Source organism: Tiliqua scincoides, chromosome 4, assembly GCF_035046505.1.
Source record: "Tiliqua scincoides isolate rTilSci1 chromosome 4, rTilSci1.hap2, whole genome shotgun sequence".
NCBI lineage: Eukaryota > Metazoa > Chordata > Lepidosauria > Squamata > Scincidae > Tiliqua > Tiliqua scincoides.
The window spans coordinates 99,675,994-99,820,172 of record NC_089824.1 but is presented as its reverse complement, the minus strand read 5'-3'; the positions used below and the strand labels follow the sequence as shown (position 1 = coordinate 99,820,172).

Here is a 144,179-nt window from a genome sequence, read left to right as displayed (position 1 = left end):
AGAGAGAGAAAGAGGTGTCTCAATTTGTTTTGGGTTTTGCCCTTGCTGCGGTTTTGATCCTGATTGCAGATGTGCTGTTTTTTAGGTTAAAACCCGACCTGTTGAAAGCCAACAAATGTTTCCCCATGACTTAAAATAACATGAGGGGAGGACTGCATCCTTATACAGTTGCCTGCATCATATGTGCATTTTGCTTGTATGAATTGTATATGCACTCAGCAAACAAACAAAAACAGAGAGAAAAACAGTTCAAATAGTACTGATGATTCTGCCTGCCATTCCACTTACTAAATACGTGCCCTGGAATGAGTATGAGATAGGAGAATGAAGCTGCTGTTTCTTCAGTCAATCTCAGTTTCCACATGCCTCTTGTAATTTTTAAAGAGACAGTATCTGTTTTTCACATTTAAGGTAGTTTTTACGATACACAATTCTCCCCTTATGCGCTGACCTTGGATTGTAACCTCCACATAAGATGCTGGCTTACTGATCAGTACTTACTGATTTTAAACCTAAGGGGTTTTTTGTTTTTTGTTTTGAAATATTGCAATTACTATTACTATTTTGTTTTATTAGTTATCCCTCCAAGATGGAGGAAAGAAATGCGAGATCATTTGGGGGAGGTGCAGTAGAGGAACCTGAGGCATTGGAGGAGCAATGTAAGCTATGGAAATGTAGACTTTTGGTTCCATAGTAGAATTTATTTGAATGCTAAAGGATGAATGCTTCTAGGCTGACGTTCTCACTTAATAGCTGCTTCTGCACTAAAAATAATGCTAAATAGACTGTGAACAAAATGACAGAGCATAATTTTTGTCTGGCTGTGACCTGGAATTAAATTCCAGCTGGAGCAATGGGGGGGGGGGGGCGGTTAGCTGTGCTATGAGAGCAATGTCTGCACGCTGCCTAGGAGGGGAAGAGTCTCTAAGTATGTATGACTCTCATACTTGATATATTTACAACTGGAGTCAGCGTCACTGCTGGATGTTTCAAAGACAGAGAGGACCATGTGCCTCCTGGCTTCCCAAGCATCCCACTCCCCCCAGCCCCCATGCACATAATGCTATATAATTTGGATGGTGTGAAGGATGACCATCAGGCTCAGTCTGAATGTCTTCCAGGATGAAAGGAGATCCTCTGTGAGCTCAGGTCTGACAGAAGTCATGTGGTCTCACGTAACTGTCTGGGGGAGAAAAAAGAAACCAAGACCGCACTAGGGTTACCACACCTAGGTCCCATCCTACAATAAAATGATCTGTTCTAATGAAGCAGTGGCCCGAGAGAACACAGTAAGCCCCTGACATCACTTCTGAAAATGGCATCTACCTCCGACTTTTATAGACCAGACAGACAGAGAGGAGATACTACTAAATATACTGTAATGATCTTAGGAAAACAGGTCCTTTTCCTTTACCCCTGTGTGACTGTTGCAGAGGATTTGGAGTATCAATTTTCTTCTCTTCAAGACAGCCTGTGAGATTTGAAGGAAGGCAGGCATGAAGCAGCTGCTCGTCAGAGCAGAAACCCTGACTGCTGCCTATGTAAGCCATTTCCTAAGGAAGCAACAGTGACCAGGTCATGCGGCAAGCAATGTGTTTTCTTCCAGGGTCATTCTTAAGAGCTAGCCTAAATATTACTCACCACAGGGATCAAAATCTCCATGGTGGCAATCCCACCCACCATATGGTTTCATGTAACTCACCCTGTGAATCAGGGCCATCAACTGCAACTTTACGCATCCCGGTATTGCAAATATCAGCGACGTGGACTGTGGGTGAGGAATCTCATGAGGTGATGGCCCCAACTCTCATGGTGAGTTGTAAAGTGTGTAAGGTTGCCAACCCTCCAGGATTGGCCTGGAGCCTCCCAGAATCAGCATCAATCTCCAGGTGACTCTTGAAGCAATCCTGGACAGTTTAACAGAAACTCCCTGGTTTAATAACATTATGTCATGTCGAAAAAGAGATATAGTTTCAGCCAAGTTGGCAATCCTACCTGTGCACCGACTAAATAAACCACAGAGCTTGGCTTTCCATATTCATTGAAACGGATTTTCAGGCTGGTAAGGAGAGAAATATGCCTAGCTTTTCCACACTCCCAGTTGTATACCATGATACTGAATTCAGAGTGTGGCTTGAGGCTGTCAGGATGAGTTATTAAAATCACTCCCTGTCATTCAAATTAAGTACACAGCACCTACGCCTGCAGTCTAAGATTTGACTATAGTTCAAATCCATGTGTGGATTCCAGCCACCTTTACCTCTCAATTCCTGATCATATGGGCTTATCTCATTCTCTCTGCCTATTTCTTTTCCCTCAGAGAAGACTGAGAGGGAAAAGAAACAGGGAGAGAGAATGAGATGAGCCCATATGATCAGGCTAAAAGAGGTTCAGAGTTAGGAGAGGAGGAGGAGGTCTCCCTCTGACCTTCTCCTCCTCTCCTAACTCTGAGCCTCTTTTAGCCTTCTTGGCTTGCGCTATCTCAGCTTCCCAGCTCTACATTTCCTAGGCATATGCTAGGTCTACCCCATTCCCTTCTATGTCCTTTTCTACCTCTGTTAGTGTTGCCCTGCTCCTCTGTGCCATTAATCAGTTCAGCTAATCACTGTCAGAAACATCTCAGCCACCAATTCTATTAATGTAGCAGTTCTCAAACTGTGGGTCTGGGACCCACCAGTGGATCATGACCCAGTTTTTGGTTGGCAGCAAAACTGACAGGGCAGATTAGGCTATGTGCATCAAGGGTTAAACAAGCTGCTGGGGGGGGGGGGGAGAGGAGAGCACTACTGCCCAATTCCCATTATAGCCACACCCCTTGGCATTAATAAATCAGGCAGCAACCTCTAGGGCCTCCTAGAAGTCTGGGAACGACTGCGTTAATGGATAATAGTGGTTTTGTAGTATTATTAACTGTGTTTTGCATAGCCAACATTCAGGCATATTCATGGATAAACCAGACTTGCTTGGAGGTCTGTCCTGTCTCCATAGGTTCCGTGCAAGGGTCTCATGACAGCAAGCCTTACATTTCTGCCGAAAATCAACATTGGTTCCTAAGTGCATCCTGACTACAGCAAAATATTTTGATTCCTCGATTGCAAAGAATTTAGATTCATGGTACTAATGAGAAACATTTTTGTAGCTTGGTGGAAGAGAAGTGGAAACATTTGTTTGATACAGACAATAGGATGAGTAAGTCTGTGTCTCCCGCCCCCCACAGACACCAGCATAACTATTACACAATGCCAGAATTTCCAAGACTTAATTGTTGGGGACAGGACCTTAAGTTACCATAAAATGATGAGCACAGCAGAATTCCTCAGCTGCAGAAAGTTTTACTCTGCCAAGCCCCAGTCCTTGGGGTGGATGAGTCAAGAGGTTTACATGGGAATGGATTCAGCATTCAGTGAAGGTTCCTGCTGGTAATGAAGGCCTGGAATTCATGGAGTCTGAGTCTTTATTTTTGATCATTCTGAAGGTGACCACTGTTCTCCAAGCACTTGCTGTTGCTTCTGTACCATATAACTGCCTAGAGATTGCCAAGAGCAGGCAGTGCTGTTCTGAACTTCTAGAAAACATACTGGGATCTGGGGAACTCATGTTCTGTTAAGCTTGGCTTGGATTCTGCAAAGTGGCAGTCAGAAACCTGGTGGTGTTGAAAGAAATATTCAATAGAGTTAAATAAAGCAGAGGAAGCCACAAAAGCAGAAATGATTTCTTCTTAAAGAAGTGTATTCCCTGTCACTTCTTTGGCTAGCTTTAACCTTCACTCTGCAGTCAATTTTTCTTCATAATTGGGGAAACTTTTCAATTTTAGACCAGTCACCACCACTGCTTAACACTAATGTTAAGAATGAGATATTGCATATAATCCTTCAGCCTCTACTTCTGGGCCAACAGAAATAATGTGGGTAATCCATGGTGGGGTCTCATCAAATTATTTTAAATGTGTCTTTAAAGCAAAGTCAGGTAAATTTTTACTTTGATAGCAGTTGTGGGGGAGATGGCAGGAGTGGTTGTAGATCATTTTCTTGTATCATTTTTGAAATGAAACCTCCTTCCCCCATAGTTGTGCAGCATCAACACACCCTTCCATCAGGGTGGGCAGCATCAGTGTGTGAGGAAAAGGGCCAGCACACTTTGTTGAGGTTAGGTTGCATTAGCATGAGGTGAGAGGGGGTGTCCCCCATTCTTTAGGCAGGCCAGTTTGAGCATGACATCATAATGGTCTCCTGGGCAGCTGGGCAGCATCCCCATAATGACATCATAATAGCCAACCCCTGCTTCAGGCTGGATAGCATCAGCATGAGGAGAGAGCCATCTTCAGCACTGTGTCACAATGTCTAGCCCCCTTCCTTCAGACTGGACAACATCAGCAGGAGGAGCATCAACCTCTGACCTGGTGAGAAGCTCTGCCCCTTGAACTTACTATCTTTTTCCAGGGTGGGGAGTATTTTCCTGGGTTAGCCTGCTGCTGTGGGAGACAGCACCCCCATCACACTTTGGAGGGTTGTCAGCATCCTCTTCTTGTTTGACTGTGGTGGTAGCAGCAGAGCTACCGGTGAGGAGCCCCACACCTTAAACTTACCATTCCCCCCCCCCCAGTGGGAATGGCTACCTTTCAGCACCTGATGGACTACTAGATCCTACAAATCACCAAAATTTTCCCACCACCTGAGATTATAGTGGAAGATCTTGGGAAAGGGTAACTTGAGTGGGTACCTCGATGCAATACATGTCTAATATAAGAAATGGAGAATAAAAACCAGGTTTATCATCATCCTTTGTAACGGGGGCATAATTTTGAAAATGATAAGTGCAGGGACACATGACTGCTGGGAAATTCACACTCTACATTATGGAGAGGGTGGTTATGGCTATTTAGAAGCACAGAGAACATACTTTGCCCATTTTGTTCTTTCTTATTATTCACATGTGCCTGGGGTGAGTCATCATATGGAAAAAAAGTTCCAGGAATGGCCATTATGAAAATTGTTCTTGATGGAGTGTGAGCTTTCTAATCGAACACTCCATTGCAAAAGAGAACTGTAGTCAGACCTCAGCCTTTGAGGTTGACTCAGGATGCCTTTGAGCTATAAAAACAGTGCTTTTTTTTGTAAATAAAAAGGTGCAGGAACTCACAACTTGTTAATCTTTTATTTATTTATTTATTTATTTATTTATTTATTTATTTATTTATAAACCATTTTTTATTGGAGAAATAAAATATTTTTATGTGCTTCCCCCTTAAAGATGAACTTACTTCTGAGTAGACATGCATAGGATTGGGCTGTCAATCTCCACATAATAATAATAAATAATAATAAACTTTATTTGTGTCCCGCCCTTCTCCCTAAAAAGGACCCATCCCCTTCCCCCTAGCTACTTTTTCTACATAAGGGGAAAAATACTGTACAGGTGCACTTGTAGCATGTAGTATGTAGTGTGGCACTACTTCGAGGAGAGGAAGCAGTGAATGGATTCCGGAAAATGGCTTACATGAGTTCCATGTAGTAAAATTACTCTCAGCAACTGTGGGAGTAAGAACAAAAAAGGAATTCTTACACGAGAGGGGTCCTTAGGTGCACATAGAAACAGCTACGTTTGCAAACAAGCGATTAAATATGGTTTAATTCAGGCATCAGAATAGTCTGTGTCTTTGGGAAGGCGCTTGGCATGCAATTGTATGTTCTCTGCTGCCCTGAGTAGCTGCTGTGCATTGCTGGAGGGGAGCTGCAAACGCTGGCTGGTAGAGGGCATGCTTGTGGGGGAAAGATGAGGAGGATCTCTGGCAAGGCTGGACAGCACATTGTACACACGTAGAATCCCTTTTCACCTGCCCTTAGCATGTGAAAACGGGTGCAGATATATATCTCTGCCAGGTTTAAGAGCCCAATCCTAGGTATGTCTACTCTGAAGTAAGTCTCATTCTAGTCAATGGAGCTTACTCCCAGGAAAGTGCCTAGGTTTGCAGCCTAAGAGCCCAATCCTATGCATGTCTACTCAGAAGTCCACTTTAGTGAATGGGGCTTACTGTGGATAGGATGGCAGCCTCAGGGCCCAATCCTGTGCCTCAGAAGTCAGTCCCACTAGAGGCAGTGGGGCTTCCTCCCAAGAAAGCGTGGAGAGGACTGCAGCCTCAGAGCCCCTCCTGTGCCTGTCTACTCAGAAGTCAGTCCCACTAGAGGCAGTGGGGCTTCCTCCCAGGAAAGTGTGGAGAGGACTGCAGCCATAGAGCCCTTCCTCTGCCTGTCTACTCAGGCTGCAAGGCTATGACACTTTCCTGGGAGTAAGCCGCATTGAACACAATGTAACTTACTTCTGAGTAGACATGCATAGGCTTGGGTTCTCAGGCTGCAAGGCTGTGCACCCTTTCCCAGGAGCAGGCCCCATTGAGCACAATGAGACATACTTCTGAGTAGACACGCCTAGGCTCGTGCTGCAGATTGGCATGGGGGCTGCACTAGCCAGCTTCCTTCCTCTCCTCCTCCGCCAAGCCAGTACCTGGGCGTTCCGTGGGTGCCACAGCCCATCTCCGTGGCTGGCTGGCTGGCTATCCGTCCGTCCTCCTCCTTGGCGTTGGCATGTGTGTCCTGCGCCCTCCACCGGCTTGGAAGCTGCGCTGGGAAGCAGAGCGTGGGGGGAGGAGAGGCGGACTGGGCTCAGGTGAGAGCTTGGGGATGGGGGCAGGAGGGGGTCGTTGTGCGGTCAGGCAGGGGCCAGGCGCCCACCCACCCAGCACCCCCCAGCACCCACCCAGCAAATGCCTCTATTTTGCTCCCCCCCTCCTGGAATGCCTCCAAAGGGGGGGGCCCTGCAAAAAGGTGCCGGAACTCCGTCCCCCCGCATTCCATTAGAAAAAAAGCCCTGTATAAAAATAATATTCAACTGCTCCAGTTGAGGTTACTGAGGCCTGAATCAGTTCGGTAGAGTGCACATGACCAGAGACACACTTGCTACCTTGCCTATCACAGAATCAAGCAAATTTCAGTGTGTCTTTTAAAAGAAATAAGTTTCTAGTCTTCATGACTTCCAGAGTATATCTTGAGAGGAAAAAAACAAACTTGCAGTCAGGTGATCTTTGCATAGCTCTCAAGAGAGCCATTTTCTGTAATTTTTATAGATTTTCCTGGGGATTCCTGGGTCATTACAGATGTTTATATTTTAATAATTTATATGTTTTTTTCTTACCCACCTTAAGTTCTTAAGATACAGTAAAACAAAACAAAAATGACTATTTATTCCATACACTAAATATACATATCATACATACATAAGCCGCCTTGAGTCCCTTCGGGGAGAAAGGCGGGGTAAAAATAAAGTATAATAATAATAATAATAATAATAATAATATCACACATGCACCACCACCACCATACTGCCAATGAACTCAAGGCAGGCTGCAACTGAAAATTTATTTATTTAATCATGGCAGTCAACATGCTGAATACAACACACGAAGAAAGAGGGTTGGGGAGATGTGGAAGCAAGCAAATTCAGGTATCAGTTCTTACATTATGTTATACAATTTTTCTAATGCTCAGAGGGAATGCCAACTGAGGATGACTGTTCTGAGAGGGGAAGGAGCCAAATGACAGTTGATGGACAGTTAAGCCTTGCTGCCTTCCTCTCAAATACAGACAGGTAAAAATAGCTGCTAATGAAGACAATTATGGGGGGGGGGGAGGAGTCAAACTACAACTGATTTTAGCCAAGTCAATGGAGTGGGCCTCACAGTGCCACTTCTTACTCAGATAGGTGAAATGGTCATAGCTTTTGAATGACTGAATAGGCTCCAGAGGCTTCTGAATGAACTTAGCTATCATAGAAATAAGGGTACAGTTCTCGCAACGGAGAGAAGAAAGCGGTGGGGATCTCTAAGGATCTGTATGGTGACCAGCAGCATCACTATGGGACTGCAAACTGCACTGGGTGACACAGTGGGGGTGGTGACACCAAAGGAGGGGAGCTGCAAATTTCCTGGCTAGGCCAACTAGAAGGCAAGATCTACTAGGCAGGTAGATCTGGGCTCCACATTGGGAAGGCCTGGTAGACCAGGACTCCAGATCTTCTGGCTGGCTCACACAGTTGAACTTCCTCTTTCCAACATGCTCACACAAAGTCTCTGCCAACCTTCCTTTTTTATGAGGGATTTGGGAATTGGGTTTCTGTGATTTCATGGTCCCTTTTCCTATTGGGCAATAGAAAGGCGCTATCAGGGCTTCCTAACATGAGAATGTTCCTAACATGAGAATGGCAGGGGAATCAAGAGGTCAAAAGGCCGCCGAACAACTGATAGCTGAGCTGAGATTTTAAATGAGGGATCCCCCAGTGGTTGGCCAGGGGCTAGGACCAGAAATTAGCATATGTCCCTCTGGATGGTTGCATGTATATTTATTTCTCTGACAAAATGTATTTCTTAGGGCTGCTGGGAGGATATCATGGAACTGGAATTGGAATTGGAACTTGTGACATCTTCAATTGTTGGCTAGGAGTTGTGTCTGATGGACAAGAACATTCTGAGGCAGTTGGCATGTCAGTTGGGGAAGTGGAGTCAGCTGGAACCAGGTAAGAGCAAAGCAGTCTCTAGAAACAGGGACTTTTCATTTATGTTGTGATTTACTGTTAAGAATGTGAGTGATTGTTATGTTAGTTAACGGAATTCTGAGAGGTTATTTCAAGTGACACTTTAGATTATTCAGGATGATGAAATTGTTAGAGCTGACTCAATTGACCAGTTCCACACAAAGCACAGTTGAGTTTGTGATGACATTAATACAACATGAAAACTGCAGCATTGTTACACAGCTTGTACTATAGAATGGGAAGCCAAAAACTAACAAGGAGGTTAATTAGATATAGGAAGAGAAGCAACCAACAAGTTCTCACCAACTAACAAGATAGGTTAACAGGCAACACATCATACTCTTTTAACTATATTATGGTGTATCTTTACTCACATGCTGTCACTTCTCCCACAGAAATCACAGCTGACTGCAATGAGCTTTCTTGAACCTCTTCAAACTCCAAGCTCTGGCAAATCTTTGTGAATGAATGGTCAAAAAAATGGCAAAGGAGTGAGTAATTGTGAGTAAATGCAGTGACTCACATTGGGGCAAGAAATTCAAACTCTACATGTGTACTGATGGTGTCCAAATTGGTGATGACTATGGAAGAAAAATAATTTCGGGTTATGGTCGATATCTCAATGACAATTTTGATCATGTATGAGGGATGCTGTGAAGAAGGCACATTCCATGTTAGGATTTATTAGGAAAAGAATTGAAAACAAAAACTGCCTGTATTGCAGTGTCCTTAAACAAATTATGGTGCAGCCATATTTGGAATAGTGAGTACTGTTCTGGTCACCACATCTCACAAAAGATAATTGGAGAAAATGCAGAAAAGGGCAAATAAAATAGTCAAGGGGTTGAAGCTCTCTGCCTCTGAGGAAACTGTTTAGGATTTCTTCATTTAGAAAAAAGAGAATCTGAATGTAGGGGGAATATGAGTGAGGTCTTTAAAATTGTGCTTACTTTCAAGGAAGAAGAGGGGACTCATCAAGGGACTACAGGATGACCCATGGAAGCAGTGCCTAGTGGTTAGCATGTTTACTCCCTTCCTGTTCCTTTCTTTCCCTTTTTGGACATGCAGCTGAATGAGGAAAAGCCTTTTTAGAACATATGTGCTGCCACCAGCATAGACTATCAGACCAGGTAGAGGAGTAGCTATCTGGCCAATACCTCTCCTCCTAGGAGAATACTGAACCTCAGAGGTTCTTATCACAATCATTCTCACAGCAGTGCCTGCAGAGCAAGGGTATGTGACAATCCACTGCACTTCCCATACCCAAGGATCAGGGAGACCAAAGATTAAAATGTAACCAGTTTTGTTAAATGTGAGCCAATTAGCAGGCACATCCCTACCCCTTACAGGAACTCTGACCCAAACAGAAGAGAAGGAGCTTATGGCACTTTCAAAACAAAGGGACAAAAAGCTGCAAAGCTCCCAGCGTCTGAATGCACACAAGCTGCTGGTGAGTTAAATTTGCTCAAAATATGAGGAAAGACAAAAAGGGACTGAAAAGAATTTGGGACCCCAGGGAAACACAGGGATTCATCACATGTTGTGGAGAAAGAGGCAAGAGTTTTCCTTCGTCTCGCATAATTCTGGGTAATACAATGAAGTTGATGGATATTGATTCAGAAGAGAGGAGTTAATTACACAACATATGTCCTTTTGGCACCAGCCAAAGACTTCATTATGCTCCCATTCTTATTGTTGGGAGAAATGTTTAATGTATCTTATTTTCTTATTTTTTTTTACTCTGTTGCCAACTATTGTCAACTGTTTTTAGTGTGTTGCCAACTAATGATTTGTACTGAAGGTCAGTATACAAGGCAATGAAAGAAACAGATAAAACAAAAGACAAGAAACAAAATTCACTTCTGGAATGTGCTGGTACAAAAAGTGATTATGGCATCCAGTATAATGACTTTTAAAGAGGAGGAGACAATTTCACAGAGAAGAGGCCTATCAATGGCTACTTAATCATGATTTCCAAGTGGAAGTTATCAGTTCAGAGGCCACATATTCAGTGGCCTTGCTGTTGCCTTGACACCTTGCTTCTGGGCTCCCCAGAAGCCTTTGACTGGTTACTGTGCAAAACAGAGTGCTAGACTCACTATGTTCTGATTATGCAGGGGTTTCCTGGTAGTATAATGGCCTTCTTGTGACATCACACTCTGACATCACAGTCCCTTGGCTCAACTGTCAGTTGGTCAGAACATTGCCCTTACCAGACTAGAAAAACCAGACCAGAAAGTCTTTCCTGGTTCACCTTATGTTCACATTTTTCATCTTTACTATTACAAAGAGATTGAGTTAGTGAGAGGAAGAAGAAGGAGGGTTGAAGAGAGTATCGGTGATCTTTTTGGTTCTTGTCACATATTGGTAATGATGTTGGTTCTAATGATCAGGAGAGAGCGTGCATTTTTGGCAGGTTTCTCATTCTTTTCCTCCTGTCTATACTGATTGAAAGATAACATACTGAAAGAATTAAGAAGGATTTCTTAATGGCTTCTACATTCTGAAACTTTCTAATACTTCAGGCAATTTTAGGAAGTTGTCTCTTGCCAGCCAGGGGAGAGAGTTATCTGAAAAGTACCTGAAAGGAAATTGAGGATTTTCCCCCCAGTAGTTTTCCATCAAAATTGGGGGGGGGGGGCGCGTCTTAAATTTGCAAGTACTACCAGTTCTGCTGCCATCTTCAGGAAGAGAGGCCCCAATAATAGGATGGTAGCTGCTGGGCCTGTCACTGCCAGGACCACAAGGAATAGTACACCCGCCACAAAGTCAAGAAGGTCAAAGCCTCACCAAGTCCTTTTCACACTGAAAGCATCTTCCTTTGCTGTAGTCTAGATTCTGGAAACTGAAGTCAAATTCTCTTCTTTCAAAGGGCATTTTGGGGCTGGAAAAGTAGTGGTGAATCAGGCTGTTTCCCTCAGCCCTGATTTATTCTGACTTTTTGGAGCACTTTTCTTTTGTCTTGCTTTCTAGCTCCATTATTTCTATGAACAGTATTTCCACTGAGGTACAGTGGGTACGAATAGCATGAAGTAGGTGAATGCAGAAAACCCCCCTAGCTGCAGTTGGCTAGGTGTTGGGGAGCATGTAGGGAATAATGTTTAAGAAGGTGGCAAAGTACTATTGAACATTAGGGAAGAATTTATATCCTTAGTGCATATTGAATTCAGGCTTGTTAAGAAATACATTTTGTGTTTCTCTTTTTAGGGGAATCATCATCCATTCGCTGTTGTCTTCAGTTAACACAGTACGCAAGAACAGCATGTGCGGAGGCAAAAAGACTCAAGGTACATGATAGAAGACTCCCTAAAAGAATAACTTGGCCCCTTGAGTGCATGCCTCAATCTCAAGTAACTCCAAGTAGACATATCCAGCTGTGTTGCTTTGTCCCCCCTCTGTCCTTTATAACCTAGCCAGAGATTTTTTTTTTAAACCAGAGCCAGAGAATAGGAGGCCATCCACAGACATAGCTACCTTCTGCAATCAAATATCTTTATTGTTGTTGCCTGAGTTTCACCTGTGTTCTGCCGTTTTGCATGTATGCTGGGCCATGTTTGGCCCTCTCATTCTCCATGTTGCCTGGACAGTGTATCACCCTCAGTCCTAAGCTATGCAGAAGCCTGCAGGAGGACCCTTCTCTGACAAAGATTCCTCATCTGATTCTGTCTCTGGATGTCAGTCCAAACTCTGGTTGGCCATCAAGCCCAGAGCAAGAGGAAGTTGCCAGTTCCATTGTTTAGATTCTCCCCATTGCTCCATTCCAGGGGGAAACCATCTTGAAACCTGTCAAAGGAAACCAGGAATTGACCTAGTTGTGTCAGGGAATAGCAGTTTTGAAATTAAGAGGAATAAAGCCCTTGTAGAACCAATACAAGATGAAAAAGTTCCAGAAGGTAGTCCAAAGAAGAGGATGTTTTACAAGTTGCTGGTTGAAACCATCAGTACAAGGAAATGCTGAAACGCTCTTTGGCTCTAGGGCCACTTTTAGAGGTGGGTTGGAGTCTCCCATCAGGGGGTGAAGGAAGAGAAGGAGAAATTGTTGGGAGAGAAGGAGAGGATGATGACTATAGATTGTATTTTATAATCCACAGCACCGCTCTATAGTAGAGACAACCCAGGCTCAGATTAAAGCCCAGAGAAGCCAAGTTTGAAGCTGTGGCTGTAGGAAAGGAGCATGCAGCTGACCTGCCCTGTACCATGATGTTCACCCTGGGACGGGTCTGAGTGCAGCCTCTCAGGGGCCCTTAGTCCCTAAGTGAATATCTTTTCACAGCAGTTAGGCATTGTCAAGGTGGAGGAAATGATGAACCAGCATAGGAATGCTTTGTTGTGCAGGCAAGGAAACAGAACAGTTCAAGCCATGGGAAGAGGAAGCTAATACCCTGTAAGAAAGGAAGGGATGTCTCATTGCCCTTTCCTCTACACAGACAATTGAACTACTAGCAGTAGTTGTAGTAGTAGTAGTAGTAGTAGTGAAAAGAGTTGGGAAATGTTGATTTTGAGAGGAGCAGGAGAGGAGCATTTAATTCCCCCTGCCCCATAACATTTAAGAATCTAACTTTGTTCCCTTTTCATCTGCACCAGGGAATCTTCAGCTCTGGAAGAAGCTTCATTGCTAATCTACCACTTTTTGGTGTTTGGAGTCCAAAGGTCTCAGCTGAAGCCTACCCACAGCGGGGTTTTGCGATCCCCTGCCCAATGCCAGATGCATAAGTGCCTCAAATGCTATCCCTCTTCAAACAGATGTCCTCTTTTTTCCTTCCATCCAGCTAGCAAAGTAGAGTCTTCTCTCAAATGGGAACAAAGCATGCACTCCTCTGACTGACTCTAAGGATGCCCCTTCCTATCCTCTCAAGACCTGAGGGTGACCTTAGCCAGGACTACTCTCATCAGCACTGCGACAAATACTCCTGCTGGCCAGGTGACATTGTGTGCCCCAGACAGAAGGAAATGTTGCTGGGCTGACTAAAGCAGGACCAGATGACAGAACACACTGACAAAGCAAGTACACTGAGGAAGTAAGTACACTGAGAAGAAGTTGTGACAAATGTACCTTCCATTTCTCGCAGGGATGGAGAAAGTGTCCCCAGGGAAGATTGCCCTTCAACTGCACATCATCAGCAGAATTAGCCACTTTGCTCCTCTGAGGTTCTCTATCTTGGCAGGTAAATTAAGGATGCAGGAACACCATCATGCCACATCTCTTGCCCTGTACTGTTCAATGGCAGTAAGCAATTTCCAGGTCCATGAAGAATAGCTTAAACAAAGAAAAAGAGCTGAAGATATTCAAAAAATTCCATCCTCACCTTCTAGTCTTCTGATCATGCCTGGGACTGTGGAAGGGGCTGGCCACCTTTAGACTTATCATCATTATCTGGATCCAAACCAGGGGACTGTATGCATGCCATCAAACCATTGAAGCCAATAGAAACTTTTCTTCCCCAGGACATGGAACATGCACAGGAAGGCCTTGACTGAAACTGCAACAGAAGTTAGGCTTAAAACATCCCTTGCCTTTTGCCGCAAGTTTTATCCTGGTAGTCCTCAGGTCATTTGGTATTTATAAGGAAGAAAGATACCAATATGTGAGGGCCAATAAAACTATCAAAGTCATGTCTAATTGGTTCCAGATACCATCATCCCTAGTCACTGCTTCCCAAAATCCCAACTGTGCTATAGAACAAGTATGGCCATTTCTGAGAAGAACTCACAGCCATAAGGCAAGTACAGAAGCCATTACCATTTGCTCTGGGAACCTCAGCACAACTCTGACCTATCAAACCCAGCCTCGTTCAGCCCTCTCCACTTGTCTGGTGACCCACCCTCCTAGCTCCTTTCTAAAATCAAATTTTAGAAAAGCACAAGTAACTCTTCTCTTCAGTTACCTTCTCTTCTCCCCAGATTACTTTAAATGTAAAGATATTGATGAACAAGAAGAAGGAGATGTGAGCCAGCATGTAGAACCTGACTGCCATACCTCAGATCTCCCAGCTGGAGTAATACAAAGACTTTAAGGCTGCAATCCTATCCACACTTATCTGGGGTAAGCCCCATTGACTATAATCAGATTTACTTCTGCACAGATATGCATCAGATTGGGCTCTAAGCCTGCCAATTTGCAAGTAAGCAATGAGGATTTTCTTAAATCAGGGAAGAATTGGGAGTTCTCACAGCCTGGGTGTGGCAAACTCAAGCATTGCTCTCCCTCTGCCCAAGAAGCCAACTTCTCTCCAAAAGTAAGAGAAAAAAAACCTAAAAAGTACATTGAATGAACTGGAGGAAAACTAAAAAAAATAGGGAAAAATTCAGAACGAGGTAGAAAAGGGGAAAAAGAATGCAGTGCCAGAAAAACACAGTGGCGGTTCTGGGGGGAGTCAGGGGAGCACTAGGCCTGTGGGGGCAGCACTATCACATCTTCCACTGTGCCCGCTGCACTGCTGCTACCCTTTTTGTCCACCCTACAGAGCCCTTCCAAGGGCCAGGGAGGCCCTGCACTGCATCCACTGGCACTCTGAAAGTCTTATGAGGTCTCCGGAAAACCGTTAAACAGTACTTCCAGTTTTAGGAAAACTGGAAGTACTGTTTAACGGTCCTGCAGAGGCCTCAGAAGGCTTTCAGAGGGCCTGTGAGTGTTGCAGGAGGCTATGTGATGAAGGTAAGTCTCCTCTCTGGCGGGGGGCAGCATTTTGTGGTCCTGTGCCCCCATGAGGCAGAGGGGCCCGGTCAGCAATTGGAAAAACATGCAGGGCTCTCGAAATAAAAGCAGAAGAAAGAAAGAAAGAAAGAGGCCATGTCAAAACTTTCAAGAGGGGAAGGAAGAAAAAATTAATTCAAATGAGGTAGAAGGTGGGAAATTCATGCAGAATGGAAGAAAAAAGGGAAAACAAAATAAAACAAAAGAGAGAGATAGGTGGTGGGAAATTGAGGCTGCAATCCTAACCAACTTTCCAGCACTGACTTAAGGGCAATGCAACTCCGAGGTAAGGAAAAAAACATTGCCTTACCTTAAGGAGGCCTCCGTGGCTGTCCCCCAATTGCAGAATGAAGCACATGCCCCAGTGGCACAGCTATGTCAGTGCTGTAAAGTTGGTTAGGATTATGCCCTGAGACTATGCAAAGAAAAGGAAGCCAAAGATAGAAGGTGGAAAGTAGGAATCTAAGGCCTTGATCATATGAAAAATGGAATAAAATACTACTCTTCTGTTTAACCCATTTCTGCCCAGCCCACAGGTTTATACATTTTATCGCTGTTGTGTATGTACAACGTTGGTTAGAACTGCTTCATATCTACTGAAAGGCACCCTGCTGACCTCTAGGGGAAAAAGGGGAGGAAAAACAAAGAACTAAGTGGTAAGGGGAAAAAAAGAGTAATATATAGATAAGATTGTGGGGGGAAAAGGGGGGGGGAATACACAAGAATGACCAAACAGAACTTTGAAATTTAAAAAAGAAATGAAGAGAGCTAAGTGTGTCCACACTGAGCCTGATAATGTAGGGCAGGGGTCTCCAAACGTTTCTGCATGAGGGTCACACTGTATATTTTACACATTTTCGCCACATTTTCATGGACCAAAAAAAAAAATCAGTTTTATAAATGAATGAATGAAATTTAAAAGAGGGAATATGTTTAACGTGGATCTTTTTTGGAATCAGCATAATAGAATTCAGAACAAAAGAGAAATGTGACAATTACAAAGAAAAATGCCATGCTTAAACTGAGAAATTATATACAATGAGTAAAAATGTCAAATGTTAGCAGATGCTCTGATGACAAAAACAAATTGCTGCAGGCTTGATAAAATCTTGTGGTGGGCCAGATTTGACCTTGGGCAGTAGTTTGGAGACCCCTACATTATAGGGCAAAAAAATAGCTCATTGATGGGAAAGAAAAAATGGAATAAGATACAGGTAAGTGGAGGTCAATTTTAACCTGGTAATTTAAGAATGAAAAGGAGGAATAAAAAGAGGTTAGTGTACCCAAGTGGGTCCTGATAATGTAGGAAAGAAAGGTCAGTGGGAATGGAATCAGACACAGGTAAGAAATGGCCAAAATGAGAACAGATAATGCAAGACAAAAGATAAGATACTGTGAATGCTCAAATAGAACCTCATAATGTGAAAAATGAAGGAAGGAATAAAAGAGACTATGGCCAAATTCAGTCTAATAACATAAGAGAGGAAAAAAAGAAATGAGAGAAACTCATGGGAAAGGAAAAAAGGAACACACAGGTGAGTAGTGGCCAAATTGAGCCAAAGAAAGAAAGAAAGAAAGAAAGAAAGAAAGAGGTAGGTGGAAAAATACTGAGCCACATGTGGGCTTCATAAGGTATCATAAGGCACAAATCCCTTGCGCCAGCCCAGGAGGGTTGCAAACGTGCCATAAAGCACATTTGCGCTTTCTCAAGAGTAGGCTGGGCCGGCGCAGGGATGCGTGCCAGCCTGTGAAGGCTGAATCCAGCCTCTCCACTGACTCGGGCAGGGAGGGTTGCATCAGCCGAGCTTGGCCAATGCAAGGGTCTGGGGAGGGCGGGGAGGAGGGATTCCAAAGTGGGGAGAGGGCGGGCAGAGGGCAGTCCAGGGGGCGGGTGGGCAGGGAACGGGAGACGGGGCTGGGACCCAGCTGTTATGCCAGATCCCAATCCCATTCCCTGAGCAGTGCAGAACGGATGCCAGCTGCTCTGCTCTCCTTGGACTTATGCCATTTCCTGAGGTGGTGCAAGTCTGAGGAGATCCATTGGGTTACCCGGGGGTAAGGTAATTGTGTTGCACAGAGTGTAAAAAAGCGGGCTTTATGTGGACTTCCTAAGCCCCATTAAGTAGGAAAGAAAAGGAGGAATAAGGGGGGGCTTGTGGGAAAGGGGAAAAAAAAGGAATAAGATACAGGTAAGTGGTGGCAAACAGAGCTTGAGAATGTAAGAAATAATATAAACGAGAACTAATTTTGTCAAATTGAAATGTACAACATGGGGGGGGGAGGAAACAGGAGGAGCTCAGAGCTGGAAAAGGAAAGAAACAAATGAGACCCAGAGAGGTGATAACCCAACTGAGCATAGATAAAATTGAGCTTGATAATGCAGGAAAAAAAATGGAGCAATATGGGAGAACTCAATATAAAGGAGTAAAACATGAGTAAAAAGTGGCCAAAATGAACCTCATAATATAAGTAAGCCTGTAACTGGAAAGCCTGATAATGTAGGTCAAATTGTGGCCAAATTGAGGTCGCAATCCTAAGTGCACCTTGGGCCGGCACAAGTCCCTTGCACCGGCCCGGGAGGATCGCAATCGTGCTGTAAAGCATATTTGCACCTCCTGTGGAGGAAGCCACACCAGCACACCAAGATGTGCCAGCCTGCAGAGGCGAAATCCAGCCTCCACAGTGATGGCAGCAGGTGAGTTTGTGCTGGCTAAGCTTGGGGAGGGCAGGGAGGGGACATCCGGCAGTGGGTGTGGGCAGGCCTGTGGGCAGGCAGCGAGTGGGAGGCGGGGCAGTTACGCTGGATCCTAGCCCCGTTCCCTGACAGTGTGGAGCAGACTGTTCTGTGCCACCTCTTTAGGTAGACCCATTGTAGACTCATTGAGGTCACTGCAACTCTCCTCGGGGTAAGGGGAATTTTTTCCTCTTGCCCTGTGCTGAGTATCAGCCAGCTCCAAACTTGCGCTGGATACAGCACAGGCCCCCCGGCCTGCCTGTTTCAGCACAAGTTAGGATTGCGCTTGCCTGTAAACAAAAAGGAATAAGGGAGAGCTCAATGGGGGGGGAGCTATAAGGCTTAAGTAAGTGGTGGGCCAATTGAGCCTGGTAATGTAAGAAGGAAAAAGACTCAAAGCGCAACCCTCTGATCAGGCATGACCAATGCTGGGTATCATACAAATGCCATAAAGCACTTTCCGACACCAAGAGAGTAAGCGGTGCCAGCAGGAAGGCCTGTGCTGTCCCATGGGCACCAAATCCTGCCTGATGGCTAGCGAGGCAAATTGTTGCACAAGGCAGTGGATGGGTGAGGGAAGGTGACCAAAGGATATTCCAGAGGCAGTTTTGTGGTGAAGGGAGGACAGGGAAAGGTGGCTCAAATTCAGGAGGGGGGCAGGGATGGTGAAACAGGCCTCAAACACTTCCTTACCCCCACAATCACAAACCAGAAGTGGGTTGTGATTGTTATTTTGAGTGTCAGTGTGCTTCAGGGGGCCCCGTGTAGGCTGGCATGGGCTTTCCGCACCCCTGGGAGGCTGCAGTAGGCTGTGGTAAGTTCAACCAAGCCCCTGCGCCCCTCCAAAGTGGCGGAATTCTGGAGATCACCTCCCCCCTTCCCCTGAACGGACTTACAGTGGGGCTCAAACTCCCTGCAAGTTTGGGAACTGCTACCTTAACCCAAGAAGATCTTCTCTAATCCAGCCATTTTCAACCACTGTGCTAATGCACACTGGTGTGCCATGAATGGGCCCCAGGTGTGCCATGGGAATTTGGGAGGGAATCATTTATCAATAGGACCATTGGGGGATGTGAGCCCCCCATTGACAGCACAGAGTGCCGTGTCAATTGTCAAAAAACCGATGGTGTGCCTTACCCATTTTAGTGGCTTACCAGTGTGTCGTGAGATGAAAACGGTCGAAAATCACTTCTCTAATCCAGGGGTGCCCAAACCCCGGCCCTGGGGCCACTTGTGGCCCTCAAGGCCTCTCAATGCGGCCCTCAGGGAGTCCCCAGACTCCAATGAGCCTCTGGCCCTCCGGAGATTTGTTGAAGCCCATACTGGCCCAATGCAGCAGCTCTCAGCTTGAGGGCGACTGTTTGACCTCTCGTGTGAGCTGTGGGATGAGGGCTCCCTCCACTGCTTGTTGTTTCACATCTGTGATGCAGTAGCGGCAGCAAAGGACAGGCCAGCCCTGTTTTGTGCAAGGCCTTTTATAGGCCTTGAGCTATTGCAAGACCTTCATTCATTCATACAAGTTCATCTTTAATATACGCATTTATGTAAACGTATGTAAATTTATTCAAATTTTAAATTTAAATTCTTTTTTCCCCCCAGCCCCTGACACAGTGTCTGAGAGACAATGTGGCCCTCCTGCCAAAAACTTTGGACACCCCCTGCTCTAATCCAACACTGGATACAGCATGGGCTGGGTGGCCCAGTGGCCCCACTGTGCCAGCATTGGATTGGATTGGGCTGTCAGCTAAGTAGTGACCAAGTTGAACCTGATAAAGTGGGGGCGGGGGGGTACGAAGAAGGAAGAAGGGAAAGCTCAGTAAGAGCAAAATCCTGCCCTTCAGTTGGGCCAGCGCAAGGGACCAGCCCAGGAGGGTCACAGATATGCCATAAGGCACATTTGCACCTCCTCAGGAGTCAGCTAGGCCTGCGGAGATTGGAAAAAGCCTCCATGCCCACAGAAGCATCGAGCCTTGCGTCGGCCTTGCTGGGCCAACACAAGACTCTGAGGTAGGCAGGAAGGGAGGCGGGGGAAGGGCAGGCAGTGGGCAGCCCTGGAGGCGGGCAGGTGGGGAACGGGAGACAGGGCTGGGATCCAACAGTTATGCCGGATCCCAACCCCCGTACCTGGGGAGATCGGAGTGGCTTGAAGCCGCTCTGCTCTCCTCAGACTTGTGCCACCTCAAGAGGTGACGCAAGTCCAAGGAGACCCATAGGGGCAAGGATGTCTTGCCCAGAAGTAAGGGGAAAAATTTCCACATGCCTCTGGCTGAGCCGCTTTTGGCCCCTATCTTGCGCTGGATACAGTGCAAGCCTCCTGGCTTGCGTGTTCCAGCGCAGGGTAGGATTGCGCCCTAAGAAAGAAAGAAAAAAGGAATTCATGGAAAGCTAAGTGGTGTCTGAATAGTACTTCTTAATATAAAAAAGAAATGAAAGAATAAAACAGAGATAAGTGTAGTGAAATTAAACCCAATCATGTAATAAAGGAGGAATAAAAGAAAGCTAAGTGTGGCCAAATTGAATTTGATAATGTAGGGGGGGAAAGTTGAACTAAGGGAGAGATTAGTGAGAAGGGAAAAAGGGAATAAGACACAGGTAAGTAGTGGCTACATAGGGCCTGATAACGTAAGAAGAAAGAGCAGTAATAAGGAAGTGTTAGGTGATGGCTAACTGAAGCCTCTTAATGTAAGAAAGAAAAGAAAGAAGAATAGAGAACTTGGTCTGGAGATCTTGAGCCTGATGATGTAGAGCAGGGGTGTTCAAAGTTTTTGGCAGGAGGACCACATCAGCTCTCTGACACTGTGTCGGGGGCCAGGGAAAAAAGAATTAATTTACATTTAAAATTTGAATAAATTTACATAAATGAATATATTAAAGATGAACTTATATGAATGAATGAATGAAGGTCTTGTGATAGCTCAAGGCTTATAAATTGCACAAAGCAAGTCTGGCCTTTTGTTTGCTGCTGTTACTGCATCACAGATTGAAACGGCAAGCAGTGGTGGGAGCCCTCATCCCACAGCTCACGCGAGAGGTCAAACAGTCGCCCTCATGGTGAGATCAGTTGCGTTGGGCCAGAGCGGGCTCCAACAAATCTCCAGAAGGTCAGAGGTTCATTGGAGACTGGGGACTCCCTGAGGGCTGCATTGAGGGGCCTCGAGGGCCGCAAGTGGCCCCAGGGCCGGGGTTTGGGCACCCCTGATGTAGAGAAAAAAGGGAGAGTAAGTGAGAGCTCAGTGGGAAAGAAAAAAAAAAAGCAATAAGAAACAGGCAAGTAGTGACCATGTGTTGCCTGATGAAGTAAGATAGAAAAGAAGGATTAAATAGAGCCCTTTTTGACAAATTTAGGTCGCAATCATAACCCACTTTCCAGCACCGACGTAAGAGCAATGCAACTCCTAGATAAAGGAACAGACATTCCCTTACTTTGAAGGGGCCTCCGTGAGTGCCACCCAACTGCAGGATGCAGCACATGATCCACTGGCACAGCTATGCCAGTGCTAGAAAATTGGTTAGGGTTTGGGCCGTGCAGCCCAGAGTTGCACCAGCCTGCAGAGGCTGGCAAAATCCTCTGTGCCAACGGAGAGAGAAAGTCTTGCGTCAGCCCAGCTGGGCTGATGCAAGGCTCTGGGGTGGGTGGGGAGGAGGCGGGAGGTAGGCGTTCCTGGGCAGGGGGGAGGGCGGACAGTGGGTGGCCCCATTTCCGGGGAGTTCGGAGTGGCTTGAAGCAGCTCTACTCACTTTGGAGTTATGCCACCTCAGGAGGTGGCGCAAGTCTGAGGAGACCCATTGGGGCAGGGTGCATTATCCAGGGGTAAGGGGAAGAGTTTCTGCTTGCCTCTGGCTGAGTCGATTCTGGCCCCTATCCTGCACTGGATTCAGTGCAAGTCTCTTGGCTTGCCTGTTCCAGCGCAGGATAGAATTGCACCCTTAGGGTGCCAATGTAAGTCCCTTGCACCAGCCCAGGAGTTTGCACCTCCTTAAGGCACGTTTGCACCTCCTTGAGAGGAAGCCAGGCCTGCACTCAGAGAAGTGCTGGCCTGTGGAGGCTGATGCAAGCTTTCATGCCTGCTTCCTCTCTTGGACTTGCCGGGTCGACAGAAGCAGAAATGGTAGATGGGGAGGAGGTGGGAGGGAGCCATTCCTGGGTGGGGGCGGGTGGTCGGGCTGGAGCGGGAGGCGGGGCTGGGATCAGGCAGTTATGCTGACTCACAACCCCCATTCCCAGGGAGGACGGAGCAGCTTCAAGCTGCTCTGCTCTCCTCAAACGTGCGCTACCTCCATAGGTAGCGCAAGTTCAAGGAGACCCATAGGGGCCAGCGGCCCTTTCCCAGGGGTAAGGGGAAAGGTTTTCCCTTGCCTCTAGCTAAACCACTTCTGGCCACTATCCTGTGCTGGATACAGCACAAGCCTCTTGGCTTGCCTGTTCCAGCATAGGATAGGATTCTGCCCTTAGTCTGATAATGTAAAAAAAGACGGAATAAAAGTGAGCGAAGTGTTGCCAAATTCAGCCTGATAATAGGGGACAAAAATAGACAGCATGAGGGAGAGTTCAGCATGAAAGAGGGGGGAAAAAACCTGAAAAAAGACAACAGGACAGTAGTAGCCAAATTGAGCATGATACTGTAAGACAGGAAAGAGGGATTCCCGTCTTTCCACCATGCTGGCTCAATTTAGCTCTCTTAGGTCTCTTTTCATTCCTTCTTAAACTATCGGGCTCCATTTGGCCACGGGAGGCTCTGTTTTAGAACCACATATGACCAAAACCAGGGTTAAGCGAGCTAAACTGAGCCTGATAGCTTGGGGGGGGGGGAGAAGCAGGGAGGAATATGGAAGAGCTCAATGAGAAGGAAAAAAATAAGATGCAGGTAAGTGATTGCAAACTGATCCTGATCAGAAAAAAGAAAGAATTTTAAAAAGAGCTAAAATGTGCCCAAACGGACAGCCCAATCCCATGCAGTACTGGCGCAGTCCTGGGGCCACCAGGCCCATACTGTATCCAGCGTTGCAATTGAGCAGGTGGGAGCTCTCCTTGACGTAAGGGAACATTTGTTCCCTTGCTCTCTGCAGCACCTTAGCCTGCTCAAGGGGGCTACTTTTATCTGTGCCAGCAATTTAGCTGACACAGAACCAAGCAGCCCCATGTAGGACCTTCAGACCTGGGGCAAGTGTAGGATGTGGTAGAGGCCACCTCATGGGCATGATCCATCCCTTGTTCAACCACCTCCCTGTCTCCAGACCGCCCTCCCACCAACCTCCTCCACCACTTGACCACCTGGTGCAAACATTACCTTGGCCGGTGGCTGTATGGTGGAATGCAGTGCAGCTTACTTGCTGGTTGCCGAAAATCACTTTTCGGCAACCAGTACCGGCATACTTTCATACCTAGTACCGGCACTGCGGCCACATTGCCAGCTCTCACAGCAGGTAGGGCTCTGAGCCTGATAATGTAGGGAATGGAGAGAGCCAAAAGAAAAGAAGGAATACTAAATAACTAATTGTGGCCATACAGACCCTGATAATGTAAAAAATAAATTAAGGAATATTAGAGAGCTTGGTGTGTCCAAGTCAAGCCTGATACTGTAGGGGGAAAAAGGAATTAGTCATCACGGTGGGAAAGAAGAAAAAGGAATAAGACACAGGTAAGTACTAGCCAACTCAGGGCACAATCCAGAAAGCACACAGAGCCGGCGTAAGTCCCTTGCGCAGGCCAGTGACTGTTGCAATAGTGCTGTAAAGCACTTTTGCGACCACTTGAGTGGAGGAAGGCTAGCATACAGACATGCACCAACCTCCAGGTGCCAGCCCAAGCCCTGTTGGGCCAGTGAAATGGTAAGCCTGTACCAGTTGTACCAGTTGAACTGGCTGTGGGAAGGGCAGGAGGGAGGCATTTTGGAGTGGTAGGAGGATGGGTGGTGGGTCTACCTGTGGGAAGGTGGTGGGTGAGGAGGGGGAAGGGCCAGGAACCAGCACTTGTGCCAGATCCTAACCCAGGTCCCAGGCAGCCGAGGACAGCTCCGGGCTGCTTGCATATGTGCCATTTCAAGAGGTGGCGCAGATCCAAGTAACCCCATTGGGGTTGCTGCAGCTTTACCCAGGGTAAGGAGAAGTGATTCCCCTTGCCCTGGGCTGAGCTGCTTTTGGCCCCAACCCTGCTTTGGATGCAGGGCAGGCTTGCTGGCCTGCCTGCTCCAGGGCAGGTTAGGATTGGGCTGTCAACCTGCTTATGTAAGAAAGAAAGGAAAGCATACAAGAGAAATAAGCGGTGGCCAAATTGAGCCTGAGAACATAAGAACATAAGAATATGAGAATAGCCCCGCTTGATCAGGCCATAGGCCCATCCAGTCCAGCTTCCTGTATCTCACAGTGGCCCACCAAATGTCTAGGGAGCACACAAGATAACAAGAGACCTACATCCTGGTGCCCTCCCTTGGATCTAGCATTCTGATGTAACCCGATTTAAAAAATGGGAGAATGGGGAAAAAATGGAATTACAGGTAAATAGTGACCAAATTGAGCCTGATAACGTAGGGAAGAGATGATGGAATAAGGGAATGCTCAGTAATAATGAAAAAGAAAAGAAATAAGACACAGGTAAGTGTTGTCCCAACTAACCCTGATAATGTCAGAAGGAATAAAAGAAAGCAAATTTATACAAATTCAGCCTGGTAATGGAAGAAAGAAAAGAAGGTATACAAGAGAGCTAAGAGATGACCAATTTGAACCAGGTAAGCCTTATAGAAAGAAGCTATAACAGAGTGCCTCAGTGGGAAAGGGGAAAAAAAAGGGAGAGCCACATGGTGGCCAAATAGAGTCTCATGATGTTAAAAGGGGAGAAGGAAAAAAGATAAATGTGGGGAAATGGAACCTCATAACAGGAAAAAAATGGAATGAGGGAGAGTTTTCTATAAAGGGAATAAGACTCAGGTAAGTGTTGGCCTAATTGAGCCTTATAAGGGAAGAAAGACAATATAATAATGGAATAAAAGAGAGTTATGTATGGCAGATTTGAATCTGATAATACAGGGGAAAAAAACATTTGAATAAGGAAAGCTCCCTGGATAGCAGAAAAGGGGAATGGAACACAGGTAAGTGGCCCAATAGAGCCAGATAATGAAAGAATTAACACAAGAGAAGGGAACTAACTGGTTGGAAAGAGAAAAAAAAAGAATTAAGGAGAGGTAATTAGTGACCAAATGGAGACTGATAATTAAAAAAAAAAAAAATAGGAGAAAGAAAAGAGAGCTCAGTGTTGCCAGTTTGATCCTGATAAATTAGGGATGAAAAGTAGTTAGACACAGGTAAGTAGTAACCAAATTAAGCGTGATATTGAAGGACAGAAAAGAATGAAGAAAATAGAGCCATGTGGCACCAGTTTGAGCCTGATACTGTAAGAATGAGGAAAATAATAAAAGAGAGCTATGTGAACTGCTTGGATCTGATAATGGGGGGAGGGGAAGAAGGGGAGAACTCTGTAGTACAGAAAAAAGGAATAAAACACAGGTATGTGGTGGCATATTGAGCCTGATATTGTAAGAAAGACATTGCTGTAAGAGGAGAGTTCAGTGTGGCCACATTGAACCATTTCTGCCCAACGTTGCATGTACATGACGGGCACCAAGTGTGTACACCTGTGGGGCTGGCAAAAATGGGTTAAGTTCACCAAAATGTGAAGGAGGAATAAAAGAGAATGATGGTGGTGAATTTAGGGAGGATGTTGGAAAGGAGGGTAGAAAGGGAACAAAAGATCCAAGTGGTAGAGAAGTGTGATCATGGACAAGAGAAGGAATAAGAGATGGTGGGAAATGGAAAGGAAGAAATAAAACTGAGGTAGGTGGTCCGAAACTGTGCACGGGAGGATAAGAGCAGAACCTGAAGGAAGGAAGGATGTTGGGGGAAAACTGCGATGGAAACAGTGGCATAGCTAGGTCATTTGACACCCGGAGCCTATAAATTTTTGACACCCCCATACCACAAAATTAATTATCATTAAATTAATAAAATCAATAAAAATATTAATATTTTTATACTACCCTTCCTCAAAGGAGCTCAGGGTGGTGTGAATGGTTCCTCCCCTTCTTTTGTCCTCACAAGAACCCTGTGGGTAGGTGAGGCTGAGAGGTAGTAGTAGTCATGATATGAAATGAATAATTATAATGGCCAGAAAATAAATGCAGTGACTATTTCCCCACAAGCAATAGATGAATGTCAGTGCTGCTCCTGTTATCACTCCTATGCACGTAGCACTTAGTGCACTTAGTGACATACTGCCCCTGCATCTAGAGCCCAGGTCAACCGTCCTGGAAGAGATGGCTCCAGAGGACAGTCTTGGAATGGAAGCCCAGGCCTACCCGGCAAGTAGATCCATGCTTCAAATCTGGGCGGGAGCCCAGGTTTACCCGACTGGTTGACCTGGGCTCTGGAGTTATGGTAGTGCTCATGGTCCCTCCTAAATACAAAGATTGGATCTACCCCTGTGTGATCTCCAGGGTGTCACCTTACTAACATCTTATTGGTTCCATGCTGTGTCATAATAACATCTCATTAACTCTTTGACTAATCAGTCTCAATGGTCCATTTTGAGAAGGAAATCTTTTTATTACATAAGACAGTTGTATTTAGTTTTCTGGGTTTTTTGGCCATAAGTTTTGATAGGATGGAGATATTTCACTGTTTTTTTCCACTGCATTCTGCTGTAAATTATGCATCCAATGGTATATAACACAATGGTATTATTCCTAACAATCACAATTTTGGTCACTAGTGGTGTCACCCTCCCAACCGGGTGGGACCCAGGGAAGACTGCTTCTCCCTGCCCACCTCTGGCTACGCCACTGGACAGAAGTCAGAAGAATGATAAAAAAACTCAGATCTGTTTGTGGTCTGAGGCAGGTAGGAGAATGAAATTGGGAGGAAAAGAAAGGGAGAACATTTTCATATGCAGAGAAACTTTAACATGTCTTCAAATCAACATTTTCAACTCTTTCCAGTCACAAAAAGGAAGGTGAAAAAGAGAATAAAAGAATACAGTACAAGAATAGAGCACTGTGAAAACTACTATCTTGTGTCCCATTTTCAAAATTTCCTCTGTCTTCCTATAGTAATATTGTGGAGACTGAGGAGTGCTGCTATTTTCATGGTCCTTGCAGCAGTTGTAGGAAGGAGTTTGTGTTTAAATTATTTAGATTCTGGCACTTTTCTTGGACAGAGGCAAACACAGCCAGGCCTGCAAGCCCTCCTAACTCTTGCCTTATGTGGCCCAACCCTTGCCTGCAATACAACATTCTCATAGAGTGGCCACCATTGCTCCAGCTGGACGGCATCAAGGATGGCAGTCTAAGCAGTCTCTGGCTACTTCCACCCTAGCCTCTTTCTTGGAAAGGTCTATGCACAGGACACAAGTGAAAGAAAATATAGAACACATTTATGTGATCAACAGCCATATGGTTACATTGACTCTTCCAGTTCAATTTAAGAAAGGCATGGAGGGATTACAGAAGATAATTCGTTCCCATTTGACCGGAAATCAGTTTGACACAAATTTGAACGGACACTTTCAACAACATATTCCTTCAGAGTCTTTATTCCGGCAAGGACAACAGTTGTGAGATTAAACTTCCATCAAAGTTAGCAACAGTGTTTCCTTATAAAATGGACAAATGTAGTCTGGATAAAAATGGAAATTCTTTTGTTAAATCTTAATAAAAATAGTGATTTTTTAAATTGTTTTTTGTCTTATTAGATGGTTCCTACCTTTGCATCACAGAACACTAAATAACTTCTCCAGTACAATATGTTAATAGCGCACTCAAAAAGAAAAGAGGGACTTATCTAGTATATTATGGTTCATTCAAAATCTCTCTGTCCAGACACAGGACAAGTGGCCATGAGAGTTGATTTAGTAAACTCTGTCTTGAAAGTTGATTTTGAAAGAAAGGATTCTTGAAACATGGAGTACACTGTTAGGGCCTCAATGAGGAATTCTGTCAGGGAGTACAAAGTTTCTTTTGGGTCCCTTTCTAAGAGGGAGTGGGCAGAACAGAGCAGGGGGAGGGTGGAAACAACCAGAATAGTCTTTGGAGCCCAGGTCTACTCTACTTCCCAAAGTGGAGCCCAGGTCTATTTGCCCACATGGTCTTGGCAGCTAGATACAATAATACATAAAACCAAACACACTCCTCTCTCTAATATCTTCTAAATATAGAAAATCTTTTAAACATAGAAATATAGAAAATACGGCCCCCATCTTCGAGGAGGAATGTGTGAGATGCCAGGGGACAGGCCATCCCAGCCTCCCAGACAATTCAGCTGACCAAGCCCTGGCCCTAGTTTGCTGGAATCAGTTCCACTGTTGAACAGAAAAGTGCTGGAAGCTGCAACTGCAGGTGGCAGTGCAGCGCTGCCCAGGCAGAAACAGAGGTGAACTCTATTGAGGTGAATTGCGCCAGGAAGATGGAGGAGCATAAAAAGAGTGAGCCTGGACAGGAGAGGAGAGCCTTGAGCAAAGCTGCGTGCCACCAGACTACCACAGCCCACTATGCAGGCAGCCCTTTTGTTGCTGGAGAGATTCTGGGTTCCCTGGTCCCTCTATTGACTGCTGCCCTGGCGCATCTTGCAATGTGGAAATTCATGGGACTAGGCCATGCACCTGGAGGGGTGCACTGCCCACAACATGTTGCCATTAGGCTCTTGGAGAAGATCCTTTGTGGGAGGAGGCCACTAGAACTGGCCATGTGGAAGGACGTATTGGATGATGGACACTAACAGGCACCGCTCCATCTTGGGATGCAATGGGCCACCTTTAAGGAACACGCTATAGGAGTCTAGAGAGAGAGGCCATCACCCGGGGAGGGGACCAAGGGGAGAAGAATCCACCAAGGCCCAGGTGGCCACTATACTCTAAAAAACATCACTGCACCAGATAAATTGGGTAAGAGTTCTCTTTCTGCACCTCTGGGAGGAAGGGGGCCAGGCCCACATGAGTGTACCTTGCTCCCCATGGGATGATCTGGGAAGCTGCTATGCGTTGTAAATGTGGAAAGAAACTGATACAAGAAAATTTAACAACAGAGTATGAATGTCTGAAACAAGATCAGAAGATGTGCACCTTCAGTTACCTTTGAACACGATCAAGTAAGTGATGAGACATTCGAGAAACAAATTTTTTAAAAAAATTATTTAATTTCAGGTAACATAAATATTCAGATTTCCACTTGGAGTGACAGCACCAAAAATCTTAAGGCAGCACCAATGTTGTAATTTCAATGTATGCATTAGGGCATACCCTGTGCATACCCTGTGCTCATAAAAAAACCCCAAAACTGAAAACTTCTGCACCAATGTAAACCAAATTCTGTACTGAGAAAAGACAAATTCTGGGACCTGTGTATATTATGTAAATTTGCATTTTCCCCTAATTTTGCAAAATATATTATGCTTTTCTTACAGTGCAATCCTGTACATGTCTACTCAGAAGTTAGCCCCACTGAGTTTAATGGGACTTACTCCCAGATAAGTTTGTATAGGACTTCAGCCTTAGCCAAGCAGAGGGGAAAGCAACTAGGCTGGGCACTAAAGTGCCACCCCAAATAATGGAAATTTTATCCAGCTATTTCTCTGTTATGTGAGGCTTTGGCAGTCATTGCCCACACACTTTCAAGCATATCCTTCAGTTATGGGGGCTAGAATCTTGCTTTGTTTAGTGAAAGCTGAAGTTCCCAGGAAGCAGCATTCTGTGTTCAATACTTTTTTTTTTTCCTGAGCTTTCACAGAATACACAGTCACTGATGTTAGTAGACTGTACGGTTTCTAAACATGCAAAATACTTTTAACCTAAACAGCAACTGAACTTAAAAAAAAAAAAAAGTCATGGACTTATGCTACTATAGTGCTGGAATCTAATGTGGCAGTACCTTATGTTTAAATGCAAACAACATAGTTTTGGTATAATCAGCCATTTAAGTAACACTGATGACAAAACACTCTTTTTATACTTAACAGTAAAGCATAAAACTAGGATAGTTTAAATAAGATAGCTCATTTGAAAACATCAGATATAAAGGATTTTATTATCTGACAGAAGTTGAGAAGGAAAAAGGGTACCCTGAGGCTTGGTTCCCCCCTGTCCACACACACAAATATTCATTAAAAACTAGAAATCTAACTAAGGGCGCAGTCCTAACCAACTTTTCAGCACTGGCATAGCTATGCCAATGGGGGATGTACTGCATCCTGCAGTTGGGCAGTAGTCATGGGGTCCTCCTCAAGGTAAGGTAATATTTGTTCCCTTACCTCAAAGCTGCATTACCCTTATGTCAGTGCTGGAAAGTGGGTTAGGATTGCGCCCTAAAGCAGTTCAGGGTTTTTACTGGCAAAAATGCCTCAAGTATGTTGTGATTGCTATAATCAGTTTACAGGATTTTGTTTTCATGGGGTGTTCAGAAATCTTAACACTAGGTCATCTGGCATGCAAGTTGCAAGTAAACAGCGCAATCAACCAGGGAATCCTCTTGCATGAGATCCCATTGAAATGGATGGGGGTTGTGCAAGAACATTATGGTCACGTGCAATGCATAACTCAGGCACAGCCACTAGGAAGTTTTCTTGTGTAAGCACCTTGAAAGAAATGGGAGCTATGCAAGAGCTTGAGAACTTGTTCAGAACTTCTTATACATCTGAATGAACACTGCCTCTGTGTTTAGCTGTGGCAGAGCATTGCTGTGATAAAATTTTCAAGCACAATCCAATGGAAGTTTGCCAGTGTGAACCTGATGGAAATGTGCAGTAGTGCTCTTGCACAGTTCCCATGCGTTCCAGTCGGGCTTATGCAAGAGAACTTCCTGGTAGATTGTGTCCAAAGCACTTATTAATATTGCCTCTGTACTGAGCAGTGGTAATTGAGGTAAAAATAAACCTAAGTCCTCTCTTCAGCTCAGCTGATTTCTTTGTCGCTGGTTTCAGATGTTCATCCTCCAGGCAGCTCCTCAGTGTCTTCTCAAAGGAGGATGCCAGCTTCACAAGGATCAACTCTGCTCCTGTGGTTTTTAACTTGAAAAACTGCTCCCAGTCTGTCCAGAGCCCTTTCTCTTTCCTTCTCTTAAGAATAGGACACCCACCAGAAAACAGCACCAGGGGTCCCATTAGAAATATGGAGAAGGATTTGAGACACCTCATCTTACTCAAGTGGTTCTTGACCACACTTCCAGCTGGGCTCATTGATTAATGAAAAGGATGCTTCAGAGCTATTTGCAGTCATTCCAGAGACTCTTGCCTTGACTCCCCACAGATCCAAGTTGGAACGTGTAGCTACAGTTGCACTCCAAGTTATGCTTCATCTTTAAGAACCCATTCCGCTACAAATTAGAGTTGATGCAAGACCTGCAGCATTGCTTGCCGTAGAAACTATGATTACAGACACCATGCTGAGGAACCAAGTGGCACCAATGAAAGTAATCCTTGCAGAAGGCATCTGAAAAATGAAAAGTGTAAAACAAAATACCATATTGTACTGTTAGCATTATTTGAAAGGCGCAGGGTGAGTCCAGTCATATTTAATTTTAGCGGTGAGCTTTCTGGGGAAGCTTCTGTAGAAACACACTTATGTTTTGGTCAGATGTGCAGTTGCCTCCCCTGAACATCCTGTTTGCAGCAGAAGCTGCTGTGCAAAGTATTGATTGGCAGGGAACCAGTGCAGTAACTAACCCATTTCACCACTTGTCCTCCCAAAAACAATGTTTCCACATAAAAATACTCTGAAATTTTTATTTAATTTGAGGAAAGGAAGATGAATTTACATTTAGGGCAAAATTATACAAGCATGGAATGTATTACACCTTGAATTTTAATATATTTTTTTACAAACAGCACTAAAGGAGCACATAAAATGACCTAAAAATACTATGGTTTTGAGACAGATTACTTACATATACATTCACACACAAACACACACTCCCCTGTGTGCTACTCATAGTTTAAAGAAAGACTCTATTGGCTTTCAACAGAAGATTTAAAAACACACACACACACACACAAAACTACATAAAAGCAACAAATAAATATTGGTTTTAAGGGCTGTGTAAGAAATTTTTATTCATTGGAATAAAAATGAGTATTTTTCATAGCATGGAAGGATGATCATAATTCAGCAAAACTTTCTAGACTTCAGATCTTAAAGGCAAACATGAAGACAGGAAAGAAAAACAGAATATGAACTTACCTTTCCTTTCAGGCAGCAGGCAAAAGTTGGTGTTACAGGCTTGCAAGGTAGTGGGCTTCTGATGCAGGAGGCACCCTGTGGCTGACCTCCCGTTTGCTAGGCACTGGACTGTCCTCATTTGCATGCCACCTCCACAGGTTGCAGTGCACTGTGGGGCAAAGCAGAGTTAACAAGTTACTTAAGACTATTTGGACATGCCCATTGGTAAATGGAGTGGGAAACACAAGATAAGCCTGTGCTGACTTCAACTAATGGTTGGCAACCTTCAGTCTCGAAAGACTACAGTATAAGCCTACAGCACCCGGTATTCCCAGGCAGTCTCCCATCCAAGTACTAACCAGGCCTGACCCTGCTTAGCTTCCGAGATCAGATGAGATCGGGCATGTGCAGGGTAACAGTTGCTAACAACTATAACTCTTCAAAAAGGAGCCCTGCTAAGGCCTGTTTCAACTATGTATTTGCTTTGGGCTACCAATGTCAAACAAGTAATGAAGTCCTTGTGTAAACAGTCCAATCCTATACATGCTAACCTGTCAATAAGAACCACTGGATTCAGGTAACTGTGCTCAGGCTTGCAAACTTATGTGTAGAAGTGTAATTTTGTGTGTGTGTGATAATGAAATAAAAACACATAACACGGCTTTCTGCACAAAAATTAAAATAAATAAATAAATAATGGGCAGGACTGGGGGGGTGCATGGGTATTGACTGTGGCTGCTGTACCACCTGCCTAGTACACTCTTAAAGGGATTATTATAACAGTGATTTTCAGCCTTTTTCATCTCAAGGCACATGACAAGGTGCTACAATGGTCAAGGCACACCATCAGTTCTTTGACCACTGACAAGGCACACCAATTTGCTGGTAGGGGGAGTCAAATCCCCCAATTGCGCTACTAATAAATGACCCTTACCAAAGTCCTGTGGCACACCTGCAGACCATCTGTGCCAACCATGGTGTAGCTAAGGGGGTAGCAACTGCACTGGGCAACAAGCTTTAGGGGGTAACAAGCTGAGCTTAACACTAGTGGCCAAAATTGTGAAAATCTTGGTATGTACAAACAATACCATCATGTTACATCATTGAGAAGGTAATTTAATACAGAATGCAATGAAACAAACCACATTGTAATATCTGTATTCTATCAAAAGTTATGGCCAATTAATCAGAAAACAAAATCACAACTGCCTTATGGAATAAAAAGTGGATTTCTTTAACTCAAAACTGACCTATGAGACTGACTGTTCTGAAAGCCAATGGAAAGTTATTATGATACAGCATGGAACCAATAAGGTGTTAATATGAGTCAGCTCTCATTTCCATGTATCATAATACAGTTATTCCTGCTAACTAGATAAAGAGGCACTTTTTTCAAATGGTGCTCCTCTAATATTTAGCAGGGAGAGAATAACCATCCCTCTTCACCTCAGCACAGTGTCTCTAACCAATAAGGGGCACACTTTTTATTTAGTTTTTTAATTAATTAAATTTGATTTTGTCATGGAGGGGGGCTACAAAATCTTTGACCCTAGTTAGTGGATAGATGCCTTAGCTATGCCACTGGTGGAGGGGGAGGCAGCAGAGCAAGTGGGTGATGAGTTGTTGGGGGGGAGGAGCAGGTTTCGCCCTAATTTTCACTTTTTGAAAAGCCCAGGCGTGATGTCACTTCCAGTTGTGACATCACTTTTGGGGCATCATTTTGAGCTCCACACTGGGCTACACAATCATTAGCTATGCCACTGCACGGCGCACCAGTGTGCCACAGCACAGTGGCTGAAAATTGTTGGTTTATAATTTATAAAAATGCGCTCTTGGAATAAAAACACATAACACCGCTTTCTGCACTTTTCCTCCAGAAAAAAACAAAATCTGTGAAAAAATAAAAACATTTAAGGACCTCTACTTATGTGCCTTATCTCTTGCTTCATGATCCTCCAGCTCCTGGATTCCAAAGGCTTAAGGCTGTAAGTAGCAATGTTGTGTTGCTTCAGAAGTATGAATTTCAGAGAGTTTCTAGTAGTCCCTCAATTATGGGCAGGTTTTCCTTTCCCCTTCTCCCCCAAAAGGTGCCTCAGGTTGCAGCCTGCCTTATTTGCTCCAGAGAGCAAAGTTGGAACTGAATTGGTCTTTCTATGCATAGCCGTACCCTGCTGTCATCTCTTGATCCTCCTTGAGTGCAACAAAGGGCTGGAATCTGGGAGCGAGTATATCTGCTGCTGTTATGCTCCTTTATAACAGTGTGTTCATATCCTCCACTCAAGTTTCTTTTTTTTAAGGTTTAGAATAATTCATGTGTTACTTTCAAATGAACTGACATCATAAACTAAGGCTGCCAGCTCAGAAGTGGATACTTCAGTGATGCAGTCAATTCAAGAAAAAACCTCCATGGGCAACAAGCTATTGTATCTTTCTTCACAGGCCTCTCAAGTGCTTAGCACAGTGCATGGTGTGAAAATGCTTATAAGTAACTGAGCCCTTCCAAGACATGAATATGGAATCTAAACCTTGTGCTAAGTGTGCGGAACTTGATGTTTAATATGTCATGATCACACAGTAGCTTCCCAGATAATTGCTAGGTTATAATGATCTGTGACAATATGCTTATCTGTCTTCTAGAAAATATGACTCAGTCCAAACTAATTTGGAATAAAGGTTCCCTTCCCAGCTGAGGCAACGTTCTCAGTTGCCAACTTCACTAAAATCACCAGGCAGCCTTAAACAAATGTTGTTTCTAAGCTTTAGTAAGCAAAGAATCAGCCAGAGTGATTTTTAAACTAAATAATAAATGACAGAACCTTAATTCACTATTTTCACAAGCTGCTGGTCAGTTTTGTTTGCAACAAAATCATTACTTTCATAACATCACATTAGGTTCAAACTACACAGTACAATGTGAAACATGACCCTGTGTTTTGTTTTCTGTAACCAGTGTGCTAGGGAAGAGGGAGCTGAAATGGCCATAGGGGTAGCAAAGTTTAAGGATTTTGCCCTCACCATGGTCTTGATCCTGATTGTGTCCCTCCTCCACACACAATTTTAATGGCGGAGGGGTGAACAACCCTTCTACTGAAAGCCAATGGAAGGGTTTGTTTCCAATTAAAATAACACATAGATGGTAGGATAGGATGGGATGGGATGAGTAGGGTAAAAGTTCTAAAGACTCCCACCCTCCCCCATGGTTCTGCAACATTTCAGTTGCCCCAGCACACTATTTACAAAAAACAAAAGAGAGTGTTGTCATACATTCTATGTAATGTCTAGTTTGACCTCAAGTGGACAAGAGTTAGATGCTTGTTACTGAGTTCATGGCAAAGATGAGCTTTAAAGGGATTTTACTTTGTAAGAAATGCCTTGTGAATCAGCTCAAGGGACTAAAGAGTCTTGTGTTCTGTTGCCAACAGTAGCCAGTTAGATCCACTCCAGAACCCACAAGATGGCATGAAGGCAGCACACCTGCACTATTGTTCAGGGGTACAGCACCTCTGAGCATCCAGGTTCTATTAAGTTATAGCTCATAGCTATTGATAAGAATCTGTCCACTCCATAAAAAGTCATATAAGCTTATGGAAGTAGATCCTGTAAATCAGTTATGTCCTGTATGAAGAAGTACACTCTGAAATTTCAATGTTCCATTGGTGCCAATAAGCTTTATTCACTTCATAGGTGCCAATAAGTTTCATTGGTGACTCTGAATTCTAGGGTTGTATGAGAGAGAACAGAAAAATCCCAGCTCAAAGCTCACACCCTTAGCTACCCCACTGCTCTCTCTGTAGGACAAATCTGTGACGGATAGACTGTGCCTGCAGTCTAAGAGCAGGCCAGACAAGATATTGTTTGAAAGAAACATGATGGATGAGATCTGACATAAAACATGAAAACAATTTCAAAGTCAGCAAGGTTCCTTACCTGAGACCAAGAAGAGGAGAACCAGCTGCCCTGACTTACTAGTGAGTACGCAGGGTGCCTGGGGCAGGAGTTAAAGATGCAGGTTTTTTCCAATTCTATTTTTGGTTGCTGTAGGTGAGAACACTTCTTAGGAGCAAGCTCCCTGTACTTCCCAGAAACATATTTTTCTGCACAGTTTAGTGTTCTTCTCTGTAATCCCTTTCCACATGTCACAGAGCACTAGTTAAAAATAAAAGAAACAGCAATGACAATACTGAAATAGAAAAATAGTCTCAGTCCTCTGTCCCCTTCCACCTCATCCCTTATAACTTCCCCAGGTCACTATAAATTTGTCCTCATTCTATTTAGAGTCAGATCACCAAACATCTGTGGTCATGTTAGAGCAATTCCACATTCAATGGCTTATAGTCATGATAGCTAAATGACATATCATGCTCAGAGACAGTGGACACCTGAGCACCAATTGCCAGGGACAAACAATAGTGCTAACTGAGCAAAGAGACACCTTTCAAAGTGATGCCTTTTTACATTTAGCAGGTGGAGTGCAATTGTCCCTCTTCACTCCAGCATGGTAACTCTTCCAGTGGCTGTTGCTGGTCTCTTCTTCTTCTTCTTTTAAATAGAGTGTGAGCCCTTTGGGGACAGGGAACCATTTACTGATTTATTTCTATGTAAACCGCTTTGTGAACTACTCTGTTCAGTGGTATATAAATATTCTTAACAATAATATTTTCATCAGCCAATCAGTGATAAATTTAAGGTGCAATCCTAACCCCTTATGTCAGTGCTTTCCAGCACTGGCATAGCAGTGCCATTGGGACATGTGCTGCATCCTGCAATTGGGTGTCACTCACGGAGGCCTCCTCAAAGTAAGGGAATGTTTATTCCCTTACCTCAGAGCTGCACTGCCCTTATGTCAGTGCTGGAAAGCACTGACATAAGGGGTTAGGATTGCGCCCTTAGTCAATTTCTACATTAAAATTTGCAAAAGCATTATTTTTTATAGAGTTTACTATTGAGAGGAATAGCTATGTTTGGACTGAATATGGTAAAAGGCATTTGCGGAGTAGCCCAAGTGCTCTAAAATTATTATATTTGTCTTCATCTGTTGTTGGCTATAGTGTGTTTTAATTTCCTGCTAGTATATAAATGTCTTTTAAGATACATTTTGTCATTCAATGAAATACACTAGAGAACTATATGCTCACCTCAGACCACGTGGACACAAACCACTGTAGCTTCTTGTGTTTATGGCATCGCTTGAGGAGGCAGGCTTCTTGCATTTTGGGTTTGACTTCTGATACACAGGCAGCATCAGACAGACTTTGAGCCCAAGCAGAGGAATGGGAACTTTTACATACAACCATTCTCTTTCTCCAACCTTTTCCACATGTTCGAGAGCACTGAGAAAGCAGATTTTAAAAACATTTAGGCACTGATGCTTTTCCACAAGTTGGAAAACAGATCAGAAATCAATGAAATATGTTAGTAGTATACAATTTAAATATATTAATGAGTGCATTTATTTTAATTTCTTAATGCACAGTAAAACCACTGCATTTTAGAATTATAAGTGCCTCTGGAAAAATATATATAAAATAACTCTGCTGGAGAGTTAGATGATCTCATCCAAAGATGGCCAACCAAATATCTGAAGGAAGTCCATGCAAGCAAGCCCGAAGATACCTGAACTTCCCCATTGTTTACCACCCCTCGCCCCCAGAAACTGGTATTTAGAGAATCATGGATGCAGAAAGGTGGAGCACTCTAGTGCATAGTATTCCCTGATTGTCTTTGGATTGATTCTATTTTTTTCCATTAAAATGCCATAACTTATTACTGCAGAACCCACGTCCCAATACGCATTTCCTATCTCCTCAAATAAGTTACCGGAAATCCAGTGATATGCATATATGTGTGAATGAGCCATCAGAGCCAAATGACTGAAATACCATGCAATATAACTCTTCCTGAACTTTGCCTTTCAATGAGGGGCATTTCATGTCTGAAGGTTCCCGCATGTTAAAACAACGCACAGCCTTCTGCACAAAGAAAAATGGCATGTCAAGGAGAAGGCCAAGCGTTAGCCCTTCCCCATGACTTGCTAGTTTTCTATGAACAATTTTGGTAGAGGAACATTCTAACATGAGGAAGTTTAGAATACTTGGATTCCAAGCCTCTGCTGGGATTCTGACGAAGCAGTGACCCAGGAGAGTTGTGCCATGGCTTCTGATCTGAGCTAAGCCTTTATGATGGGCATCAATTTCGATCCAATGTTGGGTAGGAATCACAGTTGCCTAAGGATAAGCACAGATTTTCCTATATCTACTGAAAACAGATCTTACAAGAGATTGGCCAGTTTCCATATTAGAGGCTATGGTAAACTGACAGAAGTCAGTCTCAGTACATGGTCAGAACAGCTCTAGTAGTTAAAGAAAACATCTGTTAATTTAATTTACCTCAGACCAAGACCCAGTGCTCCAGGTCGGTGGACAGCTTTGGGTATTGCAGAGCTCCCTGGTGACTGGTGCAGGGAATCGACAAAGGGAATCTGATACCCATTCTGGCTTGTGTTGAATTCTTTGCATGCAGCGAATGTACCGGTACCTCTCACCTGCCCCACAAGTCAAGCTGCACTCACTCCAGTTACCAACAGACCAGCTGGGAAAAAAATTGAAAAAGAAGGAATTTTAGGACATTTCTGCTTCACCTAAGCCAATGTGAACATGATTTATCTTAATCTATCACATTTGTATGCTGGCTTTCCTCCAAACAGCTAAAGGCAGAATACAGGCGAGTTGCCTCATCTTCTCCTCATGACAAAATGATAACTTAGACAAACATTGCTGAGGAAATCCAGCAGATAGAGGACATTTTGAAACTCAATAAAAAGCATAAAAGTGAGGTACAATCCCAGATTCCCTTTAAATTAACTTTGGGCCTACTTATTCCTGATGTAAGCGAGGTGGCAAAGAAAAGAAACCAGGGGAGCACAGCACAAAACTAAAAGGTAAGATGATATGAAATCTCAGTGATTGAGAGATAAGGCTGTTCTATCATTTTCTCTCATATGCTCAGGGAAAGTGGGAATGGGCAATGAGAACTCACCTGCTAGCCATGCCCCCCAGTGTCAGGGTACAATGGTCATGCCTCTGACATCTATACATTATATTTTAGCCTGAAGGAATTCTGTGAACATAGAGCTCATCCACGCATTTGGAAACCCCATGGCAACAGTGTTCATGCACCTATGACATACAATTCCTACTCTCTAATGTTCAATGCATGGATCTATCTCAACGGTTCTCAGATTCTGATGCACGTGTTGTTAATTGAGACACAGTAATAATTCCTTCCAATTCCACCTATTGGAAAACTTGGGTATAAACATTTTAACAAAATAAGATTAAAAAATAGCAGCAGAATTTATAGTGCAGCAGCAGCCAAAATGTGTTGGGTCTTTTATAGAGAGCTTCCCACTAAACATAATAAACTGACTGAGGAAAAGCCAGTTGAGAATGATGGTTTATGGTACAGTGGTAAATACAGGCTGTGGGTTAGGGTGCCCGTGGTTCCATTTCACCTTAGTGATGAACTCAATCATTGGCTTTAGTCTAACACCTATTTTTCCAGCCACCACAACACCCCCCCCCCCATTTGTGAAATACTTTAAAAATCTTTTAATTTGTGCTGTTTTTCATTACAGATTTCAAAAGAGAACATCCAAGAAGAAGGGTACAGATCACAACCTGCATCCCTTGTCCTGGCACTGCTGTGCGGAAAATAAGGCATTGAGCCAGGGGCTTCCCCATCAATCCTTCATCACATATTGGTAAGCACAACTTGTTTAGACCTCTCTCTATCCTTGTCTTCAGCTGTGCCTAATAGACACATCTATATTCTGCTTCTGCCTTTGCAGCTAGGAACCAGTAATCAGATACAGATAAAATAGCAGGACACACCACAGTCACATTTTCCCTTGTTCTTCTGTTTGAACAGATGTTCTAGCGGTTGACCTCCAGAGCACATTTCAGGCTGCCCCAGAAATCTGCTCATGCTCTCTTCTCTTTCCCCAAGATGACTCCCTGATATCAGACCTTGGCATGGAAAAGACCAGAGGACGATGACAGTTGATTGGCAAAGAGCACGGAAAGAGAGAAACTCGGAGCAGTAACCCAAGTCCTCAGCAAGTGACCTAAAACATTCCCGTCAACACTTCTGAATGTTCAACTTCACAGCTCCTTTCCCCCCTTCAAAGTATGCTGCCTAAAACATTAACGCGCAACATTTCACTGTGTTTATAATCTACAACATGAAGCTGTGCATGCACAAGGCATGCGGATGTTTCACGCTTTTAATCATCATGGAGAGATTATATTTCCTGGAGCACGTAAAGCCAAACTGCTACTGGACACCAGACCAGAAGTAGAAACTGACTCTGGGCCTGTTAATTTTACTGCCAGAAGCCACAGTTAACAAAGTGTTTTCTCACTATGTGGGCTAACATTTTGACAGATCTCTGTTTTGATTGTTCTGTCCCAGGACTGTGTCTTGAGTAGTTGTCCTTGCTTCTGTTAAGGTTATATTCATGAAGCAAAGAGAAATACAGCAAACACCATGAGATGCTGATAGCAGAAATTGCTTTCATGCTCCTTAGCTATTTCATTAGCTTCCTGTTTCATCTTGAACAAACATTCTGGCACAGACAAACTAGTCTTCTATGCGCAGGGCAACTTCCTTATAAGAGGATTTCCTTATACTCTCAATTTTAATAAATTTTATACCGTCTTTCTTTCAAAAAGGAGACTAAGGGCTACAAAAAAGATCTTTGAAATTACAATAATCAAAAGACAATTTAGTGATTTTTGGCACTAAACTATAAGAATACCTCAATGTCATAAATTACTTGGCATGTTTATCCTTACTTACCATTAGTAAGGGCTAATGGCAAGTAAAACCATCTTTTACCAAGTAAAATGGTAATGGTAAAACCATCTGTTTTACTCAGCCAGTGCTGGAGTGTTGGGAGAACCGGGGGGTCCTGGGGTGTCTAGGGAGCCCTCCACAGGGCTCCCTGCACCTCCAAACATCTAAAAATAACAAAAAGGGCACTTCTGTTTTCATCGCGAAACAAGTGCAGATTTTTTCCTTTTTTTTTTTTTTTTACATGTTTGGAGGGCTCTCTGGACCGCCCAGCACTGGCTGCAGGTATGTAAAAAACCCATCCCTTTCCATCCCTGGTAGCAGCAAAATCCTGGGGATCATGTTGCCTTCCCCACCTCCCTGCCTGTTAAAAGGGCAGTGATAAGTGCTTCCCTGGCTAGTGGATTGTGACCAACCAGTTTGGGAACCACAGAGGTGTACGACTGCCACCTTAGTAAATTCCATTAAAATCAAGTCGAGTTGCTTCTTATCTATGATGAGAAATAGATAAGAGATAAAATAAAATGAAAACAATGCTGTGTTGTGCTCATACGGTTGCTCTCTGTTATGTGTTGTAAACTGACCCCATGTCTTGATGGCTGCAGATCTGGGCATTGCTCTCAACGCAGCTAACCAATGAGGTGAAGCAGCAGTGGCTAAATACTCAGCAGAATGAAGTCAGGACGAAGGGTGGGTATGTTCTCATTTATTTATTTTGGCTGGATCCATAGAACCCCATGTGCAATGTCCCCATCACCTGCCCATTGCAGGCTCTCACATTTTCCTGGTGGAGCAGTTCTGCACTGGAGCTGGATCCAGACATGATGGAAGAGGGTCTGGGTGTGGCCTCCCTTCCTCTGATGGTCTTAGTGATGACAGCTGCTAGCTGGGTGGGAGGAAGATTCTTAGATAGAGCCAACTCCAGTCATGATGGAGTTTCAATACGTGTTACAGAGGGGAAGGAGGGGAATGTGACACAGAGCTGCAGTTTTCACACATACATTTAAGCATACAGTCAGGGGTCAGGCTCCAGATGTGCTTAGTGGGCTATAAACACAAATGCATTTAAAAAGTTCTACAGCACGCCTCCACTTTCTAGGAAGAAATATTAGACAAAAACAAAGTGAATGCATTTATTTGTACCCTCTAAAACATAAAGGTGACTGAATTGGCATTCATTGCAATTCTATCATCAGTTTATGTTACCCATGAGGAAAATGTAACAAATGTTTTATATTGGACAAGTTTTGGATATGTTCAGCAACTACATAACCAGCTTTGCTCCAGTGTAAACCTAATATTTATAGACTTCATGCGCTAGCTTAAATGTCCAAAACTGGGACTGCAGCCAACTGCTGCAAGGCTTTTGCCATCACGAATTCTAAAATATCACACGCAGAACACAGAAATGATGCCTGGAGGGCTCAGACAGTATTGCGATGTCTCTTTTAACTTGAGAGAGTGCACATGAATGATGTAAGACACTATCTGTATAGAAGGAGCCGTGATATAACTGCTTTTGCATTTTTAACATTTGTGGGGGCTACATAACTATTTCACTATGATGGTTCAAGATCAATGACATTAGAAGTGTCATGATAGCCAGACTAAGAACTTGAATGTCTAAAAATGAACTGCAAACCTTTTCCTGAAAGTGTACTCTAAGATTACATTCCTATACACACTTACCTGGGAATAAGTCATTGAACTCAATGGGACTTACTTTTCAGTAGGCATACATAAGATTGCATTGTAAGTGACAGTTCTTCTAGTGGCAACAGACATCAGGATATTTGAGTCTGAATGTATTACCTTTCCTGCAAATGCTCAAATTTTCTATCTTATTACATTTAGCTAGAACTCTGCAAATCTTATTGTGCATGTTTATATATGCATGCATTATATAAAGTCTATATCTCAGTATCTAGTGATATTGATATATCTATATATCAAAACCACCTTTCCCTCCAAGGATACCAGTTCCACCATACCCTTTTCTGCAGAGATGGGCAAATCCAGCATGGCTTGAATAGGGTCAAGCCATGAATCTCTCCCCCCCCCCCATGATTCGACTAAAAAACTAGTCATTATTGGGGCACTTTCTGAGTCGCCTTTTTGCGAATTGAAAAGACTCGAGATATGAGTCTTTTTGATACATGTGTCAGATGCAAAAAAACAGTGCTGCTGCTGGTGTGTGAGTGTTGGAGTTCTATTTAAACACTCCCCTGATGTTCCCATCCATCTGTAAACAAGGTGGAAGGGACTGCATGAGAGCTGGGAGAGAAGCAGCAAGCGGAGAGGAGGGTCATGCGCAGCAGCTGTGAGGTTTACCAGGATGACTCAATCCTCTGCAGCTGTACTCAGAAGTAGTTCCACTGCAGCCAGTCATTCAATGGGGCTACCTCCGCCCAAGTAACAATGAAGCTCACAGCAGCCATGCTGTTGGAAAGCGTGATCGCTGCAAACCTCCCCCCCACCCCGCTTCTCCGTCTCTTTTTCCCCTGGCCTCCTCCAGGCAATTCCAAGGCAAGAACCCTCTTGAGCTGCTCCTCCTCCTGCTCTCCCTCATCCAAAGAATAAATCAGACCAGGCATTCTTGATCCAGTGATCATCAGTTTCATCCCATCAGAGACAGGCTCCTGGCTCCCCTCTCCTGCTCAGTTGCAAAAGCAAACATTAACCCTTCTCTGCCTCCTGGCTGGAACTTCCCTGCAGCTCCCTCGGTCTGAATGATGGCTCTATGAGGTTTTTCATGCCGCAAAAACAGTAAGCAAGCACACCCAGACACAGACAGACTTGAGTCTGCATGCATGGGGATGAGTGCCAAGTCAAGGGGTCCTCGACTTGGCCCAACTTGGCCATAGCCCACTGGCAGGTTTCATTTTTCTTGTGGGGAAACAGCCAAAACTGATCCTATAGCCATGGATTGAGCAAACAGGTGCCCAGTGCAACCTACAGGGCTCAGGTGTGTGCTGACATTGGACCATAACCATACCAGCCACACAGCCTCAGTGATTGTGTTGACATTAATAGGGAGGTTTTACATCCAGCTCAACAGTAGTAGTAGTAGTAGTAGTAGTAGTAGTAGTAGTAGTAGTAGTAGTAATTTCCCAGTCTGCTCAGGTCAGTTATGAAACAGCTGCAAAAAGATCTACACATTGCATTTTAGCAAGGATATAAACAGCTAATTAGAATGATTTCTTAATAATTAGTTCATATCTCAGAGTGTTCCAAAGAAACAGTTGACATATCAAACCATTGGTTTTTAAGTATGTTTTGCTAGCCACCTGAAAGACTGTTAAGCCAAAAGTAGATATAATTTAAATAGATATAACACTCCAGTGGTAATTCATTTTATTACCTGGGAGGGCAAGCTGGCATTTTGCAAGGAACAATTCCAGTAGCTGGCCGACTGTTGGGGCTGCAAAGAGAAGTATCCACTTGCACTTGCAGATCTTTGAAACAGTTTACTTTGGTGACCATTTGACCTGCATGCAAAACAATACAGGTGACAAGTACAAAGTCAAGAGCAGCTGCATACATTTGAAACTCAATTGCTTGATTATCCAAATCCACTGTGTACTTCTTACATAACCCTGCACAAATAGTCACCTCATTCATCTGATCACCTCTGCAATTTAGATCTCCAGCTAAGGAGAAAACCCTCATTTATTTGGATCAACTAATTACATGACTGGTGAGCTCAGAGCTTTATGCAGACTCTGGTAACCATATACCATTGGCCTCTAATTGCTTCATCAGTCATTTACATCCCCTTCTTCAGACAGTTTCCTCTTCCCTCTTGTATGCACTCACAACTTTTCCTGTTAAATACATGTAAATCCAGATCTAAATCCAAGATTATAGTTCATATAGGAAACAAGCTTTAAATTTTTTTTTGTACTGAGCTATTTGAGAAGGATTTTTTTTTTTATTCACAGATACATGTAGATAAGGTAAGACTATTTCAGGGGAAATACACTGAGGGTGCAATCCTGCCCTTCACTTGGGTCAACTCAAGTCCTTGTGATGGCTTGAAAATGTTGCAAAAGTGCCATAAGACACTTTTGCGCTGCTTTCCATGGAGACAGGCCACGCACAGACATGCACTGGCCTACCTGCGTCGACGCAGGCCCTGGAGGGTGAGTGAGTTGCATTGGCCAATGCAGGGGTCTGGAGGGGGTGTGGGGAGGGGGCAGGAGGGAGGCGATTTGGGGTGGGGAGGGCGGGGCCAGGATTCAGCCTGCCTACTTCCAGCATAAGTTAGAATTGCGCCCTGAGTTTCATTAGACAAGAATTCTCAGTACTGCAAACAAGAATTCTCAATACTGCATTTGATATTTACTAAATTTTAGTAATCTGCATTTCATCACAGATTGGGAGGTTCTAATTCAGCCTATTCAGTCAGGCACATCATATGAAATCCATGAGATAAGACAGAGTTCTACAAACACAGCAAATGAAATTCTACAGAAAGTCATTTAGAGATAAAACAGGCAGAAGTCCTTGTTCTACTGCAATATTTCCTCTTTTTCTACACAAATGTATTTGCCAGCCTGCTTTTCTCACCTCTCAACACTATGTAAGAACTTGCACTCTCCTGACACAAGTGATATGTGCAGAACTTGGGCTCAGTTGACTGCTATAAATTGGCCTGAGGGAATCGTAGCCTGTGCCTTTCATGAGCCAATAGACAGTCGGAGTTTGTCTGAGCCAATCATTATCAAGTTTTGTTTGAGCCAATGGGCTCCCTGTTGAGGACGGTAAACTGAGTACCTTGTAACAAGCCCTTGAGAGTTGGAGGACCAAATGGAAAACTGCTGCAGGAGAGAAGGCTGCAGTACCACTGGAGGAAAGGTAGAGGCTGCTGTGTGCAGAGCCACTGAAGCTATAAAAAGGGCTGCACCAGCACAGAGAGCTCAGAGATCACCAGGGAAGAGCTGCCGAGAGGAGCTTCAAGCTGCAGGACGAGAGGCCACCAGGGAAGAGCTGCAGAGACGAGCTGAACCCTGAGCTCTGCGGGAGAGCTGAGAGAGCTGCTGGAAGGAGCCCTGTGAGAGAACCTCTTGCTGGAGCTGAGAACCAGAGGGGAACTTCCATCAAGCCTCCAGCCCTTGGCCTGCCTTAAGTCCTGCTGCCTCCTGCCTGCCTCAGGTCCTCTCTCAATTGGGGGAATTTGGAATAAGGTCTTTCCTTTTGTTTGGTTCAGGTTCCATTCCTCCTAATAAAAAGCCTTAAACTTAGCTTGGTGTCAGTGGTCTCTTTTGATCCTGCATAACACAAGGAAAACAACATGAATTCTACCCATAATGACAGATGTGTACTTTGGTTGAAACAAGCCCTGTGCAACAGGATTCTATTCTTGAATGTATTCCCCTTCTATTATCAGCCTCTCTGCCTGTGAAGGTTGCTTCATGTGCTGAGCACTGCTATTTTTGTGAGTTACACAATGTAAGGCTTGCTGGGCCTCCAGACAAGCTGGTCATGCACTTTATAGAACCGCCTGTCACACTGTCTGCACAATAACTTGCAAGGAGGTCAGAGACTTGAAATGATAGCTGGCAGTGCATGATATTTCCAGGAAGAGGGAATGACTCTTTGGAACTGCCTTCAAGAACAAGCATTTAGAGGGCAGGCAATGATGGCCTTTTCATCTCCATAGATCAGTGGTTTCCAAAGCCTAGCACTGGGGCCAGATGCGGCCTGTGCCCATCCTCTATTTGACCCGCAGACAGCCTTTGATTCCCTGTGAGCCTCTGGCCCGCTCAACTGAACACAACAGGAGCTAAGCTCCGATTGTGTCTGGAGGGTGCTCTGAGGGCCTAAAAAATCACTTCCTGGTTTTCCTGCAAAACTAGAAGTAAATTTTTTTGTGCCCTCTGAAGGCCTTGGAAGGCTTCCTGACGGCCAGGGAGGTCTCTCTATCTCCCAGAACATGCCCCAGGTGTTTCCTGTAATGTGCTGGTTCTGAGGTGTTTACTCCTGTATATTTAACTAAGCTGCTTGGGAGGAGGGGGAATGGGGGGTCTATTTGAGTGTGTGCTATATTTCTGTGGTGTGTGGTGGTGAATGGAGAAATCCTGGAAATCTGAGTTCTTTCATTCATTTATTCATTTATCCAAGTTCCATCTCTAATGTATTTATTTATATTCTTTTTTCGGCCCTTGACACCATGCCAGATGTCTGATGCGCCCTTTGGCTGAAACATTTGGAGACCCCTGCTGTAGATAAAAGGACCTGCAAGTTCACACGGGGTCTTCTGAGATAGAAATGGCAATAATATTTGATGTTTATATCAAGAATTTCAAGTGTTCAAAGAGCTTCTCTGCATTAGCTTAGTAATCCTTACAACAGGTTACTACTGGTTTATAATTATATGGCTGTTTTCACAGAGGTGGTCAAGTGGTGTCTGTTCCATTGCAAACATAGATAGGAGCTCTCATGACTGAATTTTTTTTCCATGCAAAAAGAAAAACGACCATTGCACAAAGAAAACTAAAGTGTCTAGTATTCTGAGTTCATGGAATTCTTTGTATGTAGAAGCATTCAGTTTTGTAAACAACCACCCTTTGTCCAAAGTGGTACAGCCCAGACATGAGCTTATTACTTCTGTGGGAACTAGGCCTTAATTATTCTTATACTGTCTGTGAAAGGAAGTGAGAGGGCTGAGACTGAGAGGCAGTGGCTTATCTAAGGTAATACTTGAGCCTACTCTTAGCCACTACATAGAGATGCCACAAGTGTCACCTAAAGTGACACTCAAATGAAACTGGGCGATTCCTACTCAGGCTAAATACTGAGAAATTTTGAGTCAGAAAGAACGTTGACACAACAAGCAACATATTTTGAGGTGGGTATCACCCACTCCAACTGATTGTTTGCCCTCAGATTGTTTGATCTTAATGGCAAATCATTTTACACAGGACTGGTGGGTCAAACCGATGATTTTACTTCCTTATTGAAACTGAAACTCCACCTAGGAATTCAGAACAATTTCAGGAAGGTGTTTGTATGTATGTATGTGTGTGTGTGATGAAACATGACTTCTGGCAATTCCTCAGATACTTCCCTGCACATTTGCTATGAATGTCACTTTAGGTCAGTGGTTCCCAAAATGTGGATTGGGACAGTCTCAAAACTGACAAGATGATAGCCAACAAGAAAAATGTATTGAGCGCTATGGAAACCGAAAAGAGCAGCATGTGTGTGTTTACTCACAAGTAAGTAAATATGCCTTGACCACTTTAAAAGGCAGGCCAAGGGGAAAGCAAGGCTACCAGAATGGCCTCGATCAGATGAACGTGGAGTTCAACAAATGTTCTAGAAGGGCCCCGCACCACAGTAAAAAAGATAAAAACAGGCATGAGCTACTGGTAAAGTGAATTTTTTTCAGTCTCCTAATGCTAGGTGGGTCCCAATATAGTGTTGTTTTAAAAAGTGGGTCCTGGTGTTAAAAGGCGTGGGAACCACTGCTTTAGGTGATAAGTATATATTGGAGCTAAGAGACTCGTAAGATAGAAATTTCAAGTTTGGTCCCTGGGGTTTCTGCTACACTTTCCCTGTGTGCTTTTTTTTTTTTTTTAAATACTACAATACCTCCTTTTCTCTCAAAAAAAGTTATCACCAATCACATATTGGTGTCTGAAAGGTCAGCTATTCATTCCAAAGTTTTTGGCAGGAGGGCCACATCATCTCTCTGACACTGTGTCGGGGGCTGGGGGAAAAAAGGAATTAATTTACATTTACAATTTGAATAAATTTACATAAATGAATATATTAAAGATGAACTTATATGAATGAATGAAGGTCTTGTAATAGCTCAAGGCCTATAAAAGGCCTTGCACAAAGCAAGGCTGGCCTTTCCTTTGCTGCTGCTACTGCATCACTGCATCACAGACATGAAACAGCAAGCAGTGGAGGGAGCCTTCAAGAGGTCAAACAGTCACCCTCACGCTGAGAGCAGTTGCGTCGGGCCAGTGCGGGCTCCAACAAATCTCTGAGGGGGCCAGAAGCTCATTGGAGACTTGGGGCTCCCAGAGGGCCGCATTGAGAGACCTCGAGGGCTGCAAGTGGCCCCAGGGCCGGGGGGTTTGGGCACCCCTGGTGTACACTGACACTGAGATGGAGCACCGCACAGCAGAGGCACAATCTACCAGTACAAGAACAGTGCCGGTCACTGAAAAACACCTTACAATGAAGGAACTCATGGAAACTGGAATGAAACATTTGGCAGCCAATATGCCTCTGATGGTGCTTCTTCACTGCAAACTCACATCTGTGCTTAGCACTTCCCATACAAAACCACTTTTTGCCTGTGCTCCACAGCAGAATTATTATTATTATTTTTAGAAAACATCCAGATTTTCAGCTGATTTGGGGGAAAATCTCCCTCCTGCCCACTGCTTTGCCCCTGCAAAATGCCAATTCTCTACAGCAGGGAAGCCTGGCTGTTTGCTGTTCAGTCACCTGCAGAACATCCCAAGTTCTAGCCTTAGCAATGTGTAATTTAGTGAAGGATGAGTAACTGATCTTAATTAAGCAGGTGACTTACATGTAAATAAAATGCCAATCAGATGAAAGAGATTTTCTGGGGGAACAACTGAACATCTAAAAATACTGCCATGGTTTGACAAGTGCAGCAGTCTTAGATCAAACAGCTAAAGTATTTGTATTAAAGCCACTGAGACAAGGGCCACCTTCAGCTTCTGGAGGATCACAGTCATGGTGACCTTTACCTTGTTAATGACATCACTGCTCCTTTCCCCAATGTTTTGTTCTTTGAAGCCGGGTGGCAGATGTTCACCGTGAACAAGCACAAGGGGATTATCACTCCACAGACAGGTTGCTCAGGTGCATACTCCAGACTCTGACAATTTGCTCTTTGTCTCAAGTGAAGCTTCACTACATCAGCTTGCAGCAAGAGTGGCCTCGCTGAGAGTGTTGCATCTGATGACAACCATGTCTGTTGGTTAGTCTATGTGCATGCACATACGCACATTCGTGGGGTGTGTGACTTAGAACAGGGGTGGACCACTAGCAGCCCAGGGCACAATTTGTCCCCCTCCCCCAGTTTTACCATCTGCTCCCAAAACTTCTATTCCAAGGATCCCCCTTGATTATGTAACTGAGCAAAGACACAGGGAAGACCCTTTTTAAACCTTCCCTCACCAGCACAAAGAACAACAGTTGCATTTTCAGAGCTCTCAAGCATGAAGAGTTGTGAAGCACTGGGAAAACAATGGCTGAAGTAGCAGTTGGGGTTGGAGAAGGAGAGAATTACAGTGCAGGTATGGGCAAGCCTACTCTAAAGTAAATCCCATTGTGTTGAATGGGGCTTACTTCCAGGACAGTGCGTATAAGATTGCAGCCTTAAGGCCCAATCTTGAACCCTCCCAGCACTGGTGCTGAGTGCCGTAAAGCATGTTTACCGCACTGGGAGAGCACGGAAGCATTGGCGCTGGGCCCATACCAGTCAGGCGCCAGGCCCAGTGCTGACAGCAGGAGGATGCGCTGCCACCAGGGATGAGAGTACCAGGTGGCAATGTGGCCTCTGGGGCATGGAGGGAGGGCAGAATGAGGGCGGGATAGGGGGAGGAACTGGGGTGGGACCAGAGGAGCTCTGCCATATCCTGAACTCTGTGTTGGGTGGAAAAGCCCAACATGAAATAGCCAGCACAGACTTGAGAAGTCCCATTGCAGGGCTTGAGGCTTTCCCCAAGGGAAGAGAACAAAAGTTTCCTTTTCCCGAGGAGACTTCAGGCAACTTCCCAGCACCCGCTGGATACAGCAGTAGACACTTCAGTGCAGCTGCTCTAAGTGGGCACCAGAAAGCTTTGGATTATATATATAAGTTATCCCTATTCCTTTTCTGTTCCTTTGTGTTCAACTCGATTTTTGGTTTGTAAAATTGTTTTATTTCCTCTTAAAGTGGAACCTAGTATAAATATTCAGTTATGTTGCTTTGGAGTAATTTTTTTTTCCTTGTGGAATTCCCTCCCCATGCCTAGTCACAAACAATATCAGTGTCTGGATACTAAGCCAAAAGAGTGTTCCTCCAAGGTAAAAAAGCTGGTTAGTGGAGACAGCTTTAGAAAATGATAACTCTCCACTAGGTGGCAGCAGGAGGCCCACAAGAGAGGAGAGTCCAGATGGGACAAACAGGTTCGTTTTGCTCACTTTCCCTCCCACACACAGTGGTGCTTATTGTGGCACAGGGATAGCATACAACCCTGGGTGTTTACTCTTACACATAAAACAAAGACACAGAGCAGCAGAGGAGTCAAAGCCCCTTGTTGCAGTTAATGCTAGGGAAGAGGAAGTTAAAGATAGCTCAGCCTACATCTCTGCTTGTGTGAGAGTGAACTGGGACCAATGCTGTTGGCCCTGCATCCCTTTCTCCATTAAGAGAGCCTCTGATGGTCTTCTAGCCCAGTGTTCTTCAACATGTAGGTCATGACCCCAGTGGGTCACAAAGCCTTATTTGGGAGGTCGTGACAATCTTTCAAAGCCTGCGCAAGAGAGGGCTTGAATCTAATCCAATAATGGTACTGCTTTATCAAAACTGGGTTATTGATATAATCCTGCACAGCCTCTTCTCGCTGTCTTGCCCAGCTGCTTCTTAGGCCAGCCCTGTTCAGGCTACTACCTCACACAGTTGTTGTGAAGACACTCAAAGTAGGGGGAAACAAAGCAGGTGAGGGATGAGATTGGCAGTGGGGTGGCGGTAGATGCTTACTAGGGACTTGTTAGTCTCATACTTGCCAGTCTCCTCTTGCCTGCTCCCTCTCAGTCAGCTGCTCCTCTGCATTCCCCACATGTGTAGGAGTGTGCTGGGCAATAAGGAGGAACTGCAGTCTTTTAAATGGATAAAAAGACGTGGTTGGTATTGCTATTTTCAAGACTGTCCATTCAAGTAACACATGTCCTTGGGTGGTAGAGAGTTTGCACATAACAAACTGCTGCATTTTTTCCATGTTTGACATAATGCTTAGGAGCCAGCCTAATTATACAGTCTGCAAAGGAATTTTCTATTCCTACAGGTTACACTTCTGAGTTGCCTAGAAGTGTCTAGTGAGGGTTATTCCTGGACAGGAAAGAGTCTGTGGTCTGCAGTAAAATTATATTTTTGAACATTTCAGAGATACATTACCTTCTCCACACGAGACAGAGCATTCTGAACGAATGACGACCCATGTATAGTTATGCTTCGGTACTGTAATTTTTTCACTTTCTGCCTTAGGAAGGGAATATTCCCAAGCGATTCCTGGGTTTTTCCCTTGAGAGAGAAGCTGGGAAGGGAAACAAAGGAGGAAATCTATACTTATGAGCATACCCTTAGTATTTACTGAGTACTTACAGTAAGTCTAAAAGGATCTCTGAATTAGAATCTCTAGAAAAGGTATACAGGTCCAGCCTATTTATACAAGGATTTTTTATACACGGATTTGACTCAACAAATCCGTTGACCCCTGCAAATTAGAAAGAATGTGCTGATCCTGGAGAAGGGGAAAATGCACCCCTTTAAAATCAGTTTAAATAACTGAACAGTCCTTTAACAATAGCCTCCTTAATGAGAGAGAGTGAGGGCAGCTGGCTGACAATCCATCAATCCTTCTCTCTCCAGCGGACCCCTCCCTTCCCCCTGAGCATGTGAAAGAAAGGTGATAGCTTTGCATTGGTGAAGGGAGGGACTGAGTGAAGCACTTGGGGAATGACTGATTGATGGATTGTCTTCTTAATGACTCTTATCTTAGAGTCCAAAGGTCAGCAAGGCTGTTTTTCAATCACCTGTGCAAAGAAACTTTGTTTTTTTAATGGATTTGCTATAGTGCGTTTTTTGCCATCCACATGAGTGCTTGGAACGGAACCCTTGCGAATAATTAGTCTCAACCTGTATAGCTTGAAAGCATCAGCAAAGGTACAGCTACAGTTGCCACCAACAATGATACTTGAGGTGTGTTTGTAAGGTCTGTGGAGGCTAAACATTTTGGGAATTGCAAGGGAAACAAAGATATTTTATTTATCTATCACAGCGTATCCTAAACTGCAGTATGTGGCCTGATTTTTGGTGGGTAATAGGCCTGCTGAGGCCAGGATGCTTCAGAGTAAAATGGCGGATGACCCGGAAGTAGCTTCAGGTCATGCGCACACGCCTCATGTCACTACCCATGTCATGCTGCATTTCCCAAACTGTGTGTCACACCAGCAGGTTGCAACACTCAGTGGCCTGGAAGCAATTTCTGGGTCATCTGCCATATTATCCTGCAGCATCCTGGCCTCAACCCTAGATCCACTGTGGATGATGCAGTGGGTCACCAAAGCAAGGAGTTTGAGAACTCTTGATGTATCATATTTTGCCTGTCTTTTCCTCCTATCAACCTTCCTTCAAAGAACTATGTTATTCTCACAACAATCCTGGAAGGTAGGCCAGGTTGAGTTCTAGTGATTAGCTCTAGTCCAGATCAAGCACCCTATCTGTTATATCATTCTGGGCTAAGCAAAACGTGACATGGGAGATCTGTGATTGGATCTTCTGATGCCTTTTTCTTTGTTTAAACCAGCTGAAGGAGGAGAGTTATTTAAGCTGAGGCCATGGGAAAGAGGGCTAGCCCTATAGTCTCATGGTAATTTCCCCCTTTAAATCCCCCCAGCTGCTAATAGTGGGAGGTGGAAAGGGAGGAACAGGCAACTGTACTGTAACTGTCTTCTCCCCACTCTGCAGTTCAGAGCAATTTCAGTGGCTGATTTTAAAAAGGGTGCAGGGAGAAACTATTAACACCTTTCTGATCACTACTGCTTTCAAGCAAAGCAAAAGTCATTGGGAGGTCCAATCACAGATCTTCCAAGTTCTGTCTGCCATGGTCTGCCATGGTCATGGTCATGGTCTTATCAGTTTGGGCAGCTTTTGATCAAATTACATTAGATTTCCTGGGGTGAGAGGTGAGGAAATTGCACAAAGTTCACCCAAAGAAAAATTCAGGATAAATTTGGAGCTGCCTCCTCAAGTGAATCACTTTTTGATGAAAAGTTTCTCAGAGGAATTTCACCATTTCATGCTGAATGCCTTGCAATATAATTAGAAGATACAGTGTTAAAAAATGTTTATTTTCAGATAAGCTTTGTTGCAACTAGTGGAGTTCTTCCAAACTTTTGGAACTAGACCCCAGGGGATTCAGGAAAGAGGAAATGAAAATGCACAACTAGGTATTAGGCAACACCATCATTTCAACACACTTTAACTCCCAAGATGGAAGGATTGTGTGCTATGGCAGCTAACAAAGAAATCTAGCTGTAAACAAGTTATCATTGGAAACCCTTGCCAGGTTCTGCCTTATTTCTACACTTCAAGCAGACCCATAGAATGCAGTATGAAGAGCAATGACAGACCTGCACCACTTCAGAGATGTGGCTGCCTCTTGTAGGACACAGCTGTGATGCACAGGGGCACAGGGTAGCCTAATAACTGTCCACAGTGCATTTTGCACTGGTGTTTGAAGGTCTGCCAGGCACCACTACCCAGTTCTGGCCACAGAAGAGAATCTCAGGCAGACTAGGCACACGGAAAAGGAAGTCTCTTTTTTTTTATACTATTGGCCAGAACAGGTCTTAGGTGACTGTCTTACCACTACCATGACTTCCACATCAGGGATATTCACTGGTCTGAGTAACTAGGAGATTTTGTTCTTGCTGGCTTACCCCTACCTTCAGCTTCACAGGAGCTGTGTCCAATACTGCTGCCACATCAACACCTGTGACTTAGGTCACAGCATAAAGTAAGGACCAAATGGTACACTTCACCACCATCATATGAACAGCTTTGTTGGCATAGCAGCTATGAGGAACCTTGCCCAAACTACCTGTGTGCTGGTGATATCCTGCTGCCCCCCCCCCAAATTCTCTAAAAACTGCTGGGGAATCAACAGGGTTAAATACCATGCTCTTTATTTAGAAACCAGAACAGTAAATAGTTGTGACCAGCTAGTAAGAGATCTGTATACCATCACTTGCTTCCTCTTTTAAATAACTTCTTATGTCACTGGAACTTGGCTGCCTCCACTCATGATTCTGGGTACAGCTGCTGAGGGGGTTAGCAAAGGTCCTTTCTCCTACAACAGTTCCACAAGTCACAGAAGTACACTGAGTATCCAACTGGCCTGGGATGTACCCGAATGGTATCTTTGCCCTCAACTGTATCCAAGTGGTATTTTCCCTCAGCACCTTAGCATGAAATGAGAAGTGGTAGAAAAGGTCCTTCAAGGACCTTTCCAAGCGGTCAATTTACAGTCACTGGTTTTTGGAGCACATCTCTCATTTGAGGTTCCAACTACTGCTACATAAGATAATCTCTAATTTCGATATTTGCTTTAAAAGTAGGAACACAGGTAAATAAAAGAATTACTTTGCTTGTTTACCATAAAAGAAGTTTACATTCAACATTTTTACTCTACATTGAGATTTTATCATTCACTGAGTCTATCATTCACTGATTAGATAAATCATTTGACATATGCTTCCATTTAGGTTTCTTGCATACAGATATATATATATATATATACACACATACGTATATATATCTTATCAGATAGATATATATATATATATATATATATATATATATATATATATATATATATATATATATATATATAAACAGCAGGCTGAATAGCTGTATGAAACGAGTTTGCTTGCTGAGGGCTGGCAGTGATGGCATAAAACAGGAAGTGATGTCATTAAGCCATGACCAGAAATAAGCACTTTTGTCTCACTTAGGAACTCATTAGCTTCAAATGTCAGAAAATACACAAATCTTGATAGTATTTTCAAGATGAGAGACCCCAATTACCACACGGGTGACCCTTTCAGCAGTGACACCCCGGCACAGCTCAGCAGCTGAGAGCAGTTGATGGTGGTGCTGGGAGAGCCCAAGGGATGGATAAAGAACTTCATGAGCCTTATGCTGGTGCTGGTCTAGCACCTATGCTGCATACCCACAATAGTCCTGTTTACCTTGCAGCACGAAGCTTCACATGATTACAGAACATACCTCTATTGACACACTTTCATTTGTAGGTCCAGGAGCACTTAACGTCTCCGGCTGATTATATGGCCTCCGATAGTCAAACATTGTTCCAGCAAACTTGTATCTGCCTGGCCAGTCCACAGTCCAATGGCCGTTGAGATGATACTTTCTATTGGAATTGCCAACAGAAATGTAAGAGTGGGAGAAGTTCATTTCATACACATGAATGCTTCGTGCTCCAGCAGGGATGGTGACTAATGTATAGTACTCTAGATGAAAGAGAGAAAGATACTAACTATCATAGCAAGGGCACGTTGGAGACTGAGCAAAATCATTAACATGGCTAAGTTCTTGCCCTGTCTTACAGTACTATGAGAATGCCTTAATATCTCTAGGGTTTGAACTAAGGACTTCATGGCTTTAGTACACCTAAAGGTTACATCTTAGTCTAGTGAGCACCTGGGACTATATTTGCTCAGACTTTGGTGTCCTCTTCAGGCACAAAAATGGAATGGGGGGGGGGTGCAACACTGGCTCTTGGGACTGAGTGGCAGTACAAAGTCTCTGGATTGATTAGCCCTAGTATTTATAGGGGCCTGGTCTTCTGTCCTTGTGGGATAATAGAACATTATCTTTCATCGCTTTAGCTTCTTTTTGGTTTCTCCAAGATTTGGATAGGCTGCCCTTGGCCCTGGATTGAACATTTGTATGGTACAAAAGTGGCTTGCCTATCACTTCCCCATGGTCTGAGTTAATTCCCCTTCTACTTAGGTTTCATTGGGATTCTCAGTTGGAGTGCCCCTGTTGGTGATGGATACATGTGATGCTGAACTTGCTTTATGAGGGGGCTGGAAGAATTTCCACACAAGATGGAAGGCGCAGGGGCAGGAGAAAGCCCACTCTCAAGCCATTTCTGAATCTTCAAGTCAGAAGTCAGGAATAAGTGTGAACTGGCAGATGCTCTTTCGTCTGACTTTGTGGATGCTAAGGGGAGCCAAATGGTGGGAGTAAGGGTGGCAGGCAAGTCTCACCATTCTTTCCTGTCTCCTGACCCACCCTCAAGCTCCCTTTCTCCCATCAGCCTCCCACACACCTCAGTCATAGATTCCTTCCAGCCCAAGGGCTCTCGGCTTTTCCTTGAGAGTTTTTCCTCCAAGCATCTCCCCCCCCCCATTCCTGTTACTCTGATTCTTTACAGCTATATAACAAGTTAGGCTCTGCTTATTCCCTTTACTGCCTGTGTACTGTGTGGGTGTGGGAATGGATGACAGGAAGGGTGAGAGAGGCAGGAATAGGCTGAGAACTTAAGAAAATTGATCTTTTCATTGCCAGATTCTTATTAGAATCAGCCCAGTAGTCACAGGGCCAGTTGGGCAAGGACTCTGCAGAAAAGATCTGCACATGTATTGTAGCACTAAGGCATTCTCACAGCCAACATATCCTCACAGCTGAAACAATTTTATTCTCAAGTATACAGCAAACATACAAAGGGCATGCAGGCCCCCCATCTTCCTCCCCCCCCATCTCCTAGAGAACACAGAGGGAGCATCCATTAAAGCTAGAAGAGAGGGGGAGTGGAAAGGAGATGGATGAACTGCCTCATTCCCAGAGAGAGAGAGAGAGAGAGAGAGAGAGAGAGAGAGAGAGAGAGAGAGAGAGAGAGAGAGATTAGAGTTCAGAATGTGATTGAGTTATAAGGCTCCCCAAAAGACCCATTGGCATCTCCTTCTTCATGTAAGGAGCTGAGCCTACTTTACATGGGGTTATTTTGTTCTCAGCAATTCTTGTGAGATAAGTCAGGTTGAGAAACCGAGATTTGTCCAAGGCTATGGGTGAGCTGTCAAAGCTCCTGGAATTTTGCAGTTTCTTCTGGTCCTTGCAGCAATTACTTATATTATGCAAAAAGCAATAAAATTTTAACACACTTACGATTTGTAGGGTGGTGTTTTGTGTACTGCCCCTTATAGATTCTACAGCTTGAATTATCTCCTCTGCATACTCCACAAGCATCTTCCACAGCAGCAGAGCCTAACACATTGTCACAGCCAACCATCTGTAAAATAAGGACCATATGATCATCTGTGTATGTCTACATTTAGGAAAAATAAATAAATATAATCCAACCATTTACAAATAAAACCCAAACATTTTCATTCCCCTGGGTGCAGTGTGGGAACTTGCATGTCATCACACAAAACAGTGAGAAAGCAGAAGTATGGGGAGGATTATGATTAATCTCATAATCGTGAACATGTTGTTGCTGATGATATGAAACTGTTGACTTGCCTCCAGTTGCAATGAATTCCTATTTCTCTCTCTTTCTACCAGTTCTAATGAATCAACTAGAGTTATGCAGCTTGATTCTATACATCTTCATTTGGAAGTAAGTTCTATTAATTGCATGGAACCTCACTACTAAGGGCCAAACTAGATGTGATGGGGACAGCCATGTTTGTTTATTCACATGACTATCCTATTTCATGTATATATAAAGTAGGGAGTGGGGGTCGATGGAAAAACTAAAAGGCATGCAGCAGAAAGGCATCCATGCTTTGCCTCTTCTCTCTAGCTAGGCTCACTCCTAGTATTAAAACAGGGGGAGAAAAATCCCTATCGTGACAAAGTAAAGTGTGAAGATTCACTTCCGTAGCTCCCCCAATTTCATCTAAAAGCTAGATTCCCTCACCCTCTGCTTTACTTGAACAGAACAGGAATGGAAACAGCAAATGTGGGTTGTACACCAGCAATTTTTAACCAGTGTGCTATGGCACATTGGTGTGCTGTGAATGGTCCATAGATGTGCCACAGGAGTTTGAGGGAGATTAGTTTTTCATTAGGGCCATTGGGGATGTGAGCCCCCTGCTGGCAACATGGTGTGCCTTGTCAGTTAACTGATGGTGCACCCTGAAAATTTTTAGCACTTTATCAGTGTGCTGTGGAATGAAAAAGGTTGAAAATCATTGTTGTACACAAGCACATCTAGTTTGGCCCTCAGGGCTCACAGAACTGCAGGCTTAGGGCCCAATCCTATCCAATTTTCCAGCTGTGCCAATGGGGTGTGCACTGCATCCTATGGTGGGGAGGCAGTTACAGAGGCCCCCTCAAGGTATGAGAACATTTGTTCCCTTACCTCAGGGCTGCCTTGCAGCTGCACCAGTGCTGGAAAATTGGATAGGATTGGGCCCTTAGTTAGCTGATCCTATTTATTTATTTATTTATTTATTTATTTATTTGATTTATACTCCCACTTTCTTCCCGAAGGGCACTCAAGGTGGCAGTTAGAACAATAAAAGTTTTATTTAGAACAATTGAAGTCACATGCATTTGCACACATGCAGAAACCAGGACTAAAAGTTACCCTGCTTCTCCAGTACCTTCAGAAAATATCTACCAATGCAAAATGCTTCACATGATGTTACTGGGCTATGAGTTTCTTGGCTGCTGCTCATAGGAGCAGGGAATCTAACAAGATGGTTTTGTATTACAAGAAGTATCACTAGAAGTACTAGGAGACTGAGGAGGAGGAGATATGACTGCCAATGATGTTTTTGGCAGCAGCCATGCATCTCCCATAATGTCTAGTTCTACTCTGACATTTTACACACACACACACACACACACACACACACACACACACACACACACACACACACACACACACACACACACACACACACGTGGGCAGGACATCACATTTTGTCTTCCTGTCTGAATAAGGAATGCATACAAGTTAATGGCAAAACAAAGTACCTTATTTCATCATTACCTCACAAATCCCATCTATACAAACATTACGGCTATCTTCTGAACATGGTGTTCCGTCTTTCACTTTGTTTGACAGGGAAAAGAAGAAATCAAATCCTTCTGCAATACAGTATAGCTTGCACAAGTCTTGATCTAAAATACGAACAGAACAATGAATATTCCTTTATTTTTGTCCATGGTATTACTGCCAGAAGAGTAGAGGGGAAGGCTGGATATTTCTACCTAAAATGTGTTTTAGGTTCAACATTTATATCTAGTTTACAAGAAGCTGTAAATTTAAAAAGTGAAATAAATTTATTGCTAATGATCTTGTCTGGCTGTTTTTATGCTATTTAGCACTGACATTTCTGTTTTTCTTGTATTCATTTTGGGTTGATGCTTTTAGCATACTGAATACTGGGGGGACGACGACGAGGTTCCAATGGAAGCTTCCCAACTGAGGCAAACAGCAGCTGTGGGGTGGCCTGATTCAGACTAGAATCTCAGGATAGACACTGTGCTAAAAGGTCCTGAATTGGATAAGCTCCCCTAGTGGCTGCTATTGAGCAAACAAAAATTAAGCACATCAGGGTCACTGACAAGTTTAATGCTGCACATAGATTGTCCTTAGAATCCAAGCTTCAGGGAAGAGCCAGTTTCTTTAATTTGATTTATGTACAGTACCTAGTTGCTGTAAGTGCTCTGCAATGTATTTATGATAATCAGAACAGTGCAAATTGAATTGCTAAAGCATATCAGTTCTGTGTGGTAGCAACCCAACTCCAGGGATTTCTGGATGAAGCTCATTAAACTGACCCAGCTTGGTTTTCAGCCTGGTTTTTGGGATTGGCCACATTGGGATTTTCCATTGAATATGATAGGACTAAAAATGCTTACTATTGGTTGTATCATGTCTAATATTTTCATCCATGTTTTGATATAATCCACACTGCAAAGATCACACCGTTTGATTCTGGGTCAACTAATTTGAAACTGCTACTACTCTGATCCTGGACTCACAACTATCACAGTGCTCAAGGGTTGACTGGTTGAAGTTCGGGGAAGGGTTGAACAGGTGCTGCAGAGATAAGTTGAAGTTCACATGTACACTCGTTCACATATGGGAGGCATATATAGGCTCCTATTATACAGAATGGATGGGTGTGTCACAGGCTCCCTGCATAGTCCTAATGTGGCAGGAGGAGAGGGAACTCAAGGACTCAATCAGTCCCTTGGGAATCCTTCTCTGTACGTGTAGTTCTATGAGCTGGTGCACAGGGGAGGATGGATCATGCCCACAGCTGGAATGTAATCACAGAGTTAAGTTCACCTTCCACTTGAGTGTAAGGTTTCCACTTGTAGTTCCAGCCTCTAAACCGCTTGCTGTTGAATTCTGCACACTGGGCAGCTCTGAAGCCAATGCTGTTCTTTGGGCACTTCTGACTGTTGCAAAGTTTCAACATCCGAGGGGAACCTTCACAGAACTTTCCTCCGTGGGATGGTCTACAACATTAATGAAGATATGACTTCAAATCAAGACTTGAGCAGAATAATGCAAATTATAAAAGATAAACAAGCCAACATGTTACAGAGGGCAAATAGGCATATACAGGTGTGCCCTGGTATCCATGTGGAATGTGTTCCTGGCCGCCCCCCGCCCCATAGATACCAGAAACCACAGATATGAGGAATCGCTCCATGCCCATTTACCGGTTTAAAGCCTTACCAGGTGAAGATAATCTTCCTTAAATTGAGTGCCAGCACATTTGGAAAAAACTGAAGGAGGTCAACATGAAGCACTAACTTTGCTTCCTGTTGACCTCAGATTTTGTTTTTTTTGTGTGTGTTTTTTTTTGGAAAGTGCAGCCGGAACACTTTCCAAAACTCAAGGGAGGTCAAAGAGAGTGCTTTTATAAAAAAACAGTATATATTTTAATTTCACTTCTGGTTAAATCAACTATTTTCCTTCAATGCCTTAAAAAAAATCAAACTCAAAATGAATTTAAAAAGTCATCTGTGTCAGGGCTGAGATCAAACCATACAGCCCCCAGAACTATTTTAATAGTTTGCATACATTCCAAAGTTAAATATGCCTTATGACTCTTGGTGGGCAGAGCATTAAGACGCTTAAAATATTCTTCTTTGTGCCAAAGGAAGGTCAAATAAAAAGCCCAGGGAACTGCAATTATGCATACCATAATTTACCCCCTAGTGAGTAGATATCCTCCAGCTATCAGGCATATCATCTTCTATTACCAAGCATGAATTTACCACCAACAATGTGAAACTGGTCAAGTGATGCTGAGACAATGCCTTTCCCAATCAAATATGGCAGTCAGTTGGAGAATGCAGATAAGATCTGCCAGTTTTAATACAGTTTCAGGAACACTAAGCTACAGATGTATCTCCAACCTTGTTTGAGAGCCTGATCTACATAAGCAGCAAAATGAAATGGTAGAGGCATGAGGTGGTAGAATGGACAGTATATCTACAATCTAGGTGAGGGATGCATTTTGAACCTTCCCTAAGGAAATGCACACAAAATCTCCCTATATATATAAAATTAGCATGCACAATGCTTGCTGGATGACAATTTTCTTCCCTAATAAGCTAATATTCCACTGGGAGGTGAGCATTTCAGAATGGCATTTCCCACTTACAGTTTGAAAAGGTACAAAGCATTTTCTCATCTCAGGACTGTTTAATTGTACACTAAGTCATATTCATTGCACACACAAGCACTTCTCCATTTATGTGGGGGGTTACTTTCTCAGAAATTGACACGCATATTGAAAATGTGTAAATTAAAACTACTTTCCCTATAGGAATCAATGCAATTGGTACAGATTAGGGAAAAAGTCATTGAACACTTATATTGACAACTGGTGACTTAAGGAGGAAAGCGACTGGAAGTGGGACAGCAAAGCTATCAATGTCAATAGTTGAGATAAAATAGTGTGGTTTGTTTTTTGGTGTTTTCTTTTTTAAAAAAATACTATTTCCCCTGCCCCTAAAAAATCCTCTTTGGCCTTGAAAATGGACATGAAAATGGGCCCGAATAAAGAAACAAAAAGGGAATCGGGTGAAGAATCGTTGCACTGCCCACCATGGGGTGCCGCCTGAGGCATTTCCCCGTCTTTCCCTCCTCTCAACCCCCCCCCCACATCTGTTCCTTTCCCTACTGTAGTTCTGCCTGTGCTGTCACTTGCTTCTTTCTGGTTTAAAGGGATGGGTTTTGGTTGCCAGTTGCCTCCCTATTGTAAAAGTGTCATATTGTCTTTCAGGCCATCTTGGCCCCAAAATATTGCACATATCTACACTGACAGTATGCAAAAGCTTTGTCATATTATTCTGAAAATTAGTACATGTAAATGCAGCTTCTGGTGTTAATGTTCAAATCACGCTATTTCAAAAATGTGCAAATCAAGACCATGTAAATCGAGAGACACCTGTACCCTTAAAATGTAAGCAAGCTGAAGATGCCCATATACCTTAATGTATTCATTAGCAAATGTTTCTTCTTAAGTCAATCAAGATAAGCCTGGGCACTTAATTCTGCATTTTCTAGAGGTGCCTGCAAGTATCAAACTGAACTAGAAAGGATCTAGAACATCTCATGCAATTATTACCCCAGAGTCTGAATGCTACAGAAAATTAGGACATTATTATGGGTATCTTTCAAAAGGATCTGATGAGAACTGAATTCATAAGATGAAAATAAAGTGTGTTTAAAACTTTAAAAGCACCCGAGTAGCCCACATGATCACCTGTGTGACAAGCAAACTTTATTTGACTCAGATTATTTCTTGAGTGCTTGCAGGAACACTGCTATGACAGTGCATGTACTTGTGTGTGTTGTATCTTAACTAACCCCAAGCTTTCACCATATCCATCTCCTGGGTGCATGGATATTTTAGGCTTAGAGCACAACTAATGTATTATTGGTTTTTGTTGACCCATCAGAAGGTAGGACCAAATTCAATCATAAGTCTTTTCTGAAGACAACATTGTATCTTTATGCTTGGATGACTGATATGTGTCATTATCATAACAAGGAGGATAATGTTTCTCCCTGTCAATATATAGCTAATTCCAGAGCCTTAGGGTTGAGAGAGGAAAGTTACCTTGGATTAGTACAGTTACGCTCTCGATGAGCTATGCCTCCTCCACAGGTTCTGGAACATGATGACCACCTGGACCACTCTGACCAATGCCCGTGGATAGGCTTGGGCCCTTCATCCCCATACTTCACACACTGGCCACCACGACACCACTGCAACAGATAATGTTTTTGTGTTGAAAACTTTGGTCTGCCCTTTGTGTTGAAATTGGAAAACTTTAAATAAAACATTGTGCACAAGTGCAATAAAATAACTTTGTTGCAGGGATGTACAGTAAGGGTGTGGGGCAGGTGAGGCAGAACCACCCCATCAAAGCACCACAGCTGCCCTGTCTGCTTACACCTGAAGAGGCTCTCCTTACAACTGAGAGAGCTGGTGTAAGGAGAGCCTCCTTGGGTGTAAGCAGGCGGGGCAGCTATGGTGCTTTTCCAATGGAGTGGTTCCACCTCACCTGCCACACTTGCACTGCACGTCCCTGCTTTGTTTAATGCTAGTTTTATGACAATTGTCACACAGTCTCTCTCTCTCTCTCTCTCTCTCTCTCTCTCTCTCTCTCTCTCTCTCATCAGCTGTTAGCAAGCTGACATCTCTCTCAGAAGCTGTTTCTAGGAAAACAAAGCTTTCCTAGTGCATCCCTGGTTGGCATGGGTAAGGAAAGCACATTCCAGCAAAGCACTTCAAATGCAAAATTAAAAGCTTTTTGCCTAACTTCACATTTGGTAAATCATAAACCCCTACAGAGAATTCAGTAGAGAAAATTTCTTAGCACATTGCCAGAAATCTTGTTCAGGTTCAGCTACAACTGAAGCAACAAGATATTTGATGTTAGCTCCCCTTGGCCAGAGGATTTATGTTTTCCTCCGAGACACCTGGGCTGTGTGATAAACTACGGGAGTGTCCAAGGTCACATAGCTTTTGCAAGAGACAAAATAATCAGACTGCATTTCATTTCAGTGTCTCCGAGTCTTCAGTTGGGATGTTAATACAATTCCCTGAACTGTGTAGTTCTGACATTTTGGTTTCAAGAAGGAAAATTTTAATTTTATATTTTATTTTACAGGCATATGTTCTATTATAACAAATGGAATGTAAATCCCTCAGCAGCCTGAGGGCCTAACTAAATGTTTTGGCGGACATGTGGCAGCTGCCACATCCTCTCCATGAAAAACGTAGTTAAAGAAATGTGTGATGTAAAATCACTACCTCAACTTTTTCTGCACTTCTTGCGTGATTTAGCCAATGATACGATGAGAAAGCATCGTGCCAAGTGTTTCTTTTTCTGGATGCTACCAGAGGTGTGCACAAGGGAACAAATCCCCCCTGTGTTTACATCTGGTTAGGCCATGAATTCTTACACAAAAGAATGCCCTCATCAAAAAGCTGTTGGATTTCAAGCTCTGATTTGGGCCTGCATAACTTGAGGCATACCACGCTGATCAAACCCCTCCAGCTATTGTGGCCTGCCACAATATGTTTCTGCAGTTCAGGACACATAGTGAAAACAGGTAGTTTATCAAGCACCTGGCAGTGGCTGCTAAGTATAGTGTATGTAGAGTGTATGACTACGGAAAAGACTTGAATATTGGCAAGGCCGTGGAGAGGATGGAAATTATAGTATGTTTGTGTGTGTGCTCTGCATGGAAAGGGAGATTGCTCCTTCACCCCAGAGGGAACCCTGCCAATGAAGTCCAAGCCATCTGATGCTAGAGCAGCAATTTTCAATACCCATTGGGGTATTTGAGCCTTCCACCAGCAGCACAGTGTGCCTTGTCAATTGTCAAAAAAACCGATGGTGTGCCTTGACAATTTTAGCTCCTTATCAGTGTGCTGTGAAAAAGGTTGAAAATCATTTTGCTAGAGGGCACATTTTGCCATCACCCAATTCATAAATGTGGCTATTTACATTTTGTCCTAGGAGTGAATGGCTGGGATGGATATGTGTGGGAGGAACTGAAGGGGTATACCTGGGGACACCACTGGGGTCGTTTTCTCTACATCGCCCCATTTTGGATTCTGTTTGTTTGTTTCACTAGAATGTAGGTGAAGACAGAGTTTTTTCAGGGCACAGTATGAACTGAAAAGAAAGTCTGTTACACTTAAAATGTCTGCCTACATCTGTAGCTATATAAGAGAGGAGGGGGATAATTATAATTTTTTTTTAAATTGTACATCCTGTCATTTTTCAAAATAAATTGGAAAGATCTGCAAACATACATTCATTTTCCTCTGGTGCTCTGTGCCCTTGTTAGACATTGAACAAGCTGACTGTTCAAGTTATTCCAATTAAAGCATTTCAAGGTTTAGATCACAGTCTAAAAAGAAGGTCTCGCTGTCACTGTCTTGCTTCGTTGACATCTATAATATATGAGCCTTTTTGCAAAAAGCTTAGTCAGCAATGAATCAGAGTTCAAAAGGAAACCTAAATCTTAGAAAGGGTGGCTGCCTGTGGAATTAGACTAGACCATTCCTCTCAAGTTCCAGGAATAAGACAGATGGCAACATTGTAGTTGTTGGCTCTTGAAGAGCTCCAGGGCTGACTGCCCTTGGCCCACTGCTGTCCAGGGGCCTCATGCCGTACCAGCTGCAAACTTTCCGAAGCCCCATTGGTACATTTCCTGGGGCACTGTGACAGCTGCCATCCTGTATTTGCTCCCACCCCTCTCCAGGTAACTTCTAGCCCATGTGATAAAGGCAGACTTTGAGGATCTTCTAGACCATGCTAGCAGTACATCCCCTAACGGAGAAGGCATCACAAGCAAAGTACAGTCCCACCTCGCATCCGTGGGGGTTCCATTCCCAGAACCCCTGCGGATTCTGAAATCTATAGATAATGGGATCTGCAGAGATAGGCCGACCTTTATCCTCTGGACATGACCAGAGGTGTTCTTTGGTCACATCTGCAGAATATGCTGAACCGCATGTGGCCTCCTCACACCTTAGAATGCTTGCTGGAGGTATCTAAGACGCACTTCTGGTCTTTCAGAAAACGTCGCACAGGCGTTCTGAGATGTGGGGAGGCTGTGTGTGACCTTCCCATGCCTCAGAACACCCTCTGGACATGACTGGAGGGGGACCTGTGTTCAACTGATTCTATGGATGCAAAATCCGTGGAGGACAAGGTCTGACCTGTATGTTGCCGTGTGATCCACCACATAAACATGTGGGCAGAAGTAACCAGGAAAACTATTGGAATAATCACAGGATGGCAACAACTGCATATAAAAAGTGGCATGGCTTCACACCATTTCTCAAAGTGATGACAGTCATCCTCTAGAACAGCTGTACCTTATTGACTAATTCTGGATCTAAGAGATCTCTGAACACTATAAAAAAGGTGCTTTTCCATGTCCATTTAGTTGCCCAATTTTCAATAACTTATTAGAACCTTTGACCCTTATGAGATTTGTTCATTCAGGTCTAATCCTATCCAGATTTCCAGCACTAATGCAGCCATGCCAACAGGGTGTGTGCTGCAACCTGCAGTGGGGAGGCAGTCATGGAAGCCTTCTCAAGGTTTCCTTCCTCGGGGCTATACTGCGACTGCATTGGCACTAGCATGCTGGTTAGAATTGGGCCCCCAGTTAACCTGATTATTTCCTGGAGCAAAGGCAGGTGTAGGTGAACCATTTTTAAAACAATGCCGCTCCACTGATTTTACTCAGTTTGCCTGGTATGTGAAAGACCTTAACTTACTCTGGCATAAGTGCGAAATATGCATTTCACCAAACATTGGTAAAGTTTGTTATTAATCCAAATCTGTTGTGAAGACCTTCTGTGCAGCATGCGCACCGTATCTAAAGATAGCAGTCTCTGTGGAAGCAGACTTCTGTGGGTGTCCAGAAACAACAAGCATAGATCAGATGCACATTCTAACGTTTAACTCTTCTGCCATTGTCAATGAGTGTGGATTCAGTGTGCATTCAAATGCACAGATCCATTCTCATTTGGATGGAGAACATCTGGGTGTCCATCCCTTTGAAACTATGACTAAATAGATTCAGCTCCCATATCTGGCATTCAGGTGTAAGCCAACTGATGCATGTGCAGAAAAAGTCAGCTTCTGCACTTGGCTAGTCTTCAGGGCAACATGGTTTCAAATCTTATATTTCAAAGGAACCACCTACAGACACCTCATTAGATTTCTTTATTATCATTATGGATTAAACTAGTTTTTAACCGCTGATATTATGAGAATGACTTATGCAAGTGACACAACGAATTGTAAATGGAGGACTACAGCCAAGAAAGCAAACAGACAGTATCTGCTCTGATTCATAGATGAAGCAATCTGCTTGAGATTAATTGTTCCTGCCTGTTATTCTTGGACATAAAAAACAACAACCCACACACAATTTTTCTTAGGGTTGTCAGTCAGGATTACACCCCATTTAACCTAAAAGAACATGTTGGCTTTGATGTGAAGAGCTTAAATTGTGTCTGTCTGCATTCATCTTGACATATCCTTTGTGTATGATATCCTTAAAATTGAGTGGGGAGTCAAATGACTCAACAGTTTGATTTGGAAAAGGAGCCTGAGATGATATTCCTTCTTTTAGGAACTGGAACAATTTCTCCTCAAAATCATCACAAAGGTGATGCCACAAGATTGGCAGCATTAACCCTGTTGGTTTAGTGGGGCTGCCTTTATTTACTATCTCTTTACTTTTTTACAGCGACATCTAAGGTCCACCAAACTCATTAAAAGTAGGGGAGGGGGAAATTCCTCCATCATTTTGTTCATATTGTTCCTCTCTGTGGATTTTCAAAGGAGCTCAATGAATTTGACAACAACTTTTCTGACATGTTGCAGCCAGTCAGCTATGCTGTATGTGTATGCCATACACTCCCTTAGATGGGAGAGTGAAAGTCTTGTTTGCTCTTATTGCCAAAGTGAGTGAGGCAGAGGAGAGATGGAAGATTCAGGGCAAAAAGACAGGGAAGGGAAGGAAGTAACTGGAATATGGGGCTGCAGAGATGTCTGTGGGTTAGGAAACAGAAAAGGAAAGGCAGCTGAGGATGCCGAGAGCTGAGTACTATACATACAAGGGAAAAAAGGGGATGGGTTAAAAGAAAGATGGGTTCAGAGTCCCCTGTGTTGGTACAGAGAAAAGAGAACACCATGGAGGAGCGGAGAGAAAAGGGGGGTTAACAGAGAATGGGTTACAAAGAAAAAAATGAGTTAAAATGGAAATAAAAGGTTTTTAAGTATTTTAAATATTATAATTTCTGCAGTTAATGTAGTGATATGGCCCACATATTGGGTATATGGGCAATGGAAACATTGATCTGAAAATCCGATTATTTATGTGAATATAATCAACAGAGTAGTAATGATGATGAGAATGATGATGTCTTCTAATTGGTGGCTGATTGTTGGAGAACTGCTGGCAGTACACGGCATTCTGACCTTTGCACTGATGGCAGCACTCTGCAGAACAGTGGAGAAGCTGACACAACAGTGTAGCAAGTGGATAGGACTAGGCCACCAGAGGTTCAATTTAAGATTCTTTGCTTCTTAAACTAAAAATACCGATTTGCAAGGTTGACCTTTCTGCAAGAAGCATTTTCTAGTAAGGGCTGGCAGTGGCAGACCGGGGTAAAGGTCAGTGATGGCACCCCCTGCAAGACATTGCTGCCCCCTCCTACTAACACAACACAAATCTCACTAACACGCACAAATCCCCTCCCACTAACCACACTTAAAGAAAGCATGATAATGTACATAATGACCTGTTTTAAAAAGACCTTTTGACTATGAGATAGCAAAAAATTATTTTCTCTTTTTCTTTTTATACACATTTGGAACATGGAGGCAATACCATTTCCCCCTGCCATTCTTTTCTGACAGTTTTCCCATCTCCCACTCAATCCTCATAAAAAAGTGCCCCCCTTACCATGTCATGACCACACAGTGTACCTTCGGCAGCCGGCATAAATTTGGTTTCACATTTTCTGCCAATGCGATGGCACCATAATGCTTTGCAAATGTCCTAATTTGAAAAAAAGCAGCCACAAATTGAAACAGGCATCAGGAATTGTTAACTGCCAAATATACCTATAAGAGTAACTAAAAATAGCCACAACAAAGGAAAATTCTGCTGTTATGCTAAATTAACATCTGGAGTTTTTTTCTTTCTTTCCTAGGGAATTCCCTAATTCTATTAGGTTGCAATCCCATACTTGCTTACCTGGAAGTAATTTCTATTAAATTCAGTGGATCTTACTTCTAAGTAGACATGCACAGGATTGCACTGCAGACTACATAGATCAGGGGTGTCAAACTCATTTCATACCGTGCGCCGGATGGCATTCATGATGTCTGCTGAGGGCCAGAAGTGAAGTTGTTAGGCAGGAAGTGATGTCATTAAACAACTCATTACCAAAAATAAGCACTTTTTCTCACTTAGGAATTCATTAACTACAAATGACAGAAGAGAAAACACACAAACCTTTATCATATTTCAAGATATGGGAGAGCCCAATTTTCTTGGGGCTGCCTTTTTAGCAGTAACACCTCAGTACTGCTCAGCAGCTGAGAGCCTGAGGGCCAGAGAAAAAGCTTCCACGGGCCACATCCAGCCCCTGGGCCTTATGTTTGACACCCCTGATATAGATTATATCCATGATGTGCAGGTAATTTTCAGTGAAATCAATGGGGTTTATAAGAAGGTAATGCATTTAAGGTTAGGATGCCAATTGGCTAAATGAATAAAGGGACATTGACTCAAACCAAAGTTAGTTCATTTACTTCTAATCAGGCAGAGCAAAAGTATATGAGATTCACAATCCTGAACTTCCCAGTGCATGGGGCTGCTGCAGTGCCAAAATGGCTGCTGGGGCATCTTGAGCACACCAGGTAGCTGGCGGTGGCTCCTTGGGAGAAGGGGACCTTCGTCCTTTCCACCAAGTAAGGGAAGCAGCCCCACAATGGGGCTACTTGACTCTGCATCAGCTATTTAGGGGCCCCAGATCCAGCAGAGCTCAGCTCTGCTGGTCCCACTCTCTCCCCTGCCATGCCTTCCACCTGCCCTCCTCCCACCCTGAAATGCCTCCTCCCTCCACCCAACTTACCTCTCTGCTGCCTGGTGCTCTGAGCGCGCACCAGGCGGTGGGCCGCCAGTCTCCGACTGGCACTGTACCAGGCGGGCTCATGCTGGGCCAGCTCCGATGCTGGGCTGGTGCTAATGCCTGCAAATGTGCCTTATGGCATGTTTGCAACAGTGTGTGCCGGTGGTGAACTGGCACACACTGCTCTGGATTGGGCCCTCAAAAAATAGTGTGAAAGTTAATACTATATTCAATGTGGTGTTGTATTGACTAGTGTGCTGGGAATTAAACTGGGGAGAACTAGGCACCAATTCCAGTAAAACCATGAGTCTCTTGGGTGAATAACTATCTTTCAATTGAATGTATTTCATAGGGTTGTGTTCAGGACCCCTTAGCAGCCAGGGGAAGTTATATGGGAAAAACAAAATAGGTGGTGGTGGTTGTTGTTTTTACCTTTTTAAAGTCCATCATGCATAACTTGGCTTTTTCTCCAAACTGCCACTTGCACTGAGTGGCTGCATCGTATAATTCTCCTGGAAGCTTTTCTGGATACTTGTACTCGTTCACAGGTTTAGGCTGATCAACAAGACATAAGGACTGGGCAGAGCTACCAAAGAACCAAACAATGTATCTTGGGTTATGCAGAATGCAGTTTTTAAAGACTCTTCATTGTAGCTTGTCAGTGTTCAAACAGGAATGCTTTACATCCCAGAACCCCCAGAGGTTCTCCTGGGCATGCTCCTCTGCGATCAAAGGAAAGAACTATGGGAGTGCTGCAAAGTGGAAGACTCTTTTACAGAGCTTCCCATTTTAGCTATATTGGATTGAAAGTAAGTCATTGCTATAAAAAGGAACGGGCATTGGAGAGCTAGAGAATCGTGAGCTGATCTGACTTTCTGAGAAGTAAATAAGTGATTGTTGAAACAGGTGCCTTTGCTGATGGGACTGCTGAGGAAAAAAGGAGTTGCTGCCATCTGCAATCACCTTGCTGCATCATTGTTTGATATATGCTCAAGATCACTCCTGCATGCAAGTCCTTCTTCCCAAGGCAAGACCAGTTAATGGGATGAACGGCATTGGAGCACTGATGAAGGACAAGCCGTATGTGCCAGACCAACTGCCAGACCAACTCACCAACAGCAACACTCTCAACTTAAGAGGTTCCCTTGAAATGGGGTGCATGGGAAAATTGGTAGCAACTGTGCCCCAAGATACCTGCTCTGAGTAAAAGTCAGAGTTTCAGACCTTGGTTCTAAATTAAAACAGTGTTACACTGTCCTGGGAATAGCTACAGTCCACTACAATGCAAGTACAAATATTCATGCATCAGACTCAAAACCTGGAATACACAGAATATGCACAGGGCTTTTCATGTTGGTACAAACTACCCACTTCCCTTGCTCAAATTAGCATAGTTTATTTGCCAGATGCTCAGCATGCACAATGTTTCAGGCTGAGAATGTGCCAAGGGTAAAACTGTGCTGAACACAGCAATGAACTTAACTTTCAAGCTTTTTTAAAAATTCTTGCAATGGTTGGTGTTCTGCAGCTCTCCATTTGGACTAAATAATACGAGTCATTGATCTTACATTTAAATGCTTTCAGTTTTGTGCAACCAAAAAAACAAGATCAACGAATCTCAAGGATGTCAAATGCATGAGCTGTTGCGTCTAACATTAACGTGTCCTTCTAAAATGGGATGCCATACAGGCATCACTAAATTGGATGAGATCTTTTCCTATTAATATAGGAAGTGACACAACAACACAGTCAATGATCCCGGGGAGGCTGAAAAACATTTAGCACAGTCTAGCTAATTACAGGACTTTGTGGGAAGCTACTTAACACCCTTAACACAAGATTAATCACGCAAATGACAGAAGGCAGGTCAAAATCACCAGAGAGTTGCCAAGTTTACAGCAAGTTGACTTGCTGTATATGGCTTTCACAAAGCCAAACACAACCTACTTCAGGATGCTTGAGAACTCCCATTACAAAACACAGAGACATACATCTATATGCTATTCTGATCTCACCATGTTGTCCGCAGACGGACTTGAGTCAGGAGTTAAATGAAACTGCACACACTGCAGCTGTGCAGAAAAATAAGGATTACTCTATGTCAAAGATAAATCTATTTCTTTTTTGAAAGATCTAAAGTGCACTCACAAGTTTGAGGCAAAGTAACTACACTAAACATAGCTTATGGCCCAATTCTATGTAAAGGAAGCGCCAATGCAATGTGGCACTCTGCCAGCGCAGACTGCCATAAAGCAGCCACTTTATACTGGTTGTAGAAAGTCTTTCTGCACATTCCAGCAGACGTTGGGAGGCCCACTGGAGCAGGTAAGCCCACAGCAGGGAATGGAATGGAGCAGGGGAAGGGTGGTTCTCACATGGATGCAACAACTTCATCAGCTGCATACCTTAGAAATTTGTAGAGATACTGACGACTGCATGCTGACCAGGAGAAAACCCCATTGTGTCCTGCCAGTGTGGGCGACATGATGTTGCCTTCAGACTTCTTGCAAATATTTCCTTCCCCATCATGGACCATGCCAAAACTGTAAGACACAAAATTATAACTGTAATTCTTTTTTTTAGAAATACTCATAATGACACCACTCAGAATTGCAAAGGAATGATCTAATCTATTGCTTTCGCTTTAATTTCTGATCTGTTTTCAGTAATCCTAGAATTTTCAACAGTTTTCAATGACCTTTGAATGATTTCAACCAATATTTTGTTTTACACATATTTGGCTCTGTGTGCATGCATGTAAGCATTTAAGGACACAATCCAGACCCATTGATGGTCTGGCGCAAGTCTCTTAACTTGGCCCAGGAGTGTCGCGAATGTGCAATAAAGCACGTTCACAGCTGTGGGACAGTTGGCTGAACCAGCACAGGGATGTGAGCTGGCTTGCCGAGGCCTCATTCAGCTTCCACGCCTCTGGTCCCAAGTCAGGTTGTGCCAGCCAAGTGCGACAGCGTGGAGGGGTTGGGCAGGGTGGAACGGGGACATTTTGAGGCAGACAAGAGAGGCTAGAAGGTGGGCCAATGGGCAGACCAGGCCTGGGAATGAGGTGGGACCAGCCTGGGTGACCTAGGCCAGATCCAAACCACCCCCCCCCCAGTCAGCTTGGCGTTACACTGGGTTGCTCTGATCTGTGCCAGCAATTTCACTGGTGCAGTTCTGAATAGCCCCATTGGGGTGGCTGCTGCACTACATGGGGCAAGGGGAAATAAATCCCCTTACTCTGGGTTGCACAGCAACCACCTCCTACTCTGTGCTGGATACAATTGGCTTGCCTGTTCCAGCGCAGGATTCGACTGGGTTGTAAATCACTTTGGATGAAAAGGACCTTAAGAGAATCTTGGAATGGACAAGAGCAATTCTGCCTCTTCTTCAAACCAGTTCAGCTACAATGATGTAACAGCCCTTGCAGAAAGAGTGCTAATCTGTAGGATCAGGGCTACCTAATTTATTTAACAATGTAACTGAACACAAAATCAACAACACAATAGTTGAATATGCAATATGACCACACTGGCTTTTAATTAGGGTGCAAATGGCTGTTATGGGCCTTTTTATTGTATTATTTTCATTTTTTTTTTGTCTTATGTAAGCTGCCTTGCGGTCCCAGAAGGTAGAGAGTCAGGGTATACATATTTTAAATAAAACAATAAATACTATGCCATACCAGACCATGGTTTAGGAAGCTATGGTTTAGCACAATTATGATGTGCAGCCCAATCCTAATGTGCCCTGGAGCAGGCAGGCCAGCGGGCCTACGTTGCATCCAAGACAGGATTGGGGCTGAAAGCAGCTCAGCCAGGGGAAAGGGAAATAGCTTCCCCTTACCTGGGGTAAAGTGACAGCAACCCCAATGGAGTTACTTGGATCTGCACCACCTCAAGAGGTAGCACAAAACTGAGAAGCCTGGGACTGCCCTGGGCTGCCCAGGAATGGGGTTAGGATCTGCCTGGCCCTGCCTCCTGCTCCCTACCCATCCGCCCCCAAGGACACCTGCCATCCGCCCTCCCCCTGCCCCCAAACACCTCCCTCTTGCCTCCTCCCCACCCTCTCGACAACCACCCCTGCATCAGCCGACGCAATCTTACCGTGCTGGGCCTGGATCCAGTGTAGGTAGGCCGGCGTAACTCCTTGAGCTGGCTGCCCCAACTCTTAAGTTGACGCGAACATGCCTTATGGCATATTTGCGACGCCTCTGGGTCAGCGCAAGTGACTTGTGCTGGCCTAACCCAGGGCTTAGGATTGCATCCTTAGTGTTTTGTCCAAATTAACAAATCATGGATTGCAGTTTGCTTGCAAACCAGAATCAGAAACTGTGGTTTGAAGCAAGGTTGCAAGCCATGGTTTTATGTCAACTATTCTGCATTGACAAGCCACTGGGTAGGCCATTGCTCTGCCTCCATAAATCAATAAACCTAGAGAGCTGAGCATAGAAACATAGAAACTGCCAAGCAGTTCTAAATCATGGTTTGCCTATGTGTTTGAAAGCTCAGGCCATGCAGGTTTAGCTTTTAGACCACAATTAGCACAAACTACAGTTTGACATATTTAACTGAGCCATATTTAGTCTCAAATTCATTTGCTGATATATAGAAATTAAGTTCTGAAAGATTCAGAAACCCAGAAATCCAAGACAAAAATCTAGCATCTTCTTCCAACAACCACGCATGCATGTGCACTTACTTATGTCCAGACTCATGAGCAATAGTAAAAGCCAATCCAAGCCCTGTATCTTCATTAACTGTGCAGCTGCGATATTTGCTGCACATTCCACTTATTGGAGCAAATCCTACCAAAATGAAAAGGAGAGAAAATAGCATTTCTTTGGGAAAAGGTCTCGGGAAGAGTATTTCAACAACAACAACAAAAAACAGCCAGAAAGACTTTTGTTCACTGGCTCTGCAATGCAGATGGAATAATTCTTTTTGCAAAGCATTCAGTTGCTGCTGGCATAACTTGGCTTCTGTGTCTTAACATGAATGTGGCAGTTCCAGCTTTTTCTGCATCTCTTTATCTTGAGTACAACTGGATTTCCCCACCAACTGGAAGTATTGGATACAACAACAATAATAAAGATGCTTTTCTCCTGTAGTGCAAAAATCTATGATAATCTGATGCCATGTGAATGTTATGATGTATACATTAATGTTTATATTAATCACATTTCTATCTTGCCCTGAGGATACTAGTTGGGACTTAAGACTGGGTTCAGATCTGCCATCAAGATCACTAGGTTACTTTAGGCAGGTCACTCCCCCTTAGTATAAGCTACAGTCTAGGGTTATTGGAAAACATAGATATATGGTTCCCTGTGGACCTTGGAAGAAGAGCAGGAGGATGCAGATATGATTAATAAAACACAGGAGTTATCCCAATTTAGCTGCACAACAACTCTGCAAGGCAGATTATACTGAGAGTGAGTGACTTGCTCCAGATCAGCCAGTGAGCTTTTTGAGCGAGGAGGGATTTGAACCCTGGTCTCTCAGATCCAAATTCTATGCTGTATCTACTACACTGCACTGGCTCCCATCAAAACAGACAGCTTATGATTCTGTATAAACTTATCATAGTGGTTTCTTGTATGCAAGAGTTCCAGCATGCATATGAATTGTGAGGATTTCTATGTTCATTTCAACAGAAAGGGTGGTTGCACATGGCCATTCTCTTTCACATACAGAAACATGCTGGTGCTTGTAAGTGAATGGAGAAGCCAGGCATATAGTGGCTTTGTGTTGCACTTTAGTGTGCATGCCCAGCTTTGAGTTGCTTGGGCAGTACCCTACAAATCATGTACATTTTTATCACCAAACAATACCTAGAAATCTTACACTGGACATTATGACTGGAAAGCAGATTTACTGACTACCGATTGTACCAACCCCTTCAGGTATATTAATTAGGGTGCAGGGAAGGAGAGAAGAAATATTTCTACATTGATCTAGAACAGCCATTTTCAACCACTGTGCCGTGGCACACTGGTGCGCCGCGAATTGTCCACAGGTGTGCTGCGAGAGTTTTGGGGAGGGTCATTTGTTTATAGGGCCAATGGGGATTTGAGCTCCCCACCAACAGCATGGTGTGCCTTGTCAATTGTCAAAAAACTGATGGTGTGCCTTGACAATTTTTGTACTTTGTCAGTGTGCCATGAGACGAAAAAGATTGAAAATCACTGATCTAGAACCTTTGTTAGCAACTAGCAGGGAGCTGAACTATGAAGAAATGTGGATCCAGTTCTGGTTCAGGTGTATCAGTGTTTTTTTTTTTTTTTTAAACTTTCTGGATCAGACTGAATTCAGACATTAACTGTAAGAGGTGAGTGAGTAAGGTGGAGCCTGTTTATCCATGGATTTTATGTCCACGGATCTGGCTCAATGTGGGCCCCTGGGACTTGCGCTGAACCAGACTTGGCCCAACCTGAACCATCCAAAGGTGACTGGAGCAGATCTGGTCGCCTCCAGAGGGCTTTCTGAACCCCTCAGAGGTAGCACGCGTCTGCCTGTGGCATCTACAGGTTTCAAAATGGCCATTATGGCCAAAAAAGCTACTTCCAGTTTCTGGAGGGAAACCGGAAGTGACTTTTTATGCCTTCTAAGGCATTCTGAGGCCCAGGGAAGTCCTTCATGGGCTGTTGAACAGTACTAATGCCAAAACATTGTGAAATTTTAAATCATGAGGCCAATGTTAGATTCACCATTTGAGTGTCAAACTGATCTGCAGGTATTTAGTCTCCGCAGCAGAAAGTACCAGTTTTGCAAATGACTTCCAGCAAGGACAAACCGTACAGGGAGGATCACAACAAGTTGCCAGCAAGAACTCACCTAAAGTATCACAAGGCTCGTTCTTCCAGGAACATATATCCAGGCCAGTAAGCAAAATTGCATGGTCGTGGCGGCTGCCGTCCTTTCCCATCAGCCCGGACTGCCATTGACAAAAACTACTCAAGGTATGGTCAGCATGGTGATTAATCACAAGTCCTGGCTGAAGACAAGGAAAAAAAAATTCAAATAACCTCATCACAGGAATTAAATGGAAGCCAGAAATAAGCCTTACTTTTGTCAAAGTGGGTGATGTAATGAAAACATATAGGCATTCAGGAACAGGACATATATAAAAACATAGTTTTCATAGTCTTTCTGAATCAAGTCATCCAATATTCCCAACAAAAAAGCTTCTAGTTTCATTTGTAAATTTACCTTAATTATCAACTGCATTTGCTGGTGCATAAAAGTCCAATATTTTTTTCACTTTTGTACAGTTCTATCACAAATGATAAAATGTTCCTTCTAGTCTTTTACTCTTCCAGCATCTTTTTGGTGCTTTTTCATACATTTTTGCCAATTTACCTGGTGTCAAATACCATCTATACATAATTTTATAAAAGTTATCTTTAAGACTTACATTCAACGCTATATCAGCATGTCTCCTAAGCAGGAGACCCACAGGTTCAGTCTGGAATTTTTTTTGCCCTCAAAGAGCCCTTCACTGCCTTCAGATGCTAAATCAGAACATTCACAGCTTCTCCAGCTGAGATAAGCAATGAAATGTATATCTGGGTGCCATTTAGTATATTCGTGATACACAGTGCCAACCTCCTGGATGCCCTCTTCCAGTAGTTTTATATAGATGTTAAAAGGCACAAGGGACAAGATGGAACCCTGCAGGATGCCATAAACCAAAGGTCATGGCATTAAGCAAGAGTCCCCCCAAACCACCTACTGGTACCTACCTTCCACAAAGGACTGGTGCCACTATAGCACACTGCCCTTCACCCTCATTCCAGACAGGTGGTCCAGAAGGATACCACTGTTGATTATGCTGAACAACACTGAGAGATCCAGCAGAAGAAACAAGGATGCACTTCTCCTGTCCAGTTCTCAGGGCAGGTAATCCATCATTATGACAAAAGCAGTTTCAGTTCCAAAACCAGCCAGATTGAAAAGTGCCAAGTTAATCAATTTCGAGCTCAATCCTAACCCCTTATGTCAGTGCTTTCCAGCACTGACATAAGGGCAATGCAGCTCTGAGGTAACAAACATTCCCTGACTTTGAGGGGGCTTTCATGAATGACACCCAACTGCAGGATGCACCACACAGCCCATTGGCACCGCTATGCCAGTGCTGGAAAGCAATAACATAAGGGGTTAGGATTGCGCCCTTCCTCTAGGAACCCATTTGCATTTTGTTAAAACATGGTGTCCCATACTGGATCACTAGCCTTCTGTCTACCTTGCAGAATAATAGAATTGATCTTTGGAAAGAGACTCCAAAGGACTTCCAGAACTTTGCAGTGTCAGGATAATCAGAATGTAAACTTTTTGGAAGGGCCTATATTTAATTTGATCTGTGTACAGTTCTGAATGGAGACCCACTGAGCTAAAAGCAGCCCATTAGTTGTGTATGATAAGCCACCAGGGTGGAAGCCAAACTGGGTCTTTCCAGTTGCACGAAGGTTTAACATTCATTCTTTATTTTTAAGGTGAAAAGAAAAGGGCAGATTGCTTCTTCTAGGATCACACCAAGTAGTTTTCGTTAGTACTGTACAAGTTGTATTATCCTTAATTTGGTAAAGCAGCAAACTTGGTTAATCAGAATCTTCCAGGTAGGTGGAGGTGCCAGTTAAATGGAGCATTAGTTAAGCAAGCTTGTCAGCACCCTCCCTCGCTTATCTGACAGGGCCCATTCCATGGTGCCACTCCACCCTCCTTCCATCTTTATGAGGGCCCTCTAGGGATAGAGATGTACCACCGCTTTCCTCTGAAGGCCTTGTTTCCCTTCCTAGAGGACCCTGAGGAAGAAGGAAGGAGGGTGGAGATGCACTCTGTGGGTAGGTGGGGAGCTTGCATGCCTTGTGAAAAGGTTGTTAACTGGAATACTTGGGTAAGCAGCAATTCTCGTTCCCAGTGCATGCCAGATAATAAAAGTTTTACTAAAAATAGTTATCAATTTACTTTTTTGGGAAAAAAATATTTGCCTGCAACTTGGGGTTTTTTCATCGTTTAAATTAATCAAATTTTAACTTTTTAATTGATCGAAAGTCTTTTAATCTATTAATCCAGTTAATTGATAAAAGGTTGCAGCCCAACAGTTAGTTTTTAACAAGTGTCAACAATTCCATCAGCACTTCTTTGCTATACATGAATTATTATGGCAGGATATACAGCAACAGAACAGTAAGCAGCAGATTTCCCCAGAGCAGCCCTTACAAGCCAGAGATGTAAAGGAAAATTATGTCACAGGTGTAAGATCAAAAGATTACTCTTCATACTCTTTTCAGGCTGGATGTGGTCCAAGCACGAAAAGCTAAACATTCAGTGTAATTAAGCTGTCACTTAAGAAGCCCTAATCGCTCAGCACATAAAATGAAGCATTACATTGTTAGTAGAGCATTCTACTGCATGGGGCTCTGGAGTCCACTCAAAAACAAAAAAAGGAGGAGGGAAATAAATGGAGAGGAGCCTTTAACGGGCCAGTCCGCAATGTTAAAGCAGCTGGAGCAGTGATAATTTGAAACTATTCTATTATGGCATAGTAAAGAAAGTGTTCTATGGCTATGCATGTCAAACCTTATGTGCTTCCATGTATTTCACTGTGCATTTTAGAACTGCACACTGCATCAAAGAGAACCCTTCTGCTCTAAGTACTATTTACATTGAAGGCAATTCAATCAGATTCAAGGTTCCAGTTTTTTCATAAAAGCTCAGATGAAACCTACAGAGGAGCTATGCAGACACAAGACTCCCAACTATTGTTATAGGAGCAGTAGGTGTCAGGTTCACAACTTCCCTTCCTTTCTGCATGTAGATTCCCCAAGACACTCCTCCACCATGGTTAAGGGTTATGTTGCCAATACTGTTAACCACAGTCATGCTACCCAGAGTATGAAACCAAAGTTGATGCCAGTTAAAACTCCTGGCTAAAAACAATTTTTGGTTAATTGTAATCCTGAAGCTGACACAACTCTCAACTACACTGAAGCCTGGCATGGAAAGGGAGGGAGGGAGAGAGAGAATTAGGTGGGAAAGGAAAGGGGAAAGCAGTAGAGGAGGGGTCCTTGAATAGCAGCCAAGCTCTCATGCCTAACTCCTGCTCTAAGAGCTGCATTTTTGCCACAAGTCTGGCAGACTTAATGTGTTGCTCAAGGGCACATCTAGGCCACAACCGCACTCAGTGAGCTGGGACTAAAAAGACCAATCTGTTCCAACAAGCTTAGAAAACCTTAGCCCCAGAGGTGATCCTCAGTTTGAGCAACTTTTCTCCCAGCAGAGGATCTTGCATGGTTAAGTACCTGCTATCTCACTCTGTCTCCTGCACCCCATGCTGCTTTTGGCACTTGACTTCCTGCCTGCCATGGACTACACCACTCACTTCTGGTCTTCCAAGCTTCAGCAGCTTTTTTTAAGAACTTGACTCTAAGTTCATTTGCCCTAAGGCAAATGAACATGGTATGAAGGGGTGGGGTGGGTTAACAACTGCTGGCCATTCCTAAACTTCAGTGTGCTGATCCATTCTTCAGCATAGAGCAGTGGTTCTCAAACTTTGAGGGAGCTTTAATCCCTCAGTAAATCTTTTCGGGGGAGAGGCCATGGCAGGGAAGCAATTCCCAGGATCTTGTGCCTAAGGGGGGCGAAGAGGAGTGCTTTCACATACTTTAGCATTGGTAGAGCTTCTGGTGGCTGCAGGAGGTGTGGGGAGCCCAGGGCACCCTTCACAGAGCTTCCCAAGGCTTGGAATCTTGGAATGGAGCGATTGCAAAGTGTCTCCTGCAAACAGGAAGTGCTATGCAATTGCTTCATTTCAAGACCCCAAGCCTTGGGGAGCCCTGTGGAGGGTTGAGCTGGGCTCCCCACACCTCCTGCAGCCTCCAGAAGCCCTCCAAACGCTAATGTAAGTGAAAACACCCCACCCCCCTTAGGGATGCAATCCTGGGAATAGCTTCCCTGCCTCTCCTCTTCCTCCACCCTTAAAGGAACAGGGAAAGCATTACATGAACTGTTGGGTCACGACCCACCAGTTTGAGAACCACTGACATAGCGCACAAGCTGCTTATACCAGTTCTCTCCACACAATCTGTTCCATGTTACAATTCAAGGAACGTATCAGGCAGAGAATGCCACCTATGAATGTATAGCAGACATTCAAGAATTTGTGAATATGGGAAGAAAAAGGACACTTTCCCTGTAACAGTAAAAACTAAAATTGTCTTGTAACATTTAATGTAATGCTCACAATACCTGCTCTTCTTCCAAAAGTATTAAGCCAACGACTGCAATGTTAATATTACCTCCAATTGTTCCATCCCTGAACAAAGCAGAAACCTTAAAAAAAAAAAAGAATACAAAAAATCAAACTGACAGGATTGATTAAGATAACACCATCCTATACAACACCATCATCTGCAATGCAGGAGAATTACAAAGCAGCAGTTCCTTGATTTCATACAAGAGCCACACTGAACCTCGGGTTCACTGAAAGATGCTTGAAAATATTATTTTATCCTTAAATGTTTTAAAATTATTTTTAGTTCTTCAAGAAACCCTGCTTATTCACCTGACCAGGTAGGCTCTGGTCCATGAACAATATGCTTGTTAGTCATTAAGGTGCCACAAGACTTTGTTTTTGCTTAATTTAATGCAGATACATTAAAATACAATCCAGTACAATCCAGCCAAAATCCCTGTGATTTCATTGGGAAGCTAAGGAAACTAAAGCTTCGCTGCTTCCTTTTATGCCTATCCTCTCCAAAGCAGCATAAAAACTGCATAGTACATGATCAAGAGTTTCTAGGATGTTATGGTAGCATTTTCCTTTTTAGCATCTGCCACTTCTTTACTTGCGCCCCCTTTGCAATAGTGTCTGCACTCTGGGTGGCCAATGGCCATAAGAAATTTCTTGATCACGTCCTCTGGAATGCAAAGGAAGTGGCGCAGACAATGACCTTCCAATCTGCCTCTATGTGTCTCCTTCAAAATTTCAGGCAGTGGCTTCTTCTCCATAATATTTACATTTCTTAACCTAATGGAGGCACCCCTGGAATTTAGGTACCTCAGGTCCAAATCCTAACCAACTTTCTAGCACTGGCATAGTTTGTGCAAATGGGATGAGTGCTGCATCCTGCAGTTGGGGGACATGCATGGAGGCTCCTCAAAGTAAGGAAATGTTTGTTCCCTTTTCTCAGAGCTGCATTGCCCTTATGTTGATGCTGGAAAGTGGGTTAGGATTGCACCCTCAGGCAGTTGCCTAGTTTGCTCCTATGGTTTGGCTGACCCTGAACATGTTTCAGGCATTCACTGAACTTAAAGGGCCTTAATGTGCTTAACTTTGGTCAGATCACATTCATTCTAATCAAGTATAAAGCCAGCAATCAAATAAGCCTCCTCCACCAGAATGCATTTGCTAAGTATGTTGCTTCAGTGAGCATTTCGGAATTATGGGGTACAAAACAATGTGCAACATGAGGGTCCATTAATTTTTACTTCCATTTTGCCCAGATTTTATCGCTCAGTTCTGGGGGGGAAATTAAACATTAACTAACCCAGACATGCTATAAAGTAAGAACAACCACACAGGTGTTGCTGTTTACAACCAGTTTACTTGTTTAAGTTTTTTAAACATTCACATCTATTTCATTATTTCTTACTACGCTCCTCGCCAATGACCTCAGGGCAGCACACAATTTTCTGCTTCCACCCTCGTTCAATCCTCACAACAATCTTGTCAAGGTAGATTAGGCTAGGAGTGACTTGCCCAAGCTCTTCCAGTGAGTTCCCTGGCTGAGGAGGAATTCAAACTCAGGCCTCTTCAGCACAAGCCTATCATGCCGTAATGATTCTATTTATTGATATAGTATCCCCCCAAGGACATGGCACTTTACAGACAGTGAAAGAGGAGTCAAGAGAGAAAGGGGAGGGAAGTGTTTGCAAGGAAACATTGGGAAATAACATAATATTTTTCATTTATGTAGGTGGGCAGCCTAATCCTATCCTGGCCACCAGTGCTGCGGTATAGCGGCACTAAAACATCTGTCACTGTATCCTGCAGGGCCAGTGAGGCAGCCAGATGTCTTCACAGGGTAAAGGAACATTGATTCTCTTAACTTGTGTCAGGACCAGGCAGCCCTGTGAGTCTACCCAGATCTGCACCAGCTCAATTGCTGGTGCAGATCTGAGCAGCCCGTGTATGACTTTCAGGCATGAGAGGGGGGATAGGATTCAGCAGCAGCCTTTGCTGCTATCCCTGCCCCCTCCCTGTCCTGAACTGCCCCCCAGACTGCCTTCCCCCCACCCAGTTTCACAACCTCCTCATCTTCCCTCCACCCGCCCTCCGCCTCACCACTCTGCAGTCTAGTCACTGCTGCAGGCTCCCAGCGGCCATCTGAGTGGTGCAGAGGCCAAGTAGTACTGACCTCTCTGCTGGCAGCTTCCCTCTCCTGGCTGCCGCAAAGCACCGTACAGCACTTTTGCAATGACCGTTGCCTGGGCAGCGTGTGCAAGAGCAGCGCTGCCCAAGCATAGGATTGGGCCCTTTGTTACAGTGGTAAGGTGATTGAGCAAAGGCTGCTTGGAAATGGTGGGTTTTTGTGGAGAGATTTACAGAAAATAAGAGGTGGCATCATGGAGACAATGTGTGAGGCAGTTGCAGATGTGGGGAACAAGGGAGAAAGGGCAGAGTCATTTGAGGGAACAGGACATCTTTGGGCTGAGGGTAGCGGAGCTAGGCAAGAGAAGGTTGCAGGCCGGGAAGTGCTGCAATATGTAAATAATTATTATATCCAATTCACATCTTTAAGTGGTGATTAGAAGCGTCCCTCACCTAAATAGAATGGGTTTGAGTTTGGCCTTAAGATAAGAAATGTTAACTTACACAGAAGCCAAATCCTATCCAATTTTCCAGTGCTGGTGTAGACGTGCCAACAAGGCATGTGTTGCATCCTGCAGTAGGGGGACAGTCATGGAAGCCTCCTCCAGGTAAGGGAAAATTTGTTCCCTTTCCTCAGGGCTGCACTGCAGTTGCACCGGCACTGGAAAGCTGGATAGGATTGGGCCCACACTCTTTCTTGTAAGACAAGACTTGGTCAGAGGACATTCTGCTGCCAGGATTTTGGCCTCCCTGGTTATATCTCAGTGTCTGGGTTCAAAGGAGAAACATTTAAATCACACAACTGGTCTCAAGAAAAAGGAACATCATACCATGTTCAGTATAGTGAGGACATAAGTAGTAATATTGTCGTGTCCGTGGTTCTGCATCATCTTTTTGTCAACCACCACTAAAGTCTCAACGTTCAACTCTTTGTTCTTGTGGGGCTTCAGAAGAGAGCGCTTGTTGCGCAACTGGTATTGGTATTCATCAGGTAAGATATAGGTGTCTCCACCAGGAGGTTGAGGCATATCTGCAAGAAGTAAGGTAAGAGATCTCCAAGTAAAACCAAAGCTGTGTGTTTGGTGGAGCAAGACCCCATCAAAGAGCTATGTATGTGTGCAAGATCACAGCAAGCACCCATAAAAGCAACTCCTGTAGAGTGGGGAGGAGCCAAAGCTCTCAGTAGAAGATTACACACTTTGCATGCAGATAGTCTCAGGTTCAGTCCCTGGTAACTTCCGTTAAAAGAGTCTTGGGGCCCAATCCTATCCAATTTTCCAGTGCTGGTGTAGTTGTGCCAGTGGGGTGTGCGCTGTTTCCTGTGCTGGAGGGGCAGTCACTGGGACCTTCTCAAGGTATGGGAACATGTGTTCCCTTACCATGAGGTTGCGTTGTGGCTACACCGGAGTTGGAAAGTTGGATAGGATTGGGCCCTTAAATGGCAGAGCTAAGAAAGATTTCTCTGCCTGAGACAGTGGACAGCTACCACGAGTCAGCATATACAATACTGGTTTTGATGGAATAGAGGTCTGACCTAGTGTATGCGTAAATGCTCATCTATTACCAAAGAGTGATCACAACTGTGGAGAAACTTGGTCAATGCCTAGTTGAAGTGCAGAGGCTGGCCGTGACACCCTCGTAGCCATGCCCCACAAAGGCTATACAACAACAACAAAATAAACGCTATATTTCTCCTGCAACTTACTCCAACTTTGAAACTGATTATACTTCATTTAAAGATTTAACTCATTCCATCTTAAACTCTTGGAATGAGCTGCACTAGTTTTAAAACAAATGTATAAAAATTGAAAAATTGTTTTTTAAGAAATATTGCAGATAAATTTTAAAAAGGTATATCAGCATGCCAGGCTCTGCATGTTGACTCAGAAGTATATTTAGCCCCAAGCCACTAAAAGACCTACTGACATTAAAGGGACAGAGACCAAAAAAGATCTCTTACAGATCCTAGTGAAGAAGTCTTTTTGCACAGATATTATCAAAGAATCCAATCGTGCAAATAAGTGGTTTTTGATGGTGAACAATAAAGTTGATTAACAGCCTTTGATGGCCAGCACATACTGCAAGCCACTGGAATTTTCAATGAACTCACACCTGCCCTAGGGGGGTCTGGAGAAGTGGTTTTTTTGATCTGAGGAACTGCATACTTAAATTGGGTAAGTTAAAAAAAAAGATTAGAGCTGGCTGGAAAAGGTTGCTAAGAAGCTTCTGGCTAACAGAAATAGCTTAAGGGATCTACAGGGTGCTGGACTGATTCTGCTATGGGTTTATTACTGCATGCATGCTTCACATCTGCAACAATCTGTAAATAAGGAAGTCACTACCAAATACATCGTTTTCCAGTTCTTTCTCCTCACAAATAAATTCATCCTGTAAAACCTCATCAACTAAACTTCCAACCACTACCAAAATGAGGAGTGAGAAACATACAAGGCTCTAAACCCCAAACAATACCTAAATAACAGTACATGAGTAGATGTAGATATGAATATGCAACAGTACATATGAGTTTATGAGGAAGATTTTCCTATAGCAGCAGCTTTTTGATTAAGACTGCAGTTCCATGCACACTTACCAGGGAGAAGGTCCCTGTAAGCTCAATGGGACGTACTTCTGAGTAGACACACATAGAATAGGGTTGTGACTGGATTAATGTTTCTGGGCATACATGCAAATTGATATGTGTACATATATTTTTCTTTTATTTTTTGCCAAGTAACCTCCCTAGTATGAGGCAGATCAGTGGATGGGAGGATGAGAATTTGGGAGCTGGATGGGTGGGAAAGAGGGGAAAAAGTCATTCTTCTTTGGCTTGGCTTAAAATCCAAGGCAAAGCACAGTCTGGGGTTTGTAATGCTTCCTTTGTATTTGAGGTAAGTATTACCAGCCCTAAGAGACTCATATTTCCAAATCCAGAAATGCAAATATTAGTGACATCTTCAAGCAAGTACAATTCCAGAGTGTGGCTATTCCTCTTTTTCAGTAAGTCTGTCTACACCCTCAGTTTCATGGCTACTCCAGCACATCAGTACTGTAGTTCTTAACTTTTTCCTACTCCACATTGACCCTTGTTTTCCATCCAGTGCTTTGTGCATGTTTTGAACAGAACATCACTGGTCATTCCCATGTGATTTCCCAGATGCAGATATTACTAGATGGAAACATGGAAAAACAGAAATCACACCACTCCAGTAACATCAGAATGAGCCCAGAATGAGCTCAAAGTAGGTGGGAACTCTTTGTGGGAGTAGGTTATGTGCACACCACAAAGTTAAAACACCACCTGCATGCGCGCGCGCGCACGCACACACACACACACACACACACACACACACACACACACACACACACACACTGGTGTACACTCTTATAGCACCACTAACATTGCTGAACTGCAAAAAGTTGTATCCTAAATTGGGGAATCGAGTCTTGTGAGGCTGCAAAATTACCAGGAGACATGCAATATTACAAAAACATTAAAAACAAAAAACTGAGTTGCAACAAGTGGTACAATCCGAAGTTAAAACACTTTTAAACCCATTGATTTAAATAGGAGACATTTAGGCACCATCTCAATGCTCCAGTTAAAAATCAATGGGACTTTAAAATGCTTCTTTGGTTGGATTGTTACTAGGATCATGGCTGGCCCCCATGCATAAAGCAAGTGATATGGCTCTTGCTGAGTGGCAGGTTCAGGTAAACAAACTCGGAGTGCCCAAGTTTGCTTCCGTCTCCCTTCAGCCTGCCATGGACAAAGCCATTTTGATTTAATCAAATCAGGCTCCTGGAGTGTCCCACACTTTGTTTAAAGGGACCCTACAGAGAAGGAGCAAGATAAGGAAAGAGGGTGTTGGGTTGCCACCTTCTGGGCAGTTTTTTCAAAGGGGTACATGCAGCAGCAGCAAAATCTGTACTTGATTTCAAGCAATGCGTGGACTCAGGCTGGGCCTATCTAGTACATGCAAGCAGAGATTGGTGCTGGGGTGCATGCAGCCCCGGCACTCTTTGCAAGGCTCCCTCAGCATGTGCGGGGCAGAGGCGGGAAAATCCTGGGAGCCCATTGGCTCCCAGGTGATTGGTGGGCATGGTGTGGCTGTTGCTGGGGCTGTTTCAGGTGCCCAGCCTCAGTCCATGCTTGGATCTTCAAACCCACCTATCCTCCCGATGTACGGTCTGAGATTAGCTGGCTGCTGTTTTACAGGTTTGGGTCAGATTTTTTTTGCTGTTAGCCTGATTGGCCTTTGGTTGGCAGTTTTTTTTGCCTACCCCAGACTGGCATTTGGGCTGAGCTGAGCAGAAAATGTTAGTTTATGCGGTTGTCCTGGGTCAGGCAGGTGGCGTGCTGGCAGGATAGCCAGGAATGGGGTTGGCATGCATGCTGAGGTTAGTAAAGTCAAGGGGTGAGCCAAGACTGCTCTGACAACACTTGTCCAGGTTGTTGAGGCTGGCTGGCAAGCCCCTTGGCTGGTTTGAGCAAAGGCCAACTCAAGGTTTTGCCTGTGTGGGTCGGAGCTGGCCAGCTGCCTCGACCCTTTGGGGTTGGCCGTGATAAGATAACCCAGTCTCCGATTGGGTGACACTTTGAGTCAGTATGTCACGTCCATGGGGTCTGGGGGAGGTAGACGGCCAGGCCGTTTCCCCCAAAATGACTAGTAGCCAGCACGCTTGTGGGGGTTCCCTCTTAGCTAGGTTTTCCCCACTGCAGGTTATTGTTGTTTAATTTTAATAATGTTATCAATCCATGCCTCTGTCTCGTGCACTCATTGGGGGATGCCTGTGTAATGGCAAATATGCGGATATGCACAAAATCAAAGTTCATTTTCTTAAAAGGTGGTGGAGGAGAGGGAGAAGGCAAAGGCTGGGGTGAAGTACATTGTGCAATGTTTATGTGAATGACCATGCATACACTAAGGGACCATGGTAAGTTAGGGTCTAACCCTATCCAACCTTCTAGCACCAGTGATGCAGTAATGCAACCTCAAGGTATGGGAACAACTGATTTTTCCTCCACCAAAGGATGCAGTGCATGCTCCATTGGCATGGCTGCACCAGCACTGGAAAATTGGATCGAATTGGGGCCTTAGGGCCCAATCTTATTCAACTTTCCAGCACTGGTGCAAGCATAATGCAGGCCTGAGGCAAGGGAACAAATGTTCCCATACCTTAAGGATGCCTCCCCACCACAAGATGCAGTGCATGACCCACTCACATGGTTGCACCAGCGCTGGAAAATTGGATAGGATTGGGCCCTTAGTCCCTAGCTTTCCAGGCACTAACTTTAAGAAAAAAAATTCTGGAAATGAAGTACTAATTGGTCCGGGGTATGGCAATTGACTATAGGCATATCAGGGGTATTGATAACTGATATGAAAATTGAGAGGAGCAGAATTCTTTCTTGCACATCACTATAAGATCAACTTCATTTCCTAGTTATTATCTGTGAAGATGGTCCAATATTGGAAATCAGCACCAATCTGCAAATTAACAGTCTTAACAGCTACACAAATAAGTGTAAGTAATAGGGAAAATATACTATGTCCTTACATACATTTCTTGCGCCTTCCACAAAAATGCTGTTTTTGCTGCCGCTCAGAATGGCGATGGGGCTGGGTTTCTTGGAAAACATGACTGTGACCATCCACTGCTCTTTGCCTCTCATTCACAGTTACCTCATTATCTATGGACATCTGAGGCTCAGTAGATCTCTTATACAGGATGTGGGAGAGGTGCCCATGAGGAGAAGAGAAGTTGTGTTTCAGTGCAATATTTGGAGGTAGTTGTTTTAGCAAGTAATCAGCTTCCTGCGTCCTTATCAAGCCAAACTGAAAAGACAAAACACAGTTAAAAATAAGGCCAGTGGCTTCAAATTTCCCTCCTTTTAACTCTCTTCTCATAACAAACTCCCATACACAGTTCCAGTGACACAGCTGTTTTTGAAAAACAGAGGTCTGGTGCAGATATAACTCTAATAAGCCCCTGTAAATTGTGATTTGCGAATCAGAAGCTGGCCTAGAGGAAACATGATTCCTCATCTCTTCTCCTTAGTAAATTCCCTCTCGCTTCCCTTCCCTTATCAGTTTAACCATAGTTTAATGTTTCATTATACACTGATCAAGTATCTGCTTCTTCACTGATGGTAACCATAGTTAACACTAACCAGGTTTTACATGTCAATCAACATTTTAAACCAATGTTAGAAATGGGTTTCCCTGGTTAAACAAAAGTATGCTCATTGCAGATGTAATATTACCCAATCTCCTGGGCATGGTTAGAAGAGCTAGAAAGCCCAGGGGCTCATGCACTCCTCCCTCTTATGCAGGCACCATAATTCCTTTTTAGTTTCAAAACTAATTATTTAACCATAAAATGCATCACCATTTTATAGCAGGCACTAAACTATAGTTTGGAATGTGTTTGCGGAGCAGTCTGGCACTACTTCTAGTTAAGCTAAATTGCCAGTACAGATACACAAGCCATACCTAGCTCTGAGAGGAAAGGTAAATGCCACATGGGAGGGACGAGCATTTTAGCAGAATTTCCTACCAACAGTTAGAAGAGCGGGCAGCATTACATGGAGTTCTGGTTAGCATCACTACAGATGAAATGCTTAAGTGTGATTAGAGATCATGATGGGAAGCAGTACAGAGAGGGGGAGAAGAAAGGATGAGAGCACTCCTAATTTGCAAACCATAGTTTGCAGGGGGGTCAGGATTAGGTTCACATTGGACTGAGCTGTTGTAATTTTGCTTTTTAAAGTCAAGAACTTAACTGTGAAAGATCAAATAAAGAGAAGTGTATGTTACAGAAGCAGAGAAAAAGAAGTGCAATTTTGAGCAGTTCATATAAACATAGCTCACTACAGGAAAGGCAACTTTAACACAGCAGCTTGCTGGAAAGCATCTATTTTCCCTTTTTGATTAGGCTGGGAAGAAGACCAACTGGGAGTCTGGGCACAAGATTCAAAACTCAAACCACAACTTTTGGATTCGTTTTTCTCTCCAAATGCTTGTCATCCATGGCAGCCAATGAGAGTTCTTTAAGAATAACAACTTCCAGTAACTGTACTGCAGCCCAATCTGCCCAGCGTGTGGGGCTGCAGCTGTGCTGAAAATGGCTGCTGCTGCATCCAGGGCACCCCAGTCAGCTGCTGCCGCCTCCTTGGGAGAAGGGGACTTTTATCCCCTTCCTCCAGGTAAACCGAGCAGCCCTGCAATGGGGCTACTCAATTCTACAATGACTCAAGGGTCGACACAGAATTCAGAGGCTCCATATCAGGTGGACGGCCCAACACAGAGACTTAGATCCAGTGAAGTGAAGCTCCACCGGTTCCACCTCCCTCCCCTGGCACGCCTCCTCTCCACGTCCCCACATACCTCTCTGCTGCCCTGATGCTCCACACGACTGCCAAGCGGTGGAGCTCCGGTGCTCCACCAGCACTAGCCCAGTGCCAGCCAGCACTGGGCTAGCACCAGCACCCCACTGGTGCTAGGGCCCACAAATGTGTCTTATGGCACATTTGTGACAGAGCGTGCTGGCAGTGAACCAGCATGCACTGAATAGGATTAGGCCCTTAGTCTGTTGCAGCAAACACAACAGAGTCTTGTATCCAGGGCTATGGAAAAGGTGGAGTTACCAGGGAAAATTTCCCTGAGACTCAACATTAAATGGGGCTCTAGGAGTGCCACCAGGCCTTCAGTGGTATCCATTGGTGGACTTATCCTATGGAAACTGAGTGGGAACAACCTGAGCTGTTCAAATGCCTCAAGGCATGCTCTGGTTGCTGAGGTAACTGGGATGCTTCATCGGGGAGTAGGGAAGACAGAGGAAGATCAGGCATGCAGGTGCCAAAGGGCCCCTGTTAAACATTTTTCCAAGGGCCCCACCTAACCTCAGTGCAGCCCTACATGTAGTATCTTAAAGATTACTAGATTTAGGGCCCAATCCTATCCAACTTTCCAGCACTGATGCCACTGTGTCAACGGGGTGTGCGCTGGGGTGTGCAGCGCAGTCACGGAGGCCTCCTCAAGGTAAGGGAATAGTTGTTTCCTTACTTAGGGGCTGCACTGTGGCTGCATTGGCATTGGATAGGATTGGGCCCTTAGTCTCTCTCAGACTCAGCATCAGGAAATGCCACGAAACAAAGAAAATGCTGGCTGGTGCCCTGAGGAAGAGCCCGATCAGGCCTGCACAACTCGTGATTCACCACATTAAAAAAAAAAGCAAGTAGCATGGCCTCCTAGGTATGTGACAGTCCCTTCCCTGTATTTGTAGCAGGGGAATGTGTTCACCTTGTAAGTTATCAAACAAATACAATACATACTTAATCTGGCACTTCCCTATTCTGCAGTCCCTAGTATGTATTATCAAACCCTGATGGACAGTTACACATGGCTGATGGGCTGCATGCATTTGGCTTGATATGAAACACTTTGCACGGGCTGGAGTTATATGCATGCTAACACAAGCCAAGCAATAGTTGAGCAAAAAATAATAGGAGACTGTCATGAAAAGAGAAGATTCTCTTGAAATACCAAACTGAAATGGAACAAGGACAACGAAATGTTACCAGAGTAGGGGTCTGCTGCCAAAAATGTCCTTAACATCTGGTAGAGCTTATTTGATGTCACTATGTTGAAAGCTTCCTTTGCTCTCACTCTATATCAGGGGTATACAAAGTTTTTGGCAGGAGGGCCACATCATCTCTCTGACACTGTGTTGGGGGCCAGGGAAAAAAGAATTAATTTACATTTAAAATTTGAATAAATTTACATAAATGAATATATTCGAGATGGAACAAAATGGCTAATATTATAATGCCGTTGTACAAATCGATGGTAAGGCCACACCTGGAGTATTGTGTCCAGTTCTGGTCGCCGCATCTCAAAAAAGACATAGTGGAAATGGAAAAGGTGCAAAAAAGAGCGACTAAGATGATTACTGGGCTGGGGCACCTTCCTTATGAGGAAAGGCTACGGCGTTTGAGCCTCTTCAGCCTAGAAAAGAGACACCTGAGGGGGGACATGATTGAGACATACAAAATTATGCAGGGGATGGACAGAGTGGATAGAGATAAGAGAGGATAGAGATTCTGGTCACGATAAGGAAACCGGATTTCTTGACGTGCTAAATGACTGTGGCTTAGATCAGCTAGTCACGGAGCCCACCAGAGGACAGGTGACTCTGGATTTAATACTGTGCGGTACGCAGGACCTGGTTAGAGATGTAAACGTTACTGAGCCATTGGGAAACAGTGATCATGCTGCGATCTGTTTTGACGTGCACGTTGGGGGAAGAATACCAGGCAAATCTCTAACAAAAACCCTTGACTTCCGACGGGCGGACTTCCCTCAAATGAGGAGGCTGGTTAGAAGGAGGTTTGAAGGGAGGGTAAAAACAGTCCAATCTTTCCAGAGTGCATGGAGGCTGCTTAAAACAACAGTAATAGAGGCCCAGCAGAGGTGTATACCGCAAAGAAAGAAGGGTTCCACTAAATCCAGGAGGGTGCCCGCATGGCTAACCAGCCAAGTTAGAGATGCTGTGAAGGGCAAGGAAGCTTCCTTCCGTAAATGGAAATCTTGCCCTAATGAGGAGAATAAAAAGGAACATAAACTGTGGCAAAAGAAATGTAAGAAGGTGATACTGGAGGCCAAGCGAGACTATGAGGAACGCATGGCCAGCAACATTAAGGGGAATAATAAAAGCTTCTTCAAATATGTTAGAAGCAGGAAACCCGCCAGAGAAGCGGTTGGCCCTCTGGATGGTGAGGGAGGGAAAGGGGAGATAAAAGGAGACTTAGAGATGGCAGAGAAATTAAATGAGTTCTTTGCATCTGTCTTCACGGCAGAAGACCTCGGGCAGATACCACTGCCCGAACGGCCCCTCCTGACCGAGGAGTTAAGTCAGATAGAGGTTAAAAGAGAAGATGTTTCAGACCTCATTGATAAATTAAAGATCAATAAGTCACCGGGCCCTGATGGCATCCACCCAAGAGTTATTAAGGAATTGAAGAATGAAGTTGCAGACCTCTTGACTAAGGTATGCAACTTGTTCCTCAAAACGGCCATGGTGCCAGAAGATTGGAGGATAGCAAATGCCATGCCTAATTTTAAAAAGAGAAAGAGGGGGGACCCGGGAAACTACAGGCTGGTCAGCCTAACATCCATACCGGGTAAGATGGTGGAATGCCTCATCAAAGATAGGATCTCAAAACACATAGACGAACAGGCCTTGCTGAGGGAGAGTCAGCATGGCTTCTGTAAGGGTAAGTCTTGCCTCACGAACCTTATAGAATTCTTTGAAAAGGTCAACAGGCATGTGGATGCGGGAGAACCCGTGGACATTATATATCTGCACTTTCAGAAGGTGTTTGACACGGTCCCTCACCAAAGGCTACTGAAAAAACTCCACAGTCAGGGAATTAGAGGACAGGTCCTCTCGTGGATTAAGAACTATAATTATAATTATAGTTTATAATTGAGAATTATAAATTATAATTTATAATTATAATTATAGTTTATAATTGAGAATTATAATGCCGTTGTACAAATCTATGGTAAGGCCACACCTGGAGTATTGTGTCCAGTTCTGGTCGCCGCATCTCAAAAAAGACATAGTGGAAATGGAAAAGGTGCAAAAGAGAGCAACTAAGATGATTACGGGGCTGGGGCAACTTCCTTATGAGGAAAGGCTATGGCGTTTGGGCCTCTTCAGCCTAGAAAAGAGACGCCTGAGGGGGGACATGATTGAGACATACAAAATTATGCAGGGGATGGACAGAGTGGATAGGGAGATGCTCTTTACACTCTCACATAATACCAGAACCAGGGGACATCCACTAAAATTGAGTGTTGGGCGGGTTAGGACAGACAAAAGAAAATATTTCTTTACTCAGCGTGTGGTCGGTCTGTGGAACTCCTTGCCACAGGATGTGGTGCTGGCGTCTAGCCTAGACGCCTTTAAAAGGGGATTGGACAAGTTTCTGGAGGAAAAATCCATTCCGGGTTACAAGCCATGATGTGTATGTGCAACCTCCTGATTTTAGAAATGGGCTATGTCAGAATGCCAGGTGCAAGGGAGGGCACCAGGATGAGGTCTCTTGTTATCTGGTGTGCTCCCTGGGGCATTTGGTGGGCCACTGTGAGATACAGGAAGTTGGACTAGATGGGCCTATGGCCTGATCCAGTGGGGCTGTTCTTATGCTGAAAGCACTTGCATTGCGCCAGTACAGGCTCCAACAAATCTCCAGAGGGCCAGAGGCTCATTAGAGACTGGGGGCTCCTTGAGGGCCGCATTGGGAGTCCTCGAGGGCCGCAAGTGGCCCCAGGGCCAGGGTTTGAGCACCCGTGCTCTATATCATTGACTTCTGCTGGTGGAAGAATACTCACGGTATAAATTAAGGAACTAGCGATAAATGGTACGATGCATTATTGAATGGCTGCAATGGAGTGCCTTTTACAGAGGGTTGCTGCTGTTTTGGGTAGAAGTTCTTTATTTTGCTATGTAGTTTTGCTTTAAGAGAAGTAGCATCTATTCTTGTTTTTTCTTTTTAAATGACCACTTTTAACAGTAGGATCCATGCTTCTTTTTAGCATTAAGCCCTAGGGAAATGGTAAGCAGCCTATTCATTTGGGAGTTGTAAAACTGAACTGGTCACAGACCCAGAAACTGTATCAAAGGAAACAATTCTAATCTGGCAAAGAAACAGACCGGATGAGCTAATAGGTCTTTTCCACCACCAACCACTATGATTTTATGTTTCCTAATGTAAGGCCAAGTACTCATTTGCCCTCTGGGTCAAACATGCAGCAACTTTCTGGGTCTCCAAATTCTACCTCCAAGAGAAAGCCTCTTGGTTGTTATTGTGTTGCCATATCAACTTACAAAACACAGCAAAAGGATTCCCACATGCTGCAAACACCAGCCTCTTTACACAGTCTCCAGAAGGTGGTGGTGTGGGAAAATTCTGGATAACTTATCTCATTTCAGGAGCAACATATTGTAAGTAGGGATAGAGAGAAATTCTGCCCTGTTTGACATTTGGACCTAAAGCACTGGTTCTAGGCAGGCACAACAATTTTCAGAGCAAATACTGACTGGCTAAATTCCAGAGGGTTCTGGAAATAACATATGTGATGAGTGGTCTGGGAACACCCACAAATTATGGGGGACTTCAATCCATTTGTCCAGAGGATGCAGAAGGCTTCTCCATGCATATCTGAAATGGGCTGCATAATGGATTTGTAATCCTTATAATATTTTGAATGGAATGGCTCCATCAAAATGTTTCAGAGTAAAACTGAGCAATGGAGTTTGCTCAAATCATGGCAAGGGAAGCAAAGTATGAAGTGCTTTTGAAGCAAATTAACCCAGATGCAAACTAAAACACAGTGTGTGTGATTGATGGGGTTGTTACAGGACCAAGTGAGGAATACAGACAGCAGCCACTTGGACACAGAGCTGCTTCATTCATCATCATCATCATCATAGGAGGGGGCCTTAGCTCATTGGTGAATGCTTTGCCTTCAGAAGACCCCAGGTTCAATCCTCAGCACATCCAGATAAGGCAAGGAAAAATTCCTGTCAGAAATCCTAGAGAGCCACTGACACTGTACAGACAAGACAGACCTAACTGGACAATGGTTTGATTCAGCATGACAGTTTTCAAAGTTCCAACAACAATAACCAACACTTCTTAGGAGAGGAAATTAGCTACGTGTTGGACTTTCAAGGGATCTGTGTGTGTTCCATCAATGATACAGACAGACCTGAATAACTGCTAAGGGAAAGAGTGACCATTGTGTCTTTGTTACAGTATACTTTGGTGCAATCTATTTAAGACTTTTTGCACTCAGTGGAAACACACTTTATTAATCTGCAAAGAGAGTTCATCATACAAAAGATTTTTTTCTTCTCCACTTGTTTCTACTTAATATCAAGCTTTATGAAGAGCTCTTTGTTGTTTGAAAGCTTACTCTCATTTTCTGATTTTTAACTGGTTTTAAGAAAAAAAAGTATTACATTGCTACTGTATGGATTCTTGGGGGGGGGGGAGGAGGGGGAGTGGACCAGCACAGTTACCTACATTTTGAGAGCTGTACAAAACTGATTATACATAGTATTAAATGATGACTTGCATGTGTGAAGAAGCCATCACAGATTAACTCCCCAAAACTTCACATTATCTGAACTAGGTGCCTCTCAGTAGAAACGGCTCATCAAGTGCCACATGATGAAGACTCCAACCCTATCCAACTTTCCAGCTGTTGCAGCTGTGCCAATGGGACAGGAGGTACACCCGCAATGGGGGAGGGCAGTAATGGAGACCTCCGCAAGATAAGAGAACATTTGTTCTATTACCTCGAGGCTGCATTGTGGCTGTATCAGGACTGGAAATCTGGATATGACTGGACCATAAGTGATGCACCTGCGTGTATGAACCAGCCCATCATCTCAGCTTTCTAATGTTTTTAAGAATAACACTTATATATAACACCACAATTAGGGCACCAGGATGAGGTCTCTTGTTATCTGGTGTGCTGCCTGGGGCATTTGGTGGGCTGCTGGGAGATACAGGAAGCTGGACTAGATGGGCCTATGGCCTGATCCAGTGGGGCTGTTCTTATGTTCTTAACTACAATTCCCAGAATGCCTTGCAGGTCTCTTGTTATCTGGTATGCTCCCTGGGGCATTTGGTGGGCCGCTGTGAGATACAGGAAGCTGGACTAGACGGGCCTATGGCCTGATCCAGTGGGGCTGTTCTTATGTTCTTAACTACAATTCCCAGAATGCCTTGCAGGTCTCTTGTTATCTGGTGTGCTCCCTGGGCATTTGGTGGGCCGCTGTGAGATACAGGAAGCTGGACTAGATGGGCCTATGGCCTGATCCAATGGGGCTGTTCTTATGTTCTTAAACCAACCATACAAAACAGACCATTTTGGAGCTTCTAAACTATGGAAATAAGTGGCTGTCACACAAATCTTCCCCCCAGGTTTGCAGAGGTATTTAATTACTTAATTTGTACACCATCTTTTGATCAAATTATCAAAGCAGCTTACAACAGATCACAGTAATACATTTTAGAAACAAAACATGACAACCCTTCCCCCACTCACACAGACATACACAAATCTGCAGCCCCCCCCCCCCCACTGTAAACACTGCTCTTTGCAGCTGCAGTCCCTGGGCAACCAGCAGTTTAATCCTCCCAGTCATTCAACCCCTCCCTCCCATAGCTATACCCCCAAGTTGATATCAGCAGGTTTTAGTGTCAGCCTTGAAAAACAAACAAAACCCAAGTTTACACAAGACTGGTTCACACCTACTTGTTCATTGCTTAATTACTGTCATAGTAAGCCAGGATTTGCATGTGAATGAATGATCACAAAAACCCTTATACCAATTTTTGAAGGGTATGCTTGATGCAAACAATAGGTACAGGTACAGACCCCTGTGCAAATGTGATCTGGCACGATTCCAGTTCACCACTCCATGCATTCGTTTGTACACTTGATGACCGTCTGTACAGAGTCAACCAGATTCCTATGGTCTCACTCAGAGATTTTTAAAGCCTGATTACAAATAAATAACAAAGCCTGACTACAAAAACTCTTGTTCTTGTCCTGGCATTTAGATGGGAGTAGGCTCTGCTGCAGGCAGGTTGCAATTGACCTATGTTTAGAGTTCCTTTGAACTTTTGGCAGGGATGTTTGCCTTCATTTTTTGATTCATGCAGCAGAGCAGGATAACATTTCTAGAGCATAGATATTTTCAGGTGATAGCTTAGCTGTAATTTCTTTTTAATCCCTTGATAATGCTCTACATAGTTTAGGGCGAAACATTGGATTATTATCTAGATTTTATGAATGTGGCCTTGAAACCTGGAAAATGAATTTCTCAGTAGGTCAGAGATTTTTCCCCCCTGATTAAGCCTAAGGCTTTCAGTAAGTTCTAAATTAGCCATAACTTCACCAACATTCAATGAAAAGTGTACCCAACTTTTGTACAGGAATGGATACTTAAGTCAAAAGGAAGGATATGGCATCATGTTGGGCACTCTAGTTAATAAACAAGAAAGTGTCCCATGCAAAGTACATTTGTAAGTCAGTTTCACTGATCTTCCAGTGTTAACACATAGATAGTCATCACACCTAATGCCCTTGGCTGTACATTACATAGCGGTGAATGTATTTTTACAACTGCATATAGGGGTAGGTGGAGATCCAAGGCGAGCCATGGTTTTCTGGAGTACCTGTGTGACAAATATTTATATACCAGGGCTGCACAAATGGTAACCCACCAAGCAGAATGCAGTTTTGCATGGAGGTCCACCAGTCTCCTAATAAACCTCTTGCATGGAACTGCAAAAATAGGGCAGAGGAATGTTCAAGTCATGGCAGAGAATTATCTTTACACTACTGGAGGGTTGCATTTAGCTTGATGAGTTATACATTGTGCAGCACTGGAGTCTACACAGTGTTAATCCATACACATGTACACATCTCTGGATGATTTGCAGATGAAATAAGTGAGCTGACTATCCACTGAAAATCACTGCTTGTAATATGATCTTTACATTCTGTCTGCAACAGCTCATGCAGAGAGCTTGGGGTCCTCAAGTGGTGAAAAGGCACATGTGAGCTGTATCCTATATCCTTGAATACACACACACACACAAAGAGTATGCTAGAAGTTGATAAAAGTACCTTGTTTCCCTGAAAATAAGACCTACCCTGAAAATAAGACCTAGTTGTGATCAGGGCCGGGACGGGGTGGGGGGTGGAAGGGCAGGGGCACCTGCCCCTCGGGCAGGGGCAGGTGGACAACATGACCAGGAACACTGCACTCTCTTGCACACTACCTAGAAAGTGCTTGCTGTGCTACCTTGGGCAGAGGATGCTGAGGAGGAGCTGAGGCGGGAAGCAGCAAGCAAGGCAACCCTGCCTAGCAGGCTCTGAGGCTCTCCACACTTTCCAGGGAGTAAGTCCCATTAACTATAAAGGTACTGACTTCTGAGTAGACAGGCAGGCACACTCCTGGGCGCTGAGGGGACACCCTCTCCACACCTTCCAGGGAATAAGTCCCATTAAATATAAAGGGACTGACTTCTGAAAAAAATAAGACCTACATATATATATGTGTGCGTGTGTGTCTTATTTTCAGGGAAACATGGTATGCATGGTACGGAAACTTTTTTCTCCCTTATCTAGCTGTAAAACTTAAGGTTACTTAGGCCCAAATCCTAACCCACTTCCCAGCACTGGCATAGCGGTGCCAATGGGACGTGTGCTGCATCCTGCAGTTGGGGTCACTCACGGAGGCCTCCTCAAAGTAAGGGAATGTTTGTTTCCTTACCTAGGAGCTGCACTGCCATGACATCAGTGCTAGAAAGTGGGTTAGGATTGCACCCTTAATGTAATTGATTAGCAGTAGATTCAGGATAGAAGAAAGACCTTTTTAACGTTTTCTTATGGAATGCACTGCCACAACGTATGGCAAAGGGCACTGGTTTGGGGCCCAATCCTATGCTGCGGGAGTACCGGCAGCTGCCACGGTGTCCCAGCAACAACTGTCACAAAAGTGCCATAAGACATTCCTGCACCTGTGGCAAGCTTGCTGGGCTGGCACTGAGGCCAACACCAGTTGGCTCTAGGCCTCAGTACTGAAAAGACAACACTGGAGAGGCTCTGGCAGTAAGTCCTGCTAGTCAGTGAGGCTTTTCAGGGTGGGGAAGTAGGGGAGGGGGCAGAACTGGGTAGGAGGAGGGCAGACCAGAGGGAGTATTGGGCCTGGGAGGAGGGCAGGGACGGTAGCAGACTCTGCCACCAAATCCTAAACCCCCTCCCTGTGAGAAAACCCAACATAGGCCTCCCCGGTTCTGCACCAACCAAACAGCTGGCGCAGCTCTGAGAAGACCCATTGCCGCTGGCTGCGTTCTACCCTGGGTAAGGGAACAAATGTTCCCTTACACCAGCTAGACTCCGGGGGCTGCCCCAGCCACATTGGATGAAGCGCCATTTCAGCGCCACTGTTTCTCCACCAGGCCTTAGGATTGGGCTGTTAGATAGCTTTAAAAGCAGTTTAGACATATTCTTAGAGGCCAGGTTCATCAATGTTCATTAGCCACAAGTGCTGAAATACACTCCAGGGGAATTCTAACTCTGAGTATCAATAACCAAGAGACAAGCAGCAGGGAAGGGCTGTTGCCTTCATGTCCTGCATTTGGAACATTTCTGGTTGACAGCTGTTAGCAGTAAGATGGTCTGGACTAGATAGCATGATCCATCAAGACTCTTATGTTCCTATGAACATATGATGTGAGTGCATGCACATATGCATACATCAGGGGACAATAAGAATACACTGGCATTCACATCCACCAGCACCTACCTGTCCACTCCTATTGACAGGTGGACAGAGGCCCACCTCCTTCCTCCCATGCGTGCAGCATTCATTTGCAGTGACAAACACTGTATCCAAGGAGGGATTCTCCCCATGATTAGGGATGCTGGGCATCCAGGTGGTTGCTTCAGACAAACACTTTACCCATGGTGGGCAGAGTTTCAGCACAGTTAGTGGGAGCACATTAGCAAGGTTTGAGGGCTTGCTGGCATAGTCTCACTGCCTCCTCCCCTTCCTATGTGCTAAACATAATGTCTGCACAAGGCTACTGTATACAATATATGTGAGGGTAAAGGCGCATTTGATGGGGATATTACTGTTCGACATCTGATACATTCTGCAGGTACACTTTAAAAAACAACATGTAACATGTTGAGCAGGACCCTTCACGTTCCACTTGAATTTCACATGATGCCAAATTCAGTGGTTACTCTGAAAGCAAAATATCTCTTAGATATTGTATCTTTACTTACCAAGCCTCCACAAGTTGAAAGTGCTACAGAGGAGCTTTTCTGCATTCTCAAGACACCTTGGTAAAAGCAAAAATCTTCTGCTGGGTAGGTGTGTATTGACTTTGTTCTCCCCTTGCCCAAAGTCTGTATTGTAAATCCAGGCGCCACAAGATAATCAGAAGTCTTGAGGTCAAGCTGGAAATCATGACCAAACCCATGGAAATTAAGGTGGAGCGAGTCAAGACCTCCCTCTGAAGTGGATCTCTTCCTCCTTTCATGGTGTGCAATTGCATGACTTATATAATCCCCATTTTGGTCCACTTCATATGCTGTTACAATATCATATTCTGTAATCAATAAACAGAGAGAATCAGAACTCACAATGACATGGACACATGCAGGCACAAACACAAGTGTGCACTGACATGGACACACACAGAGAATAGGCCAGTTCGCAACTGCATATGCTATAGTTGGGATCCAGAGAATTACTTCAGATCAGTAAAACTGATATGAACAGATGTGAGATTGAGGCTCAAAGAGAATAGCTCTCTCTGAGAGAGTAACACTGCCAACCGAATTTATGTCAGGAGCAGGATTTGAACTGACTTCTTTGTTTGAAAGTTCAGTCTCTATCCTACATTAAACCAGAAACAGAATGAGTTATGCGATCGCAAACTGAAAGTGGGTTCCAATCATTAGTTTTAGCTTTGTGGAGGCTTGGGGAGACCTGCAATGGCATCCTTGGGGCTCCCCACACACCCCCAATGGCTTGCGCTGGCTGAGGTAAATTGCAAAAAAAACACCCTTTTGGCCTCAGTATCAATGTTATCCTGACAATTATGTCACTGCCTTCGCCCCCTCCCCTACACACACACACCTTGGTTTTCAAACTCATGGAGAGTTTGAGAACTGCTACTATATATTATTTGATGGGTAATTTAATGCAGAATGCAATGAAATAAACTGTGGTGAAATATCTGTATTTTATCAGATGTTATAGCTAAGTAACTAGAAAAAGAAAACTGCCTTATGCAACAAAAAGTGAATTTTTTAAAACTCAAAACTGATCAATGAGATTGATCGTTCCAAGAGCCAATGAGATGTTATTATGACACAGCAGGGAACCAATAAGATGTTAGTATGAGTCAGCTCTCATTTCCATGTATCAGAACTAATATCAGAACTCTTATTCAGTTGCGTGAGTGTCATCAAGTTACTTTTTTTGTTGGTTATTGATTTGTTGGGTGACCTGTACTGTTCTATAGTAAAAATTTATTTATTTATTTAATGGAGGTTACCCAGACCCTAGTGATGTCACTGCATTTAGGATGTGCATATGATACTGTAATTTACTGTGTGTGGTCTGGTATGGAAGGAGGTCCATCATGGGGGTGATGCAATGAGCTCTTGCACCAGGTGACGCAAATCTTAGGATGCCTCTGCATCATTCCACCCTTTTTTAAAAAAGTGAAAAGAGCAAAAGCAGTTTCCTTGCAATTTTGGATGTAGCATTGTTCTACATTATTATTGTTGTACATTTGCATTATTTACTACTGTTAATACTATTTAGCAGTTTCTGCTATTAAGTTATATAAATAAAATACACAAGTGCTATTTTGTTCTCGCTGAAACATCTTAAATTCCCCCACAAAATGACTGAGAAGTTTCCCATTGTAATTTGAATGGAGCCTTCACTGAATTCTGTGAGAAAATCATGTTCACATGTAGCACCCTCTAGCGTTCTCTCTTATCTCCATGTCCAAGAATATATTTTTATGATTCTATTACAGAATGGAATTGTTCCAGTTGGACATTATACATCTGGATGTTTTATGTGCGTAATAAAAAGCAGAACTTCCCCTTGTGATGATTATGGAAAAAGGGTGTAGATTTTATACAGTATATTTTATATATATACATACATTATTCAGATAGTTAATAAGCCCCAATTTTGACTTCCAGCTATACTTAAATGTTTGCAAGGCAATAACAGAGCAAGGCACCAGTTGGCTCAGAGCTTTACTGGGCTACTATCTCCATGCAGTGAGACCTCACTGAGGGCAACAGTTATTCATTAGCTTGAATGTGTGTGGGTGTTATTTCCTCATCCATTAAGTTATTACTGTTAGGTTTTATGTTGCAGGGCAGCAGCTCCAGACTGGAAGAAAGCCAGTAGCAAATATATCCATTTAATTTAAGAAAGCTTCACTAGAATAGCTTATACATTGTGTGTAGAGATCCATTAATAACAGACCTCAAGCAACACATCAAGTATAACCCACACCTCATAATTATAACTATTCTAAAATATCAACAGTTAAATTTAGAGTTTGCATTTCTTAGTAATAAAACAGAATTTGGCATTTATGGAAAGACACACATTTTTGGTTTTTACAGCCCAATTCTGTATTTGTTTGGAATTTAGGCTACTATGTTATCCACACATTCCTGGAAGTAAGCCCCATTGACTATAATGGGATTTACTTCCAAGTAGACATGGCTAGACTTGGGCTCACAGTCTCCTGAATTCAGTGAGACAGACGTCCTAGTAAATGTGTTTAGAATTGCACAAACCAAACTAAACAGGTGGATTCATCATGCACAGCACATTGAGCTATGTTCCTATTGGAATCCCCACAGAATCTCACATGCAATCTTATGTATATGCCATTCTATGCATGTTTGCTTAGAAGTAAGTGACTAGGATTTGCCTTACCTACATTTTATTCGGATGCAAGCCTCAATGATTCACATGGACCTCACTTCAAAGTAAGCATGCTTTAGAACCAAACTCCAACCTATGAGATCCCAGAAACTACTGAGCGAGACACATAAGATCATATGACAGAACCTCAACCATCTGTTTCAAGTTTCCTTACAGTAGCACACAAAGGCTGCAATCCTATACACCGTTACCTGGGAGTAAGTCTCACTCAGTTTGACTTACTTCTGAGTAGACACACTTAGGGTTGTGCTGTAAGAGTACAATTCTATGTGTACTTACTTGGGAACAAGCTCAACTGAACACAGTGGAACTGACTTCCAGGTAAACTACACAGGGATTTACACTGTTCATTGGTAATAGTGGGCATCTGGAATTAATGTCTAATTAACATTTCTGCCCAGCCCACAGGTGTACACATTTGATCCTTGTTGCGTATATGCAACGTTGGGCAGAAATGGCTTTAAAGCAACCTCCCTGCATACCGGGAACCCCTACTTATATCATTTCATCAAGCCAAGTTCATACAATGAGGAAGAAGTGGGAATGCTTGAGAATTCTGCTGACTTACCACTGTTGTCAGTGAAGTCCAGCAACTCTGAATGGAAGGAAGGAAGGAGGCGGTTTTGGCTCCCAACTACTGTCTGACCCACACATGCCACAGGTGCACACTGGAAATCATAATCATAATAAATGCAGAGGCATAAATAATACAATCAAGACTGAAAAACAGCAAAAAATGTTTTATTGAGATCAACTTTGGGGGAATATATTTGCAAGTTAATGCCATCCACAGTGGAGAGAGGAAAGACTTGAAGCTGCTTGGTTTAGGATAGTAGATGGGGGGGGGGGAAGATATTTGCAGAGATGTAATCGGTGCAGGGAAAGTTGTCCGTGAAGGGGGTGGGAGCTGCGGGAGACCCTACCTTGAGCTGTATTTCAAAGAGAAGCCACAGCCGCAGCAGCACTAACCGGCTCGACGGCATCCTCTCTCCCGGAAAGCGGAGATCTGCAAACAATCCCTTAGCGACGGAACGGATCAGATGGAGAAAAGCTGGCCCCCGGCTTGAGAGGGGAAGTGGCGCCCGCTTCCACGGTGGCAGAGACCTGCATGCCCTGCGGGGGGCTGGAGAGGGGGCTGAAGCAGCAGCAGAGGCCACTTAATGCCAGTTCATAACATGAATGGACAGATTCCGCCGCCGCTGCAACGAGGAGGACGCCCGGTGGCTAAAGGGAGCCTCTCCAGGAGTGGCAGCAGAAGGCGCTTGGCGTGCCAGGTGCAGCTCTCCATGCCCGGGCGCCCCATGTGAGTCCGTGCAGTAGCCTCCCTTTGCAACGCGGGGGGTGGGTGGGCAGCCAGCCGGCTCCCGCTGAGTGGCAGCTAGCCGCGTCCCGCCCAGCACCTGCAGCAGCAACCCAGAGCTGCTGTCCCCACCCCCAGCACGGCAGCCAGCCTGCTGTCTCTGTGCAGGCAAGGGGGGGGAGTCCCCCCCCCTTAGCTCTTCTAGAGGTGATGGTCATCACATCGCTGCAAGTCTGAGCAGGGGTGAAGCTGCTGGGCTGATTAGAAAGCCCGGCAGGGGCATCCCCCTTCAGCTCCAGAGCTTAAAGCTATTTCTGCCCAACGTTGCGTATACGCAACACGGACCAGATGTGCTCACCTGTGAGCCGGGCAGAAATGGGTAACCAGGAAACAGATGCGATCAAGAGAAAAGGCGGGGATCTTGAGCAAGTGTAGAGTGCCTTTGGGTCCAGTTCCATCCAACTTTCTAGCACAGCCTCAATGCAGCCCCAAGGTAAGGGAACAAATGTTCCCATACCTTGTGGAGGCCTCTGCAACTGCCTCCTCAACACAGGAAGCAGGGCCCAATCCTATCCAACTGTCCAGGATTGGTGCAACTACAATGGAGCCACAAGAGAAGGGAACAAATGTTCCCTTAACTTGAAGAGACCTCTGTGACTGCACCCCCACTGCAGGATGCAACACACACCCAACTGGCACGGCTGCATCAGTGCTTGAAAGTTGGACAGGATTGGGCTCCCCATTGGCACAGCAGCACCTGCACTGGAAAATGGGATAGGATTGGACCCTGAGCCATCACTGATAATGGCCTGGTCTACCCCTGAGGCAGAATGAGATACTTGAGTCTTGAGAAGGAATGGGACCACTTTAGGCAGTGGGGAAGGGAAGGGGGCACTTTTGAATGCCTCTATGTCAGTGTGCCCTCCACTTCACATGATCCATCTATACCACTGGATGTAATTGGCTATGAAATCACCCGTTACTTCTGGGTTGGGAGGCCAGATGTGACAAACACCAGTAAGAGGTTCAGGTTGGACGGGAGTGCTTTTTTGAGCATGCTTTGGAGGTCTGCTGACCTAGTCGAGCCTCCTACTGCTGTTTGTTGTGTTGCATTCCTGGTCTTGCTGCCAGGCAGCAGGTGTCCAGGGGTCCTGTGAGTACCATCAGGCACCACCACAAGTACCACTGGTGGTATCTGTAGCACTGGTTGAGGAACACTGCTCTATGTGGCTCTACAGCTCCCTGCAAGATAAATCTAGCACAGCAGGGTCCAGATGAGTGCTCCTGGCGTGCTACTATTCTACTTGCAGGGAGTTTTGTTTTGCTTCTTGAAATGAAATCTTGTTCTACCACCTCATTCTGCTACCTATTTATTCATTTAAACTATTTTCATCCTGCAGTTTCAGGGCAGCTACATAAATCCTTAACGTTTCTCACACTTTTTCACTCAGTTCCCTCTACCATCCCCAACCCACCAGCACTATCTGTTCTACAGCTGAGTATGCAGAATTCCTGGCAGACAAGTGATGCGTACCACCTGCTGCATGCAAGGATCTGTAGGTTTGGTCCCGCATCCTACACTGGCATTAAATGAGGGGAATCTCCCTAACCCCTCCTCAACTAGGCACAGGGAAAAGAACAAAACAGTGACTTTTCCTGAACTCCATTCTTTCAACTCACACTGAGATGTCACCCCTACAAATCCAATTCCTAATTAGCACCCAGCCTCTTCAGCCTTGAGGAGACTATATGCAGATAATACACAGGTGGCTAGTGTGGGAATCAGCTGATAAGCCTTCTCCCAAATACAGCAAGGCACTGCAATTCTCAGTTACTCAGAGCAGACTCTAGCCCAGCCATTTTCAAGCACTGTGCCTTGGTACACTGCTGTGCTGCAAATGGTCCCCAGTTGTGCTGTGGGAGTTTAGTGGGGGGTCATTTTTTAATGGGACCATTGGGGGATATGAGCCCCCCCAACAACAGTATGGTGTGCCTTGTCAATTGTCCAAACACTGATGGTGTGCCTTGACAATTTTAGTGCCTTGTCAGTGTGCCCTGAGACCAAAAAGGATGAAAATCACTGTGCCTATCAAGATGGAGTTTAGATTAAAGATTTTTTTTTAAAAAAAATTTCTTGACACCACCTATAATAGATTTTGGATGGATCCACCCATGTAGTTAAAAGACTTGGATAGACTCTTTGGTGCCTAAGGGCAACCTAGGTTGTCACTGCTTTAACCTAGCAATTGGGTCAAATTGGCTAGTAACTCTGGAGGGTTTTGTTTTGTTTTTTTGTTAGACCACTATGTTATCTGGCATGGCTGTCTGATCTGATTCTTCTTCATTGCCCATGATTTGGCGTATCTTTCAATTGGACATTTATTATTGATTTTATTTTTTTATTTGTATGCCACCTTTCATCACATTGCTTCATGGCAGGTAACAAAATAATTAAACACTTTTCTTTCACCATCCCCTCCCCTTGTCAATTTCATCTGATGCCTCTCTCTGTTGAAAGCAGCATCTCATCTCTCTTGGATGAAACTCACAAGGCTTCCCCCCCCCCCCAGTTCTCAATTTCATCTGGGCAATGAAGGAAACTGCATTGATACCATGTGAGCTCCTACCTTCAGTCTGTAACAGTACAGGCCAGACACAAGATGACCACTTCAGAACTAGGTCATGGTCCCAAGTGACTCTGTAGACTAGGGCCCAGCCTCAGATGTTGAAGCTAGTTCAAGCCCTTAAGACTTTATGTCTTTTGATCCCAAATGGCAATTGCAAATGCCCTAAAATATTAGGCATTTTTAAGGTTGAGAGAGAATCAACCCCCCCCCCCCACAAAATAATGACCATTATTCTAGAATCCAAAAGACAAGAATTTTAAAAAGGTGGAAAAATCATTATGAAAAAGTATTTATATACTACCTGTAAGCTATTTCTGCCCAATGTTGCATATACATAACAGGGACCAAATGTGTATACCTGTGGGCCGGGCAAAAATGAGTTAATCTAAAAAAAAATTCATACAATGGGGTTTACATAGTAAATTAAATTTAAAGATATGATTCTGTGTTCCAAAGGGGCTCACAGTGTAACCAAACAAACACTTTGAGAGACTCCACCAAGCAACTGCTGGAAAAAAATGCCTTGTTGGATGAATGGGGACAATTGTTCTCCTGCTAAATATAAGAGAACAACCACTTAAAAGCTGCCTTCTTAGGGCCCAATCCTCTCCAACATTCCAGTGCTGATGCAACTGCAATGCAGCCCTGAGGTAAGGGAACAAATGTTCTCTTATCTTGAGAAGGCTTCCATGACTACCCTCCTCCTGCTGCAGGATGCAGAACACCCATCTGACACAACTGCTTCGAAATTTGGATAGGATTGGGTCCATAGCAGGGCCAGTGGTTCAGCCATATGCCTATTGGAAGTACATCCTGTTGAATTCAGTGGCACAGTACAATTTGCTAACTGAGCACATGGCACCAGGCATATATTATATAGCATCTCTCATCAAGGCTCTGTAAAATGCTTGGTTTTGCTGCCAGATGTGAACTGCTTCCAGATGAGATGCATAATTAATCTGGAATAGCCATGTTTTGTTCACACACTCAGGGCCAGGCCATCTATGAGGCCAACTGAGGCAGCTGCCTAAGGCTGCAGTTTGTCAGGGGCTGCCCCTCTGCAGCTGCCCTCTTGCCTCTTCTGCTGCTGTTCCTCCTCCTGCTTCCTGGATTGGAAAATGAAGGTGGAGTGGAAGAGGAAGGTGAAGGACAGGAGAATGGTGGGCCAGCCTAGAATACCTCTTCACTCTTCCTCTTTTGTCGCATCTACCTCTTCCTTTTCTAAGCCAGAAGGAGAGACTGGCACATAACCTGGGCGGGGAGCAGCATTTGACCGACTCTCAGGTGAGGTCTTTACTCACTTCTGAGGCGTGATTCACACAATATCCTAACATTCCATTGCATTTTCATTGTCTGAATCTTTTAAGGTCTCAGGGGAACCCCTCCCCCCCTTTTAATGTTTCCCTCAGGAAACCATTTTTTGTTTCCCTCAGGAGTGAAACAGTAGCTCAGCCTTCACAGGCCTGGACCTGAACAAGAGCAACTGAAGTGGGAGGAGAGATCTGAGGAACAGATAACATGGCTGGAGACGCCTCACCTTTCTGCAGCACTTGCTATACGTTTCCTGGTTGCTCGCCTGTTTCATGCCCTTTCCCCCAGTTTTGCCTTTCATTTCCTTAAAATAATAATTATCCCAAGAAGAAAAGAAACTCTTCTTTCGTTTTGTTGGTAGCACACTGATACCACTGCAAATTTTGTGAAAGAACTTCTAAGGTCCCTTCTGGAAAAAGGGGGGGGGGCTGCTTTGGTGCCTGGCTTCAGCTGCCATCTTCTTTCCTGCCCTAAGAACAGTCCCACTGGATGAGGCCATAGGCCCATCTAGTCCAGCTTCCTGTATCTCCCAGCGGCCCACCAAGTCTAATGTGGACCTAATGTGTCAAGTCAAGCTGCTGTGTGGAGGGACAGCACCCAGCCACCTGCTGCCCTTCTACTTGCCCTCAGCGATCCACCACCTGCAACAGAACCTTTGGAGCACGTCCGCTATCCCTCTCCTTCAAGGATGAAATGTGGTTACTGCCACTAGAGAAGTCTTTTCTATGCATCAGAAAGGGTGGCATCTGTGTGACCCTAAATTATCAGGTTTTGAAGACTTTGGCGGGAGCAAGCCCATTGGATGCAGTGGGGCTTCCTTCCTATAAGTACAGGCAAGACTGTAAATGCAGGTGGCTGCAAGTTTCTTTGGGACTGGGCAAAGGACTGAACAAGGCGGAGGACCGATCGAGTGCAAAATCAGAGCCAGAGAAGGGGCAAGGGGGACAAGCACAACAGCTGCCCCCTTCACAACAAGAACAGTTCAGAGACTGACCCCCACGCCACACCAACCTAGGTGCGCGGAAACTCGTGTTCAAAGAAGAAAGAGCAGAAAGCACCTTATCTACCTCTGGGCTGCCACCATGAAGCACCATATAGGGCAAGGTATGGGAGATTCCACATGCACTTATACCCCATATCCCAACTTTTTCAGACACTTTTCCCCATCTCTTAACAGAACCATGAAAGTGTTCTTCAGTCACGAGCAGGGATAGGAATTTGTTCTGGATAAATGTTGCCATTTTCAATCAGTGCAATGGAATTGTGGCTGCAGGACATTTTGAATCCAAATAATATTCCTGGATTTCTAAAATGTGTATACAGTACTGGTCTCATTTGTAAGCTGGACATCAATCAAGGACATATTTCCATTCTTAGGGCAAGTCTGGATTGACTCATTGCTCTTGTTTGCTTCTTAAGATCAGGAGGATTTGGGGTTCAGCTGGTAGTGTCTCCGTTTGGCTTGAGGCATATTGACTGACTGACTGACTGACTGAGGCCCAAATCCTAACCAACTTCCAGCACTGGCATAGCAACACTGTCTTGGGTCCCTTCGGGGAGAAAGGTGGGGTATAAATAAAGTAAATGAAAATAAATAAAATAAATAATACCAGTGGGACGTATGCTGCATCCTGCAGTTGGGGGACACTCATGGAGGCCTCCTCCAAGTAAAGAAATGTTTGTTTCCTTACCTAGGAGCTGCACTGCCCTTAAGTCGGTGCTGGAAAGTGGGTTAGAATTGCGCCCTTACTTACTTATCGCCCAATCCTATCCAATTTTCCAGCACCCAGTGCAACTGTGATGCAGACTCAAGGTAACAAATGTTCCATACCTTGAGGAGGCCCCTGTGACTGCCTCCCCACCAGTGCATGCCCCACTGGCAAAGCTGCACTGGCACTGGAAAATTGGATAGGATTGGGGCCTAAATTACTTACAGTGTTTTTGCCCCACCTTTCTGCCCAGGGGAAACCAATGTGGCTTACAAAAGCCAGTACAAAAGGTATTGGTCCCAAGCTGTATAGGGCTTTAAAGATCAAAACCAGCACTTTGAACTGGGCCCAGAAATGAATCTTCTTCCAACCAGTAGCAGAGAAGGCAGGGAACTTGTGCCTGACCTGATTTGAGCTCCATGGCACCTAATGTTGCCAATGACCTCCCTTTGCAAATGTGCACTGTCTCTCCTGACCCCATCTGGTTTCCTTAGCAGTCATTCCGGAGCACCAGCCAGAGTGCTCCCTGGAGAGGGTGAGGCATCAGGATCATGCTAATAAAGGACCACTGTTTGGAACAGAAAGCTAGAACACTGCAGAGCGTCTGTGTCTCATCCTCCTCTAAGGTCTTGCAAAGTCCGGCTCCCCACCAGGTGTAATCTTGTCTGGAAGCACACATCTTTCTGATCAATAAGCTTTGTCCAGTGGCCAGAGCATCTGAACAGTGTTTTCAATCCTCCTCTCCAGAATTTCTCTCCAGCCAACTACCCAAACATGCATGCTACCAGGGGTGGTGTGACCTGGAATGATGCCTGATGCTCAAGTCTGCCACCTCTGTGCTACAACACCCCCTCCCCTTCCCTTCCCCCCCAAAGACTCCTCCTGTGCTCCTCACACACTATCATCAAGCTTGGAAGTGCGGAACTTCTGGTTTTATTTACAGGGAGAGCAGAAATACTCATGTTGTCCCTGTAAATAAAAAAGTCACGCACTTCCAGGTTCAACAACAGTGTGTGAAGAGCATGGTAAGGAAGGAAATGATTTGCTTCTTCTGCTGCTTATCTGCAGATAAGTGAGTGGGAAGCAGATAATTGCAATTTACACTGGTTGCTTGCATTGGTGGTAGGATGAAGGGAGGGAGCAGCAGACTTGGGATGAAAGGCACCCTGTAGTGTCTCACAGTTATAAACACCAGAAGAGAAAGTATATCCCAGAACATCATGTACCATCATAGGAGACGGGTGCATGCTCTCGTGTGGTTTGGGCCACATTTGCAATAAAGATGAAAGTAAAGATGGTAGTACTGGTTTTTAGTGGGCTCCTTAACAGGTCTTGGGACTGTGGCATGTTCCTAATCCCCTTGTTCCTCCAGCTGCTGTCACCAGTTATAACTGCTTTGCCCTTTCACTCACCCTATACTTTCCTACTTTTCTTTCCATTTGAAGAAAACTTCCCATCTTTCATCACAAAGCTATCCAGAAATGGCCTAGAACCAATTTGCCAGTTTCTGACCTCAATTACACATCTACTCCACTGAACTCATCTCGCAGCTGCTTTGTCTCATTTTGTGTGCTCCCCCCTCTCTGACACTCCCTGTGCAGTTGGCCAAATTCTTCTGTTTGTTAGATAAGGAACAAGTTCTACCAACATCAGCAAAACTGATCGACATCTCTGGGAAAGCCAGGTGTATTAGGCAGTGGGTAATATAGCCTTGGGAAATTTATAGCCTTATCTTTCTGTGTAACTGATCTCACCGCTCTGGACAATCTGTGTGGTCCTGGGCTTAAATCATTGACTGAACATTGGGAGTTCCCTTTTCATCTCAGCCTACTTATGTGATAACATTTGCAATGTGTGTGCTTTCTCAGGCAACTTGTTCTTTCGAAGAAGCTGTTGCTGTTGCTGGGGTCCAATGGGAGAGAGGAATAGGAGCTTCACTTCCCACTTTGCTGCCAAGTTGCAGGAGGGAGTTATAGAGGTTTCTCCTTTAGTTGATTCTGTTGCTTGGAGTCGCTTTAGTTGATTGCTTTAGTCAATTGAACTTGCTTTAGTCGATTGGAGAAGGGAAAGGGATTGAGATGATGCACAGGTGGCTATTTGAGAGCTGGTGAATACAGATTACTGTTTATACCAGGGGTGTCAAACTCATTTCATACAGAGGGCCGAAGTTAGCATTCGGGACTCTAGCTGAGGGCCGGAAGTGATGTCATTAAGCAGAAAGTGACATCATTAAGCAGCTAATGGTCAGAAATCAGACCCTGTTCTCATATAAAAACTCTCCTCTATGGAGAACTCGTGCAAGGAAAGCGCCCTACAGGTAGACCACAGCTGCGATACAAGGACATCTGCAAGAGGGATCTGAAGGCCTTAGGGATGGACCTCAACAAGTGGGAAACCCTGGCCTCTGAGCGGCCCGCTTGGAGGCAGGCTGTGCAGTTTGAAGAGACAGGCAGGCCTTTCCCAGTTTGAAGAGACACTTTGCCAACAGTCTGAGGCTAAGAAGCAAAGAAGGAAGGCCCATAGCCAGGGAGATAGACCAGGGACAGACTGCACTTGCTCCCGGTGTGGAAGGGATTGTCACTCCCGGATTGGCCTTTTCAGCCACACTGGACGCTGTGCCAGAACCACCTTTCAGAGCGCGATACCATAGTCTTTCGAGACTGAAGGTTGCCAATACAACTGCAAATGACAGAAGAGAAAGTACGCAAATCTTGATCATATTTCAAGATTTGGGAAAGCCCAGTTTTCATGTGGGCTGCCATTTCAGCTGTAACACCTCAGCAGCTGCGGGCCAGATAAAAAGCTTCAAAAAAAAAAAAAGTTTTGCAACTTCCAGCTATGCCCCCCCACCCCCACTGCTGAGCCTCTAGGGATCTGTGCGTTCAGTGTGTGTTTGCAAAGGGCCCTACTGAACACAGGGCAAGTTCCCCTGCATGGTTTGGAATGCTGGACACATCAGTGCAGGATGAGTTGGTGTCAAGATATTGGCCAAGGGCACATGCTCATCAGAGGCCAGGCCCACCCCTGGATTCTAGCTGTGGTAGCAGCCAATGTACCATCAGGGGTGGGTGTACCATAGATAATCCACAGGGTAGTCCACAGGCCTGAGGACCCCCAGCAATCTGGCACTGGCACTGAGTGCAGGGATGTGGCTACCTTCTCCATATGCTCAATGGCTTCTGAAGAACAGTCTTCAGAAGCCATTGCTCGCTCTTTCATGGCCCTATACCCACACAAGCCTATCAGCATATTTTAGTTTAGTGAAAAGGAAGCATCACGCCTATATAGCCTGTGCACTTACGCATGAATGATATTGTAAAACCAGGATGGTCTCTTTGTTTGGACTGTTCCACACAAACCAAGTGCTACAATGTTCATGTTCCCTCACCTGTTAAAACAAAACCCCATGGGCCGGCTGATTAGTTTTTACTACCATGTCAAAGGTGAAAGAGCAGTGAAGAGCAGTTCAGTGACGTGCATTGTTTTTTGGGGGGGTGGGTGGGGAGAAACTAGCATTAACTCTTCCCTAACAAAATATAAAAATCTGAAAAGCAAACTAGATGACCAGTTGCCCAGTGCACAATAGTACATGCTGCTCCTTTTTTATTTGCTTGTGACAACAGTATGAAAAAGGACAATACATCACATTTGATGTTATGTAGTCACTGCTCAGAATAATTCCTTTACTGATACTGACCTCTTCAAGTTCACTGCTCTACAATGCCCTGCATATGAACTAGTGTCATGATCAGTAGAATAATTTAGGGTGGGCAAAGAGATGTCCCCTGCCCTCAGCAGCAGAGTGTTCTAGAATTTTGCCCAATGCCACCTCAGGTTTGCTGTTGCCATTTCTGCACAGTTTTTAAAAAGCTGCTCCTTATCCATCTTCTGGCATGGTTAAGAGCCCAATCCTGAGGTCCTCAGCATGGCTCCGCGCCACGGTCGCAAAAGTGCTGTAAGGCGCGTTTGCGGGGCTCACTGCCGGGCTCCTGCCTGAGGTAGCCCAGCTCCGGCCGGTGCTGGGCTAGCACGTGGCGGTCGCCCAGGTTCCGTGGCTTGGTGGTCTCCAGAACCGCCAGGCTGCAGAACAGGAGGCGGGGGCGTGGCTGGGGGTGTGGGGAAGGTGTTCCAGGGAGGGGGAGGCGTGGCTGGGGGTGTGGGGCAGGCGTTCCAGGGAGGGGGGAGGCATGGCCGGGGGTGTGGGGGAGGCATTCCAGGGAGGGGGGAGGCGTGGCCGGGGGTGGGCGGGAGGCATGTCGGGGGGAGGGAGCGAGGCAAATCCGCGAAGCCGAGCTCCGCAGGATCCAAGGCGCTCGTGCAGGGCTGCACGCCCTGTGCCTTTCCTTTAGTGCCAACCTTTTGGTTGCCGCTAAAGTGAGTATCCCCATTGTGGGGCTGCTTCCCTTACTCGGGGGAAAGGGACGAACGTCCCCTTCTCCCAAGGAGCCTCCAGCGGTAGTACGGGAGGTGTAGGATCCGGCAGCAGCCCTCCACAGAGCCGCCAGAACTGGGCACTGCAGAGAGCTCAGGATTGGGCTGTAAGTCAGTTGTGAACGTGCAGGACATGGTTTGATTTAAAGGGACTATGCAAATGAAGAAGCTCCTTTCATGCAGTCCCTGTAAATCAGATCAGAAGTCATGCACTTCTGCAACTGAGGAAACTGTACCAAGAGTTGGATGGGGGGAGGGGGGATGATCCACTTTCTACTTGCATTCAGAGGGTGGCAAGTGGATCAGTGCAGTTCATATCCATGACAGGCTGGAGGGAGTCAGTGGTGGCAGCACCCAGGGTGAAGGGCACCGCAGATTAACTGCCCTCTTGTCTCCTTGTAATCTACTGCTGATGCAGTTCCCATCACCTCACTTAATGGATGGGCTGCCCCTGTCTATCCTGTGTTTTAAAATACATTATTTTCTTTTAGAGAATGTATATTTTTGGACAAGTCAGTGGTTCTGCACCCTGAGGGCTCCATCTGACCTGACTTTCCAGTGCCAATGCAGCCGCAATGCAGCCCTGAGGTAAGGGAACGCCCTTACCTGGAGGAGGCCTCCATGACTCCCCCCTCCCCGCTGCAGGTTGTAGCATATGCCCTATTGATACAGCTGCATCAGAACTGAAAAGCTGGATAGGATTGGGCCCTGAGTAACTATTGTTGTACATCAGTGGTTTTCTGACTTCAGGGAATGCTTTCCACATTGACCTGTGTGACCAGGAGCTCTTTGGTGCTGTCTTTCCCCTCACCCTTCGGAAGACCAAGGATGCTGGAACTCTGAAAATGCAGGTTAGACCTTGAGACCTGCCAACGTGACAGCCTCCCCACACTCTTTCTTTTGGGGCAGGGGGAATTAAACAGCTGACTTCACTGTTCATGTAGTTCCATGATGCATGGGAATAATTTGAAACTCTCTTTACTTCCCAGTCGTCTCATGAATGTTTTAAATTTCAAATTGAAATCAAGTAATTACATTTTTTTCCATTGACAAGGATGAATTCTGAAAACCACAGTGCTTCCTTAGGGATTTGCTTCCCAGGCCTCTGTTTGGAACCTTTTCAAGCAAACTAAACATTCTGATTCTAATTTTTTCTTCTGAAAATAAAGTAATGGGTTTAGCAGGGAATCTACAGGATTGTCCTATGATGTAGATACCACTGGGGTTATTTTAAGATCTTTTGTTAAATAATAACTTGCCAGGAATTTGTCAGTATTTTTAGGACGCATTCAAAAGCTGCTGTTCTTTGCAAAAACAAATATGCATACAGGAAATGCTATAAATAAGAAAGGGAGCCCATCAATTTAGTAAAGGCATGAACCAATTAAAGTTAAGCACTTTTATGTTCCATTGACTTCAATGGATGTTGTGCACATTTAAGCTATTTCTGCCCAATGTTGCATATACACAACAGAGATCAAATGTGTATACCTGTGGGCTGGGCAAGAATGAGTTAAATTGCTCATACTGAAACCAACTTGGCTGAATTGTACCCTAAGAGTACAATTTTCTGCAAGCATGGGATCCATGTAGAACTAATAATTATATTAAACATTTATGTAGCACTTTAAAATAATATTTTAGTCATAAAATGCTTTAGCCACATATCTCTTAAGATGCCATATCTCAAAGAAATACAGCAAAATTAAAAATGTACAGCAAAAAAGAAAGTTTTCAAGCATGATTTTTTAAGTTTTACAGTGCAGTACTATGCATATCTACTTTGAAGTAAGCCTTATTGAGTTCAATGGGACTTACGCCTAGGTAAGTGTGTATAGGATTGAGAGTAAACTCCACTAAACATAATGGGACTTATTTCTTAGTAGACATATACAGAATTGTGCTGTAAGGGCCCCATCCTAAAGGCCCATAGCACTGACCTCCAGTGCCAGCACTGCATGTCGTAAACATACTGTAAAGCACATTTGCGACTCCTTTGGAGGAAGGAGCACTGGCACTGGATCAGCGCCATTCAGCACTGGGTCCAGCACTGGAAGGAGTGCCGTCCAGAGGAGGGTAGGATCGCTGGGTGGAAGATCTGGCGGAGGAGGTAGAGGTCTCCTCCACCAGATCCACCAGAGCCTCCTCTGCTTCTTCCACTGATCCTATCCTCGGGCTGTTGGGCTGTCATAGTACCCATACTGTGGTTGTACCCATATTCTGCCATAGTGACTTGCTTACTTAAGGCCACTGAGTGAGTTTGTGACTAAGGGACTTCTCCATTCACAGTTCATACTCTTAGCCATAATGCTACCTCAGCTGTCTGAGCTGTCTGGACTAAAAAAAAGAAGAAGAAGAAGTTTCATGGCTGGAGTGTTGATTATCAGTCAAGAGGCTGGAAAAGAAGAGACTATTTTTTAAATGGATAGGTTCGAGTTCCTGCAGAAAACACATGAGGTAGTAAAACTAGGCTTGGATCACACAACTTCAAACTATGCAAGTGCACAGATTGAATGTTCCACTATACACAACTAAGGGGCACCCTTGGGCTGCGCAAGGGTACACTAACAATCCTGGGGCACCCTTGGGCTGGCGCAAGTCCCTTTTGCCGGCCCAGGAGGGTTGCAAAATTCATGAATTGGCTAGGCCAATTCTTCGTGAATTGGCTAGGCCAACGTGCAGAGGTTGACTTAAGTCTCCACACCGATGCAGGCACTGAGCCTTGTGTCGGCTGAGCTCAGCTGATGCAAGACTGGGGGTGGGCAGGGAGGAGGTGGGAGGAGGCATTCGAGGGCAGGGGAAGGGCGGGTGGTGGGCAGCCCCTGGAGTGGGTGGGCGGGGAGTGCGAGGTGGGGCTGGATCTGTATCATTATCTGTAGTTTGACTTAGTGTTTCTTCAGTTTTTCTGGTGTTGTCTGAAGATGTAGACATCTCTTAGGGTTTAAGATCACCGGATTCCTCCTCTCCCCTGAAACAAGGCATTCCTTAAAGCATGAAATCTTTTCATGAATGTCAGGGTGAAGAATACAGGACATGCCCTTGGTGCCATGGCACCATAGGCAAATTGTGAATTCATGAAGATCCTGAATAGTAACTTTCCATCTGCTTTGAGGCAATGGCGGCATTGTTGAAGTCAATAGCTTCCTGCAACAAGAGGGACATACACAGACCACAGCATCCATCTCTTGGTTTATGTTCCCTTGGTCAGTACTTTCCGAGCACAGAATTGCATTCTGTCCAGCTGCTTAGATAAATAATCAGCTATAGAAACCCTAAAGAATGAGATACCATCATGGAAAGATTTGTGAGCTAAAGGCAAGGGAAACTTGGAGGGTTATAGTATGCTGATAGTGACAAAAGGAGACTTTGTTATCTACTCTTACACACTGAGTGTGAGTCTTGGGATATTCTTTATTCAAGGTATACTGTATTTTTTTATTTGAAGAGGATCACCCGTTTTTAAAAAGCTAATGCTTCTGCACTTGCAAACAAATATTTCTTTGAAAGAAAGCCACAGCACTTACTCCAAGAAGCAAAAATAAATGATGGCACTTGCTAATGTTTTCAAGTGATTTCCAAGATGACATTCATCGTTGCTTTTATTTTTAATAATATTTTAAAAAGCATCTCTTACAATAAACCCACAAATGCAAAAGAATTGGCATTACAAAATATATTGCAGACTTGCCAAACGAAAACATGATCATGTCTCTTTATATTTTATCCCAAGTAATTTGAGAAAACACATACAAAAGCAAATATCTATCAGTGCCTTTCACAATTCTCCCTTGTCTCATTTAAATATAATATGCCAGTTTCTCTTCTTGGTAGATGCCTCCCGTGGGCTGTGCAATGCAGTTGAGTCAGCAAAAATAGCATCTGCATACGTTCTACAAATAAAATATCAGGGATGGGAGTCTTATGGTTAAAGGAAATTAGCCCAACTAGGTATTCAGGTACACTCAGGGCAGGCCCATCCTTACAGCCAACTGAAGTGGTTGCCTCAGGCATTGTTTTGGTAAGGGGGGGGGTCTCTCATCTCTGTCTGCCAACTTCCCTCCATTGCTTCTCCTTCTACTCCCCGGATTGGACAAGGAAGCGGGGGACAGAGAGAAAATGCAGAGGGGAGGAGAATGCTGAGCTGAGCACTTCTCAATGTTTGTCCCCTGCTATACCACTTCTCATGGTCCGCCTATTGTCCACTACCACTGGAAGTAACTAGCAATGATGTCATCACCGGTTACTTCCCTATTGGTAAGCCAGACGCAACACAACAAACAGCAGTAAGAGGCTCAGGAGGGCTTTTTCAAGTGCATGAAAAGCACATGTTGGAGCTCTGCCCACTAAACTGAGGCTGCAATCCTAACCACACTTTCCTGACAGTAAGCCCCATTGAACAAAATAGGTACTGTACTTCTGAGTAGACCTGTTTAGGATTGTACCCTGAGCCTCCTATTCCTAGCTGTGTTGTATTGCTGATCTTCCTGCTAGGTGGTGGTGGGGGGTCTGGGGGTCCCGCAAGTACCACCAGACACCACCTCAAGTACCACTGAGAAACACTGAACTAGAGCATTGGGGAGTGGGAGGAGCAGAGGCTGGCACATCATTGGGTAAGGGAGGGCAGCATTTGACATGCTGCCTCCAGCGTCAGAAGGCCTTGCGCCAGCTCTAGATACACAAGGCACTTTCTGACTTCCCCATTAGAAAGTGCCTTGCATGTCCAAAGCCTCTGGTGCTAAAGGGTGTGAATAAAGTTATGGCCTCTAGGATACACCACAGGCCTCCAATATTTGTGGAATGGGCTTGGAACTGGCAGGTCCTGGTTTCATTTTGAAAAGGCTTTCACCTCAGCCAAATGGCAGCTGAAGTAGAATTCAGCTTCTCTAGCAGAAAGAGTATTTGAGGAGCAGGACAGCTTACTGTATCTGTGTTGGAAGATATCTGTAAAATACAGTCAGCAAAGAAGAGAATGCCAGGAGGAAAATGAAGCAATGATTCATACTGTGTTTATAACCACATGGGAACTGGCAACGTAGGAAACAGCCCTCTGTTAGCAGACTGGAACTAAATTCTTAGACGCTTCCTTGCTGCCAAGGAGTTGCATCATAGGGCTTTCCTACAGAAATATAAAGGGGATAAGAATGATGTCTTGCATCTGAAATGATATTTCAGGGTTTCAGAATCCAGTGATGTTTCCTAGTCCATTCTTTTAATTAATATATATATATATATATATATATATATATATATATATATATATATATATATATATATATATATATATATATATAAGTTCAGTTAGAATGACAGCTGCGGCATTTACGGCACTTACTTGGAATTTGATCCTCTCGTGCTTTGATTGTTCAGCCAACGTATTTGGCAGATCAGCTACTTATTACTGAGTTGAGATGTAGTGGCATTCTGATCAGCATAATCTCTTCCTCTGCTTCTGAAGTCCCCAGATCTATTCTGAAAGAATTGTAGCTAAATCAGGATGACCCACAGAGAATATGGAGGTTTCTGGATACTTGCTGAACTCAAGAATCTTGCAGAAGTTTGGAACTTGAAAAAACAAAACAAACACCCATACAAAAACTCCACACTGAGTTTCAGATGGTGGTTGCATTTCTGTTCTGTTGGCAACCTTCAGTCTCGAAAGACTATGGTATCACGCTCTGAAAGGTGATTCTGGAACAGCGTCTAGTGTGGCTGAAAAGGCCGATTTGGGAGTGACAGTCCCTTCCACACCGGGAGCAAGTGCAGTCTGTCCCTGGTCTGTCTCCCTGGCTATGGGCCTTCCTTCTTTGCCTCTTTGCCTCAGTCTGTTGGCCAAGTGTCTCTTCAAACTGGGAAAGGCCATGCTGCACAGCCTGCCCTCAAGTGGGCCGCTCAGAGGCCAGGGTTTCCCACCTGTTGAGGTCCACTCCTAAGGCCTTCAGATCCCTCTTGCAGATGTCCTTGTATCGCAGCTGTGGTCTACCTGTAGGGCGCTTTCCCTGCACGAGTTCTCCATAGAGGAGATCCTTTGGGATTCGGCCATCATCCATTCTCACGACATGACCGAGCCAACACAGGCGTCTCTGTTTCAGCAGTGCATACATGCTAGGGATTCCAGCACGTTCCAGGACTGTGTTGTTTGGAACTTTGTCCTGCCAGGTGATGCTGAGAATGCGTTGGAGGCAGCGCATGTGGAAAGCGCGATTCCAAAGTGCTCAGCACAGCACAGCTGGCCCCTGTCCCTCAGTCCTGACAGCAATTCCATGAGGACCAGGTTTGCACAGTTAGGATGCGTCGGAGGCAGCGCATGTGGAAAGCGTTCAGTTTCCTCTCCTGTTGTGAGCGAAGAGTCCATGACTCGCTGCAGTACAGAAGCGTACTCAGGATGCAAGCTCTGTAGACCTGGATCTTGGTTCAGTCAGCTTCTTGTTGGACCAGACTCTCTTTGTGAGTCTGGAAAATGTGGTAGCTGCTTTACCGATGCGCTTGTTTAGCTCGGTATCGAGAGAAAGAGTGTTGGAGATCGTTGAGCCAAGGTACACAAAGTCATGGACAACCTCCAGTTCATGCGCAGAGATTGTAATGCAGGGAGGTGAGTCCACATCCTGAACCATGACCTGTGTTTTCTTCAGGCTGATTGTCAGTCCAAAATCTTGGCAGGCCTTGCTAAAACGATCCATGAGCTGCTGGAGATCTTTGGCAGAGTGGGTAGTGACAGCTGCATCGTCAGCAAAGAGAAAGTCACGCAGACATTTCAGCTGGACTTTGGACTTTGCTCTCAGTCTGGAGAGGTTGAAGAGCTTTCCGTCTGATCTGGTCCGGAGATAGATGCCTTCTGTTGCAGTTCCAAAGGCCTGCTTCAGCAGGACAGCGAAGAAAATCCCAAACAAGGTTGGCGCAAGAACACAGCCCTGCTTCACTCCACTTCGGATGTCAAAGCCCTGCTTCACATTCGCTTCGGATGGTTGCATTTAAGGAAATGATTAACTGCCCAATTCTATCTGATCACGGTGCATCGGATTAGGACTGCTGGCATGGCATCTGGTGCATCCTACACACCTGCCCAGGGAAGAGTCTAGTGAGAAGGAGAAGAGTTCCTGGTTGCTGTATGGTCCCTATAGGACTTTTCATAGCTTTGCTAGTTCTGTTGCTTGCATAAATCTGGGGAGGCTGCTGGCCTTGTGTCTGGTCTAGGACAGGGGGTTTGGGATTTAGTGGCTGCTAGCTCTGGGGGTCATCTCGATAGCCAGCTCCATCAGCAGCTCCTGTCTACAATTAAAAGCTTTTTGAAATAAAAAGGTCTTCAGTCCATGCCGAAACGTTAGCAACGAGGGAGCAGTTCTCAGTTCTAAGGGGAGGGTATTCCACAGTTCGGGGGCCACCACCGAGAAGGCCCTCTTCCTGGTCGCTGCTCCTCTCACATCTCTTAGTGGCGGTACAGTCAAAAGGGCCCCCCCAGATGATCTAAGAGCACGGGCAGGATTGTAGGGAAGAAGGCGGTCCCTCAAATACCCCGGACCCGAGCCGTAAAGGGCTTTAAAAGTCAGAACTAGCACCTTGAATTGGGCCCGGAACAGAACCGGCAACCAGTGTAGCCGCCGGAGCAACGGCTCGACAGAGTCAAACCGACGTGCCCCAGAAACCACATGAGCAGCCGCGTTCTCTACTAGTTATAATTTCCGGACCATCTTCAAAGGCAGCCCCACGTAGAGCGCATTGCAATAATCTAATCTAGATGTCACTAGGGCATGGGTTACTGTGGCCAGATCCATGCAGCTCAGGTATGGTCGCAGCTGGCGAATCAGCCGAAGCTGAGCAAAGGCTCCCCTGGCCACTGCCGCCACCTGGGACTCCAGGAGCAGCTGTGGATCCAGGAGAACCCCCAAGCTGCGGACCTGCTCCTTCAGAGGGAGTGCAACCCCATTCAGAGCAGGACGATAGTCCAATACCCGAGCTGTGGATTTCCGAACCAAGAGCACCTCTGTCTTATCCGGATTTAATTTCAGCTTGTTCGCCCAAATCCAGCTCCTAACTGCCTCCAGACAGTGATCCAGGACCCCAACTGCCTCCTCAGAATCAGGGGGAAAGGAGAGATAAAGCTGGGTGTCATCAGCATACTGATGGCAACCCACTCCAAACCCCTGGATGACCTCTCCCAGCAGCTTCATGTAGATGTTAAAAAGCATGGGGGATAAGATGGAACCCTGTGGCACCCCAAACCTAAGAGGTCGGGGTGCCGAACAGGCATCCTCCAGCACCACCTTCTGGGATCTGTCAGCCAGGAAGGAGCGGAACCACTCCAAAACAGTGCCTCCAAGCCCCAACCCGGCCAGCCGGCCCAGAAGGACACCATGGTTGATGGTGTCGAAAGCCGTCGAGAGGTCCAGCAGGACTAACAGGGTTGCACTCCCCCTGTCCATCCCCCGGCGAAGGTCATCCACCAAGGCAACCAAGGCAGTCTCTGTCCCGAACCCCGGCCTGAAGCCAGATTGGAATGGGTCCAGATAATCCGTTTCCTCCAGTACCCTCTGAAGCTGGGACGCCACCACCCGCTCAATCACCTTGCCCAGGAATGGGATATTCGAGACCAGCCGAAAGTTATTTAAATTAGTGGGATCCAGGGAGGGCTTCTTCAGGAGGGGGCGAACCATCACCTGCTTCAAGGCAGGCGGGAGCACCCCCTCCCTCAGAGATGAGTTCACCACTCTCCCCGTCCACTCGGCCAGCCCTTCTCGGGCAGCCCTAATTAACCATGCTGGGCACGGGTTGAGCGGGCAAGCAGCAGGTCTCACACTCCAGAGAATCCTGTCCACATTCTCAGGCTCTACAAGCTGAAGAGAATCCCAAATAGCAGGATAGACAGGTGCCCCGGGGACATCACTAGACATGCCCACAGCGGCGTCCAAGTCATGCCGAATCTGATCGACCTTCGATCGACCTTCGATCAATATAACAATACCTTCAGTGAACACTATGCCCCTCATTATGATCCACCTCTATAGTTGCTAAATAGGTCCCTCGTTTTTATCACCTGAGAACAGAATGATGAAAATGAGGGTGATGGTTTGGCTCAGCCCTAGTTTTGTATGTATATTTGCATATAAACCAAATATTATAAATACATTACCCTCTGTTGCTCTTTCTATCCAAAGGAAATAGTGCAATCTTAGGACCATCTAACAGCTTGGGGAATTGGGGAGCATGTAACAATATTCAGAGTCATTCTGTGTTGCTCTTGAGCTAAAACAAGAGCACAGCAGGCAAAGTTTTGATCCCTCTTTTGTAGCAGGTTGGGAACAGAGCATCTGCATGTCAGTGGGAGCCTTCAGAAGCCTCCAGGGGCAAAGGACTGACAGATGCTTGGACGACTTCCAAAGCTGACTGCAGAGATACTTCAACACAGGCTGTGACAGATTTGTTAGGATCTGGCTGGTCAACAACAACGTCCTGCACAAGAAGTGTCAAGGACAGCAACACCATGAATTAAAATGTATGCATGGAAAGAAGTATTCACAAGAATCCATTCAAGACAGCATGTCACATGCTGAAAAGGGCCACCCACCGAAGTGTCAAGTGCACCAGCCACTATTAAGCTGCATACTGTCATTTGTTATTGGAAAGCATCTCTGGAAATTGACTATCTGGCTGCACCCAAAGTTGACACACTTTGCAAGCTGAGGTCAGTGTTTGCGGTTTTGCCTGCAAGATTTGCAGACAACAGCTCAGTTCATACCTTTACTGGGCAGGTGATCCTCTTCTTGCAGCTGAAGAGCAGACACACATTTATTCTCTCCCCATTGTACGCAAGATAGCATGGGAGGTGGGCCCTACATACAGAGGCTTATGACACAATCCTGTGGTATCCGTGCTGGCACAGACTGTCACAAACATGCCATAAAGCACACTGCAACTGTGCACCATCTGGACCTTCTAGCAGGAAAGCCATAGCCCTACTGCACACTTCAGTGCAAGGGGCAGAGCATGTCAGGGGTGGTAAGCTCCTACTGAACAGTGCAGAGGCAGAATGGGATGGGGGAGGGTGGTGAGGGGGCCAGGGTGGGTGGATTAGGCCTGGGAAAGAACAGGATCAGTGGTGCTGGTGCATACCATATCCTATTCCCCTTCCAGGGCCTGATCTGCTGACACAAGGCACCATGAACATGCACCAGAGATTTTTAGTCAAAAATAAATGCTCAAACCCAAACAGACTTGGGAAAACAGAGTACTGGAATTAAAAGGCAATAGGTAATCTGACTTTTTTTCCCGAAAACACAACACACAATTTTCCAACCCTACCACATCGTCCTTCTTGCCAGACAATGGATGGTAATGAAGAGAGCATATGGTATATGGTATCTCTGTATTTTATATTTCATTCTGAACACCCTTTCTCTTGCCACACTATCATTGTGAGTGGAGTTTCTGTGTTTCCAGAATCTCTATCAGATGTGTTGATACTTTGGCCAGAATGTATCTGAGTTTAAGATGGGATAGTCTCTCTCTCTCTCTCTCTCTCCCCCCCTTCCTCGATCTTGCCTGCCGCTGACTACAGGAACCAAAACTGAGTGAACAAAGCAGTCCTGGGTTAATAGGCGACCTGAATGCTGAAACTGATCACTGTCCCCTTGAGACTAGTTGGCCACTGAGTTTGGCTCAGGATGGATGTCAGAGTGAATTGGGTCTTCCTCATCGCGTTTAATTTTGCAACCCATCTTAAAACAATTCATCTCAAAACAAATGCACACTCATAGCATGAGGGTCTACAGTTCAGCTTAAAAAAAAACAACCACTTCTAATGTGGATTTATTTATTTTCTGGCAGGGTTTTGGAGCAATTCCTTTCCTAGTCATTGCATGTATGCCTGTGTTAAGGCTTTCTGGGCAAGCATTCAATTCCATCACCCCAGAAGGATTTGGAGCCCTACAGGAGTGTGCCATGGAAGAACCAAGCAGCAATTCTTCCTTATCGAGATCAATCAGTGATCTTTTTGCTCATGCTTGCTGGGAAGCGGTGTGAGTGGATGGGAGAGGAAAAAGAAAATGTAGGGGTTTTATATTTGAAGATATGCCTCATGCTTTTCTTCCTGTTCAATTGCATGCCACGGGTAAGATTCTACCTGTGCCAAGCACTGTCATCCTGCCTCTAAACTGAGCAACAGCCAAACTGAAAGAGAGGCTGCCTGGCCTCCTCTCATTGGCTGGTTGCCATCCAGAAATTGTCAGGCCCTGAAACTCTCTGGAGCTAATTAAAAGGGACCACTCCATGAAAGCTGCTTGACTCAATACAGAGGCTCAATTGTGCATTGCATCATTCTGGTCAGCCAGTGTTAACCCCAGCTTGCCCTTCATTGGATGAAACGTTTGGTTGAATAGAGGAGAGGGAGAAGAATGAAAGGCTCATTTGTCATGATTTATCAGAAGTTCTCATCCTATACTTAGCATGGTCACAAGTTACAGCTTAGTTGTGATGTCGAGCTCCTTTTTCAACCCTTATCAGAGATGAGATTCTACAACAGTGTATTTAGTGATAGACTTGGGGTTCCCCTTGCAACCTCACAGGTTTTTTTACCCTCCAGTTTCTAGCAATGTTGACTGCCTGTTTGGATAGTTCACTGGAGTACTAATGCATTATTTTGTTCGCTAGATGGGTAGCAGCAAAATCTTGGATGTTTCACCTCTATGACATATGTTTTCTTTGGGTAAGATTCACGTGGTTGTTTAAGTGAGGTCAATTTTAAGGCTTGGGCTGCTTTTGGCTGCAATCTTATCCACACTTACTTGGGAGTAAGGCTCATTGATTATAATACAACTTACTTCTAGGTAGACATGCATAGGATTGGGCTCTTTATGTCCTTTTCATCATGAGACAGTTTACATCTTTTTTGTCCCTTATCATCTTGTGTTCCATTTAATTTGGGGTTGTAGTCATTCTAGGCATCTGGTGAAGCAAATTAATGGTGTCCCTTTTCTTTTCCAAAACTCAGTTTTGATGAGATTGGAAATTCTGGACAGAATTAAATTGTAATGTGTTGGCTCAGTTTAGGTATCGCACAGAACCAGGATTGCTGTGCTTGCAAACTTGGGCTAAACAAGCCAGGGTTTCCAGTTTGCACATCACAACTTGGTCAGAGGTTGTGAATCCTTCCTCTCTCATGTGTGAACAGGCAGGGAAGATGATAACGCATGAGGTAAGAAGTACATGAAACTAGGAATCAGTCCTGGATCTACATGACATTTGAACCATAGCCACTGTGATTTTGATCCTCAAAGAATAATAATAATAATAATAATAATAATAATAATAATAATAATAATAATAATAATAAACTTTATTTATATCCCGCCCTTCTCCCCAAAGGGACCCAGGGCGGCTCACAACATATTAAAAAACAGATTAAAAACATAATTTAACCACAAATAAAAACATATTAAAAACACATTAACATATACCCATAAAAACCATAGTCAGATAAAAAGTCAGATAAAAAGAGCAAAACGTAGCAAATCAGAGGAATCAGGCCTGTAAAAATACTAAAAGATACAGAAAAGATGTTTAAAAAGGCCATGCACTCAGAAGGCTTCTTTAAACAAAAATGTCTTCAGGCCTTGCCGAAAAGTCTCAAGAGAGGGAGCCATTCTCAAGTCAAGGGGAAGGGAGTTCCATAATGTTGGTGCCACTACTGAGAAGGCCCTATTTCTTGCCGCCCCCCCACGTAACTCCTTAGGAGGCGGAACTTGTAAAAAGGCCTTCTCTGATGACCTAAGAGGACGAGCCGGATTGTATGGAAGTAGGCGATCTCAGAGATACCCTGGCCCAGAGCAGTATAGGGCTTTAAAGGTCAAAACCAGCACCTTGAATTGGGCTCGGAAATGAATGCGTAAGGTCCAAATTCCTTATATATGCTCTTTCCAAGTAAACAAAATCTAAATTATTCTTACATTTCAGCAGCATCACAATTTAGCTTTTCATCTTAGTGGTTGAACCATTTAGCAGTCATTTCCTCCCCTTCTTTCCCCAAGCCTCGAGGGCAATTTTCGGGCATTGAAAAGCCCGAAAGGACTCCAGAAGGTTATTTGTATCTGTTAATAACAGTACTTCAAGATGGTTTACATTTCACATCTCCAGTTCAACAAAGAACATGCATGGAGCAGCTGGGTATGTGCACATGCACATGCTGAAACGCTGAAATCCTGACGATCAGCTGTTTGGTGGTGGGAAGTGGGAACGGTGGAGACTGATACCAGCCCCCTCAATCTACTGAACAGCTGATCTGTTGGTTTCCATGTGCACAGTCCCAGCTGTTGGATTTGGAAAAGGGAACAGCATGTGCATGGGATTCCCCCTCCATCTAGGAATACTGGTGTAGAAGCCTGCTTTTGCTATTCTTAGTTGGACTAGGCTGAGTATCTGTACCGTTAATTTCTGCTTTGACCTACAGTTAAGACAATAAACTACTGTATTGATCACATAATATAAAAAATGTAGTGTACATGCCTTCATAATGTAGAAAAAGGTCTGAGACCCCTGTAGATGCCCCTGTCCATAGCTACAGTGCTACTGGGGACATGGGACTTACAAGGTTTGTAAGCATCAGGCACACCCATGTGCCTCTCCTAGAAGCTTGTTCCAAAGTTTTCAGGGGCTATTGCAGATTAAGACAACACAAAACACCCCTACTCTCTTTCATTGCCAATCTCTTTCTTTGTCAATCTCAGTTTTCAGTGCCCTAAGCAGGTCTATACCCACTCTTGCATGTTCCATAGACTCCCATATAGATCTACCCATATGCATGGAAGATCAGAATAGGTGTTCTTTCTTAAACAGTCCTTGAATCCAGTAAAACACCAAACATACCTTTTTTCAGGGCCAAACTGCACATGATACTTAATTCATCAGCATTTGCTACCAGTGGCACTTTTAGAGTTAACTAGCCACTTTGCAGCATTGATTTTCAGCAGGAAAATAACACAGAGGTTGAAGTTTTGTCAATTTTTAAGAAAGAAACAAAACAACAGGAAACTTTATAGAAATACAAACCACAGATTATGTATTTGCCACTATGATACACTGACAATCCAACTGTATTTAAACTGCCCCCCCCACTGATGCAGCCATGCCACCAGAGTGCACACTGCATCCTGTAGGACAGGCAGTCCCAGAAGTCTTCTCCAGATAAGAGAACATTGTTCACTTGCTTGGTGATAAGCCTCCACCACCATGATGGGTCAACTATGACCTGTGCCAGCAATTTTGCTGGTGGAAGTTGTAGTGGACCCAGGAAGGTGGATCAAAGCCAGGAAGGGGAATAGGCTGTTGGCACAGCTATTGCTGCTGATATCAACTCCTTCCTGACCTTAGCACACACCCCTCCCTGCCCAGGTAGCCATGTTCCTCCCCTCTGCTCCCCATTCTGCTCAGCCCCTGCCCACACTTGTACTGACTTAACAGTTCCAGGGCCTTTCCAGAGGTTGCTGGTGCACAGCTGTGGCTACCTGCTACTTGCCAGGACAGCCTGGCTGCATAGAAAGGTGGGTTGTATTTTGTGACTGCCATAAAGCAGTCTGAGGCACTGAAACGCAAGTTCCAGCACCACAGCAGGCCCATAGGATTGAGCAGTTACAGTGAAGTCCTAAACAGGTTTACTCAGAAGTAAGTCACTGTGTTCAGCGGGTTTACTCCTAGGAAATTGTAATACAGCCTGCATGAAACGCTTCATCTTCTGGCTGTGTGCTGCAATATACATTGCTGTGAAGGCAAGTGCTAGAAGGTTATTAATCTATTTTTTTAGCATGCACATGACATTTTACATAGAGTGAAAAGGTAGGTCCCTGCCCTGAGAGGCTTATAGTGTTGACACCGATACAAGGGAGACAGTGGGGGAAGGGAAGGAGATGTAGAAGCATATAAAATTGTTTCAGTTAGGAGAAAGCATATAAAATTGTTTCACATACTTAGCTTAGTTACAGTAGGGAAGATGACTGAGGCTTGGTGCCCAAGATCCGTGATGTCCTACTTGCTTTGTCCTGCTGATGTGGTAAATGGAACTAGGCTGTGATGCTTATCAAGTTGCTGCCAAAATCAGTAATCAGCAACCTCTGTCGACTGTCTCTTCTTCTACCCATAATGTACTTCTACCTGCATGCTACAGAATTGGCTGCCTTTGTGAGGGATGGGAAAGAATACATGATTCATTATGTGTCCAGAGGGGAAGACTATGCACACCATTCCCTGGGAGGATAGGATAAAAATGGAATAACTTATACATACATACATACATACATACATACATACATACATCAAGTGTATGTGTGTGTGTGAATGGGTGGGAGGCTGTGTGGGTGTGGGTATATTTAATGTCAAATGTTGAATATTAAATATTCAGCAGACAAACATTCAACAACATGAAAAATTACGGAGAAGGATTTTGTGTAAGATTTATGGAGTAACTTTCATTTTCCTTATAAAACAGATGCTAAAGATAATGAGGTTCAGAACTTGACAGCCTTCATGCAAGCATCATTGACCTTTTGATTCTTGAGCCTTCTTTGGTCCCCAACATTTATATTTTATTCTTCTCTTCCTCCTAAAAGCTCAGGGCAGCACACTTGCAGAATAGGGATTTGAACCCAAGTCTTATAGATCAGCATCGAACACTCTGACTACCATTTCACATATCAGCCTCCTCAGATGGCTACTGAATAAGAAGGAAAGATGGAAATGGGGATAATTAATACTGAGCTTGCCTGGCTACTTTTTACTTGCCTGGCACATTTGACATGCCCCCAGCTGTGGTCTGTTCACTGGGGAATAGTATAGGTCTCCACCAGTTGTATCCTCTTTTTTCTTCAGGTGAAAACTGTGTTGTTTATTAACTCCAGATTTTTTTTTAAGCCACTTCATTTTCATCCCCAACTCCCCAGTGATTAAAAGGACTGGAAACAATTTGATAGGAGAGTAATCCACAGGGGCTTAAATTAAAAAATCTACAGTGCCACTGCATATCTCTGAAGCAAGAGGGAAGAGTGGGAAAGGGCTCTGTTTCCCAGGACCCAGGCCTGCAGAGGATGGGCAGCCGTAGCGCCTCTCAGTTTCCTGGGGAAAGTTGGAGCATGCCAGTCGCAGGCTCTTCTCGATGTCCCCTGCTGCCTGATAAAGATTTCCCATGGAAGCTACTTGGTTCATGCTCATTTGGGGAAGGCACAAAGACTCTCTGCTCCAGTCTCAGCCCACTGCAAGTCAGGCTGAAGTCAGAAAAATTCTATTGGACTCAACTCAACAAAACAGGGTTTAATCACAATATGTTGGCTTAATAGTGTTGTGGGGAGGGGGGTCGGGATGCAGGCGGTGGTGGGTAAGGGAGTATCTGCACCAGTGTATCTCACTGGAGCAGTGTTCCATCTACCCTGGCATTGTCTATTCTGATGGATAATAGCTTTTCAAGGTCTCTGGCAGAGGAGTCTTTCCCAGCCTTGCTTCCTGAGATCCCTGAGTGGAGATGCTAGGATTGAATCCAGGACCTTCTTCATGCAAGGGAAGTGCTCTGCTAATGAGTTACAGCTCTGCCCTAGACATCTTGATAGACTTTAAATGAGAAGCAAAGAAGAGTCTTTCTTGTTGTCTCAGAATTTCCCCCCTGGAGCTTTGCAAAGCCTCTTAATTCAGAGACTGTTCCCAAGTCTTTCAGTTACAACAATCTGGGGGAAAACCGCAGAGGTCAAGTCTCTCAATTTGACATGCTCCCTCTTTGCCTCCACCTCCTAGTTCTGTTTGAAGTTTTGTAACTCTTCCCCTAAATGTCTCAGATTGGGCTGTGATGGCTTTGTTGTCTTCAGGATATGCTAGCAGGCATGTGACTTTCTGAGTTCTAGAACTGGGTTAGTCAGGCTAACCTTGTCTCCCATTTTGAGCAATAACATTGGCCAGTATTACGTGGTTGAAGAAAAAGGCCCTGTGTAGATTGCTATAGAGCAGCGCCAGAAATCAACCCCCCCCCCCAAAAAGGGGCGACAGGGTCACATGTTAGCCCAGGAATCCCCCCTTCTTGGTCACTTAGTAGTTTTAAATTTATATTCTGCTAAATGAGAATGGAATCTTCAAATTGAATCAGAAAAACACAAACATAACTAGTCCTTGGACTGATTTTATTATTATTATTTTTAAATATAAAACGTGATTGAAAAAATTACCAGAAAACCCTGCTCAAAGACTTCAGGCAGACTTTTAGATAGGGAAAAATAGTTCTTCGCAGTGGTGCCCCTAATCTTGAGGAATAATTCTAAAGAGGCCTGCTTCAGGATGGAACTAGACATGATGTGAAATGAAGGTTGCAGGCCCACAGCAGCCACCCCTACATGAGACCTCTCTCTGTATCATTAACAGCTCAATCCTATGCATATTTACTCAGAAGTAAATCTTTTTCAATGGGTTTTAGTCCCAGGGAAGTATGTATGGGATTGCATCCTTAATCCCTGGGATGCATAAGATGGCATTCTAGAGAAGGCACCTGTGACACAGGAGTGGGGGAAATGCACATTATGATGATGTCATATGTTTCAAGAACAAAACATTATAGAACAGAGAGGGGAATCCAGACATAGCATTACTGGTTTGGATAGTAACATTTATGGGTGTTATATCTATTTCGGCCATTAGTTCAAGCCTATCATTTTTCATAAAAGGTAAAGATAGTAAAGGAGGATAAAAGTGGTTTTGATGTGCATTTTCTGCATTCTCTAGAGCAGGGGTTGCCCAAACCCAGGCCCAGGGGCCATTTGTAGCCCTCAGGGACTCCCAATCTGGCTCTCAAGTAGCCCCCAGTCTCCAATGAGCCGCTGGCCCTCCAGAGATTTGCAACTGCTCTCAGTGTGAGGGTGACCGTTTGACCTCTAGCATGAGCAGCAGGCTGAGGGCTCTCTCCACTGCTTGCTGTTTCACATTTGTGATGCAGCAGCGGCAGTGAAGGAAAGGTCGGCCTTGCTTTGTGTAAGGCCTTTTGTAGGCCTTGAGCTAGCACAAGACCTTCATTCACTCATGTAAGTTCCATCTCTAATATAGTCATAAATAATACATTTATGTAAATTTATTCAAATTTGGAATGTAAGTTAATTTTTTTTCCTGGCCCCCAACACAGTGTCTGAGAAATTATGTGGCCCTCCTGCCAAAATGTTTGGACATCTCTGCTCTAGAGTAGTGGTTCTCAAACTTTTAGCATTGGGACCAACTTTTTAGAATGAGAATCTGCCATGACCCACCAGAAGTGACGTCATGATTAGAAGTGACATCATCAAGCAGGAAAATGTTTAATAATGCTAGCCTACAATCCTACCCACACTTACCCAGGAGTAAGTCCCATTGACTATCATTGTTAAAAGCACATGCATAGTAGCCTATTAAAAGTACAGATGTGTAACATTTCCCCAGATGCAGTCACATACCATGGTAGCATCAAGTCAGATATATTAAAAATAAAATATTGAAGTGAATGGGTACCCACCTGAAATTGGCTCGCGACCCAGCTAGTGGGTCCTAACCCACAGTTTGAGAAACACTGTTCTAGAGACCCTGAAATGAAGTGAAGACCTGTAGGGGTTGCTCCCATTTGTAGATGGGAGTGCCATTGGAATTAGGAAGTATCATGCAAAAAGGATCAATTTGGATTTGTTTGATACATTGGTTTAGTAGTATACTGACTTCTACCAGTCTTGAAAATTGTGGTTTGGAGAAGGTACTGAAAAGTATGTTGTTGTTGGCAACCTTCAGTCTTGAAAGACTATGGTATCGCGCTCTGAATGGTGGTTCTGGCGGAGAGAGGTGAAAAATGGAGAGAGGTGAAAAGCGGTGTGCCCAAGGATCTGTCCTGGGACCGGTGCTTTTCAATCTCTTCATAAATGACCTGGAGACAGGGTTGAGCAGTAAAGTGGCTAAGTTTGCAGACGACACCAAACTTTTCCGAGTGGTGAAGACCAGAAGTGATTGTGAGGAGCTCCAGAAGGATCTCTCCAGACTGGCAGAATGGGCAGCAAAATGGCAGATGCGCTTCAATGTCAGTAAGTGTAAAGTCATGCACATTGGGGCAAAAAATCAAAACTTTAGATATAGGCTGATGGGTTCTGAGCTGTCTGTGACAGATCAGGAGAGAGATCTTGGGGTGGTGGTGGACAGGTCGATGAAAGTATCGACCCAATGTGCGGCGGCAGTGAAGAAGGCCAATTCTATGCTTGGGATCATTAGGAAGGGTATTGAGAACAAAACGGCTAGTATTATAATGCCATTGTACAAATCTATGGTAAGGCCACACCTGGAGTATTGTGTCCAGTTCTGGTCACCGCATCTCAAAAAAGACATAGTGGAAATGGAAAAGGTGCAAAAGAGAGCGACTAAGATGATTACAGGGCTGGGGCACCTTCCTTATGAGGAAAGGCTACGGCGTTTGGGCCTCTTCAGCCTAGAAAAGAGACGCCTGAGGGGGGACATGATTGAGACATACAAAATTATGCAGGGGATGGACAGAGTGGATAGGGAGATGCTCTTTACACTCTCACATAATACCAGAACCAGGGGACATCCACTAAAGTTGAGTGTTGCGCGGGTGAGGACAGACAAAAGAAAATATTTCTTTACTCAGCGTGTGGTCGGTCTGTGGAACTCCTTGCCACAGGATGTGGTGCTGGCGTCTAGCCTGGACGCCTTTAAAAGGGGATTGGACAAGTTTCTGAAGGAAAACTCCATTATGGAGTACAAGCCATGATGTGTATGCGCAACCTCCTGATTTTAGAAATGGGTTATGTCAGAATACCAGATGCAAGGGAAGGCACCAGGATGAGATCTCTTGTTATCTGGTGTGCTCCCTGGGGCATTTGGTGGGCCGCTGTGAGATACAGGAAGCTGGACTAGATGGGCCTACGGCCTGATCCAGTGGGGCTGTTCTTATGTTCTGGCACAGCATCTAGTGTGGCTGAAAAGGCCGATTCGGGAGTGACAATCCCTTCCACACTGGGACAAGTATGTTGTGGACCGTAAACACATACACACACCCATCAAGAACTTCCTGGGTCCCCTCTGAGGGAGAAAGGTGGGATAGAAATGTGATAAATAAATAAGGGCGCAATCCTACCCTGCGCTGGAACAGAGGCTTGCACTGTATCCAGCACAGGATAGGGTCCCAAGGCAGTTCAGCCAGAAGCAAGGGGAAACTTTTCCCCTTACCCCTGGAAAAGGTGCTTTTGCCCCAGTGGGTCTTCTCGGTCTTGCGCCACCTCCTGAGGTGGCACAAGTCTCAGGAGAGCGGAGTTGCTTGAAGCCGCTCCAATCTCCCCAGGAACAGGGGTTGGGATCCAGCATAACTGCCGAATCCCAGCCCCGCCTCCCACTCCCCGCTGTCCTGTCCCGTGGCCATCCACTGCATGCCCTCCCACCGCCCTCCCCCCGTCCAGGAACGCCTCCCTCCCGCCCACCCCAGAGCTTTGCGTTGGCCCAGGTGGGCTGACACAAGCCTCACAGCGGAAGCTGGCACAGAGGCTTGTGTCAGCCTCCGCAGGCCAGTGCTCCTCTGAGTGCTGGGCTGGTGCAAGGGACTTGCGTCGGCCCATGGGTGCTTCAGGATTGCGCCCTAACCTTCCATTTCCAGAATTCTCAGGAGGAAGAGAATGGCTGTTAAACCAGATGAAATTGGTATTGAGCCTGGACACAGAGTGACCAATGTTAGACCCTGCAATCCTCAATTACCAATAAGCACCACCCACCACTGTATCTCTTGCTGTAAGTCAATGAAAGCATGACTTTGAAGATATTTTGCTGACAAAAAGTTGGTTTGCAGATTGAATTTTCTGCTTTCCCCATATAAGTGAGGGAGTCAAACCATGCTGAAGGAAGCTCCGAAACAGCTCAGCTGCCTTAGAATAATTCAATACACATGTGTAGCAGATTCCCAGATATGTACAGGGTGTTAGCACTGTGGAATGACAGCACTCCAAGACAAGCAAGGTAATCTGCAGGATAGAATGTCTGAAGAGTATTGACTTTCCTTTGAGAAGCTAAAGAGCTGGGACACAGTCCACTTGCAAGCTGTCCCATTCAAGTTACAAATGATCTTGCATTGACCCTAGTTGTTTCAGTGGGCATGCTCAGGCCAGCTTCCTGATGGATTGTGTCCCTGAGTAACAGCAACTATACCTGGTACAGTCAAAAGAGTCAGTGTTCCTTACTATATACAGCAAGTCTTCACTCAGGGCCCGAACATGGTGGAGTTTGGCTCCACCGGATCCTGACCCCCATGTCAGGCTGTGCGGTCTGACACAGGACTTGTTGATTCTGCAGCGGCTCAAGAGCTGCCGCAAACCAAGTGGCCCACTGTGGGCTATCCAGCATCCAACGCGCAACCAGGCAGCCTTCCACAGCTTCTCAGGAGAAGGGGATGAAAGTCCCCTTCTCCTGAGAATCTGCTGCAGGCTGCCCCATTGTACGTTGGATGCTGCAGTACGTTGGTGCCGTGGCAGCCCTGTGCTCCGGGCCGCTCAGGATTGGGCTGTTAATGTCATCAATCGGTTCTTGGAAATTGCAACTTTAAGAGAAATACTTATAATGAAACCAATATTTTCGTATATATGTAAACAAGAATTGTGTTCCTACAGCGTATTTCTGGTCATAAAAACATCACCAAACTTCTGAGGACTTGCTGTAACTTAATGCGTAAGGTGATTGAGTAAGACATATAGCAACATTCTCAGGAACATTCAAAAGTTTTGTGCGCGTTGGATGTACATTGGTGGAAGTCACACTGTAGCTTTGGCTTGTATAAAAATTGCAGGGATATTGTATTAAAAAATGCAGGGATATTGTGAGCTATTGTTGAATAATGAACACACACACACTTATGTTGTTGAACACACACACACTTATGCGCGTGCATAAAAATAGCAGCATTTTCCATTTTTTGTGCAAGTCCATCTGATCACTGAGCCTCCCTGAGGCTTTGCCAAGGGTCTTTTGGAGAGTCATTGACCCTTGTGCATTTATAAAATTTCCCCATGCCTTTCAGTGAGCACTAGAGACGCTGGATAAACAGAATGGACCCTTCCCAGCTCAGACACAACAGCAAAGGTCAAACCTCAGCATTTCCATCACGGGAAAAATCTCCTCCAGTCACTTCTGCTGTTCATCAGCATTCGCACCAGCTCAAAATCAGATAAGGAGCCAATTGCTAAGACTGTCAGGTAAGAAACAGTAAAAAGGTCCAGATATGTTTTGATAGCAAAGGGGGATTTAAAATAATAGTTCAAAGGGTAAAACTGTGTAATCACTTTAGTGCTATGGAAGCTGACTAAAACTACTCTAGCATGAATGGTTTTAGAACAATAGGTAACTTTCAGCAGTTCTGAATCCCAGTTTATCCTGTTTAGTTTGCATCCCTACTCCTATCCTTAATTGCAATTATATACTTCATCTTATTTAGGACCATTGACTTGAAGAGTGGTTCTTTTAGGGCACTCAAAAGCTGTCTGAACACCCAGTTGGACATTGGTATGGTGTCTTGATTGAGGACCCAATCCTATTCAAATTTCCATTGTTGATGCTATGCCAGTAGGGCACGTGCTGCATCCTGCAGTAGGGGGACACTCACAGAGGCCTCCTCAAGGTAAGGAGCATTTGTTCCCTTACTTTGGGACTGCATTGTGGCTGCATTGCCACTGGAAAGTTGAATAGGATTGGGCCCTTAACAGTAGACATTGCATCCATGTGACCCCTGACAGCGCCAAGCTGCCTCTTGTACTTTTTAGCAGTGTGAATGATGGCCTGAGAGCATCCAGTATGAAGCACCAGTGAAGCTAAACAAATGTGACCCTGCTCAGTGCCTAGATGGGAAGGTACTCATATAAACCATCCCGATATTTCTCAGGGCAGAGTAGACGATGCTAGTTTCTGTGTTGGGAAAGGGGAAGGGCTTTACCTCAGCAATGTAGCACATGCTTTGCATGCGTAAGAACCTAGGGTCACTCTCTGGCATCTCCAACTAAATCGGATCTCAGCTCTTTCCTGATGCTGGGATGGGCTCCAAGCATTTGATGAATGAGCATAGGGTGGGAGTAGCATCATGCCACAGATTCTGCCCTCACCCCACATGTGCTCAGGTCCGCCTTGAACATTTGGAAGAGTATTATGTGTCCCACCTGACACATGTGAGGGAGATGTGCACCAATGCAAAATTCAGATTTTTCTAATGCATGTCTTATTGCACAGGTATTTCAAATGTCAGGCTTCTATACTCATGATTTGAATGAACAAAACATGCATATATCTCAAGTCTCTCTCATATCTACATGTATTTATTTAAAATATCTGCATTCTGTCTTGGCTCTCCAAATCAGGAATATCTTATATTTTCTCTACACATTAGCAGCCATTCGCTCTCCAAGGGCTCACAATCTTAAAGGAAAGAAAGTGGCTTGGGGGATTAAAAAAGGCAAATAAACAAAAAATGTCATGAAAGCATTATTTTGCACCTCCTATTACTGCTGTTACTGGCCTCAGCCTGTTTTTGCTAGAGCAGGTTGTTTTTTTTTTAAATACTGTATACAGTATATAAAATACATACATATATAACATACATACATACTTATACATGTGCACAACTCTGTGGACTTGTAATGTTACTGATGCATAGATAACAGCTGATTCAGTGTTAATGCCAGGCTAACATGTGGATAACAAATGTCATTATGGAACAGAGCGATGGAGTTAAAACACTTGGAGGCTGCCGTTTGCAGTAGGCCAGACTAGCTTCTGAATAAGGTACCTGTTGGTACCTTATACCTGTTGGAAACTATGATGGGAAACTATGATGGGAAACTATGATATGTCTTTTGTTGCTAACAATGCCTTCTCACCGAAGATGCTTTTTTTGTGCTAGTCTCCTCTAAGAATGCCCAGACTCCCACGCTTCTTAAGGGATTTCATCAAGCCATTCAGAAAGTATCTAACATTGGGAACTAACCAAACTATTTGGCAGTTTTCATTACCACAGTTCTAGTGACATGAGAAGCTTTATGGGGATGAGAAAGGAGTTCTCCTAAAATGTTTACAAGTATTTTTAGCCATTTCCTTGACCTGTGGCTCTTTGATCTTAATGGTCTTATCTCCCAATGCAATGTGCAGCTGCATACATCTCATGGCTATCTCTTAGGTGCTTAGTATATTATGATAGTAAGAGAATGGTTTGCAACATTAAGAAAGAAAGAACTCCCCACTCCAGCTACCTGCCCGGCCAGAGATAGTCAACTTCAGGAGTGGGCTTCTCATGCTGCTGCCATTTGTGTTGGCACTTCCGAAATGGCCACCAGAAATCATTTTATGACAGCAGTACAGTGTTCCACCAGCATTAAGGGCTGCACAGCCCTAGTTAGGATCAGGCTGCCATCTACCCATTCCCCTCCTTCTTCAACCTGCTGATTGAGTTACCTGTACTGAAGACAAAATAGCAGCTCACTCTCCATTTTAGGTCGCCTGACTTACCTTGTTATGGATATCAATTCACAACAGAAGCAGCAACAGCATTACCACCAAAGGGGAGCATCAGTGATCTTGGCAAGCATTCCAAATGCTACCATGAATGACCCTCTTATTCTTACAAAGCTGTGCTCCAGAGATAGATTGACTTGAGCCCACATTTTAATTTAACACTACATTGAGTCCCGATTGCTCATTGCAAGAAAGGATTTATAGTGTGAGTTTCGTCTTTTGCCCTGCCTGACGTCTGTAGCCTGCCCCAGTGTTTTGCAATCAAGATGATGTGTCCACTGAAAGCTTAATGAAGAGGTCATGCTTAAAGGACTCATTGCGTTTTGTAGGCTTTATAGAAATGCAGCACTGGCTTGCATGAAATAAAGGGATTGAAGACTTTGAGTCCCACAAGACATGATTTCAGAGCAGTCTTGACTGGAACTGTTTCAGAGACAGGCTTCAAGGCCTGTAACCCTAATGATTCATCAGTATCTTTTTGAATGCTTATGCCAATGAACTGTGCATTGGAGCTTCATCTGCAGCAACTTTCAAGACTAATTTAGCAGGTCCTATCCAGGCAAAACATCTGAAGCAATGCTGAGATGAGCGGAAGCTTCTCTGATATTTAGTGATCTGTCTCAGAGATCCTGCACACATCTCTAATTGCCAGGCAAATTCCACTCCCATGGAAATATAAGGCAAAATTTGAGGGTCCAGCTCAGACAAACTTTGGGGACAATTCCAGAGACATTAAGCAAATTTTGGTAAGAATAATGGCATGTGGAGGAGCAGAGGGGGCAGTGCTTTGCTCTATATAACATGAATTGAAAAGTGGTATTACAGCATTTGAAGTTGTAGGCTTTTAAAAAATGTCCTTAGGCTGCAAGGGTCCTCCCTGGGTCTGGTCTTTTACAAGGCTTACATATTCTACAGTGAAGCCAATACTGTTTGGAATTTGATTTGTGCCTGACACTTTGGCTTTGTCCTGTAGCAATGCCTGGCCCAAGATTGAACATAAAGGTGTTCACAACTATTAATGGTCTTGGAGATGTTCCTGAATGACAGCCTCCTTTGAAAAGCTTGGTGTGACCCCACAAGAACTGCACCTGAGAGGAAAGATTATGGAGAATGTAAAATGACCCATCTTTTAACCCCATGATTCTTCCCTGAAATATCCTGTACGTCATCATCAACATCATGTCCATGCGAACCTCTGCAAGTAAATTTGCTAGCAGAGGTCAAAGTAGACCCCTCCAGGCTGCAGAGGCTTATTCCTGGGTAATGGAATGAATGTTACCTTAGCCAGAGGAGGCTTACACAACTACCCCTCTGCAGGATGCAGCAGTAGCCATTTTGACATCACTGCATGGGGTGGGGGGGGAGAATAGGGGGGAAAGAATAGCATTGGGCTGCTTGTCTGTTTTCTTCTTCAATCTGTTCAATGCCCCAGTCTCTATTGGTCACTGTAAGCATGAGTTTTTGTCAATTCAGGCACCATTACAAACCATGGTTAATACAAACCAGGGTTGCAAAAACATGTAAAACCATAGTTTCTGATTTAGGTTTGCTAGCCATGGCTCATCAATTCTATATATAGTACAGGTCATGACTGTGAATAGCACCATCCCTAGTGTTAACTTTCATTTATAGAATGCCATTTCCTGTACTTGTTTATGGAGGCTATAGTATGCCCGAGGCCATCAAGTCTAGCACTTAAAAAAAAAATCCAACCAGATGCTTTTGGAAGCTCAGAAGCAGAAAAACTATTTCCTGGTGTTTGTCCTTAGTATCTGGTAATCCAAGACATACTGTAATAGAAATTTTATCTGGCTGTTATCCAGATAACTGTTAACAAAGATCTGTCCTCCAGGACGTTGTCTAATCCAGCAGTTTCCAAATTTAACGGGGTCATGGCACACTCCTTTGAGGCAGCCTCTTCTTCATGGCTCTCTTGCACAAATTTTTGCAAAAACTTGTGAGAATCATGTGAGATCTTGCATGATTCAAGATTGTGGAGACAATCTTCACACCACTGTCTTGGATCATGCAAGATCTCATGGAAATTGTGCAAGATCTCTTGTGATTCAAGATGGTGATGTCCAGGAGAGCTGGAAGAAGAGGCCATAGGGGACATCCTGTGGTGCCCCTGTGAGGTCTTTTGGCGCTCTTAGGCTCTGCGATACACAGTTTGGGAACCACTGGTATAATCCTACTAAAATGGCACCTGTATAGCTATAATATATTATTATTTTCTGTGAAATATGCCACATATACATTGGGCTTTCCGTCATTTTCAGAGATAATGAATATATCCAAGATTGCTGTATTTGGATGAATCCTTTTAAAAAGCCACTTAAGTGACTAGCTGCATCCCGCATCTTGCAGCCCTCTACCCCACAAGTTAATTACATGTATTGTGAAGAAGTGCTTCCTTTTGTCAATCTTGAGCCAATCAGCAGTCAGCTTCTTTGGGTGACCTTACATTCTAGATATTGTGAGAAGAGAAGAAAAATGTCCCTTGCTTTACACTGTTCATTCCTGCCCCCCCCCCCCAAAAAAAGCGGGTGGATTTACATAGCATTTAATTAATGGTTTGTTATAATCTCTTTCCTTAATGGCTCAGTTCATTTGGGGAAGAGAAAATTCTCTCCTAGAGTGGATGGATTGGAACTTAATGGCATGATGGTAATAAAAAAAAAAGAAAGATGTTTGAACCTTTGAACTCCATGGACACTCTGAAAGACTAAACTGCTTTAGAAGAAACCCTCTGTGTTTTATTCAGGAGAATATATCTCAGGATGACATCATGCTAAATTTGAAACTCCATCCTGAACCTTTTTGCAGGCAGGCACTGAGAGAGGGGGCACAATAGATTTCTTCTCTGTTGGGTGCTCAGGCAGAAAAGGCCTTTCACCCTCCACCTCTTCATCAAAACCTCCCCAGAAAGCAATTGCTTCATTGCACACCAGTGGCATATAAATGAGCTGAGCTTGTTCATTTCTTATTTGGAGTAATAAAAATCAGCCTGATCGCCCTTTTTGAGAGTTGAAGAATAATCATGTTAAAGACCAAGTGTGACCAAAGTTTGGAATTTAGATTTTCTTATATACATCTGGTACAAATACCAAGCCCTTGAAAGGGGGGGGGGGAATACCCAAACAAATATTCCCTTTCACTTCCTGTCATTTTATTTGACATTGTTCCATTACACATGCACGTTATATATTCATATGTATATTTGCTAGTCACGTGCTTTGCAAACTATGATCTGGGGAACCTTGGGGTTCCTCTGGAAACTTCTCAAGAGTTCCTCAATGAGATCAGCAATGATGGATAAAC

General features: G+C 44.4%; 1 protein-coding gene and 1 pseudogene across 1 annotated transcript; both read right to left on the bottom strand.

The window, feature by feature from the left end:
* Window positions 1–31,360: 31,360 nt before the first annotated feature.
* On the bottom strand, window positions 31,361–105,953 carry ADAMTS16 (ADAM metallopeptidase with thrombospondin type 1 motif 16). Its single transcript, XM_066624477.1, has 23 exons — window positions 105,894–105,953; window positions 105,539–105,638; window positions 102,264–102,589; window positions 89,942–90,215; window positions 85,206–85,405; window positions 82,251–82,334; window positions 77,838–77,997; window positions 75,703–75,808; window positions 73,410–73,547; window positions 71,437–71,590; window positions 69,831–69,926; window positions 63,940–64,088; window positions 61,146–61,318; window positions 59,838–59,968; window positions 58,001–58,124; window positions 56,096–56,340; window positions 52,202–52,340; window positions 44,414–44,540; window positions 38,589–38,790; window positions 37,338–37,532; window positions 36,130–36,348; window positions 32,224–32,371; window positions 31,361–31,476 (listed from the first exon to the last, which is right to left on the bottom strand). Exons 1-23 carry the CDS (start codon window positions 105,951–105,953, stop codon window positions 31,361–31,363), a joined length of 3,666 nt encoding a protein of 1,221 aa, XP_066480574.1.
* LOC136650363 (5S ribosomal RNA) lies at window positions 32,513–32,629 on the bottom strand (annotated as a pseudogene).
* Window positions 105,954–144,179: the final 38,226 nt, after the last annotated feature.

Excerpts from the sequence above, each read along its gene's own strand:
- ADAMTS16 (XM_066624477.1), bottom strand. The coding sequence starts at position 105,953 with ATGCCGTCGAGCCGGTTAGTGCTGCTGCGGCTGTGGCTTCTCTTTGAA. Across the intron at positions 38,791-44,413 it reads ATGCCAGCTTGCCCTCCCAG|CTGGTCTGTTGGTAACTGGA; the intron begins GTAATAAAATGA and ends TTTTTTTCCCAG. Across the intron at positions 37,533-38,588 it reads GCACTGGGTCTTGGTCTGAG|TGCTCTCGAACATGTGGAAA; the intron begins GTAAATTAAATT and ends CTGCTTTCTCAG.